The 121,896-nt window shown below is 58.6% G+C and overlaps 17 protein-coding genes and 1 long non-coding RNA gene across 33 annotated transcripts in view; 9 read left to right on the top strand and 9 right to left on the bottom strand.

The window, feature by feature from the left end:
• Nucleotides 1-24,047: 24,047 nt before the first annotated feature.
• LOC135183734 (uncharacterized) lies at nucleotides 24,048-31,680 on the bottom strand. Of its 2 annotated transcripts, none has more exons than XR_010305683.1 (3): nucleotides 31,149-31,680; nucleotides 30,436-30,568; nucleotides 24,048-24,328 (listed from the first exon to the last, which is right to left on the bottom strand). It is a non-coding gene; the product is annotated as an uncharacterized LOC135183734 (long non-coding RNA). The 2 variants fall into 2 exon arrangements; XR_010305684.1 differs by having other exon boundaries at nucleotides 30,436-30,548.
• A 278-nt stretch (nucleotides 31,681-31,958) lies between these two features.
• LOC135184105 (kinesin-like protein KIF18B) lies at nucleotides 31,959-41,460 on the top strand. 10 transcript variants are annotated; one of them, XM_064159650.1, is made up of 16 exons: nucleotides 31,959-32,047; nucleotides 32,527-32,979; nucleotides 33,818-33,972; nucleotides 34,240-34,344; nucleotides 34,627-34,737; nucleotides 35,016-35,213; nucleotides 35,339-35,515; nucleotides 35,672-35,746; nucleotides 35,865-35,977; nucleotides 36,535-36,699; nucleotides 37,027-37,247; nucleotides 37,780-38,206; nucleotides 38,314-38,478; nucleotides 39,189-39,284; nucleotides 39,448-39,538; nucleotides 40,199-40,326. In XM_064159650.1, exons 2-16 carry the CDS (start codon nucleotides 32,667-32,669, stop codon nucleotides 40,223-40,225), a joined length of 2,439 nt encoding a protein of 812 aa, XP_064015720.1. In that variant the 5' UTR covers nucleotides 31,959-32,047; nucleotides 32,527-32,666; the 3' UTR covers nucleotides 40,226-40,326. The 10 variants fall into 10 exon arrangements, with proteins under 10 accessions (XP_064015720.1, XP_064015719.1, XP_064015721.1 ...); XM_064159649.1 differs by lacking the exon at nucleotides 39,189-39,284 and having other exon boundaries at nucleotides 37,780-37,899; nucleotides 40,199-40,660; XM_064159651.1 differs by lacking the exon at nucleotides 39,189-39,284.
• A 3,302-nt stretch (nucleotides 41,461-44,762) lies between these two features.
• Nucleotides 44,763-45,353, bottom strand: LOC135183732 (scale keratin). Of its 4 annotated transcripts, XM_064158913.1 has the most exons (3): nucleotides 45,113-45,353; nucleotides 44,960-45,037; nucleotides 44,763-44,920 (listed from the first exon to the last, which is right to left on the bottom strand). In XM_064158913.1, the coding sequence occupies exons 1-3, from the start codon at nucleotides 45,351-45,353 to the stop codon at nucleotides 44,763-44,765; spliced, it is 477 nt and encodes a 158-aa protein (XP_064014983.1). The 4 variants fall into 4 exon arrangements, with proteins under 4 accessions (XP_064014983.1, XP_064014985.1, XP_064014982.1 ...); XM_064158915.1 differs by lacking the exon at nucleotides 44,960-45,037 and having other exon boundaries at nucleotides 44,763-44,908; nucleotides 45,122-45,353; XM_064158912.1 differs by having other exon boundaries at nucleotides 44,763-45,037; nucleotides 45,131-45,353.
• A 3,918-nt stretch (nucleotides 45,354-49,271) lies between these two features.
• On the top strand, nucleotides 49,272-51,359 carry LOC135183749 (scale keratin-like). The gene is made up of 4 exons (XM_064158933.1): nucleotides 49,272-49,342; nucleotides 49,664-49,876; nucleotides 50,405-50,649; nucleotides 51,166-51,359. The coding sequence occupies exons 1-4, from the start codon at nucleotides 49,272-49,274 to the stop codon at nucleotides 51,357-51,359; spliced, it is 723 nt and encodes a 240-aa protein (XP_064015003.1).
• Nucleotides 51,360-53,911: 2,552 nt separating this feature from the next.
• On the bottom strand, nucleotides 53,912-54,451 carry LOC135183733 (scale keratin-like). Its single transcript, XM_064158916.1, has 2 exons — nucleotides 54,433-54,451; nucleotides 53,912-54,316 (listed from the first exon to the last, which is right to left on the bottom strand). Exon 2 carries the CDS (start codon nucleotides 54,290-54,292, stop codon nucleotides 53,912-53,914), a length of 381 nt encoding a protein of 126 aa, XP_064014986.1. The 5' UTR covers nucleotides 54,293-54,316; nucleotides 54,433-54,451.
• Nucleotides 54,452-56,101: 1,650 nt separating this feature from the next.
• LOC135183731 (scale keratin-like) lies at nucleotides 56,102-56,885 on the top strand. The gene has a single exon (XM_064158910.1). The coding sequence runs from the start codon at nucleotides 56,120-56,122 to the stop codon at nucleotides 56,498-56,500; it is 381 nt and encodes a 126-aa protein (XP_064014980.1). The 5' UTR covers nucleotides 56,102-56,119; the 3' UTR covers nucleotides 56,501-56,885.
• A 1,862-nt stretch (nucleotides 56,886-58,747) lies between these two features.
• Nucleotides 58,748-59,416, bottom strand: LOC135183730 (scale keratin-like). The gene is made up of 2 exons (XM_064158909.1): nucleotides 59,398-59,416; nucleotides 58,748-59,281 (listed from the first exon to the last, which is right to left on the bottom strand). The coding sequence occupies exon 2, from the start codon at nucleotides 59,255-59,257 to the stop codon at nucleotides 58,877-58,879; it is 381 nt and encodes a 126-aa protein (XP_064014979.1). The 5' UTR covers nucleotides 59,258-59,281; nucleotides 59,398-59,416; the 3' UTR covers nucleotides 58,748-58,876.
• A 1,650-nt stretch (nucleotides 59,417-61,066) lies between these two features.
• On the top strand, nucleotides 61,067-61,850 carry LOC135183729 (scale keratin-like). The gene has a single exon (XM_064158908.1). The coding sequence runs from the start codon at nucleotides 61,085-61,087 to the stop codon at nucleotides 61,463-61,465; it is 381 nt and encodes a 126-aa protein (XP_064014978.1). The 5' UTR covers nucleotides 61,067-61,084; the 3' UTR covers nucleotides 61,466-61,850.
• A 1,850-nt stretch (nucleotides 61,851-63,700) lies between these two features.
• On the bottom strand, nucleotides 63,701-64,369 carry LOC135183728 (scale keratin-like). The gene is made up of 2 exons (XM_064158907.1): nucleotides 64,351-64,369; nucleotides 63,701-64,234 (listed from the first exon to the last, which is right to left on the bottom strand). Exon 2 carries the CDS (start codon nucleotides 64,208-64,210, stop codon nucleotides 63,830-63,832), a length of 381 nt encoding a protein of 126 aa, XP_064014977.1. The 5' UTR covers nucleotides 64,211-64,234; nucleotides 64,351-64,369; the 3' UTR covers nucleotides 63,701-63,829.
• A 1,650-nt stretch (nucleotides 64,370-66,019) lies between these two features.
• LOC135183727 (scale keratin-like) lies at nucleotides 66,020-66,562 on the top strand. The gene has a single exon (XM_064158905.1). The coding sequence runs from the start codon at nucleotides 66,038-66,040 to the stop codon at nucleotides 66,416-66,418; it is 381 nt and encodes a 126-aa protein (XP_064014975.1). The 5' UTR covers nucleotides 66,020-66,037; the 3' UTR covers nucleotides 66,419-66,562.
• A 1,442-nt stretch (nucleotides 66,563-68,004) lies between these two features.
• LOC135183726 (scale keratin-like) lies at nucleotides 68,005-69,323 on the bottom strand. Its single transcript, XM_064158904.1, has 2 exons — nucleotides 69,305-69,323; nucleotides 68,005-69,185 (listed from the first exon to the last, which is right to left on the bottom strand). Exon 2 carries the CDS (start codon nucleotides 69,159-69,161, stop codon nucleotides 68,781-68,783), a length of 381 nt encoding a protein of 126 aa, XP_064014974.1. The 5' UTR covers nucleotides 69,162-69,185; nucleotides 69,305-69,323; the 3' UTR covers nucleotides 68,005-68,780.
• A 1,646-nt stretch (nucleotides 69,324-70,969) lies between these two features.
• LOC135183725 (scale keratin-like) lies at nucleotides 70,970-71,753 on the top strand. Its single transcript, XM_064158903.1, has one exon. It carries the CDS (start codon nucleotides 70,988-70,990, stop codon nucleotides 71,366-71,368), a length of 381 nt encoding a protein of 126 aa, XP_064014973.1. The 5' UTR covers nucleotides 70,970-70,987; the 3' UTR covers nucleotides 71,369-71,753.
• Nucleotides 71,754-73,776: 2,023 nt separating this feature from the next.
• LOC135183724 (scale keratin-like) lies at nucleotides 73,777-74,175 on the bottom strand. Its single transcript, XM_064158902.1, has one exon. It carries the CDS (start codon nucleotides 74,155-74,157, stop codon nucleotides 73,777-73,779), a length of 381 nt encoding a protein of 126 aa, XP_064014972.1. The 5' UTR covers nucleotides 74,158-74,175.
• A 1,650-nt stretch (nucleotides 74,176-75,825) lies between these two features.
• On the top strand, nucleotides 75,826-76,365 carry LOC135183723 (scale keratin-like). Its single transcript, XM_064158901.1, has 2 exons — nucleotides 75,826-75,844; nucleotides 75,961-76,365. Exon 2 carries the CDS (start codon nucleotides 75,985-75,987, stop codon nucleotides 76,363-76,365), a length of 381 nt encoding a protein of 126 aa, XP_064014971.1. The 5' UTR covers nucleotides 75,826-75,844; nucleotides 75,961-75,984.
• A 2,534-nt stretch (nucleotides 76,366-78,899) lies between these two features.
• LOC135183748 (scale keratin-like) lies at nucleotides 78,900-80,962 on the bottom strand. Its single transcript, XM_064158932.1, has 4 exons — nucleotides 80,892-80,962; nucleotides 80,320-80,572; nucleotides 79,610-79,841; nucleotides 78,900-79,093 (listed from the first exon to the last, which is right to left on the bottom strand). Exons 1-4 carry the CDS (start codon nucleotides 80,960-80,962, stop codon nucleotides 78,900-78,902), a joined length of 750 nt encoding a protein of 249 aa, XP_064015002.1.
• A 3,918-nt stretch (nucleotides 80,963-84,880) lies between these two features.
• Nucleotides 84,881-85,510, top strand: LOC135183722 (scale keratin-like). 3 transcript variants are annotated; one of them, XM_064158900.1, is made up of 2 exons: nucleotides 84,881-85,112; nucleotides 85,365-85,510. In XM_064158900.1, exons 1-2 carry the CDS (start codon nucleotides 84,881-84,883, stop codon nucleotides 85,508-85,510), a joined length of 378 nt encoding a protein of 125 aa, XP_064014970.1. The 3 variants fall into 3 exon arrangements, with proteins under 3 accessions (XP_064014970.1, XP_064014969.1, XP_064014968.1); XM_064158899.1 differs by having other exon boundaries at nucleotides 84,881-85,121; nucleotides 85,275-85,510; XM_064158898.1 differs by having other exon boundaries at nucleotides 84,881-85,256.
• An 8,399-nt stretch (nucleotides 85,511-93,909) lies between these two features.
• Nucleotides 93,910-95,426, top strand: LOC135183747 (uncharacterized). The gene is made up of 2 exons (XM_064158931.1): nucleotides 93,910-94,308; nucleotides 94,710-95,426. Exons 1-2 carry the CDS (start codon nucleotides 93,910-93,912, stop codon nucleotides 95,202-95,204), a joined length of 894 nt encoding a protein of 297 aa, XP_064015001.1. The 3' UTR covers nucleotides 95,205-95,426.
• Nucleotides 95,427-116,018: 20,592 nt separating this feature from the next.
• Nucleotides 116,019-121,896, bottom strand: part of IL13RA1 (interleukin 13 receptor subunit alpha 1) — a 42,465-nt gene continuing 36,587 nt past the window's right edge. The window contains exons 9-10 of the mRNA XM_064158896.1: nucleotides 118,258-118,342; nucleotides 116,019-116,492 (exon numbers count right to left, since the gene is read on the bottom strand). Of these exons, the coding sequence (XP_064014966.1) occupies nucleotides 116,376-116,492; nucleotides 118,258-118,342 (202 nt within the window). The 3' untranslated portion in view covers nucleotides 116,019-116,375. The remainder of the gene's footprint in view (nucleotides 116,493-118,257; nucleotides 118,343-121,896) is intronic.

Here is a 121,896-nt window from a genome sequence, read left to right as displayed (position 1 = left end):
TCCTGTCCCAGGGAGCAGTGAGCAGAGCCTGTCCCCCGCTCCTGGCAGCCCTCAGAGAGTTACAGACATTGATTCAGTCCCCTCTCAGTCTTCTCTTCTCCAGACTCTCAGCCCCAGGGCCCTCAGCCTCTCCTCACCAGGCAGTGCCCTCCAGTCCCCTCCTCATCCTCCTGGCCCTCTGCTGGACCCTCTCCAGCAGATCCCTGTCCCTCTGCAACTGGGGAGCCCAAAGCTGAACACAGTATTCAGGATGAGGTCTCAGCAGAGCAGAGCAGAGGGGCAGGAGAAGCTCCCTTGCTCTGCTGGACACATCCTCCTAACGCAGCCCAGGATCCCATTGGCCTTCTTGGCCAGCAGGGCACATTGCTGTGCCATGGGGAACTTGGTAGCCACCAGCACCACCAGGGCCCTCTCCACAGGTGTTGCAGCCAAGCCTGGCTGGGGCACTGAGTGCCATGGTCTGGTTGGTTGGGCAGGGCTGGGTGCTAGGTTGGGCTGGCTGAGTTTGGAGCTCTCTTCCAACCTGCTTGATTCTATTCTATTGTCTCCCCTGGCACAACTTGAGGCTGTGTCCCCTTGTTCTGTTGCTGGTTGCCTGGCAGAAGAGCCCAACCCCACCTGGCTACAGCCTCCCTGCAGGTAGCTGTAGACTACCTGTGCTAGTTTGAGCCTAGCTAGAATGCTTTGGTGAGCAGAACTAGGTTACAGGCTGGGAAAGGAAAACAAGGCTGATGTCTGCCTCACTCATAGGCTTGCTGAGATGGATAAAATCAGGAATCAAAAGGCAGATAAAGCACTGCTGCTGCTGCTGCTGGGGAGCTCTGAGCTGCATCTCTCTCACCTCACCCTCCGTTTCTCTGACTAATCCACTTTGCTTCCTGATCCCCTGGCTGAACCTCCATTCTTCCTTGGGACTGGGGTAAGGTTGAGAGGGGCAGGGGGAAGGTGAAGGGGCAGTTGGGAGCCCCTCCTGGGACTCAGGTTTCTGGGAGGGGAGCTGTGTTTCTGTGTTCCCTTTCCCCTTGTCTATCTCTGTCTGTAACTGTAATGCTGCACCTCTCTGCTTGTACACTGAGCTGAGCTGTCAGTGTGAGCTTCCTTCCGTTTCCAGAGCCCCTGAGTCCAGGCTGGGTGATTTCCAAAGTGGGGGGGGGGGGGCAGGGAACACCCAAACCATCACACACCTGAAGTCCTGGCCTCCCACGCACAGCCTCAGCCCCTTGTGCCCACCTCCCCTGTGTCCCCATTCCGTTCCCCGGAGCCCCACAGGTGTGGGTAGCTGAGTGGGTGTTTGCCAGGGCTCGTTGGCTCTGGCGCCGTCTGGGGGCTGCTGCTGGCAGCCAGCCCTGTGGGCAGGGCCGACGTGGCGGGGCAGGTTCAGCTCCCACTTTGGGGCGGCTGCATGGAGGGTTTCCCAGCCATGCCACCTCTCCACCAGCCCTGCCCCAGCTGCTGCAGGACTCTCCCAATGCACACTTCTGTCCCTCACTGACACCTTCTTCCCTAGTGGGCTGGGGTGTGGTGGGCTGGGCTGCCAGCGGGAGGGTAGAAAAGTCATGAGCGCCATGGCATGGTTTGGGTTGGAAGAGACCTTTAAAGGTCATCTGGTTCAACCCCCCTGCAGTAAGCAGGGACATCTTCAACCAGATCAGTTTGCTCAGAGCCCTGTCCAACCTGACCTGGAATGCTTCCAATGATATAGAACCATAGAATCAGTCAGGGCTGGAAGGGTCCAGTTCTGGGCCCCTCAATTCAAGAGAGATGTTGAGGTGCTGGAACATGTCCAGAGAAGGGCAACAAAGCTGGTGAGGGTCCTGGAACACAAACCCTATGGGGAGAGGCTGAGGGAGCTGGGGGTGTTTGGCCTGGAGAAGAGGAGGCTCAGAGGTGATCTTATTACTGTCTACAACTACCTGAAGGGACATTGTAGCCAGGTGGGGGTGGCCTCTTCTCCCAGGCAACCAGCAATAGAACAAGGGGACACAGTCTCAAGTTGTGCCAGGGTAGGTATAGGCTGGATATTAGGAAGAAGTTCTTCACAGAGAGAGTGATTGGCATTGGAATGGGCTGCCCAGGGAGGTGGTGGAGGCACCGTCCCTGGGGGTCTTCAAGAAGAGACTGGATGAGGCACTTAGTGCCATGGTCTGGTTGATTGGATAGGGCAGGGTGCTAGGTTGGACTGGATGAGCCTGGAGGTCTCTTCCAACCTGGTTGATTCTATGATTTTATTTCCTTTACCAGACAAGGAGCAGCCAGTTCCAACCCCCTGCCATGCCCAGGGACACCCTACCCTAGAGCAGGCTGCACACAGCCTCAGCCAGCCTGGCCTCAAACACCTCCACCATGGGGCCTCAACCACCTCCCTGGGCAACCCATTCCAGCCTCTCACCACTCTCTTGGTGAAGAACTTCCTCCTCACGTTCAGCCTGAACCTATCCATCTCCAGCTTCACTCCATAACTACCAGGACAAAAGCACCAGGACCTGGGGAGAAGAAAATAACAGTGTTTTGAGGTGGCATCTTTCCCATCCATGCATGAGTCACCTCTTTGTGTGCATGATTCATGTTCCTCTGCAGGAAGGTCTTGCCAGTTAGTCAAGCAAAGCTCACACCAACAGCTTGTAGGGCACTGGTTTTCCCCTCAGCCCCTCTGAGATAGAATCTCAAACCACAAGGGCCCAGCACATATCCTTGCAAGGACTCCCTGGAATCACTGAATCACCTGGGTTGGAAAAGACCTTTCAGATAGAATCACAGAATGGCCTGGCTGGGAAAGACCTTAACATCCTTGAGTCCAACCAGAGCCCAGCACTGCCCTGCACACAGCTGTTAGACCATGGCCCTAAGCTCCTTCCCCATCCAAACAGCTTTTAAACACCTCCAGAGAGGCTGACTCCACCACCTCCCTGGGAAGCCTGCTTGATGTACCCTATCAGTGAAGAAATTTTTCCTCACATCCAACCTAAACCTCTCCTGGTGCAGTTTGAAGCCATTTTCTCTCATCCTATCACTTGTCACCTAGAAGAGGCCAGTCCCCACCTGGTCCAACCTCCTTTCAGGAAGCTGTAGAGAACAATGAGGTCTCCTCTCAGCCTCCTCTTCCCCAGACTGAGCAACCCCAGCTCTCTCAGCTGCTCCTCACAGGATGTGTTTTCAAGAGGGGTCTTGAGATTGTGGAGTCCAACCATTACCTAACTCAAATTCTCAGGTTTGTATGTCTGAAAGCCAAGAGAACATGAAGTAAGCTGGAGATCACAGCTCACAGAGGTCAGGGGTTGGAAGGGAGCCAAAGAGATCATTGAGTCCAAACCCCTGCCAGAGCAGGACCACACAATCTAGCACAGATCACACAGGAACACATGCAGACAGGCCTGGAAGGGCTCCACAGAAGGACACTCCACAGCCTCTCTGGGCAGCCTGTGCCAGGGCTCTGGGACCCTTCCAGGCAAGAAGTTCCCCCTTGTGCTGAGCTGGAACCTCCTGTGCTGCAGCTTCCATCCATTGCTGCTTGTCCTGTCCCAGGGAGCAGTGAGCAGAGCCTGTCCCCACCCCTCCTCATCCCCAGCCCTGAGATAGCCATAGACATTGATTAGATCCCCTTTCAATCTTCTCCAGACTAAGCAGCCCCAGGTTACTCAGCCTCTCCTCACCAGGCAGTGCTCCAGTCCCCTCAGCATCCTTGTAGCCCTCCCTTGGACTATCTCCAGCAGATCCCTGTCCCTCTGCAACTGGGAGCCCCAAACTGAAGGCAGTGCTCAAGATGAGGTCTCAGCAGGGCAGAGCAGAGGGGCAGGAGAACCTCCCTTGATCTGCTGGACACACTCTGCTCAATGCCCCCCAGGACCCCACTGGCCCTCCTGGCCACTAGGGCACATTGCTGTGCCATGGATGTTCTCCCCCAGCATCCCCAGGTCCCTCTCCACAGGGCTGCTCTCCAGCAGTCACCTCCCAGCCTGTCCTGCTGCAGTTTATTCTTCCTCCCCAGGTGCAGGACTCTGCCCTTGTCCTTGTTGGACCTCCCTGGGTTCCTCTGTGCCCAGCTCTGTCTGCTCAGGTCTCTCTGGATGGCCTCACAGCCTGCAGCTGTCTCAGCCAAGCCTCCCAGTTTGGTGTCAGCAGCAAAGCTGCTGAGCAGACTCTGTCTGTCTGTGCCCTCAGCAATGGCACTGATGAAGATGTTGAACAGGTCTGGACCCAGCACTGTCCCTGGGGGACTCCACTGGGTACAGCTCTGCAGCTGGACCTGGCACCATTGAGCACCACTCTTGAAAACAGTTCCTAATCCCCCTCACTGGTTGTTGTCTTGCTGGCCATAGCGAGCTGCCCAGTTCAGAAAGGCTGTGACAGAAGTCACTGGGTGACTGCTGCCCAGTTCAGAAGGGCTGTGACAGAAGTCACTGGGTGACTGCTGCCCAGTTCAGAAGGGCTGTGACAGAAGTCACTGGGTGACTGCTGCCCAGTTCAGAAGGGCTGTGACAGAAGTCACTGGGTGACTGCTGCCCAGTTCAGAAGGGCTGTGACAGAAGGCAGCCTCCCTCCCTTACCACTCGGAGAAGCATTGCCCTGTGGCAACGAGCACAAAACACCTCTGTTGAAGGTAAGGCTGTGTTAGAAGGGGCTCAAGCCAAGAATTTCACAGCCAGGCAGTCTTTCCATCCTTAGCTCACTGTGGTTTCGACCGAAAAACAACCTCACAGTGGTGTTAGTTAAGGACAGGCTTGTGGCTCATGCTGCAATATCATTTTTTCCCCAACCTGCCAGTTTGTGAAGCCTTTACTGCTATTAAAATATTTGCTTCCTGCTGCACCTTTTCTAACACAACAGCATAGCTTCTGTGTGCTAGGTCTGTGTCAGAGCTACCCAGGAGCACAGGAGTTCATTTGAAGGGGTGGAATATTTAAGGGGAGTGTTTTTTCTGAAAGTTTATGCCATATCCTGCCATTTTCAAAAGGGGTTTTTATTAGTAAGCCTCTGGGAAGAAAGAGGAATTTCTGCTCACCAAAAAAAAGCCTTCTCAGTTCTGTACAGTGGTGCAGTCAATAAATGAATGAGCATCCACTCGTGGAACATCTGCACCCTGCCCACTTCATCCTGATCTAACACAGAATCATAGAATCAGGCAGGCTGGAAGAGACCTCCAAGCTCAGCCAGCCCAACCTAGCACCCAGCCCTATGCAGTCAACCAGACCATGGCACTCAGTGCCCCAGCCAGGCTTGGCTGCAACACCTCCAGCCACGGCCACTCCACCACCTCCCTGGGCAGCCCATTCCAATGCCAATCACTCTCTCTGACAACAACTTCCTCCTAACAGCCAGCCTAGACCTGCCCTGGCACAGCTTCAGGCTGTGTCCCCTTCTTCTGTCCCTGGCTGCCTGGCAGCAGAGCCCAACCCCACCTGGCTACAGCCTCCCTGCAGGCAGCTGCAGGCAGCAATCAGCTCTGCCCTGAGCCTCCTCTGCTGCAGGCTGCACCCCCCCAGCTTCCTCAGCCTCTCCTCACAGGGCTGTGCTCCAGGCCCCTCCCCAGCCTTGTTGCCCTTCTCCAAACACCTTCCAGCACCTCAGCATCTCTCTTGAATTGAGGGGCCCAGAACTGGACACAGCACTCAAGGTGTGGCCTGAGCAGTGCTGAGCACAGGGGAATTACAGGATGGTCTCCAAAGCTCATCCAGTCCAACCCCCCTGTGGTCAGCAGGGACATCCTCCACTAGAGCAGGCTGCTCAGAGCCCCACCAAGCCTGACCTTCAATATCCTCAGGGATGGGGCTTCATTAGCATAGAATCACAGACTGTCAGGGGCTGGAGGGGACCTCCAAAGCTCATCCAGTCCAACCCCCTTGCTGGAGCAGGATCACCCAGAGCAGGTCACACAGGAGCACATCCAGGTGGGTTTTGAGTATCTCCAGAGAGAGAGACTCCATAACCCCCCTGGGCAGCCTGCTGCAGTGTCCTGTCACCCTCACAGGGAAAAAAAACTCCTCCTTGTGTTTACATGAAACTCCCTATGCCTCAGCTATCTCCAGGGCTGGGGCCTCAGCCAGCTCCCTGGGCAGCCTGTTGCAGTGCATGGTGCAGAATGTATTCCTCACATCCAACCTAAATCTGCTCTGCTCTCATTTCCAACCATTGTCCCTCATCCTTCCCTGCAGGACTGTACTGGAAGGCTGCTCTAAGGTCTCCCTGGAGCCTCCTCCAGGCTGCACACCCCCGGCTCCCTCAGCCTGTCCCAGAAGCAGAGCTGCTCCAACCCCCTGATCCTTTACCTGGCCCTCCTCTGGACCTGCTCCATCAGGTCCACATCCTTCCTGCATTGAGGGCTCCGGAGCTAACATGCTGAAATCACTTCTCAGTGTACCTTGTGATGACCTCTAGAATAGGACCCCTGAAAACACCCTGACCAATGAAACGGGAGGCTTGCTTCACGCTGCTAATGCATCACCGTCCCTCTGCTCCTGCCCTGCCCCTGAGGCTCTGCTTTTCACACAGTCACCCAATTTCTTAGATTGCAAAAGACCTGCAAGATCACCGACTCCAGCCATTAGCTCCACATTGGCAAGCCCTTGACTTGTCCTTTTCTGCCCATTTGTTACCTTGGTTTCTCTCCCCAGCTCCTGCTGCTTCTCTCAGCCTCGTCTGCCCTTTACACTCTCCCTCGGGGATTTCCTCTCCGAGACACCTGATGACTTTGCACCAGAGGGAGCGCTGACTGCAAATCCACTTTTCCTGCTTCTGGCCTGTTTTGCATCTCTGACTTGCAGGCAGCTTAATATCACATGGAAGGGACTGTCACAAACGTGGGTAGCAGAGGAAGGGCAGGACAGCTGCACACGCGTGGCAAGGTATTCTCTGCCAAGTGTTGTAGAATGGCTTGGGGTGGAAGGGACCTGAAAGCTCAGCCAGTTCCAAACCCCTGCCATGGGCAGGGACACCTCTCACCAGCACAGCTTGCTCAAGGCTTCATCCAGCCTGGCCTTCAACACCTCCAGGGAGGTCGTGGAGCACAGAAGCACAGAATGGGATCAAAGATCCCATTCTGTGCTTCTGTGCTCCACGACTTCCCTGGGCAACCTGTGCCAGTCTCTCCCCACCCTCCCACTCTCAACAATTCCTTCCTCACCTCCACTCTCACTCTCCCCTCTCCCAGCTCAAAGCCATTGTCCTTCCTCACGGCACTCCCAGCCCTTGTCACAAGTCCCTCCCCAGCTCTCCTGCAGCCCCTTCAGGCACTGCAAGGCTGCTCTGAGCTCTCCCTGCAGCCTTCTCTTCTCCAGGCTCCACAGCCCAAACTCTCCCAGCCTGTCCCCACAGCAGAGCTTCTGCAGCCTCTGATCACCTTGGTGGCCTCCTCTGGCCCCTCTGCAGCAGCTCCAGGTGGTTCTTGTGCTGTGTTCCCCAGCACTGGAGGCAGTGCTGCAGGTGAGGGCTGAGCAGAGCAGAGTGGAGGGGCAGAATCCCCTCCCTGTGCTGCTGCTCTCCCTGCTCTGGCTGCAGCCAGCACACAGCTGGCTCTGGGCTGCAGCCACCAGTGCTGCCTGCTGGGCACTTTGGCACCAACTGGCACTCCTAAGCCCCTCTCCTCCAGGCTGCTCTCTGCCTCACCTTGCCCAGTCTATGTGTGTGTGTCTGCAGTGAACTCCCACTCGTGGCATACCGGTTGAGAGAACTGCAGGGAGAAAAGCAAATGGCAAAGCATCCTGCACAGAGGCAGTGCTTGTTGGTGCTACAGTGGCTCAGAAACCCTGGGATGAGCAAAGCCAGGGAGGAAAATCTGCCAGGGTATCTTAGGCAATCACCTGGTCATGTAGTGCCTGAATCATGGAGCCAGGCTGTGGAGGGAGGTAGGCTGGCACCACAACAGCTGAGGAAAGGGCTGTAATACTGCAAGCCACTCTGTCATTAGCAAGGTCTAATTTGTGTGTTAGGAAACTCAGATGGTCGCTTGCTGATATTGCTATGTGAAAGACCTTCCCTGCTCCCTCGCAGCCTGCCCTGGGTAAATATCTGTTGCTGCTCTTTTCCAAGGCTTAAAACAGGTCTGTAGTGCACTCAGGACAGCTCAAAAGGCCTCACAGGACCAATGTGACCCAACTCAGGCCTCCTACTTGTTTGTGCATTTAACTACTGCTGATTTTGTGCTGCTGGTGTGAAAACAGAATGGTTTTCCCATCTGAATCACAGAATCATAGACTCAAGCAGGCTGGCAGAGAGCTCCAGGCTCAGCCAGCCCAACCTAGCACCCAGCCCTGCCCAACCAACCAGACCATGGCACTCAGTGCCCCAGCCAGGCTTGGCTGCAACACCTCCAGCCACAGCCACTCCACCACCTCCCTGGGCAGCCCATTCCAGTGCCAATCACTCTCTCTGCCAGGAACTTCCTCACAACATCCAGCCTGAACCTGCCCTGGCACAGCTTCAGGCTGTGTCCCCTTCTTCTGCTGCTGGCTGCCTGGCAGCAGAGCCCAACCCCACCTAGCTACAGCCTCCCTGCAGGCAGCTGCAGGCAGCAATGAGCTCTGCCCTGAGCCTCCTCTGCTGCAGGCTGCACCCCCCCAGCTCCCTCAGCCTCTCCTCACAGGGCTCTGCTCCAGGCCCCTCCCCAGCCTTGCTGCCCTTCTCCAAACACCTTCCAGCACCTCAGCAGCTCTCTGCAATGGAGGAGCCCAGAACTGGACACAGCACTGCAGGGGTGGCCTGAGCAGTGCTGAGCACAGGGGCACAAGAACCTCCCTTGTCCTGCTGCCCACACTGCTCCTCAGCCAGCCCAGGATGCCATTGGCTCTGCTGCCCACCTGGGCACTGCTGCCTCCTCTGCAGCTCCTCTCTCCCACCACCCCCAGCTCCCTCTCTGCCTGCCTGCTCTCAGCCACTCTGGCCCCAGCCTGTAGTGCTGCTACAGAAGATTACAAGCAGCTAATAAAATACTGAGCTCTTTGAGAGTGCCTGTACCATGTTGGCTGTTTAGATCTAACACAAGAGGTGGTAGGTCTCTCAAACTTCCAGGCATAAAGGAGTTAAGTAAATCACTGACACTGCTAAGCAGAAAAATGCTGCACCTGGCAGCTGTGTGCCCCAGGGACTCCTCACACTGATTTGCTGGGCACGGGGAGGGAGCCTGTGTCTGCTCTGGCTCCAGCAGAGGTGGTGCAAACTCACACTGGGAAAGATCCCATCAGACTCACCCTTCTGTCTAGGAAATGTGATGCTCAGCTTCTACACACCCAGGTGGATCTGGGGGCTTGAAACCCTTTAGTGCTTGTTTTGCACAGCTCAGCTGGTGTTGCAGCTCTGACCCAGGCCCGTGGTGACAGTCATAGAAGCAGAGAATCAATCAGGTTGGAAGAGACCTCCAAGCTCCTGCAGTCCAACCTATCCCCCAGCCCTATCCAGTCATCCAGACCATGGCACTGAGTGCCTCATCCAGGCTTTTCTTGAAGCAGAGAACCAGGAAACAGTTTGGATTGGAAGAGACCTTAAAGCTCATCAAGCTCCAACCCCCTGCCATGGGCAGGGACACCTCCCACCAGCACAGCTTGCTCAGGGCCTCATCCAGCCTGGCCTTAAGCACCTCCAGGCAGGGGCAGCCACAGCCTATCAGGGCAACCTGTGCCAGTCTCTCCCCACCCTCACTCTCAACAATTTCTTCCTCCTCTCCACTCTCACTCTCCTCTCTCCCAGCTCAAAGCCATTGTCCCTCAGCCTGGCACTGCCAGCCCTTGTCCAAAGCCATCCCCAGCTCTCCTGCAGCCCCTTCAGGCACTGCAAAGCTGCTCTGAGGTCTCCTGCAGCCTTCTCTTCTCCAGCCTGGGCAGCCCAAACTCTCCCAGCCTGTCACCACAGCAGAGCTTCTCCAGCCCCTTGAACATGTGGTGGCCTCCTCTGGACCCTCTGCATCAGCTCCATGCCCTGCTTGTGCTGTGTTCCCCAGCACTGGAGGCAGTGCTGCAGGTGAGGTCTCACAGGGCAGAATCCCCTCCCTGTGCTGCTCTCCCTGCTCTGGCTGCAGTCCCACGCAGTCATTTAGAGGCAGCTCCATGGTTCTTGCCCCATTCTCTCAACACAAGCTAGCAGGTCACAGGTTCACAGATGTCAGGGGTTGGAAGGCAGCCAAAGAGTTCATCCAGTCCAACCCCCTGCCAGAGCAGGAGCACACAATCCAGCTCAGGACACACAGGAACACATTCAGACAGGCCTGGAAGGGCTCCACACAAGGAGACTCCACAGCCTCTCTGGGCAGCCTGTGCCAGGGCTCTGGGACCCTTCCAGGCAAGAAGTTCTCCCTTGTGCTGAGCTGGAGCCTCCTGTGCTGCAGCTTCCATCCACTGCTGCTTGTCCTGTCCCAGGGAGCAGTGAGCAGAGCCTGTCCCCCCCTTCTGACCCCCAGCCCTCAGACAGTTACAGACACTGATCCAAGCCCCTCTCAGTCTTCTCTTCTCCAGACTCTCAGCCCCAGGGCCCTCAGCCTCTCCTCACCAGGCAGTGCTCCAGTCCCCTCCTCATCCTCCTAGCCCTCCAGGGGACCTTCTTGAGCAGATCCTTGTCCCTCTTGAACTGAGGAGTCCAAACCTCACCCCACAGAGGTGGAAGGCTGTGCTCCAGGCCCCTCCCCAGCCTTGCTGCCCTTCTCCAAACACCTTCCAGCACCTCAACATCTCTCTGCAATGGAGGAGCCCAGAGCTGGACACAGCCTGAGCAGTGCTGAGCACAGGGGCACAAGAACCTCCCTTGTCCTGCTGCCCACACTGCTCCTCAGCCAGCCCAGGCTGCCATTGGCTCTGCTGCCCACTTGGGCACTGCTGCCTCCTCTGCAGCTCCTCTCTGCCAGCACCCCCAGCTCCCTCTTTGCCTGCCTGATCTCAGCCACTCTGGTCCCAGCCTGTAGTGCTGCTTGGGCTTGTTGTGGCCAAAGTGCAGAACCTGCCCTTGGCCTTGTTCAGTCTCATCCCCTTGGCCTCTGCCCACCCATCCAGCCTGGCCAGGTCCCTCTGCAGGGCTCTGCTACCCTCCAACAGCTCCACAGCTGCTCCTAGCTTGGTGTCATCTGCAACCTTACTGATGCTGGGCTCAGTGTCCTGGTCCAGATCATCAATGAAGACACTGAGCAGGACTGGTTCCAGCACTGATCCCTGGGCACATACCAGTGCCAGCTGCCAGCTGGATGTGGCACCATGTTTGCATTTGCCACTTTAAGAAACAAGTGCTCCAGTTTTGCCTGCTGCCTGTGTGTCTGCATTTCCAAGCCCTGCATTTTGAACCCTGTGACTAAGTTTTCTGGGCAGATTTAATGTCAGTGAGCAGTGTTCACAGCTGTTAACACTCTGTGCCCGGATGTCATCATGAACACAGGTTATTACTTCTGCATAACCTGTCACAAGGGAGATCCTGCAGCACAAAAGGATTCTTCAGACAACTCAGCTGCCAGAGTCTGCCAGGGCCAAGCAGCTGCCCACAAATGGAGATTTCCATGGCAGATGGACCACGTGTGCATCTCCTCCTGGAGTTATCCCAGGCACATCCATGACACAAGGATGATGACTTCAGCCACATTCCACATCCTCCATCAAGAGCAAGGGGGCAAAATGCTACCTCTTAGCAGGGCAAAGTGATGCATCTTCCTGAGATCTGCTTAGAGCTGGCTGGGCTTTAATTGGCACTTCCTCTGCTTTTGAGGGACATAATCAGGCCGAGGGAAATGCCTGGGATGGAAGAGGTGCGTGAGGGATGCTGCTTCACCATCTCATTGCATGTGAGCCCTAAGGGTCATTAAAGCAAACAAGCAGGTGCCAAGGGCAGACCAAACAGAAGTAGGCAATTCCCAGCACAGGGGGTAGTTAACTGGTGAGCTCCTTCCTACAGGCCAAAAGGGCCTGGATGATTGAATGGAAGGGAATAAACCCCCAGCATTGGGCAATACTCTTTCTTAACAATAAGCAGCACCTCTGGTTGAGGAAGTATGTGAGCTTCAGTCCTGCAGGCCACTGCTAGCACTGGCCCTGCTCACTCCCCTCTCAGATGCTCCCCAGAGCTCTTCCTCTGGCTTCAGCCAGAGAGATCTTAGCATCATAGCATCACAGAACCATGGAATTGTCTTGGTTGGAAGAGGCCTCTGAGATCACAGAATCAGAGGATCACAGAATCAGAGAATCACAGAATCAAGCAGGCTGGCAGAGAGCTCCAGGCTCAGCCAGCCCAACCTAGCACCCAGCCTTGCCCAACCAACCAGACCATGGCACTCAGTGCCCCAGCCAGGCTTGGCTGCAACACCTCCAGCCACGGCCACTCCACCACCTCCCTGGGCAGCCCATTCCAATGCCAATCACTCTCTCTGACAACAACTTCCTAACAACATCCAGCCTAGACCTGCCCTGGCACAGCCTGAGGCTGTGTCCCCTTCTTCTGTCCCTGGCTGCCTGGCAGCAGAGCCCAACCCCACCTGGCTACAGCCTCCCTGCAGGCAGCTGCAGACAGCAATGAGCTCTGCCCTCAGCCTCCTCTTCTGCAGCTCATCCAGTCCAACCATTAACCTAACACTGCTGTGGCCACTAAACTATGTCCTGAATTACCATGGCCACAGGTTTCTTGGCCACCTCCAGGGGTGTTTCAAATGTTAGCAAAAAGAGAAAGAAAACAGGAGAAGCTCAAGGCAAAGCTGAACTCTGAACAGCTATCAAGCAGTTTAAGCCACAAACAGGCAGGTTTTGCTTTTAGCATATCCCCAGAATAATTCTTCTGTCAGAGAATCACAGAAGAGTTTGGGTTGGAAAAGCCCTTTTGGATCATCCACTCCAACCCTTCTCTGCCAAGGCTGGGGCTAAGCCACAGCACCACAGCTCTGCCTCTTTGAAACACCTCCAGGGAGGGGATTCCAACACTTCCCTGGGCAGCCTGTGCCAGGCTATGAAAACCCTTTCAGTGAAGAAGTTTCTTCTAATCTTCAACCTAAACCTCCCCTTGGTGCAACTTGAAGCCATTTGCTCCCACACTGTCACCTGCCATGACCCCCGCCCCACTCCAGACACCTTGTAGGGAACTGCAGAGAGCAATGAGGTCTCCCCTCAGCCTCCTCCTCTCCAGGATATGCCACAGGTGACTTCAGCAGATTGTCTCCCCAAAAGAAAGCAGCTTCACAAGTGGACAACTGCGCAGAGGAGAGCAGCTGCACAGCTCCATCTCTTACCTTGCCGAACCAAAGGCATTTTAGCCAAGCAGTGGCCAGCTGAGAGCAGAGGCTGCATGTGGGAGACCTCAATCTGCAACGAGGTTCTCTCCCTCCCTAGAGCTTTCTTTTAAATGAGCAATGCCTCAGCTTTTCTGGCTTAGCAGCATCAGCTGGGGTAAGGAATATAAGGTGACAGGCTGGATGGGTGGGTAGAGGCCAAGGGGATGAGACTGAACAAGGCCAAGGGCAGGTTCTACACTTTGGCCACAACAAGCCCAAGCAGCACTGCAGGCTGGGCCCAGAGTGGCTGAGAGCAGGCAGGCAGAGAGGGAGCTGGGGGTGCTGGCAGAGAGGAGCTGCAGAGGAGGCAGCAGTGCCCAGGTGGGCAGCAGAGCCAATGGCATCCTGGGCTGGCTGAGGAGCAGTGTGGGCAGCAGGACAAGGGAGGTTCTTGTGCCCCTGTGCTCAGCACTGCTCAGGCCACCCCTGCAGTGCTGTGTCCAGTTCTGGGCTCCTCCATTGCAGAGATGCTGAGGTGCTGGAAGGTGCCCAGAGAAGGGCAGCAAGGCTGGGGAGGGGCCTGGAGCAGAGCCCTGTGAGGAGAGGCTGAGGGAGCTGGGGGGGTGCAGCCTGCAGCAGAGAAACAGGTTAGATGAGGCCTTGAGTGACCTGTTCTAGTGGGAGGTGTCCCAGACACCTCCATCACAAGTGTGCTCCCATTTATGCTTCCACCTGCAAAATAAACCAGACACAAAGAGGTATTTACAGCTCATGGTGTCCCAATTCGGCAGGCTAACATCACACAACATGAGTGGCCTCAGCTCTTCCCCTTCCTGCTTGCTAACATACTTCATTCTTCCAAACAACTCTTCCTTGCTCTCATTTTTCCCCAAGCAGGAAAGCAACGTTTCAGCAGGCTCCTGCTCTTCCAATGCCAAAGATAGTTTGGCCACCTCCGGGGAAGGGGTGAAGGAAGTGAGAGGCTCTGCTAGTGGGCAACCCAAATGCCAGCCCCATCAGCACCCTGTCTTTGCTAAGCTGCTCAGACTGTTCTTTAATTGGGGGTGTTGGGGTTTGGTTGGTTGGTTCTGACGATCCACACAGCTGTGTACAAAGGATCGGCCACAAGAAGCTGGAATTCCTGGAGTAACAAAGCAGCTGCTGCAAAGAGGCACAGGCTGATAGCCGCGGGCAGGGCTTTGGGCAGGGCACTTGTAGGGGCAGGCTGCTTCTAACACCTACTTCTACCGGCACCAAGAAAAGGGTGGAGAGAGAGAAGGTAAGTTAAAGGAGGGGGAGGACACAAGAGACAAGAAAGGGATCCTTTTAGGACTATTTCAACAGAAAAACTAGGGGGGGAATGAAAGGAAAGGGGAAAAGAAAAGGGGGGAAATAGCTCCAGGAAGAAGTAGTTCTCAGCAGTGGTAGCTCCCTCTGTACTGGTGTCTCTTCTCAGTAGTGATATCACAGCTCACAGGTGTCAGAGGTTGGAAGGGACCCAGGGACCCAAAGAGATCCTCCAGACCATCTCCCCTGCCGGAGCAGGACCACACAATCCAGCACAGATCACAGAGGAGCACATCCAGACAGGCCTGGAAAGGCTCCAGAGTAGGAGGCTCCACAGCCTCTGCTCACCAGGACCTACTGTCCTAAAGAAAGAGACCTCCTTTTCTACCACACCTTCAACACTTTTTGGTGTCTGGCTTCCCTCCTCTCAGGAAGAGAATGGTCTCACCAGCTCAGACCCAGTCATGCCGGTCCAGGTCTGCAGCAAGGCAGTGATTGTCTGATGAAGGTGACCAGGAGCTAAAACTGGTGCTGGGAGCCCGAACTGCAAGCAGGAGACTGCTTTGCCCCAGCCTCGACAGGCTTTCAGCAGCAGCGGGGGCCACAGGTGCGCAGGGTCAGGCACAGGCTCCGCAGAGCCGCAGGCATCCCTGCTGTGAGGGCAGCACCAGCAGCTCGCTGGGCTCGCCCAGCCTCGCTCCGCGCCGCGCCTGCCTGCAAGGCGCTCGGCTCCGGGGAGGAGCATTCACACCCCACGGCAGCGAGGGAGAGCAGCTGAAGGGCAGCCAAAGCCATCTCTGCTCGAGTGAACATCTGCTCTGCCGCCAGCATCGTGGCAGCAGGGCGCAGGGAGTGCGCGGGCAGCCCTCCAAGGGCTCCTGGCACATGGTGGCTATCGCTACCTGCTGAGAGCAGGCAGGCAGGGCAGGCAGGGCAGGCAGAGCAGACAGGGCAGGCAGGGCAGGCGGGGCAGGCAGGGCAGGCAGGGCTGGCAGGGCAGGCAGAGCAGCCAGGGCAGGCAGGGCAGGCAGAGCAGGCAGGGCGCTGCGGGGAGCACGGTCGGGGGACACTCAGAACAGAAAACTCAGGTCAAAGCTAGAAACGACTTCCCGGCTGCCTTGGAGCTTGGGCAGGCCTGCAGCGCTGCCGCCGGGGAGGCAGAGCCACTGCCAGGGGCACAGCTGGCAGCCAGCGCAGCGCTGCGCTCCTGCCAGCACAGACAGCTTCCTGCCGCTTGCCCCCGTGCAGGCAGAGGGAGCGAGCAGGGCAGCAGCTGTGGAGGTGCACTGCAGAGAATCAGAGAATCACAGAACCAGCCAGATTGGAAGGGAGCTCCAGGCTCAGCCAGCCCAACCTAGCACCCAGCCCTGCCCAACCAACCAGACCATGGCACTCAGTGCCCCAGCCAGACTTGGCTGCAGCACCTCCAGCCACGGCCACTCCACCACCTCCCTGGGCAGCTTATTCCAATGCCAATCACTCTCTCTGCCAGGAACTTCCTCCTCACAGCCAGCCTAGACCTGCCCTGGCACAGCTTCAGGCTGTGTCCCCTTCTTCTGCTGCTGGCTGCCTGGCAGCAGAGCCCAACCCCACCTGGCTACAGCCTCCCTGCAGGCAGCTGCAGACAGCAATGAACTCTGCCCTGAGCCTTCTCTGCTGCAGGCTGCCCAGAACTGGACACAGCACTGCAGGGGTGGCCTGAGCAGTGCTGAGCACAGGGGCACAAGAACCTCCCTTGTCCTGCTGCCCACACTGCTCCTCAGCCAGCCCAGGATGCCATTGGCTCTGCTGCCCACCTGGGCACACTGCTGCCTCCTCTGCAGCTCCTCTCTGCCAGCACCCCCAGCTCCCTCTCTGCCTGCCTGCTCTCAGCCACTCTGGGCCCAGCCTGCAGTGCTGCTTGGGCTTGTTGTGGCCAAAGTGTAGAACCCTGCCCTTGGCCTTGTTCAGTCTCATCCCCTTGGCCTCTGCCCACCCATGCAGCCTGGCCAGGTCCTTCTGAAGGGCTCTGCTACCCTCCAACAGCTCCACAGCTGCTCCTAGCTTGGTGTCATCTGCAACCTTACTGACTCATGCAGGCAGAGAGATGTGTGTGCTGGCTCTCAGCTAACATGCAGCTCCCCGAGGAGCACTCAGGGGAGGCAGAAATACCTTTGCCTCTGCCTACAGCTTCTGCAAGGCCAAACTGGGATGCCAGATGCAGACCTCTCTTGCTTTGTGTCCCTGTATCCCCGCAGGGCAGCACCGCGGCACAGCACCGAGCCCAAACAGAGCTGCGAGCCCTGAGCGTGGCTGGGATGGTGCCACTGGTGCCACAGCCAGCACAGCCATACTCTGCACTGCTGTGTGCAGCCTCTGCTAGCAGTGATGATGCCTTAGCAGGGGGAAGCCCATGGCCTGGCTCCTGGAGACTCACACGGGCCTCCAGCCTCAGCTTTGTAATGACAGCAAAGAGTACTTTTAATCATAGGACCACAGAATGTGAGGGGCTGGAAGGGACCTCCAAAGCTCATCCAGTCCAACCCCTTTGCCAGAGCAGGGGCACCCAGAGCAGATCACACAGGAACACATGCAGGCAGGGTTTGAGTGTCTCCAGAGAGGGAGACTCCACAGCCCCCCTGGGCAGCCTGTGTCAGGGCTTTGTCACCCTCACAGGTTAAAAATTCCTTCTCATGTTCCCATGGCACTTCCTATGCCTCAGCTTCCACCCATTGCCCCATGTCCTGTCATTGAGCATCACACAGCAGAGCCTGGCTGCAGCCTCCTGGCACTCACCCTGCATGCATTTCTGATGAGTGAAGGGGAAGTGGCTGAGGCAGGAATCGATGAGAAGGGGCAGCTTGATAACACTGCTGCTGAGCTCCTGCTCCCAGCAGGAATGCAGCTGAAATGCAGGAATCTGATACCTTCCTGGGAGAGGGGACAGAAAGGGTTTTGTCTGCAGTGCAATTGACTCGAACTCCTCCCAGAGCACTAAGTGACAACCACAGCCTGCCCTGGGAGCTTCCAAAGGAAGTGGCTGTTTGCATAAAAGGCAGACCAAGTCGAGCTGGTTGTTAAAAAGGGACCTTGAGCAAGAGGAGAGAATGGAACAAACTTCTTGGGAAAATGTCCAAGGCTGTGGGAACTGAGTCTCAACATCTGTGTCCCAGGTGGCCAGTCACTGCACGGGGACAGCAGGCACTCAGCTACCTACAGGTCACAAATGGTGGCTCCAGCACCGAGGAAAGCAGACTTCAGCCAGGGCAGAAAGAGGGAGAGGGAGGACAATGTGAAGCTGAGGTGAGGACAGCTCAGAGTTCTTTGCAAGCCTTTGCCAGGTTCTCATCTCCTTTTGAGTATGCAGGGTACTTTGTCCACAGCAACCCCAAGCAGCACTACAGGCTGGGGCCAGAGTGGCTGAGAGCAGGCAGGCAGAGAGGGAGCTGGGGGTGCTGGCAGAGAGGAGCTGCAGAGGAGGCAGCAGTGCCCAGGTGGGCAGCAGAGCCAATGGCATCCTGGGCTGGCTGAGGAGCAGTGTGGGCAGCAGGACAAGGGAGGTTCTTGTGCCCCTGTGCTCAGCACTGCTCAGGCCACCCCTGGAGTGCTGTGTCCAGTTCTGGGCTCCTCCATTGCAGAGATGCTGAGGTGCTGGAAGGTGTTTGGAGCAGGGCAGCAAGGCTGGGGAGGGGCCTGGAGCACAGCCCTGTGAGGAGAGGCTGAGGGAGCTGGGGGGGGTGCAGCCTGCAGCAGAGGAGGCTCAGGGCAGAGCTCATTGCTGCCTGCAGCTGCCTGCAGGGAGGCTGTAGCCAGGTGGGGTTGGGCTCTGCTGCCAGGCAGAAGGGGACACAGCCTGAAGCTGTGCCAGGGCAGGCTCAGGCTGGCTGTGAGGAGGAAGTTGTCAGAGAGAGTGATTGGCACTGGAATGGGCTGCCCAGGGAGGTGGTGGAGTGGCCGTGGCTGGAGGTGTTGCAGCCAAGCCTGGCTGGGGCACTGAGTGCCATGGTCTGGTTGGTTGGGCAGGGCTGGGTGCTAGGCTGGGCTGGCTGAGCCTGGAGCTCTCTGCCAACCTGCTTGGTTCTGTGATTCTGTGTAAGGAGCTGAGCTGGGAAGTTTCCTGCCTGTCATGATTCCCACTTGGAAGAAACAAATCCTCAAGCAAGGCTGCAAATCACCCCAGCTGCTGGCACCACTGCGACTGGCTGGGGAGAGGGGGCAGGGAATGGAGTGACAGCAGAAGTGACAATCCTCAGCCCAAGCTCAGCAGTCAGACAGGCACAGGCAAAGCCTGGCAGGAAAAATGTAAGGGCTAGGGCCTGGGCAACTGAAGGGGGGAGTCCAAGGCACCAGCAGGGTGGACTCTGCCCATCTGCGTGGCTTCGATGACAGAGGCTGCAGCAAGGCAGGGAGATTTCCACCCTGAGTGCACAGAGTCACTTTTCTATCAGCTAGGAGCAAGCCAGAGAGCAGATGACTCACAAGCACACATCACTCCTGGCTGCTCTGGGAGCTCTCCTCTATCTAGTCCAAGTGCTATGTACACTTAGTCTCTGTGCTGACGAGCGAGGCACAGGGTAATATGTGGATCCAGGCCAGCAGGGCCACTGGTGAGTGAGACTAAATCACAGCACCACAGAGTGCCAGGGGCTGGATGCACCTCCAGAGCTCATCCATCCCAACCCCTGCCAGAGCAGGGGCACCTATACCAGGTCACACAGGAGCTCCTCCAGGCAGGGTTTGAGTATCTCCAGAGAGGGAGATACTCAAACCCCTGCCCTCCCCCCTGGGCAGCCTGTGCCAGGCTTCTGTCACCCTCACAGGGAAAAATTCCTCCTCATGTTTCCATGGCACTTCCTATGCCTCAGCTTCCAGCAGTGCCCCTTGTGCTGTCATCAGACAGTGACAGGCTGACCTGTGTGCTAGAAGGCACCAGCTGGCGTGTCCTTTGTGTGTGCTGCTGCTTGACCACCTTTGCCTCCAGGAATGTGGGTGTGGGTTTTTTTTTCAGTAAAATAGGACCACAGAACCATAGAATCAAAGAATGGTTTGGGTTGAAAGGGACATTGAGGTTACCCAGTTCCAACTCCCCTGCCATGGGCAGGGACACCTCCCACCAGCGTAGGTTGCTCAAGGCCTCATCCAGCTTGGCCCTGAACACCTCCAGGGAGGTTGTGGAGCACAGAAGCTCCCATCAAGGATCCCATTCTGTGCTTCTGTGCTCCACAACCTCCCTGGGCAAACCTGTGCCAGTGTCTCCCTACCCTCACTCTCAGAAATTCCTTCCTCTCTTCCACTCTCCATCTCTCCTCTCCCAGCTCAAAGCCATTGTCCCTCCTCCCTGGTCAGACCTAGCTAAGTACCACTTTCCAGCAGCAGATACTGCCCAGCACTCTCTGCTCAGCAACCTGCCACTAGAAAGGTTACAACTGTGGGGAGGATGAGTGAGAAAGAGGAGGGAAGAGGAAGCCTCCCGGACCCTGTTTCCATTCACTGCTAAGGAGCTGCTGAGCACATGGGAGAATGGTTCCCCCTTTCTCACTGTGTGACTGGGGAAGGGCAGCCAGACAGTGTTAAAGGCACCCCCTGGAGATGTGTCAAGAGTGCACTCCAGAGCCTGATCTTCCCACTAGATTTGGAGAGGCTGCCAGAGGGTGAAGTGTGTACTAACCTGACTCAGGTACCAGTGGGAATCGGGGGATACATGGGAGAAGAGGGATACAAAGAAGTCAGAGCAGCAGAAGAGGGCAGAACTCTCCTAAGGGGGAAGTGAGGAAAGCTGTTTATGAGCTGCCCTGCCAGGAAGTCCTGTGACTAACCTTATTTCACACACCGATTCCAGGGACTAAAGCTGTGCTTTCTGGCACGCAGGGCAAAAGGAGAGGTGGGCTCAGCACTGCTCTGGAAGGTGGCAGCACACTGCCCTCCTGCCCTCCTGCCGCCAGAGCATCCCAGCGGAGCACAGCGCCGCCTCTGCAGCTGAGAGGGGCACGCAGGAGCCTGGGAGCAGATTTTGTAACCCTGAGCAGAAGCCAACTCGGCAGAGCTGTGCATTCTTGCCAAAAAGAGCTCTTCTTGCAGCTTAGAGAGAGGGGCTTTGGGGGTGCTGTAGTTCTGCGCTGTGCCTGTCTGACTGCTCCCATGCACTGCCACGGGACAGCTCTTTCCAACCGAACATGAGCCAGCAGTGGGCTCAGGTGGCCAAGAAGGCCAATGGCATCCTGGCCTGGATCAGCAGCACTGTGGCCAGCAGCTCTAGGGGTGTGATTGTTCCCCTCTGATCAGCACTGGTGAGGCCACACCTTGAGTCCTGGGTTCAGTTTTGGAGCTCCTCACTGCAAGAAGGACATTGAGGGACTGGACTGGGTCCAGAGAAGGGCAACCAAGTCAGTGAAGGGTCTGGAGATCAGGGCTGGGAAGGAGCAGCTGAGGGAGCTGGGGGAGTTTAGTGTGGAGGAGGCTGAGGGCAGAACTCATTGCTCTCTGCAGCTCCCTGAGAGGAGGTTGGAGCCAGGTGGGGGTTGGGCTCGCCTCACATGCAGCAAGTGACAGGACAAGAGGAAATGGCCTCGAGTTGTGCCAGGGCTGGCTCAGGCTGGATATTGGGAAAAATATCTTCCCAGCACTGTCCCAGGCTGCCCAGACAGGTGCTGGAGCCACCGCCCCTGGAGGTGTTTAAAAGCAGTGTGGATGTGGTGCTGAGGGAGGTGGTTGAGCGGCAGTGCTCAGCAGCAGTGGGGGCGCTGTGAGCTCTGGGGCAGTGGTTGGACTTGATGATCTCAGCAGTTCTGTGAGTGTGATTCCACTCCAGCTGTCCTGCACCTGCCCTCTGTTTTGCACTGCCAGGGAAGCAAGGACTCCTCAGCCTTCCACGGCTTCCCTGGCCACTTAGGCATCACACGGGAAACGCAGGGGACTGCACAGGAGCCTGCTCTAGCAGAACTTTCCATTTCCAGCCACACCACAGCGTGGGCATGAGGCAGTGTCACCTTGACAAGCCTGTGCTCACGGCAGAGCAAGCCAAGGAAGATGCAGGGGACGAGAAGAGGCTCAAGGGCAACAGGGCCAGAGCAGAGAGTGTAACAAAAGCCTGCTTGGTTTAGTTCACCAACTGATGGAGAAGAGGACAAAGGCAGCCTGCTGGCAGGGCTTGTGCAGGCCAGAAGGATGAACTGCTTGGCATAGACCACGTAGGCTTGTAACAACTAAAGAGCCTTTGCAGAAGCAGGCTGAATACTAGGCAGAGGGCCAAGGGCTGGAGCAGCTCTGCTACAAGGGCAGGCTGAGGGAGCTGGGGGTGTGCAGCCTGCAGGAGAATCCAGAGGGACCTCAGGGCTGCCTTCCAGTGCCTGAAGGGATCCTCCAGGAACGCTGCAGAGGGACTTCTCATGAGGGTATCTAGAGACAGGCCAAGGGAGAGTGGTTTTAGGCTGAGGGAGGGCAGGGTTAGACTGGAGCTGAGGAAGTTCTTCAGTAGGAAGGTGGTGAGAGTGTGGCACAGGCTGCCCAGGGAGGCTGTGGCTGCCTCCTGCCTGCAGGTGTTTAAGGTCAGATTGGATGAGGCCTTGGGCAGCCAAGTCTAGCTGAGAGGCATCTCTGCCCATGGAGGTTGGAGTAGACGATCTCTGAGCTCCCTTCCAACCTGAGCCATTCTGTGGATCTGTCCATGATGAAAAATCTCGTGGTGACAGCAGGCACCAGCCTGGGTGGTGGGGCCCAGTGAGGGGAATGAGGTGCACTTGATGTCTCAGCTCTGTCACGCTGCCTGTACGCATGCCACTGCCATGGGGACAAGGGACTGGCACGAGTGTTGCTGGGCAGGGTGAGCAGACACCCTCAAACATCCTCCCTGCCCCACATCTTGCTGCCATGAAGGGTAAACCCTGCAAAGTGCTCCTCCTGCCCTGCTAGCTCTCAGGGAAGGATGGGTCACCAGCCTGCAAGTGTGAGGACAGGTCCTGTACCCACACTGGCCCAACATGGTGCCAGCTGCAGAGGTTCACCCTTCAGCTGCTTCCCACAGTCTTTCCTCAGTCTGTGAGCTGCTCAGGGCAGTACCAGCCCTGAAAAATAAGCCCAACCAAGAGATAGTTGGTCTGATGCCCCCATGGATTGGGTAGGTCCCACCTGGCCACTTTATTGTTCTGGATATCTTCTCTGGCACATCTTCCTGTGCTGTGCTGTGGCGGTTTGTAGCTGCTGTGAGGAATACATTGGTGGTCTGCCCCGGTGAACATGCCAACATAATGAGCAGGGTTTGACCTGCCTGCTGTTGCCAAGGTCCCACTATGCCACAGGGAGGGAAGACCACTGCCCTGTGCTTTGATCTGTAGAGCTTTTCTGTCACCTCTCCCTGCTGTGAGGGACAAAGAGGGTGGGAATCTCCTTTCCTCCAGTGAAGGGCTGTAGAGGGGCCGGGGGCATGGCCCTGGCAGAGACCACGGCACTGTCCCTCAGGAGCTGTAGGTTTGCACTAACCAGGACACTGCCAGCCCCGGTGCTCCCCCTGCCCATATCCCTCCTGCCCCTCCTGCTGCTGTCACAGGCAGTGTCATGTCCAGGATAGGCAGGCACAGTGCTCCTGCAGCCTGGAGTTGATGGTTGTGTTTGCCTCCCAGCTAATCATAGCTGGTGTAGACTGAAGGTCCTCCTGGTGCCTCTCCATCTGGCATGGCACAGTTTGGTGGGCAGGTAAGGATGTGGCCTCATATCCTGCTTCTCACCCACCTCCTTGTCCCCCCCCCCAGCCCTGGCCAAGGGGCTGTGCAGTGGCCCTTGCACAGGATGAGCAGTGATGGACACAAACTGCAGCACAGGAGACTGTACAGAAGCGGGAGGAGGGTGGCAGAGCCCTGAGCAGGCTGCCCAGAGAGCTTCACACGCAGCCTCCTGTGTTCCAGTTCGTGTCCACTGCCCCTCATCCTGGCACTGGTCACCACGGAGTTTGCCCCACTGGTTGCTCAGTGTGTCCCACCTCCCTCCAAACCTCTGCTGCATCTCCGACCTGGGAAGGGAGAACACAGCCTGGGCCAGCGCTCTGCAGGCTGCAGGCTCAGCGTCGGACCTTATTCAGAGACCGGTAAAAAGGAGATGGGAGCATTCCTGGGTGGGGTAGTCCCCAGGCAGGGCACAGCTCCCACAGACACACACCTGCCCTTCGCAGAAAGCCTCCGAGGAGGAGCAATGCATGTCCCTGCACAGCTCCCGCCCCGAGCAAACCACCGCACACCTCCCCCTCCACCTACTTCCCTCTGCCTGGGGGGAATAAGGGGCAAGGGACTCGGGGCAGCAACTTGCCCAGCTGCGGTTAGCTGGGAGAGGCAGCTGGAGTGCAGCCAGATGTCTGGGAGAGGCGGAGAGCACCTGGCGAAGCCAGGCAAGACCTCTCCCTCCGGGAGATGCCTATCGGCACCGACACCTGCTGCGGAGCCGCTTTGAAGCCGCTCTGTTTAGGACACAAAAAGAGAGAGAAACTCAGCAAGTCACCCGAGGTGTCTGAGCACCAAAAGGAAGCTGAGGGTCAATTAGCTTCCCCCTGATGTCTGAAGTGGATGAGGATTCGGGGGCGGAGGGGAGATAAGGCGGCAGATCAGCCGGCAGCCCGCGGCTGCAGTCGGGCCGGTTGGGCAGCATTGCTGGCGGCTGAGATCAGAGCTCCCCAGCAGACAGCAGCGCAGCGCCGGCCCGGGCAGCTCGCAGGAAATGCCCAAGACACAGTCATTAGTGGCTCATTCCTAAAGCGGCACCCTTCCCTGGCATGCCAGGCTTGCTGCCCTCTGGCCCTCGGGCACCTCCCGAGTGTCCCTGGCCTCTACCGCCTCAGGCTGTCCCGGTGGAGCGGCCCCGGGCTCTTGCCTATCTATTCGTCCCATCGCTCCGGCGTCCCCTGGCCCCGCAGCAGCACGAATCCTAGAATCAGAGAACCCTAGAATCAGGCAGGGCTGGAAGGGAGCACAAGAAGCAGCCAGTCCCAACCCCCCTGCCATGGCCAGGGACACCCTACCCTAGAGCAGGCTGCACACAGCCTCAGCCAGCCTGGCCTCAAACACCTCCAGCCATGGGGCCTCAACCACCTCCCTGGGCAACCCATTCCAGCCTCTCACCACTCTCCTGCTCAACAACTTCCTCCTCACCTCCAGCCTCACTCTCCCCACCTCCACCTTTGCTCCATTCCCCCCACTCCTGGCACTCCCTGACAGCCTCAAAAGTCCCTCCCCAGCTCTTTTGGAGCCCCCTTCAGGTCCTGGAAGGCCACAAGAAGGTCACCTGGGAGCCTCCTCTGCTCCAGCCTGCACAGCCCCAACTCTTTCAGTCTGTGCTCACAGCAGAGCTGCTGCAGCCTCTGAGCATCCTCCTGGCCCTGCTCTGGACACTCTCCAGCATCTCCACAGCCCTCTTGTCCCAGGGGCTCCAGAGCTGGATGCAGGAATCCAGGTGGGGTCTCAGCAGAGCAGAGGGGCAGAATCCCCTCCCTGGCCCTGCTGGCCACACTGCTGCTGCTGCAGCCCAGGCTCTGCTTGGCTCTCTGGGCTGCAGTGCACACTGCTGGCTCCTGTGGAGCTTCTCCTCCAGCAGCACCCCCAAGTCCCTCTCCTCAGGGCTGCTCTCCAGCTGCTCACTGTCCAGCCTGGATTTGTGCTTGGCATTGCACCTCCTCTTCATGTTCCTCCACATGTGCCAGCACTGCATGTCCACAATCCCACAGTGCAGAGGTAACCTACTGGCCATGGAGAGATGTGTGGCAGCAGAGATGGCTTCATCACCATCACACACTGCTCGACCACAGCACCCCTTTTCTGCTCCTTCCAGCCCTGAAGCAGGCTCAAGCATCCAAGAGTGGCTGGGCACAGGTCACAGCCTGCTCAGTCCTGCTTGTCAGAAAAGGGTGGTGAGACACTGGCACTGGTTGCCCAGGGAGGTTGTGGAGCAGAATCACATTGAGTGATTCTGTGCTCCACAACCTCCCTGGAGGTGTTCAAGGCCAGGTTGGATGAGGTCTTGAGTGACCTGCTCTAGTGGGAGATGTCCCTGCCTATGGCAGGGGGTTGGAACTGGCTGAGCTTTGAGATCCCTTCCAACCTAAACCACTCTATGAAACCACAGATTCAGTCCAGCAAAGAAAACAGATGTGATAAAGTTCAGGGCTTGGCTGTTACCAGTCAGAAGGGGTTGAAAAGTGACTTGCAAGAGCCCTCCCTGCAGAACAGGAGACCTGCTGCTGGCAGCAGGAAACTCTTGGCTTAATGCAGCCCATGGGCAGCTTTCACCCACTGCACTCCCTTCAAAGTGAAAGGAGATGGATCTGCAGGTGGCTTCTGGCAGGTGCACACCACGAGGGTCCCAGCCACCCTCTCAGCCTTGGGCAGCATTTTGCACCTTGACTAGAGTCTTTTCTGGTCTCTCCAGGTGCTGCTCAGTGTCTGGGCCCAGAGCTCTGGGTGAGAGGAGAAGTGGGAAGGAGCAGAAGGCTGGCAGGAGGCCCTCAGGGAAGAGCAGGAGGTTGGCAGAAGGCCGCAGACTGGGGTCATTCCCAGGGGGAAGGTCCTCGTGCTCTGAGAAGTTCTTGGAGCTGCTAACCCCTCGGAGCCAGACGACCTCCAGTTTTACTGGAACAGCTGGAGGGATGCACTGCCTCTGCTCACCTGCCCCGCCCCGGCCATGCCCCGGAGTCGGTCGATGCTCTGGGAGCACACCTGCACCCCCCCGAGCGATGCTGCCCGCCCATGGGCACACCTGCGCGCCCTGCCCCCTAGGGCTGCCGGCTGCCTGGGCACGCACGGGGCGGGGGCTGCCAGGGCATGGGCGGGGGTGACCAGATGTGCCAGACATGAAGGGTCCTGGGCATGCCCAGGGCGTGCAGGGAGAGCACAGTGCAGCCGGTGGCGGCGGTGACAGGCTGGGAAGGGACAGGGGAGCCCAGGCAGGACCGTTCGCGGGAGCCTCCTGCCCCCCAGCGTCGGCTCCAGACAGCGCCGCTTCCACTGCGCTCCTGCGCCCCCTGCGCGCCCGCGCTTCCTGAGCCCCTGCGCTCCCTACGCCCCCGCACTCCCTGCGCCCCTGCGCTTCCAACGCCTCTGTGCCCCCTGCGCCCCGGCGCCCCTGCGCTCCTTACGCCCCTGCGCCCCCTGCGCTCCCTACGCCTCTGTGCCCCCTGCGCTTCCTACGCCCCTGCGCCCCCTGCGCTCCCTACACCCCTGCGCCCCCTACGCCTCTGTGCCCCCTGCGCCCCGGCGCCCCTGCGCCCCCTGCGCTTCCTGCGCTCCCTGCGCGCCCGTGTCCCCTGCCCTCTCTGCGCCCCTGCGCTCCCACGCTTCCTGCGCCCCCCGCGCCCCTGTTCTCCCTGCACCCCTGCGCCCCCTGAGGGCTGCACTGTGCTTGCAGGCTCGGCTGGAGCGGACCTCTAATGCGATGGAGTCAACCCTTCTCCAACTCTGCCAAGGCTGGGGCTAAGCCCTGGCCCTCAGCACCACAGCTCTGCCTCTTTGAAACATCTCTGGGGTGGGCATTCAGCCACCTCCCTGGGCAGCCTGTGCCAGCCTTTGAGAACCCTTTCAGGGAAGAAGTTTCTTCTCCTGTCCAACCTAACCCTTCCCTGGGGCAACTTGAGGCCCTCGTCCTACCACTTTTTGGCAGGGAGAAGAGACCAAGCTCCCACCTCACTACAACGTCTTTTAAAAGAGCAGTTGGCAAAACAAAGCCCCAGCAGCCAGTGCCACCCCCAAAGCACCACAAGGCAAAGGCACATCCAAACAGCATCCTCCTTCCCCAGAAAGAATCCCACTTCAAACCAAACCTTACAGCCATAGAAGCAACCTGAATCCTGCACAGGACACAGGCCCAAGGGCCACACCAGCCCTTGTCTCCCAGTGCGGGCTCTGCCTTCTGCTCTCACGGATGGGGACAGCAGCAGGCCCAGGCCTGTCCTGCCCCTGTCTGCTCATCAGTCCCCTTGGCACCCAAATCTACATTTCCACTCCTGGAAAGCTCTTTTGGTTTCCCTTTTGAGGCACAAGGTAGGGACTGGCTGCTTCCCCTTCTCTGCAAGCAACTGGGGCTCTCTGCCCACTTTCAGCTCTCTTTGTTCAAAGGCTGGAAGGGGCTGAGGGCCCTGAGGCTGCTTGTTGGAGAACACGTTGGGTGGAGCGCTATGGAAGAGGACTCTTTGCTCACCACTGTGGTTAGAAGGTCAAATCCCCTTCATTGCCGTGATACAGTCACTTAGATGTGTTCTAGCAAGAGGCTGCTCAGCTTAAGATTGGTTACAGTCAGAGGGTCCAGAGTTACATGTAAGGTGTGCATAGGTTAACTTATCACAACATTCTAAGGGTCAGCCTCCCAGACCACCCACTGCAGCCCCTTGGTTATCAGTCTCTGCCCACTGCAGCTGTGTGTGGGGTGCTCAGCTGTTTACATCTCGATTTCCTGGCCTTGCTGGGAACCAAGGACCTTCTCAGTGCCAGTTACCCATGTTTGTGACTTTATGTCCTCGACTGGCGAGAAATTCTTCCACAGCTGCTTAGTCTGGAGAAGACTGAGAGGGGATTTGAGAAATGTTTAAGTATCTGAAGGCTGTCAGGAGGGGGCACAGGCTCTGCTCACTGCTCCCTGGGACAGGACAAGCAGCAGTGGGTGTAAGTTGCAGCACAGGAGGTTCCAGCTCAACACAAGGGGGAACTTCTTGCCTGGAAGGGTCCCAGAGCCCTGGCACAGGCTGCCCAGAGAGGCTGTGGAGTCTCCTTCTCTGGAACCTTTCAAGGCCTGTCTGGATGTGTTCTGTGTGATCTGTGTTAGATAGGATTGTCCTGCTCTGGCAAGGGAGTTGGACTCAAGGATCTCCTTGGGTCCCATCCTGTGAGCTGTGATCTTGCAGAAAGGCCAGCACAGGAGGGACATTTCTCCCTTCCACACTAGCCACTACAGAGCAACAGAAAAGCTGAAGGGCTGGGAGCAGTCATGCCCAGGGTAGAGCAGCCTGGGAGATGCCTAGGGAGGGGCTGCAGGGTTGCAGCAGAGATCCACTGCCCCCAGCTCCCTGGCCTGGCCATCCCATGCCGCAGGCTGAGCAGGGCAGGATGCCTGCTGACCACAGAATCATAGAATCAAGCAGGCTGGCAGAGAGCTCCAGGCTCAGCCAGCCCAACCTAGCACCCAGCCCTGCCCAACCAACCAGACCATGGCACTCAGTGCCCCAGCCAGGCTTGGCTTCAACACCTCCAGCCACGGTGACTGCACCACCTCCCTGGGCAGCCCATTCCAATGCCAATCACTCCCTCTGCCAACAACTTCCTCCTCACATCCAGCTTGACCCTACCCTGGCACAGCTTGGGACTGTGTCCCCTTGTTTTGTCCCTGGGTGCCTGGCACCAGAGCCCAACCCCCCCTGGCTACAGCCTCCCTTCAGGGAGCTGCAGACAACAGCTCCTCAGCTGAAGGGGCTGGGAGTGCTGCAGATCCCTCAGCTCTGGACCATCCAGCACTGCATTCCTGTCTGGCCTTTGGGAGGGAAAAGAGTTTAGTGAAGCTCTGCTTTGCACTAGCAACAAAGCTCTCAGCTGCTGCTTCTTCCCAGCTGCTTCAAAACTGTGTCAATGGAAATAAAGAGACTTTAGAAACTGGAGCAACAGGAACAAAAAGCAACTCCTCACATGTCCCAGTGACAGGCAGAGTGCCACATCTCCTGAAGGTGCAGCAGTGCTCAGCAACAGCTGGGTCAGCTCTGGGGTGTGCAAACAACACCTCCTTCACCCAGCACACACATCCACTGCAAGCCAGCACTGCTTACACCCACAAACCCACACGGGCAGCCCCAGGCTTCAGGCAAGCTCACAGCTCTGGCAGTCTTGCCATGAAGAGAGTGGACACTGCAGAGCCCTGAGGGAGTTGCTATGCAGCTTTCCCACAGGGTCACAGAGTGCTAGAGAGTGGAAGGGACCTCTGAAGATCATCCAGTCCAACCCCCTCTGCCAGAGCAGGACCCCCTAAAGCAGGTCACACAGGATCAAAAGGCTCAGATGGGTTTTGAAAGTCTCCAGAGAAGTCCCCACCATTTCTCTGGGTAGCCTGCTCCAGGGCCCTGCCACCCTCACAGTCAAGAAGTTCCTCCTCATGCTCACATGGAGCTTTCTATACTCAGGTCTGTTCCTATTGTGTCTTGTCCTGTCAGTGGGCACCACTGAGAAGAGCCTGGCCCCATCCTCCTGACACCCACCCCTTAGACATCCCCATGCACAGGCTGTGGAAAGGCTGCAGGTGCAAGCAAGGCCATTTAGAGACCTGGAGTAGCCTTACCCATCTGGAAAGCTCTTACTGCCTCTTGTGCACCTTGGATGAGCATAGCAGAGCCCCAGAGCCTTTGGCTGCTCTTTCAGAGCCATCCTGCTGCAAGAGCGCAGCCACAGAGCACAAAATAGGCATCCCCTGCACTTTCAGCTGGGAGGGGCTTTAAAACGTTCTCTAAGGGATTGGTGATGAGGGCGCAGGGGAGGAAAGGAGGAGGGCGCAGGGGAGGAAAGAAAAGAAGCCAGCAAAGTATCTTTGAGAGCTGTCTGAGCAGGGAGAAGCTGCACATCAGGATGGGCTGAGGTGCAGGTTGGCAAGGCTCTGCCTCCACACATTCCCATCAGGTACTTGCTCCATATTTGCTGGAGTGATAAGGAGGAAGGAGCAGAAGGGGAAGCCTGGCTGGGCAGGCAGCTGCTAACAAACCTGGCTTGTGGGGGCTGTGATTTGGGGTCCCCATTTCGCTGAGCACTGCTGCCCTTCCTCTGCCCACCCAGGATGGGCCTCTGAGGGCATGACACCAACAGGCTGAAATGAGTCCTGATTAGCAGACGAAGCAGACAAGAAAATACCCTTTGGGTACCCTGCAATCCAAAGCAAGGTGAAATGCAGGCTCATGACCCACTGGGAAAGACCAGATGGGCCTGGCGTGGTGGGGGCAGGCTTGGTGCAGTCTTTGCATCAAGGATTGCCTACAAGCAGAGCAAATCACCTTTCACAAACAAACAAACACCCACCCAGGGGAACAGGCTGCAGAAGATCCAGCTGAAGTGGATGTCTTCAGGTGGGCAGGGCCCCAGGAGTCCCTCAGCTTGCAGCAGTCAAACCCTGATGCAGTTTTCTTTGGAAGCTGCAGCAAACAGGAGAGGCCTTTCAAGAAAGGAAGGACAAACAAAGGAAGGAAAGCTGCCTCTGCAGCCAGCTGGGAGAAAGCCTCCTAAAGAGGCCTTGGCTGCCCGGCAAGACAGCAAATGCTGCTCTGCAGGACCCATGCTGCTGAGCAGCTTCGTTCAACAGCCTGCTCCTGGGACAGAGTCAGAGAAGTAGAGAATGGGTTGGGTCGGAAGGGACCTTCAGGACCATCCAGTTCCAACCTCTGGCCATGGGCAGTGACACCTCCCACCGGCACAGCTTGCTCAGACCTTGAGCACCTCCCGGTAGGAGGCAGCCACAACCTCCCCTGGCAACCTGTGCCAGCCTCTGCCCACCCTCACTCCCAAGGATTCCTTCCTCACCTCCACTCTCACTCTCCCCTCTCCCAGCTCAAAGCCATTGTCCCTCATCCCGGCGCTCCCAGCCCTTGTCACAAGTCCCTCCCCAGCTCTCCTGGAGCACTTCAGGTACTGCAAGGCTGCTCTGAGGTCTCCCTGGAGCCTTCCCTTCTCCAGGCTGCACAGCCCCAGCTCTCCCAGCCTGGCCCCACAGAGAGGTTCTGCAGCCCTCCCCTCACCTTGGTGGCCTCCCTGGGCCGGGCACAGCAGAACTGGAGGCAGTGCTGCAGGTGCAGCCAGGTAGGACACTCACAAAGCAGGCTGCGGGGGGGCAGGGAGAGGAGCCAAAAAAGGGCCCGGGCTCAGCACTGCTCTCATCTGCTGCTGCCAGGAGAGTGCCAGCCCTGAGCATCGCTCGCTGTGACTCCACTGCAGCCTCTGCCTCTGCTCCCCTCCCTGTCTCAGCTGCTGCTGAGGAGACTGAAGGCAGCAGAGGGAGCTGGGGGAGCTCAGCCCTTGCACTACCCCATCTCACCACCCCCGCTAATTACGGGCGGGCTACACTAATTAGGGAAGATGAGGCCGTGGGGGTCTCGTTCGGGACACAGCTGTCAGCGGCCGGCTGGGGGTCGCAGCTGCCATTCAGGCTTGCTGTGCCTGCAGCCACGGCCGCGGCTGGCACCGTGCGGGGCCCCGAGCCGCTCAGCACGCCCCGGGCCCTCGGCTGGGCTCTCTCGGCCGCACGGCGCTGGGGCCGCAGGCTCTGCCCGCCTCAGGCGCAGCGGGGCCGGGCCGGGGCTGGCTGCAGCCCGAGGCGGTGCCAGGCACCGGCAGCACTGCAGCCCCCAGGGGGCGCTGCGCGGAGCGGGCGGAGCGCGGGAGGGAGGGGCGGGGAGGGGCTGGCCGCGGGGGCGGGAGCGGGCCGCAGCCAATGGGAGGCTGCGCTCGGCCCTTGACCAATCAGCGCGGGGGGCGTGGTCGGCGGGACTGTTTGAGAGTGCTGCGGAGGAGGCAGCCGGTGCAAGGCGCTGCGGCCCGGCAGCGGGAACGGGACGGGAGCGGCTGCCGCTGCCGGGGGCGGCGTGTGCCGGGGTCAGGGGCCGTGTGGGGAAAGGAGTGTGCCGGCGCCCTGGGACGGGTATGTCAGGCCGGGTGGGAGTGTGCCGGGGCCGGGGTTCGTGTGCCTGGCTCGTAGGGAGGAGGGTGGCAGGGCTTGGGGCGCAGTGCGCCGGGAGTGTGCTAGGGCTGAGGGCTGTCAGCTCCCGGAGCGAAGCTGGGTAGGGTCCCGGGGAGGGCTCCGCGGTCGGGGTATGGCTGTGGGGCGTGCAACAAGGGGCGAGGATGCAGAGGGGCTCTGAGGACCCCAGGTGGGAGTAGCAGCAGTAGGGAGGCGGCGGGGACCCGAGGATGGTGTAGGGTCCTTCCAGGCGGTGCAAACGGGTAGGCCTGGGGGGTTCCTAACGGCAGCTCTTGGGGCACCGGCGGCGGTTAGGACGGGGAGGCCACGGGAGCAGGCAACGGAGTGTGTGCGTGCGTGTGCGGGGGTCAAGGCTTTATCCGTCCTCGGGCTGCCCCTGCAGTGCTCCCCGTCCCTGGCTGAGCCTTCTCTCCTCTCAGAGTGCATTCTCAGGACTTTCGAGCCCGGAGTTGTGTTCCTCGGTGTACTTCAGCCGGTGATTTCCAGAGCTTTGCTTGAGTCGCTGCTGTGCGGAGCCCAAGGGCCCTGCCCGGAGCCCGCTGCGGTCGCCGCCGCCGCCATGGCGCTGGTGCCTCCCCCCCAGGAGGGCACCGTGGCCGTCATGGTGCGAGTGCGACCCCCTGCAGCCGGCGAGAGAGCCGCGCAGCAGCCGCTGCTGAGAGTCGTCGACCACAAGACCCTTGTGTTCGACCCCGAAGGGCTCGGTGGTGCCTCCGGCCCTGCGCTGCCTGCCCGCGGCACCAAGCACCCGGGGAAGCAGCAGAAGTTCGTCTTCGACCGGGTGTTTGGGGAGCAGGCCACGCAGGAGGAGGTGTTCCAGCACACCACCCGCGACATGGTCGACACCGTCCTCGATGGCTACAACTGCTCCGGTAAGAGGCGGCATAGTGCTTGGGTGCTGCCAGCCGCTGCTGTCCCGCCTGGCCCTGCTCGGGCTGGGCTCAGCAGAGCGCTGCGCTGATTTCAGAAACCTCCTCCAGACCTTCCCTAGGCTGCACAACGCCAAGCGCCAGCCTGGCCCCACAGCAGAGGGCTTCCGCAGGGTGACAGCCGAAGGGGCCCTCACAGGTGCCAGGCGGCCGTGAGCAGGCAGCAGCTGCTGTCCCGCCCCGCCCTGCTGCGGGCCGGGCGCTGGCACCGCGGGAGGCTCCTGCTGGCTCTGCGGCGCTCGCTGAGCCGCTGCAGGCTGCCGCTGTGCCATGCCCAGCTGCCTTCCTGGGCACGGAGCAGCTCCAGGAGGCGCCAGTGAGGCTCGGGAAGCCCCGAGTGATGCTGCTGCTGCTGCTGGGGAGAGGGGCTGAGGCTTTCCAGGTGAGGGTGTCCTGGCCTGCCGGGCACACTTGCAGGAGGCTGCTGAAAGGTGGGGGTGGTAAAAGGAGAGGAAAGCTGAGAGGAATTGCCAGGTCTGCAGAGCAAAGATCTGCTGGTGAGAGGTGGGGAAGGAGCTGCTGGGCTTGGTCAGGGCTAAAGGGAGGCTGCGGGGCCTGGCTGTGTCTCTGCTACCTTAGAGAGGCTGGCAGGAGGAGGAGGACACAAGTGGGGCTGAAGGATGTTGTGGGGAGCAGGGAGGGCAACGAGCTTTGCCTTGCTGCACAGCCTGGCAGCAAGCCTGGCATGGGGCTGGCTGCAGGAAGCTCTGCTGTGCCAGGGGCTGTTCCCCGCTGCCCTTCATTAACGGTGCTCTCAAGCGTGCCCCCTTTCTGCTGCTAGTGTTTGCCTACGGTGCCACGGGAGCAGGGAAAAGCTTCACCATGATGGGCTCTGAGCAGAGCCCTGGCATCATCTACCTGGCCATGGTGGAGCTATACAAGCAGCTGGAGGCTAGGAAGGAGAAGAGCTACGAGGTCCTGGTCTCCTACCAGGAGGTAAGCTGTGCCCAGCTGTTTGCCCTCCTGCTGCCAGGCAGGCATCTGGAAGGTATGGGGTTAGTTTGGGCCCTGTAGTGCCTGGGTGAGAAAGGGCTCCTGAGCGCTGCCCTTAGGCCACCTTCTTGAGCTGCTCTTGCTGGCCCCAGGTGCCAGAGGTGCTGTGGGGTGGGCAGCAGGTGGAGCGCGGCCCTGGGCTGCAGAGCTGATGTGCTGCTGCCCCTTGGGCAGCCAAAGCTCAGCCTGAGCTGGGGCTCCCTGCTGCAGGTCTACAACGAGCAGCTCCACGACCTGCTGGAGCCCAAGGGCCCTCTGAGCATCTGGGAGGACCCTGAGAAGGGAGCCGTGGTTCAGGGCCTCTCCTTGCACCAGGTGGGTCTGGAAGCAGGCTCAAGGGCTGGGCAAGGCTGTGTCTGCCCCAGCTCTGCCAGCGAGCAGCGGGGGACAGAGAGGAGAGGGGAAGGGGGTGGGGAGCTGTGGGCACACGGGGGTGGCACGCGTGTGGCTGCTGGCTGGCAGCAAAGGTGAGCCCGGGCCGAGGCCTGCGGAGCTGCGGGAGGCCTCCTGCCGTGCCCCTGTGGCTGCTGGGTGCCCGCTGTCTCGGTGCCCGTGTGGGGGCTGCGCTGATGCCTGCCCTCTGCCTGCCCTCTCCAGCCCAGCTCTGCGGAGCAGCTGCTGCAGATGGTGGTGAGCGGCAACAGGAACCGGACGCAGCATCCCACTGATGCCAATGCCTGCTCCTCCCGCTCCCACGCTGTCTTCCAGGTGAGGGCTGCTGCTGGGGGCATGCTGCGGGCTCTGTGCCTGGAAGGGGGCTAGGGAGCCAAGCCCTGCCAGCACTGGCATCCCAGGGCCCCTGCTGCTCCTGCCGCTGCCACAGGTCAGATGGCAGTGGCTGTGGCCCCAGGCAGCCGCAGGCTTGGAGCAGCGTCTCCAAGGGCTGAGGCTTGGCTTCGTGCCGAGGGCAGGGTGGGTGGCTGTGCCCCTTGCTGCTGCCTGCCTGCCTGGTGCCGCTGCAGCCTCTTTGCTGCCTGCCCTCGCAGGTCTATGTGAAGCAGCAGGCGTGTGCCGGTGGCCCGGCTGGGCACGTGCAGGTGGCCAAGATGAGCTTGGTGGACCTGGCAGGCTCGGAGCGAGCTTCGGTGGCCAAGACAAGGGGCAAGCGGCTGCGGGAGGGGGCCAGCATCAACCGCTCGCTGCTGGCCCTCATCGGCGTCATCACGGCGCTGGCGGGCGCCAAGGTAAGGCTGCCGCCGAGGGGCGGCCTGGAGCCAGCCCTGGCCCTGCCGGCTGCGCTGGGCTGCGAGTGGGCAGGGCCGGGAGCCGAGCCCCGGGAGCCGAGGCGAGCCTGGCTGTGCCAGCACAGGGCCCGAGGAGCCACGTCCCGTACCGGGACAGCAAGCTGACGCGCCTGCTGAAGGACTGCCTCGGCGGCAACTGCCGCACCCTCATGCTGGCTGTGCTCAGCCCCTCGCCGCTGGCCTACGAGGACACCTACAACACGCTCAAGTATGCCAGCCGTGCCAAGGAGATCGAGGTCTCGGTGAGCACCTGCCCCGGCGCTGCCGTGCCACGGCTCCCTGGGCGCGACGGCGGCGGGAGGAGGCTGAGGAGCTGCCCTGCTGCAGCCTCAGCAGAGGGCACGGAGCTGCTGCCTGGGGGCCGCTCTGAGCTCTGCTCTCTGTGCCTGTCTCTGCAGCTGCAGAGCAACCTGCGCGGCGTGGACTGCCACGTGTGCAAATACAGGGAGCTGTGCGAGCAGCTGAGAGCAGAGGTGAGGAGCTGCTGGGCAGGGCTGCGCTCGGGCCGGGCTGTGCCGGGCTCGGCACGCAGGCTGCTGAGCTGCGCCGGGGCAGGCAATGCTCTGAACTGCGGCCGACCCTTGCGGACAGGTGGCAGAGCTTCGGGCGAAACTCCGTGCCAACGAGGATGCTGCCAGCGGCTCGCAGTGCCAGGGGCCGGCGCTGCTGCCTGCCCTCGCCTCCAGCCCCTTGCAGCTGCCCAGGTGAGTGAGGCTGGTGGGGAGGAGGGATGGAGCTTGGGGTGCCCTGCGTGAAGGAGCTGGTGGCAGAGCCTGGGTGCTGGCTGGAGCCCGAGTGGCTGTCGGGAAGCAGTTCAGCAGATCCTGCGCCCCGTGCTCTGCCCTGCTCAGGTGCAGTCAGGAGCCTGGCAGCACCCAGCTGGCTGCCAAAGGCCAGCTCTGCTTTGGGCTGCCTCTTGCCTGCTGCTGGGGGACAGGTTTTCGGCCTTGCTGTTGCACAGAGCTCCCCCAGGGAGGATGAGTGTGAGAGTGGGAGCAGGGCTTTGCTTTACAGCTGCCTGCCTGCCCTCCCCAATGGGATTGGGCTGCTGGGCATCCAGTCCCATGGGATAAGCTCTGTTGGAAATGCCCAATGCCAGCCAGGAAGGCTCCAGGCAGAGCAAGTGTGGGAGCCTCGAGTGCCTGGTGTTAGTGTGCCCAAGCTGAGGAGGGCTCTCAGAGGTGGTGCTGAGCCTGGCTCTGGTGCCAGGGGCTGAAGCTGGCCACTCACTGCTTCTTGACTCTGTCCCTCTCTGTGCCAGGGATGGAGCTCCTGCCAGCAGCCGTGCCCTCAATGTCACCCACGAGGTCTGCACTGTGCCAGCCTCAGCCAGTGGGCCCGGGCCCTTGGGCTGCAGCGTGCCAGAGGCCTTGGAGCAGAGGCAGAGCCTGCAGGACCAGCAGGATGATGCCCCCTCAGGGGCCAAGTGAGTGCTGCCCTGGGGCCTTGCCTGTGCATTTGGGGATGGCAGCTGCAGGGCTGGGCAACTCCTTTATGGGTGGCTGCAGCTGCGTGCAGAGGGCAGGGTGGGCAGGAGACTCCGGGGACACAATCCCATGGGATAAGCTCTCCTGGCAATGCCAACAAGGAAGGCTTCCAGGCAGCAAGCTTCGAAGCTTCCCTGCCCTGGAGCTCCCTCACAGCTTGTGCTGCGGCTGAGGAGGGCTTTCAGAGGTGATGCTGAGCCTGGCTCTGGTGCCAGGGGCTGAAGCTCACCACCTCCTTGGTTCTTGGCTCTGTCTCTCTCTGCCAGGGCTGCAGCTCCTGCCATGAGCTTCTCCCCAAGGCAGCAGCCCCTCCCCAGGGATGGCAGCTTCCTTGCTCAGGATGCAGCCCCGGAGGCACTGGAGGCTGTGGGCCAGCAGGAGGCTGCTGCAGGCCAGAAGCAGGTGGCAGCTGCAAGCACAGCTGCAGAGCTCAGCCGGGCCAGCCCAGCCCAGAGGAGCCAGCAGGGCTGGGATGGGCAGGTGCCAGGTTTGTGCCCTCTCCTCTGGCTGGGGCTCTGCTGCAGGAATGGGGGGTGGGGGCAGCTGGCAGCTGTGGGCACAGGGCAGGGAGAGGAGTTTCTGCTGCCCTGGCACCCAGTGGCTTTGGGGGTCCCTTTTTCTCCTCTTGCTTACTCCTCTGGCATGCATCTGCCCCAGACGGCCCAGCCGTAGGCTCAGCCATGGCAGCCTTGGTGTGAGCAGGGCTGATCTCTTCCTCCTCACCCTCAGTGCCAAGGCATGACCCTGAGAGCCAAGCTGTGGCTCTGCAGAGGCTGTGCCCGGGGCAGGGCAGGCCCTGCCATGGGGCACTTGCTGTGGGGTCAGGACGGTATCTTTAGGCTGGCACAGGGCAGGGTTGTTTGTGCTGCCTCTCGTCCTTGGCTTCGATGTGCTTTGATGGGAGCAGGCGGAGCAGAGAGCTGAGGCTGGTGGGGGGCAGAGGGGGATGCCCTGGGGCTTGGGGGTGCCTGGCAGCTGCAGGCAGGGAGGTGACTTGGGTCTCTTTTGTGCTTCTGTAGCCAAGGCCTCTGTGGCTGTGCCTGCTGCCCCTCTGATCAGCTCTCCCCTGCCAGACTGGCAGCACCTGGCACCGCTCACCAGTGCTACACTGCTGGCTCTCAGCCCCATTAGGAAGAGGGGTAGGTCCCCAGAGGTGCCAGCTTCGTCCCAGCTGGCATCTGCCTGCAGCCTGTCCCCAGGGCTGAAACACCAGCGCAGGAGTGGGCAGTGCACAGAGGCTGCCAGGGCAGGGCAGAGCCTGGACAGCCCCTGCCTACCAGCTGCTGCCCAGGCAGCCCCTGGCTCCCTGGCACCTCCAGCCTGCACCTCCAGCCTGTGCCTGGGGCCGCTCGGTGAGAGCTGTGTGCCCCTGTCGGGTGCTGAGGGTGGCTGTGCCCTGCCTGTGCCCTCTGGCCACGACCTGAATGCCACCTTTGAGGTCTGCAAGTGAGTGCTGCCCTGGGGCCTTCCCTTTGCATTCGAGCCTGGCTCTGGTGCCAGGGGCTGAAGTTCACCACCTCACTGCCTCTTGGCTCTGTCCCTCTCTGTGCCAGGGCTGGAGCTCCTGCCAGCAGCCGTGCCCTCAACGTCACCCACGAGGTCTGCACCGTGCCAGCCTCAGCCAGTGGGCCCGGGCCCTTGGGCTGCAGCGTGCCAGAGGCCTTGGAGCAGAGGCAGAGCCTGCAGGACCAGCAGGATGATGCCCCCTCAGGGGCCAAGTGAGTGCTGCCCTGGGGCCTTGCCTGTGCATTTGGGGATGGCAGCTGCAGGGCTGGGCAACTCCTTTATGGGTGGCTGCAGCTGCGGGCAGGAGGCCCAGTGCCAGCAGCAGGGCAGTCTGCAGGCTGAGCCCACCTGGGCAGGGCTGGCAGAGAGCTAAAAGCATTCCCAGGAAAGCTCTTTCTGCTTCTTCTTTTCACTTTGGCCATGGAGCATCCTGCAGATGGCTTCTGGAGCCAGCAGTGATGGCTGGGGAGCAGGTTGGCATCTCCTCTGCTGCAGAGAGCTGGCAGTGAGGGTCAGGACTGTGCCCCTGTGGGCTCTGGGGGTTTGGGGTGGTTTGTTGCTGCAGCACCAAAGAGGCTCTGGCTTGGCTGGAGCTGTGGCAGTGCCCAGCAGCCGCGATGCACATGGCCTGGGCAGTGCAGGGCAGCCTTAGGGAGCCCTCATTGCTTCTGCAGCTCTGTGGAGAGCTGAGTGAGGAGAGTTGGAGAATGGGCACAGGGCATGGTCCAGGCAGCACAGGCTGGCACCTGCCAACTGCTGAGGGTTTCCCTCTCTGACCCGTTCTGTCCTTCAGAGCCGGGCAGGCGTCTGCTGACCTGTGTGCCCTGCAGGTGGCAGCTCCTGGCCCAGGTGCCTGCCAGCCTGGGGACAGTGTGCGGCCAGGAGGCGGCCCTGGCACTAACCATCTCTTGCTGGTCTGCAGGACCTGCAAGCTGGCACAGAGCACAGAGGCAGCCTCCATGCCTGAGCCCTGGGTGTTCTCCAGAGCACCTGCCCTGAAGCAGAAGGCTGAGCAGAGGTGGGAGAGATGCCAGCAGCTGCTTGCCAGCCCCACGGTGTGCCCAGCCCCATGGCTGCAGTTCTCCCTGGCCCGTGGCCTCTGGGGAGGCAGTGTGGGCTGTGCCCTGAGCCTGGCTGCTCTCCACTGCTCTTTGATCTCCAATGCCCTTTGCCATCCCCAGAGCCCCTTGCCCTGCCCTGGGTGGGCGTCGGAGCCGCATCCCCCAGCCGCGGAGCAGCAGGAAGCAAGCTGCCAAGTCCTCTGCGTGCCAGGTGAGCCTGCCCAGGGAGCCGCTGTGCCAGCAGCCAGCCCTGCCCCGGGGCAGCTGCGCACTGCTGCTGTGGCAGCCCCGTTCCAGCCCGGAGGGACAATGCCTGGCCCGGGGCTGTTTGGTGCTGCTCGGGAGGCTGCAGCCACAGCTTGTGGCTGGGCAAGAGAGAAGGGAGCTGAGAGTGCCCTGGGGGTGCTGCTGCTGCCCGGGAGCTGCCTGATGCCCTTCTCTGCTCCTCCTGCAGCCATGGCAGCCCCTTGGTGCCCGCTGAGCAGGCCTGGCAGCACAGGTGCCGTGGGGATGCGTGGGCAGCCCGGGGACAGGCGCTGGGGGCAGTGCCCCCTGCCGCCGGGCCCGCCATGGGCTCCCGGTGCCGGTCTCTGGGCGAGTGCTCCTGAGGGGCGGCAGGCGGTGGCCTGGCAGCGGCGCAGGGCAGGGCTGCGGACGGGAGCGAGGCGGACAGCCAGACCTGCTGCTGCTGCTGCCATGGGGCCGGGGCTGGCCTGGGGCTGTTTGGTGGTGGTTGGGGGGGCTGCAGCCACAGCTTGTGGCAGGCTGAGAAAGAAGGGAGCTGGCAGTGCCATGCTGTGCCTGGGGAGGGGCCCTGTGGGTGCTGCTGATGCCCAGGAGCTGTCTGATGGCCTTGTCTCCTCTTTTGCAGCCACGGCAGACCTTTCGTGCCCTGTGAGCAGGCCTGGCAGCAAGAGAGGAGCAGCACAACGTTGGCAGCCCGCGGCAGCAGCCCCCTGCTGCCAGCCCTGCCCCTGCCGGCTGCATCCAGCCAAGCGCTCCCTGGGAAGGCTTCCCCAGCCAGGCCCCCCTGCCCTGCTGCCCAGCTCCTGCCTTGGCAGCTCTGCCCCATCCTTCCTGCAGCCCCTCCAGCTCTCCTGCGTGCCCTGCTCTGTGCCCAGCCCTCCCCCCCCACCTGCGGTGCTGTCCCCCCCTCCCTTTTGCGGCTCGGTTCCCCTCTCTTCCCCTCTCCCATCCCGGTCGCGGTGCGGTTCCATTACCCCCTCTCCTTCGCAGCTCTGTCTCCTGCCCCCTCCCCCTTTGCGCTCTCCTCCTCCTTTCCCCCCTCCGCGGCTCGGTCCCTTCACTAAACCTTTGTTCCTTTGGCTCTGCAGAGCTGCTCTGGGTGCTTCTTGCCTCCCCCTGGCGCTCCCTCTGCCTGCGCCCGGACCAGGCCCTTCCTCCCGGGCTTGGGCTCCAGTGTGGCTTCCCCCAGCTCTGCCCTCCTGCCCCCTTGGCAGTGCCCGCAGGGGCTCTGGCTTGCCTGCTGTGCCAGAGTGCTGCTGAGGGGGGCTGGAGGCTGCCTGCCCCCAGCTCCTGCTGCTCTGCCCAGCCGTGGGGGAAGGGTCTGTGCTCCTTGCCCCTGGCTCTAAGCCCATCCCTTGGGCACAGTGCCAGAGGGGGTCGTAGGCGCAGAAACAGGAGGGAGGAAGGTTGCAGCCCTGGGGCTGTGTTTTGAGGCTGCAGAGTGTAGGCCAGCAGGGGAGGAGAAGATGCCTGAGGTGCTACAGTGCCCCCACTCAGGAGTAGTCCCCCAGGGGCAGCTCCTTCCTGCCTGGAGGGCTCCCAGCTGCCCTCTGCTCCTCACTGAGCCCCTGGCACTGTGGGTTCTGCTGGGGGTCTCCCGAGCCAGCCTGGGGTACAGCACCCCTGCAGCAGGCACAAGAGTGCCAGGGCACTGTGTGCCACCTCTGCTGCCCCCTCTGGTTGTCCTGCCCCAGCTCTGAAGCACAGAGCCCTCCACCAGTTCCCTCCTTCATCCTGGGGCTGGGGGGGTGGAGGCTGGTGGGATGTGTGCCCCTACCACGGGGGGAGTCTCCAGGGCTGCCTGCACCCCCAGAAAGGGCATAGGAAATCAAGAAAGGCATCTCAGGGCTGGCTTCAGAGTCGGTGGGGGTTGGCAAGGAGAGGTGGGAGCCTCACCAGAGGGCTGGGAGGGCTGCAGGCTAAGGACTTGCAAAAGGGGCTTGGGAGGGGGCAGGGAGAGGTGGGGGAGCCTCGAAGTGTGTTATAGGGGGGCAGGGTAAGGTGGACCCCTCAAAGGTGGCTGGTTGGAGGGTGGCAGGGCCAGGTAGGGCACTCATGAAGTAGGTGGTGGGGTGGCAGGGAGAGGTGCCAGAGAGGGCTCAGCATTGCTTACACCTGGTGCAGCCCCCTGGCCCTCCCCCTGCCCCTCTTCATGGAGGTGAGTGGGGGCAGCCCTCAGGCTCCCCTTGCCCAAGCTGCAGCTGCCTCAGCAGGAGCAGTGTGCCCAGCTGCTGGGCAGCACCAACAGCTTGCTTTGGGCCATGGGGGCACTTGTCCTGTGCCTTGCTTGCTCTCCATCAGTTCAGCTGCTTCCTGCCACAGCCCTGCCTACACCACACAGCTCCCACCCCAAAGGCTTTCCCCTGCCACTTTAACTCTCCCCGAGGCACGCCCCAGGGCTCCTCAGGCCTCTGTGGTGCCCACCAAGTCCCCAGCAGGCTTCAGGAGGTTCCCCTCTGCCCAGCTCTGCAGCCTGCCCAGGTCTCACTGGATGGCAGCACAGCCCCCGGGGCTGTCACCACTGCTCCCACTAAACACCCTCAGTTCCTCACAAGCCTTCCTCTCCACACTCTTCACCAGTGTGCTGCAGCCCTCCTCTCCCTGCCCTCACAGCTGTTCCCTCTGTGCTTCCTCTGCTCCCCAAGGGCTTTCCCATGGCTGCTGCTCGGCCAGCCTGGCAGGTGCCTGCTCTGACCTCTGCCTGGAGCCTGCTCTCCTGCAGGCTGAGCAAGCCCAGCACTCCCAGCCTGTCTCTGCAAGAGAGCTGCTCCAGCTGCCCGAGCATCTCTGGGACCTCCTCGGGACCTTGCTGCAGCAGGTCCAGCACCTTCCTGGGTTGGGGTCTCAGGAAACTGAAGTGAAAAGCCTGCATGGATTTGTCTCTCTCAGCTCTGCAGCTTTTGTGGCAACCCTGGGTTGGAATCACTGCCTAGCAGTGACCTTTGCCTCTTCTGAGAACGGAGGTGAAACCATTCAAGTCTGCTGCTGGAGAAGTGAAGCTTTTGGGGCCCCTTTTAATTGAGCTCAGGGAAGGGAGGTCAGAGCTGGGCAGGGTCCCAGGAGCTGGGCAGAGCAGCCCACTGCAAGCCATGGTGCTGCACTGCTCCCTGGCTGGGAGCTGCTCCCAGGTTGGCTATCTCCCTTCTCTGGCAGGGGTTCAAGAGGCTTCCTCTGAACTGAGCTTCAGCCACTCAGAATTTCCCCTGGCAGGGAAATGGTGCTTGAGTTTGTCACTCATGAGCACAACAAGAAGAGACCTTAAGGTCTGGAGGGATTTCCCCTCAGCCAGGCAAGGGTAGGAGGGAGGGGAGGGGAAGCACAGCTGCGGTCAGGGCCCCTCTCTCCTTTCTTCTCACCCCATGGCTGGGCAGGGCCTGGGAATCCTTCGAGGGATGGGCATGTGGGGCAGGGAGGGGCAGGGAGATCTGCCAGGCTTATGAAAGGCTCAGCAAGAGGATGGAGCTTAGAAAGGAATTCTTCACTGTGCTTGGACCCTGCTCTGCTGAGGCCACGGCTCCAGGGTTGTGTTCAGTTTTGGGCACTCAGTGCAAGAGAGATGTGGAGGTGCTGGAGCCAGAGCAGAGGAGGGCAAGGAAGGGCCTGGAGAGTAAATCTGGTGAGGAGAGGCTGAGGGAGCTGGGGCTGGTGAGTGTGAAAGAGAGGAGGCTGAGGGCAGAGCTCATGGCTGGCTGCAGCCACCTGAGAGGAGGCTGTGGAGAGGCTGCTGCTAGGGTCTGCTCACAGGGAACTGGAGACAGAGCAAGAGGGAATGGTCTCAAGCTGCCCCTGGGCAGGTTTAGACTGGACAGCAGGAGCAGTTTTTCCCCAGCCAGAGTGGTCAGGCACTGGGATGAGTTAATAGAAGCAAGAGCAATGTATAGGATGCCTTTCCCTTTTTTCAGAGGAAAGGAATTGGATGTAGAGAGGAGAAGGTAAATCACACCCAAATAAACAGCCTCACTTCCATTTGCAATTAAAAGAGAGAACTTTAAGCATAAATAAAAGGTATTTGAGGTAGGGGAGACACAAATAGGCACAAGGAGGGGAAAAGAAGATACAAAATGCATCTGTACAACCAGATTGATGGCAGCAGGATTGTGCACCTGGTGAGCTGATGGCCCCGTGGAAAAGCAAAGAGCAGCAGGAATAGGGGGGTGGTGCTGGCAGGCAAGTAGGCAGGGCAAGAGAGACCAAACCCGGGGTGCCTCTGTTGTTATAGGGGGCTAGACAGGAGGTGGGAATGGGCTAAGCACTACAGCTGGAGTAAGGCTGGCAGCCAGCCCCGGCCGTGGGAGGAGGCAGGAGGACCTGGGGTCAGGGTCAAGAGCACTCCCCCAGGAGGGTTAACCCTTTACCCATCTCTGCAGAGTGGCCTGTCTCACCCAAAGAGGCTTGCTGAGGGCTGGGGAAAGAGCATTTGCTTGTGCACTGACCTGAGCCATTCAGTGTGGTCAAACCAGCCCCGAGGCCTGGGGAAAGCAAGAGAGCTCCTAGCAGGGTGCCAGGGTAATGCAGCTGGCAGCCCACGCGTGGGGGCATTGGCCTGCCCCAGCACCTGGCGACTGCCTCTTGCCCCCCCTGTCTCTGGCAACCTCTCCTGCCCCTCGGGCCACAATAAATGTTTTCTGCATCCAACTTTTCTCTCTCTTGCTCCTTATTCCAAGTCAGGGAATCGATGCAGGTATAGGAGCCTGGCAGCTGTGGCTGGTCCCTAGCAGGGATGTGCCCCTTGGTGGCTTTGGGCAGCACATCAATAGCTCAAAGCGCTGCTGAGAGCTGCACAGGTTTGGCTCCTCCAAGGCAAACAGCAAGGGTGAAACCATGAGAAAGGAAGAGCAGAGCCTGGCAGCTTTGATGCAAGAAGCTTTTAATGACAGTGAGGAGAGGGAAACTCACTCAGAGACTCCAAGGAGCACAGCAGTGCTCTCCAGTCACATGAATTGGTGGTTTGCTTCCTCCTGGGTCTCCGAGGTTGATCTGCACAAACTCTGAGCAGTTTTGACTGCAGTTTGCCCCAAGCAGTGTGGAAATGTGAGAGGAGAGGAAGTCAGAGGAGGAGTAAAGAGGAGATGTTCCAGAAGGGTTGACTGGGACTCAGCTAAACGATCTTAGAAGTGGAGGTGGAAGGGAAGAGCTCCTTAGCTTGGACCTATCAGGGCTAAAGCTGCTTTGGGCTGCTGCTGCAGGACCTAGCAGGGCCCACAGCTGCCACGGCGGTACCTGCTGAACCGGTAGGAGGAAGGGCTGCAGGAGCCAGAGCCAAAGGATCTGCCGTAGCCATACAGGCCCCTGTAGCCCAGGGAGGAGCCTCCATAGCCATACAGACCCCCATAGCCTAGGGAGGAGCCTCCACAGCTCCCCAGACCCCCATAGCCTAGGGAGGAGCCTCCATAGCCATACAGACCTCCATAGCCCAGGGAGGAGCCTCCATAGCCATACAGACCCCCATAGCCCAGGGAGGAGCCTCCATAGCCATACAGACCCCCATAGCCTCCCAGACCCCCATAGCCCAGGGAGGAGCCCCCATAGCCTCCCAGACCCCCATAGCCCAGGGAGCCTCCAGAAGCCCCAAGGACAGGAGCTCCAGAGGATCCCACCACGGAGCTCTGGGGGAAGGAGCTGAGGATGGGCCCAGGGAAGGTGACCACCACCGGGGGGGGCTGGATCAGGGCGCTGGAGTCAGGGCACTGCCGCACGCAGGGCTCGTTGGCGCTGTCGGCCAGGGGCTGGGGCCGGCTGATGCCGCAGGCAGAGGTGGGGCACAGGTCGTAGCAGGACATCTCGCAGGGTGCAGGGTGGGCTGCAAGACATTGCTGTTAGCAGTCAAGAACACTCAACTGTTAGGTGGGGAAGGAGCAGCCCGGCAGGGGCTCAGGGAGGACCTGGGGAAGCAAAGGAAGCTCCTGCTGCTGTTTTCCCTGAGTCCACTGCCAGACCTTGGCCCTCAGCACCCAACCCTCAAGGAATGAAGCAGTAATGGCACAAGTTGGTGACCCAAACGGCTTTGATTTATCCCCTCCCCTGCAACTGTCTTTAGAGCATCTGGCAGTGGACAAGCGACCAAATATTGGCAGCAGGAAATGATCTCCAGGTCCCTGGCAGCCTGCTGGAGGCTGAGGAGAGCTTGGTCCTGACCTCTGGGCAGCAAGCGCAGAGGAGTTTGACTTACCCAACTCAGCAGGGAGATGGAGAGGAGAGGAGTGGATGGAAAGGCTCAGAGCAAGGAGCTCTTATATAGCCCTGCTGATTGCCTGGGGGGTGTTGGGCATCCTCTGCGTGAGCTCCTAATTAGGGACCAACCCCAAATTGCAGGACATGAAGCTCCTCAAAGTGCTGAAAGTGGCTTTGCCTTGTTGCTGCTGCAACCCACACAGAGCCTGAGCTCCTGCCCCACCTCACAGCTCTTCATCACCTCCAGCCTCATCTGGGGAATTCAGCTTTACCACTGCATGCTGCCCTTGGTGTCGGAGGAGGGAGTGCAGGGAGTTGATTCACTGGGGAGTCCTGCAGAAGCAGGGTGCCATCAGGACAGACCTTCCTTTGGGTGCCACCAGCAGGATACCTGCAGACAAACTGGCACTTCTCTGAGGACCCCTGAGAAGATGGCACTGCCCTGAGGTCCCAAGCAGACAGAGGATAGGACAGGCTGAGGGAGCTGGGCTTGGGCAGCCTGGAGAAGACTCCAGGGAGAGCCTCGAGCTGCCTGCCAGTGCCTGAAGGGATCCTGCAGGAAGGCTGCAGAGAGACTTTGCATGAGGGGGTCTGAGCCAGGCCAAGGGGGAATGGTTTGGAGCTGAGGCAGAGCAGGGTTAGGCTGGAGCTGAGGAAGGAGTTGTGCAGTAGCAGGGTGGGGAGAGCCTGGCACAGGCTGCCCAGGGAGGCTGTGGCTGGCTCCTGCCTGGGGGTGTTCAAGGCCAGGCTGGATGAGGCCCTGAGCAGCTGAGCGTAGCTGAGAGGTGTCCCTGGGCATGGTGAGGTGGTTGGAGGAGATGAGCTCTGAGCCTTTCCATGATTCTCTGTTTTGTGGCTACTGAAAGCCCTGGCACGACCACAGACCTGCCCTGTACCCTGGCACAGCTTCTCCTGGCCCACAGCTGAGGTGCCAAAGGCAGGTTTAGGAGCCCTGTGCTCTGGAAACACAAAACCCTCCCTTTTTGCTGGTCAAGGCAAAGAAGGCCGCAGAAGGGGCCAGCCCCAGGTGGCCTTGCCATGCCCACCTGATGTGATCAGCTCCCCTAATCATGGGGACAGCCAGGAGTGGTTTTGACAGAGCTGTGACACAGAAGCTGCTGATGGATGCTACTGAGGCACTTGAAAATCCCTTGGAATGTCCTTGTAAAACTCTGAGAGGCTTCTGGAGAGCTCTGGATGTGCCTGCAGCTTTGGGCGAGCTCATAATTGGGCAGTAATGTGCGGTCTGGAGACAATCACAGTGGTAATTGTGGTAAACACCATGCTGAGGGAGTGTGGCAGCAGCAGCACAAGCAGAGAGAAGCCTCAGCAGAAGGCAGCCTTGGCCTGTCCCAGTGGATTCCCAAGGCTTAATTGGTCTCTGCTGAAAGCTAATCCGGGGTGGGGGAGCTGCAAGAGACTGGTTGCAAGGTCCTGTTGGGATGGGATGGGAGGGATTGGACTGAAGCTTGAGGGGGGCAAATTGAGACTGGAGGTGAGGAAGAAATTCCTGGCAGTGAGGGTGGAGAGTCTCTGCACAGGTTGCCCAGGGAGGCTGTGGCTGCCCCCTCCCTGGAAGTGTTCAAGGCCAGCTTGGATGGGGCCCTGAGCAGCCTGGGCTGGTGGAAGGTGCCCGTGGCAGGGGGTTGGACCTGGACGAGCTTTAGGGTCCCTTCCAACCCGACCCATGCCACGATTCTGTGGTCTGAGGAGCAAGTTAGAAATCCAAGAGAGCTTCAGAAAGAGGCATCCTGTGACAGCTGTGGAGCCAACTGAGGGCTTTGAGCATTCCCACTGCATTCCCATGGGGACACTGCAGGAGTGTGTTATGGGAGCACTCCTGTGTGCAGGGAAGGGCCATGAGGAGGAGCAGAGGGCTGGAGCTGCTCTGCTCTGAGCAGAGGCTGAGGCAGTTGGGGCTGTGCAGGCTGGAGAGGAGAAGGCTCCCAGGAGACCTCATTGTGACCTTGCAGTGTCTGCAGGGGGCTACAAGAGAGCTGGGGAGGGACTTTTTAGGCTGTCAGGTAGTGATAGGACTGGGGGGGATGGAACCAAGCTGGAAATGAGGAGAGTCAGAGTGGAGGTGAGGAAGAAGTTGTTGAGCAGGAGGATGGTGAGAGCCTGGCAGGGGTTGCCCAGGGAGGTGGTGGAAGCCTCATCCCTGGAGGGGTTTGAGGCCAGGCTGGATGAGGCTGTGGGCAGCCTGCTCTGGTGTGAGGTGTCCCTGCCATGGCAGGGGGTTGGAACTGAACCCCCCTTCCAACCCTGGCTGATGCTATGGCTCTATGATTCTGTGGTTAGGATTTCAGCTGCTCCTGACAACCTGAGCACCTTTTTGAGTGCCAGAAAGTGCCCATAAGGGCTGGAAGACATCTCACAGCAGTTCTCACAGCAATGTCACACAAAGCAGTGAGATAAGGATGGTGAAACTGCAGAGATGACAGAAACTGATGCTCATGGCCTGAGTCATGGCTTTTGGCTGCCAGGGGCATCCGCTTTGCCCAGCACTGCCTCAGGTGACAGAGGCTGGGCTGCTGTCCTGCCCACATGCAGCCCTGGTTGGAGTCAAGCAGCAAACACAAACAGAAAGCTCAAACCCAATTTCATCACGTAGCAGAGTTGTCAATACCCAAAAATGTGCTGCCTCAACTAAGGAGCTCTGCTTCCTGGGCTGAGCCTCAGCCCTCAGGCAGCCCCAGCTGTATAAAAGGTCTCCTCCACTCAGGGCTCTTCCAACCTGCTCTCTCCACTCCTCCTCAGCGCATTGAGTGAGTCTCAATCTGCTTCTTGCAGCTGCTGGCAGAGCTTTGTGCTCTGCAGCTTGACCTGGTGTGGGGGCTGCCACCAAGGACCAATGAGCAGAGCTTTGGTAGGATTTGTCTTCTCACCTAGAGGGGTTGGAGCTGTTGTGAGCAGCTGCTCCTGGCATTCAGGGCTGCTGTTCAATTTCAAAGTCTCTTGATACAGCAGAAAATGAAGTTTAGGCTTTAGGTTGGAAGGGACCTTTTGAGGTCACCCAGCCCAACCCCCCCACAGCCAGCTGGGACATCCCCAACTGGAGCAGGCTGCTCAGAGCCCCAAACAACCTGGCTGGGATGGAGCAGCCATGGAGCATGTCCCACCTCTATGGGCAGCCTGTTCCAGTTTGCCATCAGGTGATGGTCTGGGATGCCTGGGCCCAGCTGGGTTCCTCTGCTCTGTCTCTGTGGGACACTGGAAATGAGTTGGGCAAGTTTGAACCTTCATGGCCGAGGGAAATGCTGAGCTGAGGAGCAGAGCTCCTGTTGGAGGTCCCTGGTTTGGCACCAGTCTTGGTGAAGTTAGGGCACAGCTGGAGTCGATCTCAAAGGTCTCTTCCAACCAAAACCACTCTGTGATTGCCTCCAGTTCACTGCAGACCCCTCCAGGTGCTCTTGCAGACACCAGGCTCTGGCTCAGGGTGAGCAAGACACAGAGGAACTGAGAGGTGTTGGAAATGCTCTGTAAGGAATGCACTGAAGAGGGAGGCTGTGATGGGTTAGGGATTCATGAAAGGGATTCCAGAAGCTTCCAGGTCGAGCCCTGGGTTCTCCGTGTTAATGTGGCCAAGTAGTCTGAGGTGAGGCTTCTTCAGAAGATCTCAGAGGCCAGACTGGTGTTGAGCTGCTCCGAGTATCTCAGAGCCCTGATTCAGTGCTTGAAGCTGGGGATGCTAATCTCTGCAGCTCCCTGTAATGGGCTCAGCAAAGCATTTGCAGAGCACATCTGAGCAGACAAAGGCTTTTAATCCCTACTCTGACAAAGCTCAGCACGAAGGGGATCAGTGGAAGGCAGAGTGATGAAACTCTGCCTAGCAGCACTCTGGGAGCCCCACTCAGCCCCTGCCGAGCCTCTGACTCACCGAAGCTCCTCAGTGATCTGCTTTGCTGTTCTGCTTCAGCGGTGACAGGCAGGGCTGGGCTGGTGCCCTCCAAAGCTCTCCTGCCTGCAGCTTGCTCCTTAGCTTTGGCCTGTGTGTAAACAGTGCCAAACCAACTCTTGCAGCCCACCCTGCACCCTGCGAGGCGTCCTGCTGCGACCTGTGCCCCACCTCTGCCTGCGGCATCAGCCGGCCCCAGCCCCTGGCCGACAGCGCCAACGAGCCCTGCGTGCGGCAGCGCCCTGACTCCAGCGCCCTGATGCAGCACCCTGATGCAGCGCCCTGATACAGTGCCCTGACTCCAGTGCCCTGACTCCAGTGCCCTGATGCAGCGCCCTGACTCCAACGCCCTGACTCCAGCGCCCTGATGCAGCACCCTGATGCAGCGCCCTGACTCCAACGCCCTGACTCCAGTGCCCTGATGCAGCGCCCTGACTCCAGCGCCCTGACTGCAGCGCCCTGATGCAGCACCCTGATGCAGCGCCCTGACTCCAGTGCCCTGACTCCAGCGCCCTGACTCCAGCGCCCTGATGCAGCACCCTGATACAGCGCCCTGACTCCAGTGCCCTGATGCAGCGCCCTGATACGGTGCCCTGACTCCAGTGCCCTGACTCCAGTGCCCTGATGCAGCGCCCTGATGCAGCGCCCTGACTCCAGCGCCCTGATGCAGCGCCCTGATGCAGCGCCCTGATGCAGTGCCCTGATGCAGTGCCCTGATGCAGCGCCCTGACTGCAGCACCCTGATGCAGCACCCTGATGCAGCGCCCTGATGCAGTGCCCTGACTCCAGCATCCTGATCCAGCCCTCCACGCCTGCGTTCACCTTCCCCAAGCCCATCAGGAGCGCCTTCCCGCAGTACAGCCCTGCTGGCTCTGCAGGAGCCCCTGGGATCAGGGGAGGCTATGGTGGCACTTTTGGGGCCTATGGAGGCTATGGAGGCCTTGGTGGCAATGGAGGCTTTGGGGGCTGTGGGGGCTATGGAGGCTGTGGAGGCTTTGGGGGCTACGGCCACAGGGCTGGCGCCAAGGCCACCACTACCTGAACGGCGACTGTGGGCCCTGCTGAGCCCCACACTGCTGCCAGCCACAGATGAAGACCTCCAGAGATGCCCCTGGCATGTCCCGGCTCGACCCCCCAAGGAAGGACCCCCTGCAGCACTGCCCTGCACAAGGGGTCTGCTGCTCGCCTTGGGCCCAGCTCTGCCCTTCCCATCTGCATCTCAGCTTCCCTGCAAGACTTTGCCTCCCGATGCTGGAGGCCTGTCCTGGTGCCTGCTGCCTTGGCACAGCTCCTGCTTGCTGTCCCTCTGCCTGCTGCCAGGACTTGTGACTTGCCCTTGGCCACAGCCCTGCTCTTCTCCCTGCCCCCCGCCCCCTGGAGCTGCAATAAAATCTCTCTTGCATCTTAGTGTTGCCCTCTGGTTTTGCCTGATCCTTCTCCCCTCGCCCTTCTCCCAGACCTCTCCTTCCCCCAGAGCTCCATGGTGGGATCCTCTGGAGCTCCTGTCCTTGGGGCCTCTGGAGGCTCCCTGGGCTATGGGGGTCTGGGAGGCTATGTGGGCTCCTCCCTGGGCTATGAGGGTCTGGGAGGCTTTGGGTGCTCCTCCCTGGGCTACAGGGGCCTGTATGGCTATGGCAGATCCTTTGGCTCTGGCTCCTGCAGCCCTTCCTCCTACCGGTTCAGCAGGTACCGCTGTGGCAGCTGTGGGCCCTGCTAGGTCCTGCAGCAGCAGCCCTTGGCTAAAGCACCTCTGGAAAGCCTCTGACCCACTCCTGATCCTCCACTGAGCTTCTGAGGAAGGGGAAGAGCATCCAAGACTTCCACTCCACACAGTGGAGTTAGAAACAGCTCCATCAGTTGCACTTCTCTTCCCTTCCTCATTTCTTCCATCCCCTCCTCGCCTCTGCCAGCACCCAAATGGTGGACATTGGTCTCTGGGCACTGCCTCCTCCCTGAGACTGTCCCCAGATGGAGCATCCTGCAGGAAGAGCTCTCTGTGAGCCTGCAGGCAGGGACCAGCTGCCTGCCTCTGCCCCACAGCTCTGCCTCTTCCCCACAGCTCTGCCTCCACTGCCCCTCCTCCTGCCCTTGCAATAAAGCAATCCTGAAGCCAACCTCTGCTTCTCTCTGTGTCCTTGCCAGGCCCAGCATGGCCTCAGGGCTCCTTCACCCTGCACTTGGTGCCCACCAGCCATGCCAAGGGCACTGTCTGAGCCCCAGCAGAGCCTGGTTGAGCTGCCTCTGGGGCACCCCACAGCCTTGGCCGTGCACAGTCCTGCTGCTAAGGAAGTTAACTACCCAGACTGTTAAAGCATCCCAGTGAGGAGGGGTGGGAAGGGACCTCTGGAGAGCATCTCCTGCACCCTCAGCTCCAGCAGGACACCCACAGCAGCTTGCCCAGGAACACAGTGCCCAGCTGGGGTTGGAAGCTCTCCAGACAAAGAGACTCCACAACACCTCTGGGCAGCCTACTTCAGGCCTCCAGCACCCTCACCAAACAGCTTTCTCCTGCTCAGCTGCAACCTCTTGGGCTCCACTTTGTGCCCTGTGCCCTTCAACCTGGCCCCTGGGCACCACTGAGCAGAGTCTGGCCCCAGGCTCTTGCCCCCCACCCTTTAGCTATCTGAAGGGTCCTGAGCTGACCTTGTCCACTGCCCCACACCGTTCTGGTGTCAGACTTGCAGCAGTTGGCCCAGGGAGTTCTCACCACCAACTCAGTGCTGAAATTCCTCCTTGTGCCAGCGCTGGAGGTCCCTGAGATGTGCTCAGAGAGAAAGAGCAAAAGGCGTGGCCTGGAGATCCATCAAAGCACAGCCTGGAAAGGAGCAGCAGCAGGGAGGTGAGCAATGGGGCAGGAGGTGAGCAATAATGGGGCAGGAGGCGAGCAATGGGGCAGGAGGCGAGGCTGAGCCACGCACTGGCACTTCCTCCTCTTTCCTTTGGTTGATCTCTGCCTCCTTGCCTCGGGGAGGTTGTGGCTGCGTCTCTAAGCTGGGTCGGGCAGGCGGGGAAGAGCTGACGAAGTGCCCAGGATCTGCCTGTCCCAGCAGGGAACCTTCCCAGGGACAGCTCTGCAGGTCAATCCGCCGCTGGCTGGGCACGGCCAGGTCTGACCCCTGCAGGGCACTTCGGTGTCACCCCCTAGGCAAACAGGACACAGGTCACAAAGTCCTGGAGAGACCTCCAAGGTCACTGAGCCCAGCCGTGCCCTAACTCTGCCAAGCCTGGTGCCCAACCACGGTTCTCGGCACCTCAGCTCCAGGGCTTGCAAACGCCTCCAGGCATGGGGGCTCCACCACCGCCCTGGGCAGCCTGGCTCAGGCCTGGACAACTCTCAAGAGGCAGAAATTGTTCCTAATGGCCAACCTGAACCTCCCCTGGGGCAACCTGAGGCCATTCCCTCTTGTCTGAGCTCCAACTGCCAGCTTCTGCACTGATCACCTCTTAGGAAGTTCCTCAGTACCAGGGTGGGGAGAGTCTGGAGGAGGCTGCCCAGGGAGGCTGTGGCTGCCCCATGCCTGGGGGTGTTCAAGGCCAGGCTGGAGGTGTTCCTGCCCATGGCAGGGGGTTGGAGCAGATGAGCTCTGAGCTCCCTTCCCACCTGAGCCATTCTCTGATCCTCTCCACGAGGCGGCAGCAGGCAGGTGCCAGGGAGCACCCAAGGTGCTGTGTCAGACAAGTGCCCAGCCCAAGATAAGGAGACTGCTGACAGCTCTCAGCACCCAGCTAAGGCCATCGTGGAGCAGTGTCTGGGCTGGGTGCCCACTCAGGCTGAGTTCACAGCTCACGTCAGGAGTGCCTGGAGCCACCTCTGCTGCCAGTGCCTGGCATTCCACGGGAGCTGCAGGAGCAAAGGGATTGGGCACTCAGGTTCCTCAGGCCGAGGTTCTCTAAACGCCTGAGTCCCCCTGGACTCTTCTCCTCTTCAGGCTGAACAACCTCAGCTCCTCAGCCTGGCAGCACAGCAGAGTGCTCAGTGGGAGCCTCGGCAGCTGGAGCCAGCACAAGAAGAAAGGACCTCAGCTTACCCCAGAAGAGGTTCAGAGACAGCCCTGCCAAAAGGACCCAGGTTCAAATCAGGAGAAAATGAGGCAAAAAGTGGATGCAGAAACAATTTAATATGCCCAGAGGGACAGAGAAAACTCAGAGAGACAGTGCACACCAGAGAGGCACCCTGGATGGCAGGGGTTGGGGCAGGCGGAGAGACCTTCTCCAGAGCATCTCCTCTGGCTGCAGTGCCCTCTGGAGATGCTTGGGGCCGGTGTGAGCCTAGCAGGGCCCGCAGGTGTCCCAGAGCTTCCTGGTGTAGCGAGGCAGCAGGCAGGGGCTGCAGGCAGGAGCAGCTCTGGGGAAGGTGCAGAGCCCCCCCGAGCCCTGGGTGGCGCCGGCGCCGTAGAGGCCTCCCAGCCCCAGGGAGCCGCCAAAGGCAGGAGCTCCGGAGGAGCCAACCACGGCCTGCTGGGGGAAGGAGCTGAGGATGGGGCCGGGGAAGGTGACGACGACGGGGGGCGGCTGGATGAAGGCCGTGGAGTCGGGGCACTGGCGGGCACACAGCTCGTTGCAGCTCTCGGCGATGGGCTGGGGCACGGCCACGCTGGCTCGGGGCGGGCACAGCTCGGCCTTGGGCGGGCACAGGTCGTAGCAGGACATCTTTGGTCGGGATGCAAGGGAGCTCTGCAAGAGGGCACAGGTGGCAGGTCAGCAGCAGAGCGCAGTGCCCCGGGCAGAGGGGCAGGGGCTGCCGCAGGGCGCAGCAGCAGCAGCAGCAGCAGCAGCACTGCCACACTTACCCTGTTCCCCGAGGAGAAGGTGGCCAGAGCAGGGGATGGCACAGGCTGGCACTGGCACAGCTTTTATAGGGGCTGTGCTGCTGCTCAGCACCAGCTGTGCCAATGGGAGGAGAGGCCACTCCCTGCCGCCAAGGAGGACAGGGCTGTGTGGATCCTGCCCCTCTGCCTGAGTCAGCCTCCCCTCCCCACACCAGCACATTCCTCTGCCTCCATTTCCTCCCCTTCCTGGTTCTTGGGGATGCTTCAGCAGAGCAATGACAGAGCCTGCACCGATAGGGCTGGAAGGGACCTCTGGGCATCAGCAGAGCAGAGTCAGCCAGAGGAGTCAGCGTGGGTCAGCCAGGTGGAGCTGGATGCAGACAAGCAGGTGTGGAGGCTGTCCCCACAGCCAGCTCCTGGCCAAGGCCTTGCTCTCAGCCTGCCCTGCGCTCTGTTCGGAGAGCCACAGTGAGCAGGGGGGGCTGGAATGGCTCCAGAGATGGAGGCTCTGTCACCCCTCTGGGCAGGCCCTTCCAGTGCCGTCACCCTGAGAGCCAGTGAGTTCCTCCTCATGGTTCGATGAAATATCTCATGTTGCCGCTTGTGCTTTTGCCTCTTGTCCTGTCTGTGGGCATCACTGCCACAGCCTGCCCCCCCCTCCTGAGCCCTTCCTCTGAAGCGTTTCCAGGCACTAAGCAGGTCCCCACTCAGTCTTCTCCTGCCGGCCAGTTCAGCCCCAGGCCCCTCACTCTTCCTCCCTAGCACAGATGCTGCACTCCCCCCATGGCCTCTGCAGGCCTTAGCTCTGTCCTCCCATGGCAGGGGCTGTGTGAAGCGTGGGCAAGTGTGCTCCCATCTGCCTGCAGCTCAGGGCAGAGCAGGAGAGGTTTTTCTCCCCCAGCCTTGCAAAGGTCAATGTCCAAAGACTGCAGGCAGAGGGGGGATGGTTCCCTGGGCTGGGAGATGCTCCCCAAGGCCCCGGCCAAGAGCTGTGGCACACAGCAGCTGCTGCAGGCACCTTGGTGCCGCTGCTGCCCGCTGGCAGACACCGAGCAGGAAAAGCCAGCAGGGCCCCTGTGAGGCATGAGGTGGCAGCTGGCAGGAGCCCCAGCGGGGTGACTGCAGGGGCTGATGGAGCAGCTTGGGGCTGGGCAGGCAGCACTGTCAGCAGCACAGCCCCGTGCCAGGCAGGGAGGGGGCATGGGCACGGCCAGCAAGAGCCACCTGCCCCCAGCCTGCCAGCCCCACCCCGTGCTGGCCACCACAGCATAAAAGCTCTGCCCTGGCAGGGCACTGCCATCCACTGCTCCTGCCTCGCTCCGCTCGCCTCAAGCCCAGGTGGGTGCCTGTGGGGCTCCCTGTGCTGTGGCAGGGGCCAGCGTGAGGCCTCCGTGGCCAGGAGGGCTCTGGCAGCAGCTGGCACGCTGGCAGCAGGCTTGGGCAGCCAGGGCTGGGGGAGCCTGGGCAGGAGCAGGCAGGAGCCCAGGGCTGGGCCGCTGCAAGCCAGGCCCTGCACAGGCTCTGGGGAGGGCTCTGTGTGCCCTGGCTGTGCGGAGAGAGGGCACGGGGAGGGTGCTGGGAGCAGGGCACTCAGGGGGCTGTGTGGACGAGGGGCAGCGTTGGGCACTGCGGGCAGGGGGTGGCCCTGGGCTCTGCTGACTGCTCTCCTTGTTTCTGCGTGCCTCAGGCTCGGCTCTCGGCCACAAAGATGTCCTGCTACGACCTGTGCCCGCCCAAGGCCGAGCTGTGCCCGCCCCGAGCCAGCGTGGCCGTGCCCCAGCCCATCGCCGAGAGCTGCAACGAGCTGTGTGCCCGCCAGTGCCCCGACTCCACGGCCTTCATCCAGCCGCCCCCCGTCGTCGTCACCTTCCCCGGCCCCATCCTCAGCTCCTTCCCCCAGCAGGCCGTGGTTGGCTCCTCCGGAGCTCCTGCCTTTGGCGGCTCCCTGGGGCTGGGAGGCCTCTACGGCGCCGGCGCCACCCAGGGCTCGGGGGGGCTCTGCACCTTCCCCAGAGCTGCTCCTGCCTGCAGCCCCTGCCTGCTGCCTCGCTACACCAGGAAGCTCTGGGACACCTGCGGGCCCTGCTAGGCTCAGCCCCAGCAGCCTCAGCTCCACGGGCACCTCTCACATGAGCCCTTCAGCTCCTTCCTCCTCTCCTGCTCCTGCCTCCTGACCGCAGGCTCCACTCGCCTATGGCTCCTCTGGCCACTCGCTTGTCTCTGCAGCAGCCACAGCCGACACAAGCCTGCAGGAGGAAGAGCTCTCTGCGAGCCTGCAGGCAGGGGCCAGCTGCCTGCCTCTGTCCCACAGCTCTGCCTCCACTGCCCCTCCTCCTGCCCCTGCAATAAAGCAATCCTGCAGCCGACCTCTGCCTCTCTCCTTGTCCTTGCCAGGCCCAGCATGGCCTCAGGGCTCCTTCACCCTGCACTTGGTGCCCACCAGCTGTGCCAAAGCACTGTCTGAGCCTCAGCAGAGCCTGGTTGAGCTGCCTCTGGGGCACCTCACAGCCCTGACACCTGTGCCCACACACTCTTGTGCCCCTCAGCCCCAAGAGCCCTGCCCACATCTGCTCAGCTGCTCAGCCAGGGCCAGCAGCTGCCACGGCTCGCGGCCCTCTGTGCTTCCTCTGTGCTGCTGAACACCCCCCAGTGATCCTGAATGGGAGGCGTCATCTTCACCTGCTCTACCTCTTTTCCATTCCCTTTTGCCTTCCTCTTCTTGTCCTGCTCCATTATCTTTCATCTCTTTTCTCATCCTTCTTCCTCTTCTGCTTCCCTTTATTTTCTCCCCTTTTTATCTGCATTTTTTCCTCCTTCTACCCTTTTCCATTTCCTCTCATTTTCATCTCCACCTTAATCCTCTCTTTGCCTTTCATCTTCAATCTCCTCTTCTACCTCATTGCATCCTTCCCTTCCTCTTCTCCATTATTTCCGATTTCATTTTCCCTTCCTCTTTCTCTTTCTCTTTCTCTTTCTCTTTCTCTTTCTCTTTCTCTTTCTCTTTCTCTTTCTCTTTCTCTTTCTCTTTCTCTTTCTCTTTCTCTTTCTCTTTCTTTCTCTTTCTCTTTCTCTTTCCCTTTCCCTTTCCCTTTCCCTTTCCCTTTCCCTTTCTCTTTCTCTCCTTCCTCCTTTTCCACCTCCATTTTATTTTCTTTGCCCCTTCTCATTTGATTTCCCCTTCCTACTGTTATTTGCCTTTCCCTCTATCCACTCCCTTCACAGGATCACAGATGTTGGAAGTTGGAAAGAACCCAAAGACATCGTTGAGTCCAACCCCAAAGAGATCATTGAGTCCAATCCAGGCTAGCTCAGGGCACACAGGAACACATCCAGACAAGCCTGGGAAGGCTCCAGAGAAGGAGACTCCACAACCCCTCTGGGCAGCCTGTGCCAGGCTCTGGGACCCCTAAAGGAAAGAAATTCCCTCTTCTGTTGAGTTGGAACCTCCTGAGCTGCAGCATCCATCAGCTGCTCCTTGTGCTGAGCTGCAGCTTCCATCCACTGCTCCTTGTTCTATCCCAAGGAGCAGTGACCAGAGCCTGTCCCCTGCTCCTGACCCCAGAGCCTGTCCCCCTCCTGACCCCCAGCCCTCAGATAGTTATAAATATTTATTCGATCCTCTCTCAGTTCTCCTCTTCAGACTCTCAGCCCCAGGTCCCTCAGCCTCTCCTCACCAGGCAGTTCCAGTCCCCTCATCATCCTCACAGCCCTCCCTTGGACTCTCTCCAGCAGTTGCTGTCCCTTTTCAACTGGGGAGCCCCAAACTGAAGGCAGAAGTAAATATTGTTCACTTGTCACAGAACCACAGAATGAACCAGGTTGGAAAAGGCCTTTGAGTCCAACCTATCCCCTAAGCCCTTCTAATGAAACCGCCTGAAGCTCCTCATGGCCAGCAGGAACAGTAGCAGGTCCCCAAGGCTCTCCCCGAGGATTGACCTCCCTCTCCCCTCAGCACCTGCGTGACCTTGGCTGCAATCTCTGCAGCACCTGCAGAGCTGCGCTGGGCAGAGCATGGCAGCTGGCAGCTGGCAGAGCCGGGGCTGCTCCCCCTGTGCTAGGCACAGCAGGCCAAGGAGTTCAGCCAGAGCCTGGACAGCTCTCGGGCCTTGGCACAGCTCCTGCAAGCTCTCTCTCCTCTGCCTGCTGCCTGCTGCCTGCTGCCTGCACCCTCCCCTCCCAACACCACCCACCCTCACCTGGGCAGCCCTGCCAGGCTCCTATGCCTGCATCGATTCCCTGACTTGGAATAAGGAGCAAGAGAGAGAAAAGTTGGATGCAGGAAACATTTATTGTGGCCCGAGGGGCAGGAGAGGTTGGCAGAGATGGGGGGGGGCAAGAAGCAGTCACCAGGTGCTGGGGCAGGCAGGGAGCTGTTGCCCAGCTCATGGCCTGTAGCTGCAGAGGTTTCCTTGGTGCAGCAGTGCCGATGGTGAGGCTGGGGGCAGGGCCCGGGGCCGGTGTGAGCCTAGCAGGGCCCGCAGGTGTCCCAGAGCTTCCTGGTGTAGCGAGGCAGCAGGCAGGGGCTGCAGGCAGGAGCAGCTCTGGGGAAGGTGCAGAGCCCCCCCGAGCCCTGGGTGGCGCCGGCGCCGTAGAGGCCTCCCAGCCCCAGGGAGCCGCCAAAGGCAGGAGCTCCGGAGGAGCCAACCACGGCCTGCTGGGGGAAGGAGCTGAGGATGGGGCCGGGGAAGGTGACGACGACGGGGGGCGGCTGGATGAAGGCCGTGGAGTCGGGGCACTGGCGGGCACACAGCTCGTTGCAGCTCTCGGCGATGGGCTGGGGCACGGCCACGCTGGCTCGGGGCGGGCACAGCTCGGCCTTGGGCGGGCACAGGTCGTAGCAGGACATCTTTGGTCGGGATGCAAGGGAGCTCTGCAAGAGGGCACAGGTGGCAGGTCAGCAGCAGAGCGCAGTGCCCCGGGCAGAGGGGCAGGGGCTGCCGCAGGGCGCAGCAGCAGCAGCAGCAGCAGCAGCACTGCCACACTTACCCTGTTCCCCGAGGAGAAGGTGGCCAGAGCAGGGGATGGCACAGGCTGGCACTGGCACAGCTTTTATAGGGGCTGTGCTGCTGCTCAGCACCAGCTGTGCCAATGGGAGGAGAGGCCACTCCCTGCCGCCAAGGAGGACAGGGCTGTGTGGATCCTGCCCCTCTGCCTGAGTCAGCCTCCCCTCCCCACACCAGCACATTCCTCTGCCTCCATTTCCTCCCCTTCCTGGTTCTTGGGGATGCTTCAGCAGAGCAATGACAGAGCCTGCACCGATAGGGCTGGAAGGGACCTCTGGGCATCAGCAGAGCAGAGTCAGCCAGAGGAGTCAGCGTGGGTCAGCCAGGTGGAGCTGGATGCAGACAAGCAGGTGTGGAGGCTGTCCCCACAGCCAGCTCCTGGCCAAGGCCTTGCTCTCAGCCTGCCCTGCGCTCTGTTCGGAGAGCCACAGTGAGCAGGGGGGGCTGGAATGGCTCCAGAGATGGAGGCTCTGTCACCCCTCTGGGCAGGCCCTTCCAGTGCCGTCACCCTGAGAGCCAGTGAGTTCCTCCTCATGGTTCGATGAAATATCTCATGTTGCCGCTTGTGCTTTTGCCTCTTGTCCTGTCTGTGGGCATCACTGCCACAGCCTGCCCCCCCCTCCTGAGCCCTTCCTCTGAAGCGTTTCCAGGCACTAAGCAGGTCCCCACTCAGTCTTCTCCTGCCGGCCAGTTCAGCCCCAGGCCCCTCACTCTTCCTCCCTAGCACAGATGCTGCACTCCCCCCATGGCCTCTGCAGGCCTTAGCTCTGTCCTCCCATGGCAGGGGCTGTGTGAAGCGTGGGCAAGTGTGCTCCCATCTGCCTGCAGCTCAGGGCAGAGCAGGAGAGGTTTTTCTCCCCCAGCCTTGCAAAGGTCAATGTCCAAAGACTGCAGGCAGAGGGGGGATGGTTCCCTGGGCTGGGAGATGCTCCCCAAGGCCCCGGCCAAGAGCTGTGGCACACAGCAGCTGCTGCAGGCACCTTGGTGCCGCTGCTGCCCGCTGGCAGACACCGAGCAGGAAAAGCCAGCAGGGCCCCTGTGAGGCATGAGGTGGCAGCTGGCAGGAGCCCCAGCGGGGTGACTGCAGGGGCTGATGGAGCAGCTTGGGGCTGGGCAGGCAGCACTGTCAGCAGCACAGCCCCGTGCCAGGCAGGGAGGGGGCATGGGCACGGCCAGCAAGAGCCACCTGCCCCCAGCCTGCCAGCCCCACCCCGTGCTGGCCACCACAGCATAAAAGCTCTGCCCTGGCAGGGCACTGCCATCCACTGCTCCTGCCTCGCTCCGCTCGCCTCAAGCCCAGGTGGGTGCCTGTGGGGCTCCCTGTGCTGTGGCAGGGGCCAGCGTGAGGCCTCCGTGGCCAGGAGGGCTCTGGCAGCAGCTGGCACGCTGGCAGCAGGCTTGGGCAGCCAGGGCTGGGGGAGCCTGGGCAGGAGCAGGCAGGAGCCCAGGGCTGGGCCGCTGCAAGCCAGGCCCTGCACAGGCTCTGGGGAGGGCTCTGTGTGCCCTGGCTGTGCGGAGAGAGGGCACGGGGAGGGTGCTGGGAGCAGGGCACTCAGGGGGCTGTGTGGACGAGGGGCAGCGTTGGGCACTGCGGGCAGGGGGTGGCCCTGGGCTCTGCTGACTGCTCTCCTTGTTTCTGCGTGCCTCAGGCTCGGCTCTCGGCCACAAAGATGTCCTGCTACGACCTGTGCCCGCCCAAGGCCGAGCTGTGCCCGCCCCGAGCCAGCGTGGCCGTGCCCCAGCCCATCGCCGAGAGCTGCAACGAGCTGTGTGCCCGCCAGTGCCCCGACTCCACGGCCTTCATCCAGCCGCCCCCCGTCGTCGTCACCTTCCCCGGCCCCATCCTCAGCTCCTTCCCCCAGCAGGCCGTGGTTGGCTCCTCCGGAGCTCCTGCCTTTGGCGGCTCCCTGGGGCTGGGAGGCCTCTACGGCGCCGGCGCCACCCAGGGCTCGGGGGGGCTCTGCACCTTCCCCAGAGCTGCTCCTGCCTGCAGCCCCTGCCTGCTGCCTCGCTACACCAGGAAGCTCTGGGACACCTGCGGGCCCTGCTAGGCTCAGCCCCAGCAGCCTCAGCTCCACGGGCACCTCTCACATGAGCCCTTCAGCTCCTTCCTCCTCTCCTGCTCCTGCCTCCTGACCGCAGGCTCCACTCGCCTATGGCTCCTCTGGCCACTCGCTTGTCTCTGCAGCAGCCACAGCCGACACAAGCCTGCAGGAGGAAGAGCTCTCTGCGAGCCTGCAGGCAGGGGCCAGCTGCCTGCCTCTGTCCCACAGCTCTGCCTCCACTGCCCCTCCTCCTGCCCCTGCAATAAAGCAATCCTGCAGCCGACCTCTGCCTCTCTCCTTGTCCTTGCCAGGCCCAGCATGGCCTCAGGGCTCCTTCACCCTGCACTTGGTGCCCACCAGCTGTGCCAAAGCACTGTCTGAGCCTCAGCAGAGCCTGGTTGAGCTGCCTCTGGGGCACCTCACAGCCCTGACACCTGTGCCCACACACTCTTGTGCCCCTCAGCCCCAAGAGCCCTGCCCACATCTGCTCAGCTGCTCAGCCAGGGCCAGCAGCTGCCACGGCTCGCGGCCCTCTGTGCTTCCTCTGTGCTGCTGAACACCCCCCAGTGATCCTGAATGGGAGGCGTCATCTTCACCTGCTCTACCTCTTTTCCATTCCCTTTTGCCTTCCTCTTCTTGTCCTGCTCCATTATCTTTCATCTCTTTTCTCATCCTTCTTCCTCTTCTGCTTCCCTTTATTTTCTCCCCTTTTTATCTGCATTTTTTCCTCCTTCTACCCTTTTCCATTTCCTCTCATTTTCATCTCCACCTTAATCCTCTCTTTGCCTTTCATCTTCAATCTCCTCTTCTACCTCATTGCATCCTTCCCTTCCTCTTCTCCATTATTTCCGATTTCATTTTCATTTTCCCTTCGTCTTTCTCTTTCTCTTTGTGTTTGTCTTTCTCTTTCTCTTTCTCTTTCTCTTTCTCTTTCTCGTTCTCTTTCTCTCTCTTTCTCTTTCTCTTTCTCTTTCCCTTTCCCTTTCCCTTTCCCTTTCCCTTTCCCTTTCCCTTTCTCTTTCTCTCCTTCCTCCTTTTCCACCTCCATTTTATTTTCTTTGCCCCTTCTCATTTGATTTCCCCTTCCTACTGTTATTTGCCTTTCCCTCTATCCACTCCCTTCACAGGATCACAGATGTTGGAAGTTGGAAAGAACCCAAAGACATCGTTGAGTCCAACCCCAAAGAGATCATTGAGTCCAATCCAGGCTAGCTCAGGGCACACAGGAACACATCCAGACAAGCCTGGGAAGGCTCCAGAGAAGGAGACTCCACAACCCCTCTGGGCAGCCTGTGCCAGGCTCTGGGACCCCTAAAGGAAAGAAATTCCCTCTTCTGTTGAGTTGGAACCTCCTGAGCTGCAGCATCCATCAGCTGCTCCTTGTGCTGAGCTGCAGCTTCCATCCACTGCTCCTTGTTCTATCCCAAGGAGCAGTGACCAGAGCCTGTCCCCTGCTCCTGACCCCAGAGCCTGTCCCCCTCCTGACCCCCAGCCCTCAGATAGTTATAAATATTTATTCGATCCTCTCTCAGTTCTCCTCTTCAGACTCTCAGCCCCAGGTCCCTCAGCCTCTCCTCACCAGGCAGTTCCAGTCCCCTCATCATCCTCACAGCCCTCCCTTGGACTCTCTCCAGCAGTTGCTGTCCCTTTTCAACTGGGGAGCCCCAAACTGAAGGCAGAAGTAAATATTGTTCACTTGTCACAGAACCACAGAATGAACCAGGTTGGAAAAGGCCTTTGAGTCCAACCTATCCCCTAAGCCCTTCTAATGAAACCGCCTGAAGCTCCTCATGGCCAGCAGGAACAGTAGCAGGTCCCCAAGGCTCTCCCCGAGGATTGACCTCCCTCTCCCCTCAGCACCTGCGTGACCTTGGCTGCAATCTCTGCAGCACCTGCAGAGCTGCGCTGGGCAGAGCATGGCAGCTGGCAGCTGGCAGAGCCGGGGCTGCTCCCCCTGTGCTAGGCACAGCAGGCCAAGGAGTTCAGCCAGAGCCTGGACAGCTCTCGGGCCTTGGCACAGCTCCTGCAAGCTCTCTCTCCTCTGCCTGCTGCCTGCTGCCTGCTGCCTGCACCCTCCCCTCCCAACACCACCCACCCTCACCTGGGCAGCCCTGCCAGGCTCCTATGCCTGCATCGATTCCCTGACTTGGAATAAGGAGCAAGAGAGAGAAAAGTTGGATGCAGGAAACATTTATTGTGGCCCGAGGGGCAGGAGAGGTTGGCAGAGATGGGGGGGGGCAAGAAGCAGTCACCAGGTGCTGGGGCAGGCAGGGAGCTGTTGCCCAGCTCATGGCCTGTAGCTGCAGAGGTTTCCTTGGTGCAGCAGTGCCGATGGTGAGGCTGGGGGCAGGGCCCGGGGCCGGTGTGAGCCTAGCAGGGCCCGCAGGTGTCCCAGAGCTTCCTGGTGTAGCGAGGCAGCAGGCAGGGGCTGCAGGCAGGAGCAGCTCTGGGGAAGGTGCAGAGCCCCCCCGAGCCCTGGGTGGCGCCGGCGCCGTAGAGGCCTCCCAGCCCCAGGGAGCCGCCAAAGGCAGGAGCTCCGGAGGAGCCAACCACGGCCTGCTGGGGGAAGGAGCTGAGGATGGGGCCGGGGAAGGTGACGACGACGGGGGGCGGCTGGATGAAGGCCGTGGAGTCGGGGCACTGGCGGGCACACAGCTCGTTGCAGCTCTCGGCGATGGGCTGGGGCACGGCCACGCTGGCTCGGGGCGGGCACAGCTCGGCCTTGGGCGGGCACAGGTCGTAGCAGGACATCTTTGGTCGGGATGCAAGGGAGCTCTGCAAGAGGGCACAGGTGGCAGGTCAGCAGCAGAGCGCAGTGCCCCGGGCAGAGGGGCAGGGGCTGCCGCAGGGCGCAGCAGCAGCAGCAGCAGCAGCAGCACTGCCACACTTACCCTGTTCCCCGAGGAGAAGGTGGCCAGAGCAGGGGATGGCACAGGCTGGCACTGGCACAGCTTTTATAGGGGCTGTGCTGCTGCTCAGCACCAGCTGTGCCAATGGGAGGAGAGGCCACTCCCTGCCGCCAAGGAGGACAGGGCTGTGTGGATCCTGCCCCTCTGCCTGAGTCAGCCTCCCCTCCCCACACCAGCACATTCCTCTGCCTCCATTTCCTCCCCTTCCTGGTTCTTGGGGATGCTTCAGCAGAGCAATGACAGAGCCTGCACCGATAGGGCTGGAAGGGACCTCTGGGCATCAGCAGAGCAGAGTCAGCCAGAGGAGTCAGCGTGGGTCAGCCAGGTGGAGCTGGATGCAGACAAGCAGGTGTGGAGGCTGTCCCCACAGCCAGCTCCTGGCCAAGGCCTTGCTCTCAGCCTGCCCTGCGCTCTGTTCGGAGAGCCACAGTGAGCAGGGGGGGCTGGAATGGCTCCAGAGATGGAGGCTCTGTCACCCCTCTGGGCAGGCCCTTCCAGTGCCGTCACCCTGAGAGCCAGTGAGTTCCTCCTCATGGTTCGATGAAATATCTCATGTTGCCGCTTGTGCTTTTGCCTCTTGTCCTGTCTGTGGGCATCACTGCCACAGCCTGCCCCCCCCTCCTGAGCCCTTCCTCTGAAGCGTTTCCAGGCACTAAGCAGGTCCCCACTCAGTCTTCTCCTGCCGGCCAGTTCAGCCCCAGGCCCCTCACTCTTCCTCCCTAGCACAGATGCTGCACTCCCCCCATGGCCTCTGCAGGCCTTAGCTCTGTCCTCCCATGGCAGGGGCTGTGTGAAGCGTGGGCAAGTGTGCTCCCATCTGCCTGCAGCTCAGGGCAGAGCAGGAGAGGTTTTTCTCCCCCAGCCTTGCAAAGGTCAATGTCCAAAGACTGCAGGCAGAGGGGGGATGGTTCCCTGGGCTGGGAGATGCTCCCCAAGGCCCCGGCCAAGAGCTGTGGCACACAGCAGCTGCTGCAGGCACCTTGGTGCCGCTGCTGCCCGCTGGCAGACACCGAGCAGGAAAAGCCAGCAGGGCCCCTGTGAGGCATGAGGTGGCAGCTGGCAGGAGCCCCAGCGGGGTGACTGCAGGGGCTGATGGAGCAGCTTGGGGCTGGGCAGGCAGCACTGTCAGCAGCACAGCCCCGTGCCAGGCAGGGAGGGGGCATGGGCACGGCCAGCAAGAGCCACCTGCCCCCAGCCTGCCAGCCCCACCCCGTGCTGGCCACCACAGCATAAAAGCTCTGCCCTGGCAGGGCACTGCCATCCACTGCTCCTGCCTCGCTCCGCTCGCCTCAAGCCCAGGTGGGTGCCTGTGGGGCTCCCTGTGCTGTGGCAGGGGCCAGCGTGAGGCCTCCGTGGCCAGGAGGGCTCTGGCAGCAGCTGGCACGCTGGCAGCAGGCTTGGGCAGCCAGGGCTGGGGGAGCCTGGGCAGGAGCAGGCAGGAGCCCAGGGCTGGGCCGCTGCAAGCCAGGCCCTGCACAGGCTCTGGGGAGGGCTCTGTGTGCCCTGGCTGTGCGGAGAGAGGGCACGGGGAGGGTGCTGGGAGCAGGGCACTCAGGGGGCTGTGTGGACGAGGGGCAGCGTTGGGCACTGCGGGCAGGGGGTGGCCCTGGGCTCTGCTGACTGCTCTCCTTGTTTCTGCGTGCCTCAGGCTCGGCTCTCGGCCACAAAGATGTCCTGCTACGACCTGTGCCCGCCCAAGGCCGAGCTGTGCCCGCCCCGAGCCAGCGTGGCCGTGCCCCAGCCCATCGCCGAGAGCTGCAACGAGCTGTGTGCCCGCCAGTGCCCCGACTCCACGGCCTTCATCCAGCCGCCCCCCGTCGTCGTCACCTTCCCCGGCCCCATCCTCAGCTCCTTCCCCCAGCAGGCCGTGGTTGGCTCCTCCGGAGCTCCTGCCTTTGGCGGCTCCCTGGGGCTGGGAGGCCTCTACGGCGCCGGCGCCACCCAGGGCTCGGGGGGGCTCTGCACCTTCCCCAGAGCTGCTCCTGCCTGCAGCCCCTGCCTGCTGCCTCGCTACACCAGGAAGCTCTGGGACACCTGCGGGCCCTGCTAGGCTCACACCGGCCCCAGACCCTGCCCCCAGCCTCACCATCGGCACTGCTGCACCAAGGAAACCTCTGCAGCTACAGGCCATGAGCTGGGCAACAGCTCCCTGCCTGCCCCAGCACCTGGTGACTGCTTCTTGCCCCCCCCATCTCTGCCAACCTCTCCTGCCCCTCGGGCCACAATAAATGTTTCCTGCATCCAACTTTTCTCTCTCTTGCTCCTTATTCCAAGTCAGGGAATCGATGCAGGCATAGGAGCCTGGCAGCTGTGGCTGGTCCCTAGCAGGGGCAGGGCTGCCCAGGTGAGGGTGGGTGGTGTTGGGAGGGGAGGGTGCAGGCAGCAGGCAGCAGGCAGCAGGCAGAGGAGAGAGAGCTTGCAGGAGCTGTGCCAAGGCCCGAGAGCTGTCCAGGCTCTGGCTGAACTCCTCCTTGGCCTGCTGTGCCTAGCACAGGGGGAGCAGCCCCGGCTCTGCCAGCTGCCAGCTGCCATGCTCTGCCCAGCGCAGCTCTGCAGGTGCTGCAGAGATTGCAGCCAAGGTCACGCAGGTGCTGAGGGGAGAGGGAGGTCAATCCTCGGGGAGAGCCTTGGGGACCTGCTACTGTTCCTGCTGGCCATGAGGAGCTTCAGGCGGTTTCATTAGAAGGGCTTAGGGGATAGGTTGGACTCAAAGGCCTTTTCCAACCTGGTTCATTCTGTGGTTCTGTGACAAGTGAACAATATTTACTTCTGCCTTCAGTTTGGGGCTCCCCAGTTGAAAAGGGACAGCAACTGCTGGAGAGAGTCCAAGGGAGGGCTGTGAGGATGATGAGGGGACTGGAACTGCCTGGTGAGGAGAGGCTGAGGGACCTGGGGCTGAGAGTCTGAAGAGGAGAACTGAGAGAGGATCGAATAAATATTTATAACTATCTGAGGGCTGGGGGTCAGGAGGGGGACAGGCTCTGGGGTCAGGAGCAGGGGACAGGCTCTGGTCACTGCTCCTTGGGATAGAACAAGGAGCAGTGGATGGAAGCTGCAGCTCAGCACAAGGAGCAGCTGATGGATGCTGCAGCTCAGGAGGTTCCAACTCAACAGAAGAGGGAATTTCTTTCCTTTAGGGGTCCCAGAGCCTGGCACAGGCTGCCCAGAGGGGTTGTGGAGTCTCCTTCTCTGGAGCCTTCCCAGGCTTGTCTGGATGTGTTCCTGTGTGCCCTGAGCTAGCCTGGATTGGACTCAATGATCTCTTTGGGGTTGGACTCAACGATGTCTTTGGGTTCTTTCCAACTTCCAACATCTGTGATCCTGTGAAGGGAGTGGATAGAGGGAAAGGCAAATAACAGTAGGAAGGGGAAATCAAATGAGAAGGGGCAAAGAAAATAAAATGGAGGTGGAAAAGGAGGAAGGAGAGAAAGAGAAAGGGAAAGGGAAAGAGAAAGAGAAAGAGAAAGAGAAAGAGAAAGAAAGAGAAAGAGAAAGAGAAAGAGAAAGAGAAAGAGAAAGAGAAAGAGAAAGAGAAAGAGAAAGAGAAAGAGGAAGGGAAAATGAAATCGGAAATAATGGAGAAGAGGAAGGGAAGGATGCAATGAGGTAGAAGAGGAGATTGAAGATGAAAGGCAAAGAGAGGATTAAGGTGGAGATGAAAATGAGAGGAAATGGAAAAGGGTAGAAGGAGGAAAAAATGCAGATAAAAAGGGGAGAAAATAAAGGGAAGCAGAAGAGGAAGAAGGATGAGAAAAGAGATGAAAGATAATGGAGCAGGACAAGAAGAGGAAGGCAAAAGGGAATGGAAAAGAGGTAGAGCAGGTGAAGATGACGCCTCCCATTCAGGATCACTGGGGGGTGTTCAGCAGCACAGAGGAAGCACAGAGGGCCGCGAGCCGTGGCAGCTGCTGGCCCTGGCTGAGCAGCTGAGCAGATGTGGGCAGGGCCCTTGGGGCTGAGGGGCACAAGAGTGTGTGGGCACAGGTGTCAGGGCTGTGAGGTGCCCCAGAGGCAGCTCAACCAGGCTCTGCTGAGGCTCAGACAGTGCTTTGGCACAGCTGGTGGGCACCAAGTGCAGGGTGAAGGAGCCCTGAGGCCATGCTGGGCCTGGCAAGGACAAGGAGAGAGGCAGAGGTCGGCTGCAGGATTGCTTTATTGCAGGGGCAGGAGGAGGGGCAGTGGAGGCAGAGCTGTGGGACAGAGGCAGGCAGCTGGCCCCTGCCTGCAGGCTCGCAGAGAGCTCTTCCTCCTGCAGGCTTGTGTCGGCTGTGGCTGCTGCAGAGACAAGCGAGTGGCCAGAGGAGCCATAGGCGAGTGGAGCCTGCGGTCAGGAGGCAGGAGCAGGAGAGGAGGAAGGAGCTGAAGGGCTCATGTGAGAGGTGCCCGTGGAGCTGAGGCTGCTGGGGCTGAGCCTAGCAGGGCCCGCAGGTGTCCCAGAGCTTCCTGGTGTAGCGAGGCAGCAGGCAGGGGCTGCAGGCAGGAGCAGCTCTGGGGAAGGTGCAGAGCCCCCCCGAGCCCTGGGTGGCGCCGGCGCCGTAGAGGCCTCCCAGCCCCAGGGAGCCGCCAAAGGCAGGAGCTCCGGAGGAGCCAACCACGGCCTGCTGGGGGAAGGAGCTGAGGATGGGGCCGGGGAAGGTGACGACGACGGGGGGCGGCTGGATGAAGGCCGTGGAGTCGGGGCACTGGCGGGCACACAGCTCGTTGCAGCTCTCGGCGATGGGCTGGGGCACGGCCACGCTGGCTCGGGGCGGGCACAGCTCGGCCTTGGGCGGGCACAGGTCGTAGCAGGACATCTTTGGTCGGGATGCAAGGGAGCTCTGCAAGAGGGCACAGGTGGCAGGTCAGCAGCAGAGCGCAGTGCCCCGGGCAGAGGGGCAGGGGCTGCCGCAGGGCGCAGCAGCAGCAGCAGCAGCAGCAGCAGCACTGCCACACTTACCCTGTTCCCCGAGGAGAAGGTGGCCAGAGCAGGGGATGGCACAGGCTGGCACTGGCACAGCTTTTATAGGGGCTGTGCTGCTGCTCAGCACCAGCTGTGCCAATGGGAGGAGAGGCCACTCCCTGCCGCCAAGGAGGACAGGGCTGTGTGGATCCTGCCCCTCTGCCTGAGTCAGCCTCCCCTCCCCACACCAGCACATTCCTCTGCCTCCATTTCCTCCCCTTCCTGGTTCTTGGGGATGCTTCAGCAGAGCAATGACAGAGCCTGCACCGATAGGGCTGGAAGGGACCTCTGGGCATCAGCAGAGCAGAGTCAGCCAGAGGAGTCAGCGTGGGTCAGCCAGGTGGAGCTGGATGCAGACAAGCAGGTGTGGAGGCTGTCCCCACAGCCAGCTCCTGGCCAAGGCCTTGCTCTCAGCCTGCCCTGCGCTCTGTTCGGAGAGCCACAGTGAGCAGGGGGGGCTGGAATGGCTCCACAGGTGGAGGCTCTGTCACCCCTCTGGGCAGGCCCTTCCAGTGCCGTCACCCTGAGAGCCAGTGAGTTCCTCCTCATGGTTCGATGAAATATCTCATGTTGCCGCTTGTGCTTTTGCCTCTTGTCCTGTCTGTGGGCATCACTGCCACAGCCTGCCCCCCCCTCCTGAGCCCTTCCTCTGAAGCGTTTCCAGGCACTAAGCAGGTCCCCACTCAGTCTTCTCCTGCCGGCCAGTTCAGCCCCAGGCCCCTCACTCTTCCTCCCTAGCACAGATGCTGCACTCCCCCCATGGCCTCTGCAGGCCTTAGCTTAGCCCATGGCAGGGGCTGTGTGAAGCGTGGGCAAGTGTGCTCCCATCTGCCTGCAGCTCAGGGCAGAGCAGGAGAGGTTTTTCTCCCCCAGCCTTGCAAAGGTCAATGTCCAAAGACTGCAGGCAGAGGGGGGATGGTTCCCTGGGCTGGGAGATGCTCCCCAAGGCCCCGGCCAAGAGCTGTGGCACACAGCAGCTGCTGCAGGCACCTTGGTGCCGCTGCTGCCCGCTGGCAGACACCGAGCAGGAAAAGCCAGCAGGGCCCCTGTGAGGCATGAGGTGGCAGCTGGCAGGAGCCCCAGCGGGGTGACTGCAGGGGCTGATGGAGCAGCTTGGGGCTGGGCAGGCAGCACTGTCAGCAGCACAGCCCCGTGCCAGGCAGGGAGGGGGCATGGGCACGGCCAGCAAGAGCCACCTGCCCCCAGCCTGCCAGCCCCACCCCGTGCTGGCCACCACAGCATAAAAGCTCTGCCCTGGCAGGGCACTGCCATCCACTGCTCCTGCCTCGCTCCGCTCGCCTCAAGCCCAGGTGGGTGCCTGTGGGGCTCCCTGTGCTGTGGCAGGGGCCAGCGTGAGGCCTCCGTGGCCAGGAGGGCTCTGGCAGCAGCTGGCACGCTGGCAGCAGGCTTGGGCAGCCAGGGCTGGGGGAGCCTGGGCAGGAGCAGGCAGGAGCCCAGGGCTGGGCCGCTGCAAGCCAGGCCCTGCACAGGCTCTGGGGAGGGCTCTGTGTGCCCTGGCTGTGCGGAGAGAGGGCACGGGGAGGGTGCTGGGAGCAGGGCACTCAGGGGGCTGTGTGGACGAGGGGCAGCGTTGGGCACTGCGGGCAGGGGGTGGCCCTGGGCTCTGCTGACTGCTCTCCTTGTTTCTGCGTGCCTCAGGCTCGGCTCTCGGCCACAAAGATGTCCTGCTACGACCTGTGCCCGCCCAAGGCCGAGCTGTGCCCGCCCCGAGCCAGCGTGGCCGTGCCCCAGCCCATCGCCGAGAGCTGCAACGAGCTGTGTGCCCGCCAGTGCCCCGACTCCACGGCCTTCATCCAGCCGCCCCCCGTCGTCGTCACCTTCCCCGGCCCCATCCTCAGCTCCTTCCCCCAGCAGGCCGTGGTTGGCTCCTCCGGAGCTCCTGCCTTTGGCGGCTCCCTGGGGCTGGGAGGCCTCTACGGCGCCGGCGCCACCCAGGGCTCGGGGGGGCTCTGCACCTTCCCCAGAGCTGCTCCTGCCTGCAGCCCCTGCCTGCTGCCTCGCTACACCAGGAAGCTCTGGGACACCTGCGGGCCCTGCTAGGCTCAGCCCCAGCAGCCTCAGCTCCACGGGCACCTCTCACATGAGCCCTTCAGCTCCTTCCTCCTCTCCTGCTCCTGCCTCCTGACCGCAGGCTCCACTCGCCTATGGCTCCTCTGGCCACTCGCTTGTCTCTGCAGCAGCCACAGCCGACACAAGCCTGCAGGAGGAAGAGCTCTCTGCGAGCCTGCAGGCAGGGGCCAGCTGCCTGCCTCTGTCCCACAGCTCTGCCTCCACTGCCCCTCCTCCTGCCCCTGCAATAAAGCAATCCTGCAGCCGACCTCTGCCTCTCTCCTTGTCCTTGCCAGGCCCAGCATGGCCTCAGGGCTCCTTCACCCTGCACTTGGTGCCCACCAGCTGTGCCAAAGCACTGTCTGAGCCTCAGCAGAGCCTGGTTGAGCTGCCTCTGGGGCACCTCACAGCCCTGACACCTGTGCCCACACACTCTTGTGCCCCTCAGCCCCAAGAGCCCTGCCCACATCTGCTCAGCTGCTCAGCCAGGGCCAGCAGCTGCCACGGCTCGCGGCCCTCTGTGCTTCCTCTGTGCTGCTGAACACCCCCCAGTGATCCTGAATGGGAGGCGTCATCTTCACCTGCTCTACCTCTTTTCCATTCCCTTTTGCCTTCCTCTTCTTGTCCTGCTCCATTATCTTTCATCTCTTTTCTCATCCTTCTTCCTCTTCTGCTTCCCTTTATTTTCTCCCCTTTTTATCTGCATTTTTTCCTCCTTCTACCCTTTTCCATTTCCTCTCATTTTCATCTCCACCTTAATCCTCTCTTTGCCTTTCATCTTCAATCTCCTCTTCTACCTCATTGCATCCTTCCCTTCCTCTTCTCCATTATTTCCGATTTCATTTTCCCTTCCTCTTTCTCTTTCTCTTTCTCTTTCTCTTTCTCTTTCTCTTTCTCTTTCTCTTTCTCTTTCTCTTTCTCTTTCTCTTTCTTTCTCTTTCTCTTTCTCTTTCCCTTTCCCTTTCCCTTTCCCTTTCCCTTTCCCTTTCTCTTTCTCTCCTTCCTCCTTTTCCACCTCCATTTTATTTTCTTTGCCCCTTCTCATTTGATTTCCCCTTCCTACTGTTATTTGCCTTTCCCTCTATCCACTCCCTTCACAGGATCACAGATGTTGGAAGTTGGAAAGAACCCAAAGACATCGTTGAGTCCAACCCCAAAGAGATCATTGAGTCCAATCCAGGCTAGCTCAGGGCACACAGGAACACATCCAGACAAGCCTGGGAAGGCTCCAGAGAAGGAGACTCCACAACCCCTCTGGGCAGCCTGTGCCAGGCTCTGGGACCCCTAAAGGAAAGAAATTCCCTCTTCTGTTGAGTTGGAACCTCCTGAGCTGCAGCATCCATCAGCTGCTCCTTGTGCTGAGCTGCAGCTTCCATCCACTGCTCCTTGTTCTATCCCAAGGAGCAGTGACCAGAGCCTGTCCCCTGCTCCTGACCCCAGAGCCTGTCCCCCTCCTGACCCCCAGCCCTCAGATAGTTATAAATATTTATTCGATCCTCTCTCAGTTCTCCTCTTCAGACTCTCAGCCCCAGGTCCCTCAGCCTCTCCTCACCAGGCAGTTCCAGTCCCCTCATCATCCTCACAGCCCTCCCTTGGACTCTCTCCAGCAGTTGCTGTCCCTTTTCAACTGGGGAGCCCCAAACTGAAGGCAGAAGTAAATATTGTTCACTTGTCACAGAACCACAGAATGAACCAGGTTGGAAAAGGCCTTTGAGTCCAACCTATCCCCTAAGCCCTTCTAATGAAACCGCCTGAAGCTCCTCATGGCCAGCAGGAACAGTAGCAGGTCCCCAAGGCTCTCCCCGAGGATTGACCTCCCTCTCCCCTCAGCACCTGCGTGACCTTGGCTGCAATCTCTGCAGCACCTGCAGAGCTGCGCTGGGCAGAGCATGGCAGCTGGCAGCTGGCAGAGCCGGGGCTGCTCCCCCTGTGCTAGGCACAGCAGGCCAAGGAGGAGTTCAGCCAGAGCCTGGACAGCTCTCGGGCCTTGGCACAGCTCCTGCAAGCTCTCTCTCCTCTGCCTGCTGCCTGCTGCCTGCTGCCTGCTGCCTGCTGCCTGCTGCCTGCTGCCTGCACCCTCCCCTCCCAACACCACCCACCCTCACCTGGGCAGCCCTGCCCCTGCTAGGGACCAGCCACAGCTGCCAGGCTCCTATGCCTGCATCGATTCCCTGACTTGGAATAAGGAGCAAGAGAGAGAAAAGTTGGATGCAGGAAACATTTATTGTGGCCCGAGGGGCAGGAGAGGTTGGCAGAGATGGGGGGGGCAAGAAGCAGTCACCAGGTGCTGGGGCAGGCAGGGAGCTGTTGCCCAGCTCATGGCCTGTAGCTGCAGAGGTTTCCCTGGTGCAGCAGTGCCGATGGTGAGGCTGGGGGCAGGGTCTGGGGCCGGTGTGAGCCTAGCAGGGCCCGCAGGTGTCCCAGAGCTTCCTGGTGTAGCGAGGCAGCAGGCAGGGGCTGCAGGCAGGAGCAGCTCTGGGGAAGGTGCAGAGCCCCCCCGAGCCCTGGGTGGCGCCGGCGCCGTAGAGGCCTCCCAGCCCCAGGGAGCCGCCAAAGGCAGGAGCTCCGGAGGAGCCAACCACGGCCTGCTGGGGGAAGGAGCTGAGGATGGGGCCGGGGAAGGTGACGACGACGGGGGGCGGCTGGATGAAGGCCGTGGAGTCGGGGCACTGGCGGGCACACAGCTCGTTGCAGCTCTCGGCGATGGGCTGGGGCACGGCCACGCTGGCTCGGGGCGGGCACAGCTCGGCCTTGGGCGGGCACAGGTCGTAGCAGGACATCTTTGTGGCCGAGAGCCGAGCCTGAGGCACGCAGAAACAAGGAGAGCAGTCAGCAGAGCCCAGGGCCACCCCCTGCCCGCAGTGCCCAACGCTGCCCCTCGTCCACACAGCCCCCTGAGTGCCCTGCTCCCAGCACCCTCCCCGTGCCCTCTCTCCGCACAGCCAGGGCACACAGAGCCCTCCCCAGAGCCTGTGCAGGGCCTGGCTTGCAGCGGCCCAGCCCTGGGCTCCTGCCTGCTCCTGCCCAGGCTCCCCCAGCCCTGGCTGCCCAAGCCTGCTGCCAGCGTGCCAGCTGCTGCCAGAGCCCTCCTGGCCACGGAGGCCTCACGCTGGCCCCTGCCACAGCACAGGGAGCCCCACAGGCACCCACCTGGGCTTGAGGCGAGCGGAGCGAGGCAGGAGCAGTGGATGGCAGTGCCCTGCCAGGGCAGAGCTTTTATGCTGTGGTGGCCAGCACGGGGTGGGGCTGGCAGGCTGGGGGCAGGTGGCTCTTGCTGGCCGTGCCCATGCCCCCTCCCTGCCTGGCACGGGGCTGTGCTGCTGACAGTGCTGCCTGCCCAGCCCCAAGCTGCTCCATCAGCCCCTGCAGTCACCCCGCTGGGGCTCCTGCCAGCTGCCACCTCATGCCTCACAGGGGCCCTGCTGGCTTTTCCTGCTCGGTGTCTGCCAGCGGGCAGCAGCGGCACCAAGGTGCCTGCAGCAGCTGCTGTGTGCCACAGCTCTTGGCCGGGGCCTTGGGGAGCATCTCCCAGCCCAGGGAACCATCCCCCCTCTGCCTGCAGTCTTTGGACATTGACCTTTGCAAGGCTGGGGGAGAAAAACCTCTCCTGCTCTGCCCTGAGCTGCAGGCAGATGGGAGCACACTTGCCCACGCTTCACACAGCCCCTGCCATGGGAGGACAGAGCTAAGGCCTGCAGAGGCCATGGGGGGAGTGCAGCATCTGTGCTAGGGAGGAAGAGTGAGGGGCCTGGGGCTGAACTGGCCGGCAGGAGAAGACTGAGTGGGGACCTGCTTAGTGCCTGGAAACGCTTCAGAGGAAGGGCTCAGGAGGGGGGGGCAGGCTGTGGCAGTGATGCCCACAGACAGGACAAGAGGCAAAAGCACAAGCGGCAACATGAGATATTTCATCGAACCATGAGGAGGAACTCACTGGCTCTCAGGGTGACGGCACTGGAAGGGCCTGCCCAGAGGGGTGACAGAGCCTCCATCTCTGGAGCCATTCCAGCCCCCCCTGCTCACTGTGGCTCTCCGAACAGAGCGCAGGGCAGGCTGAGAGCAAGGCCTTGGCCAGGAGCTGGCTGTGGGGACAGCCTCCACACCTGCTTGTCTGCATCCAGCTCCACCTGGCTGACCCACGCTGACTCCTCTGGCTGACTCTGCTCTGCTGATGCCCAGAGGTCCCTTCCAGCCCTATCGGTGCAGGCTCTGTCATTGCTCTGCTGAAGCATCCCCAAGAACCAGGAAGGGGAGGAAATGGAGGCAGAGGAATGTGCTGGTGTGGGGAGGGGAGGCTGACTCAGGCAGAGGGGCAGGATCCACACAGCCCTGTCCTCCTTGGCGGCAGGGAGTGGCCTCTCCTCCCATTGGCACAGCTGGTGCTGAGCAGCAGCACAGCCCCTATAAAAGCTGTGCCAGTGCCAGCCTGTGCCATCCCCTGCTCTGGCCACCTTCTCCTCGGGGAACAGGGTAAGTGTGGCAGTGCTGCTGCTGCTGCTGCTGCTGCTGCGCCCTGCGGCAGCCCCTGCCCCTCTGCCCGGGGCACTGCGCTCTGCTGCTGACCTGCCACCTGTGCCCTCTTGCAGAGCTCCCTTGCATCCCGACCAAAGATGTCCTGCTACGACCTGTGCCCGCCCAAGGCCGAGCTGTGCCCGCCCCGAGCCAGCGTGGCCGTGCCCCAGCCCATCGCCGAGAGCTGCAACGAGCTGTGTGCCCGCCAGTGCCCCGACTCCACGGCCTTCATCCAGCCGCCCCCCGTCGTCGTCACCTTCCCCGGCCCCATCCTCAGCTCCTTCCCCCAGCAGGCCGTGGTTGGCTCCTCCGGAGCTCCTGCCTTTGGCGGCTCCCTGGGGCTGGGAGGCCTCTACGGCGCCGGCGCCACCCAGGGCTCGGGGGGGCTCTGCACCTTCCCCAGAGCTGCTCCTGCCTGCAGCCCCTGCCTGCTGCCTCGCTACACCAGGAAGCTCTGGGACACCTGCGGGCCCTGCTAGGCTCACACCGGCCCCAAGCATCTCCAGAGGGCACTTTTAGCCAGAGGAGATGCTCTGGATAAAGTCTCTCCGCCTGGCCCAGCCCCTGCCATCCAGGGTGCCTCTCTGGTGTGCACTGTCTCTCTGAGTCTTCTCTGTCCCTCTGGGCATATTAAATTGTTTCTGCATCCACTTTTTGCCTCATTTTCTCCTGATTTGAACCTGGGTCCTTTTGGCAGGGCTGTCTCTGAACCTCTTCTGGGGTAAGCTGAGGTCCTTTCTTCTTGTGCTGGCTCCAGCTGCCGAGGCTCCCACTGAGCACTCTGCTGTGCTGCCAGGCTGAGGAGCTGAGGTTGTTCCGCCTGAAGAGGAGAAGAGTCCAGGGGGACTCAGGCGTTTAGAGAACCTCAGCCTGAGGAACCTGAGTGCCCAATCCCTTTGCTCCTGCAGCTCCCGTGGAATGCCAGGCACTGGCAGCAGAGGTGGCTCCAGGCACTCCTGACGTGAGCTGTGAACTCAGCCTGAGTGGGCACCCAGCCCAGACACTGCTCCACGATGGCCTTAGCTGGGTGCTGAGAGCTGTCAGCAGTCTCCTTATCTTGGGCTGGGCACTTGTCTGACACAGCACCTTGGGTGCTCCCTGGCACCTGCCTGCTGCCGCCTCGTGGAGAGGATCAGAGAATGGCTCAGGTGGGAAGGGAGCTCAGAGCTCATCTGCTCCAACCCCCTGCCATGGGCAGGAACACCTCCAGCCTGGCCTTGAACACCCCCAGGCATGGGGCAGCCACAGCCTCCCTGGGCAGCCACTTCCAGACTCTCCCCACCCTGGTACTGAGGAACTTCCTAAGAGGTGATCAGTGCAGAAGCTGGCAGTTGGAGCTCAGACAAGAGGGAATGGCCTCAGGTTGCCCCAGGGGAGGTTCAGGTTGGCCATTAGGAACAATTTCTGCCCCTTGAGAGTTGTCCAGGCCTGAGCCAGGCTGCCCAGGGCGGTGGTGGAGCCCCCATGCCTGGAGGCGTTTGCAAGCCCTGGAGCTGAGGTGCCGAGAACCATGGTTGGGCACCAGGCTTGGCAGAGTTAGGGCACGGCTGGGCTCAGTGACCTTGGAGGTCTCTCCAGGACTCTGTGACCTGTGTCCTGTTTGCCTAGGGGGTGACACCGAAGTGTCCTGCAGGGGTCAGACCTGGCCGTGCCCAGCCAGCGGCGGATTGACCTGCAGAGCTGTCCCTGGGAAGGTTCCCTGCTGGGACAGGCAGATCCTGGGCACTTCGTCAGCTCTTCCCCGCCTGCCCGACCCAGCTTAGAGACGCAGCCACAACCTCCCCGAGGCAAGGAGGCAGAGATCAACCAAAGGAAAGAGGAGGAAGTGCCAGTGCGTGGCTCAGCCTCGCCTCCTGCCCCATTGCTCGCCTCCTGCCCCATTATTGCTCACCTCCTGCCCCATTGCTCACCTCCCTGCTGCTGCTCCTTTCCAGGCTGTGCTTTGATGGATCTCCAGGCCACGCTTTTTGCTCTTTCTCTCTGAGCACATCTCAGGGACCTCCAGCGCTGGCACAAGGAGGAATTTCAGCACTGAGTTGGTGGTGAGAACTCCCTGGGCCAACTGCTGCAAGTCTGACACCAGAACGGTGTGGGGCAGTGGACAAGGTCAGCTCAGGACCCTTCAGATAGCTAAAGGGTGGGGGGCAAGAGCCTGGGGCCAGACTCTGCTCAGTGGTGCCCAGGGGCCAGGTCGAAGGGCACAGGGCACAAAGTGGAGCCCAAGAGGTTGCAGCTGAGCAGGAGAAAGCTGTTTGGTGAGGGTGCTGGAGGCCTGAAGTAGGCTGCCCAGAGGTGTTGTGGAGTCTCTTTGTCTGGAGAGCTTCCAACCCCAGCTGGGCACTGTGTTCCTGGGCAAGCTGCTGTGGGTGTCCTGCTGGAGCTGAGGGTGCAGGAGATGCTCTCCAGAGGTCCCTTCCCACCCCTCCTCACTGGGACGCTTTAACAGTCTGGGTAGTTAACTTCCTTAGCAGCAGGACTGTGCACGGCCAAGGCTGTGGGGTGCCCCAGAGGCAGCTCAACCAGGCTCTGCTGGGGCTCAGACAGTGCCCTTGGCATGGCTGGTGGGCACCAAGTGCAGGGTGAAGGAGCCCTGAGGCCATGCTGGGCCTGGCAAGGACACAGAGAGAAGCAGAGGTTGGCTTCAGGATTGCCTTATTGCAAGGGCAGGAGGAGGGGCAGTGGAGGCAGAGCTGTGGGGCAGAGGCAGGCAGCTGGTCCCTGCCTGCAGGCTCACAGAGAGCTCTTCCTGCAGGATGCTCCATCTGGGGACAGTCTCAGGGAGGAGGCAGTGCCCAGAGACCAATGTCCACCATTTGGGTGCTGGCAGAGGTGAGGAGGGGATGGAAGAAATGAGGAAGGGAAGAGAAGTGCAACTGATGGAGCTGTTTCTAACTCCACTGTGTGGAGTGGAAGTCTTGGATGCTCTTCCCCTTCCTCAGAAGCTCAGTGGAGGATCAGGAGTGGGTCAGAGGCTTTCCAGAGGTGCTTTAGCCAAGGGCTGCTGCTGCAGGACCTAGCAGGGCCCACAGCTGCCACAGCGGTACCTGCTGAACCGGTAGGAGGAAGGGCTGCAGGAGCCAGAGCCAAAGGATCTGCCATAGCCATACAGGCCCCTGTAGCCCAGGGAGGAGCACCCAAAGCCTCCCAGACCCTCATAGCCCAGGGAGGAGCCCACATAGCCTCCCAGACCCCCATAGCCCAGGGAGCCTCCAGAGGCCCCAAGGACAGGAGCTCCAGAGGATCCCACCATGGAGCTCTGGGGGAAGGAGAGGTCTGGGAGAAGGGCGAGGGGAGAAGGATCAGGCAAAACCAGAGGGCAACACTAAGATGCAAGAGAGATTTTATTGCAGCTCCAGGGGGCGGGGGGCAGGGAGAAGAGCAGGGCTGTGGCCAAGGGCAAGTCACAAGTCCTGGCAGCAGGCAGAGGGACAGCAAGCAGGAGCTGTGCCAAGGCAGCAGGCACCAGGACAGGCCTCCAGCATCGGGAGGCAAAGTCTTGCAGGGAAGCTGAGATGCAGATGGGAACGGCAGAGCTGGGCCCAAGGCGAGCAGCAGACCCCTTGTGCAGGGCAGTGCTGCAGGGGGTCCTTCCTTGGGGGGTCGAGCTGGGACATGCCAGGGGCATCTCTGGAGGTCTTCATCTGTGGCTGGCAGCAGTGTGGGGCTCAGCAGGGCCCACAGTCGCCGTTCAGGTAGTGGTGGCCTTGGCGCCAGCCCTGTAGCCGTAGCCCCCAAAGCCTCCACAGCCTCCATAGCCCCCACAGCCCCCAAAGCCTCCATTGCCACCAAGGCCTCCATAGCCTCCATAGGCCCCAAAAGTGCCACCATAGCCTCCCCTGATCCCAGGGGCTCCTGCAGAGCCAGCGGGGCTGTACTGCGGGAAGGCGCTCCTGATGGGCTTGGGGAAGGTGAACGCAGGCGTGGGGGGCTGGATCAGGATGCTGGAGTCAGGGCGCTGCAGTCAGGGCGCTGGAGTCAGGGCGCTGCATCAGGGTGCTGCATCAGGGTGCTGCAGTCAGGGCACTGCATCAGGGCGCTGCATCAGGGCTCTGCATCAGGGCACTGGAGTCAGGGCACTGGAGTCAGGGCGCTGTATCAGGGTGCTGCATCAGGGCACTGGAGTCAGGGCGCTGGAGTCAGGGCACTGGAGTCAGGGCGCTGTATCAGGGTGCTGCATCAGGGCGCTGCAGTCAGGGCGCTGGAGTCAGGGCACTGGAGTCAGAGCGCTGCATCAGGGTGCTGCATCAGGGCGCTGCAGTCAGGGCGCTGGAGTCAGGGCGTTGGAGTCAGAGCGCTGCATCAGGGCGCTGCATCAGGGCGCTGGAGTCAGGGCGCTGGAGTCAGGGCGCTGCATCAGGGCGCTGGAGTCAGGGCGTTGGAGTCAGAGCGCTGCATCAGGGCGCTGCATCAGGGTGCTGCAGTCAGGGCGCTGCATCAGGGTGCTGCATCAGGGCGCTGGAGTCAGGGCGCTGCCGCACGCAGGGCTCGTTGGCGCTGTCGGCCAGGGGCTGGGGCCGGCTGATGCCGCAGGCAGAGGTGGGGCACAGGTCGCAGCAGGACGCCTCGCAGGGTGCAGGGTGGGCTGCAAGAGTTGGTTTGGCACTGTTTACACACAGGCCAAAGCTAAGGAGCAAGCTGCAGGCAGGAGAGCTTTGGAGGGCACCAGCCCAGCCCTGCCTGTCACCGCTGAAGCAGAACAGCAAAGCAGATCACTGAGGAGCTTCGGTGAGTCAGAGGCTCGGCAGGGGCTGAGTGGGGCTCCCAGAGTGCTGCTAGGCAGTTTCATCACTCTGCCTTCCACTGATCCCCTTCGTGCTGAGCTTTGTCAGAGTAGGGATTAAAAGCCTTTGTCTGCTCAGACGTGCTCTGCAAATGCTTTGCTGAGCCCATTACAGGGAGCTGCAGAGATTAGCATCCCCAGCTTCAAGCACTGAATCAGGGCTCTGAGATACTCGGAGCAGCTCAACACCAGTCTGGCCTCTGAGATCTTCTGAAGAAGCCTCACCTCAGACTACTTGGCCACATTAACACGGAGAACCCAGGGCTCGACCTGGAAGCTTCTGGAATCCCTTTCATGAATCCCTAACCCATCACAGCCTCCCTCTTCAGTGCATTCCTTACAGAGCATTTCCAACACCTCTCAGTTCCTCTGTGTCTTGCTCACCCTGAGCCAGAGCCTGGTGTCTGCAAGAGCACCTGGAGGGGTCTGCAGTGAACTGGAGGCAATCACAGAGTGGTTTTGGTTGGAAGAGACCTTTGAGATCGACTCCAGCTGTGCCCTAACTTCACCAAGACTGGTGCCAAACCAGGGACCTCCAACAGGAGCTCTGCTCCTCAGCTCAGCATTTCCCTCGGCCATGAAGGTTCAAACTTGCCCAACTCATTTCCAGTGTCCCACAGAGACAGAGCAGAGGAACCCAGCTGGGCCCAGGCATCCCAGACCATCACCTGATGGCAAACTGGAACAGGCTGCCCAGAGAGGTGGGACATGCTCCATGGCTGCTCCATCCCAGCCAGGTTGTTTGGGGCTCTGAGCAGCCTGCTCCAGTTGGGGATGTCCCAGCTGGCTGTGGGGGGGTTGGGCTGGGTGACCTCAAAAGGTCCCTTCCAACCTAAAGCCTAAACTTCATTTTCTGCTGTATCAAGAGACTTTGAAATTGAACAGCAGCCCTGAATGCCAGGAGCAGCTGCTCACAACAGCTCCAACCCCTCTAGGTGAGAAGACAAATCCTACCAAAGCTCTGCTCATTGGTCCTTGGTGGCAGCCTCCACACCAGGTCAAGCTGCAGAGCACAAAGCTCTGCCAGCAGCTGCAAGAAGCAGATTGAGACTCACTCAATGCGCTGAGGAGGAGTGGAGAGAGCAGGTTGGAAGAGCCCTGAGTGGAGGAGACCTTTTATACAGCTGGGGCTGCCTGAGGGCTGAGGCTCAGCCCAGGAAGCAGAGCTCCTTAGTTGAGGCAGCACATTTTTGGGTATTGACAACTCTGCTACGTGATGAAATTGGGTTTGAGCTTTCTGTTTGTGTTTGTTGCTTGACTCCAACCAGGGCTGCATGTGGGCAGGACAGCAGCCCAGCCTCTGTCACCTGAGGCAGTGCTGGGCAAAGCGGATGCCCCTGACAGCCAAAAGCCATGACTCAGGCCATGAGCATCAGTTTCTGTCATCTCTGCAGTTTCACCATCCTTATCTCACTGCTTTGTGTGACATTGCTGTGAGAACTGCTGTGAGATGTCTTCCAGCCCTTATGGGCACTTTCTGGCACTCAAAAAGGTGCTCAGGTTCTCAGGAGCAGCTGAAATCCTAACCACAGAATCATAGAGCCATAGCATCAGCCAGGGTTGGAAGGGGGGTTCAGTTCCAACCCCCTGCTATGGCAGGGACACCTCACACCAGAGCAGGCTGCCCACAGCCTCATCCAGCCTGGCCTCAAACCCCTCCAGGGATGAGGCTTCCACCACCTCCCTGGGCAACCCCTGCCAGGCTCTCACCATCCTCCTGCTCAACAACTTCTTCCTCACCTCCACTCTGACTCTCCTCATTTCCAGCTTGGTTCCATCCCCCCCAGTCCTGTCACTACCTGACAGCCTAAAAAGTCCCTCCCCAGCTCTCTTGTAGCCCCCTGCAGACACTGCAAGGTCACAATGAGGTCTCCTGGGAGCCTTCTCCTCTCCAGCCTGCACAGCCCCAACTGCCTCAGCCTCTGCTCAGAGCAGAGCAGCTCCAGCCCTCTGCTCCTCCTCATGGCCCTTCCCTGCACACAGGAGTGCTCCCATAACACACTCCTGCAGTGTCCCCATGGGAATGCAGTGGGAATGCTCAAAGCCCTCAGTTGGCTCCACAGCTGTCACAGGATGCCTCTTTCTGAAGCTCTCTTGGATTTCTAACTTGCTCCTCAGACCACAGAATCGTGGCATGGGTCGGGTTGGAAGGGACCCTAAAGCTCGTCCAGGTCCAACCCCCTGCCACGGGCACCTTCCACCAGCCCAGGCTGCTCAGGGCCCCATCCAAGCTGGCCTTGAACACTTCCAGGGAGGGGGCAGCCACAGCCTCCCTGGGCAACCTGTGCAGAGACTCTCCACCCTCACTGCCAGGAATTTCTTCCTCACCTCCAGTCTCAATTTGCCCCCCTCAAGCTTCAGTCCAATCCCTCCCATCCCATCCCAACAGGACCTTGCAACCAGTCTCTTGCAGCTCCCCCACCCCGGATTAGCTTTCAGCAGAGACCAATTAAGCCTTGGGAATCCACTGGGACAGGCCAAGGCTGCCTTCTGCTGAGGCTTCTCTCTGCTTGTGCTGCTGCTGCCACACTCCCTCAGCATGGTGTTTACCACAATTACCACTGTGATTGTCTCCAGACCGCACATTACTGCCCAATTATGAGCTCGCCCAAAGCTGCAGGCACATCCAGAGCTCTCCAGAAGCCTCTCAGAGTTTTACAAGGACATTCCAAGGGATTTTCAAGTGCCTCAGTAGCATCCATCAGCAGCTTCTGTGTCACAGCTCTGTCAAAACCACTCCTGGCTGTCCCCATGATTAGGGGAGCTGATCACATCAGGTGGGCATGGCAAGGCCACCTGGGGCTGGCCCCTTCTGCGGCCTTCTTTGCCTTGACCAGCAAAAAGGGAGGGTTTTGTGTTTCCAGAGCACAGGGCTCCTAAACCTGCCTTTGGCACCTCAGCTGTGGGCCAGGAGAAGCTGTGCCAGGGTACAGGGCAGGTCTGTGGTCGTGCCAGGGCTTTCAGTAGCCACAAAACAGAGAATCATGGAAAGGCTCAGAGCTCATCTCCTCCAACCACCTCACCATGCCCAGGGACACCTCTCAGCTACGCTCAGCTGCTCAGGGCCTCATCCAGCCTGGCCTTGAACACTCCCAGGCAGGAGCCAGCCACAGCCTCCCTGGGCAGCCTGTGCCAGGCTCTCCCCACCCTGCTACTGCACAACTCCTTCCTCAGCTCCAGCCTAACCCTGCTCTGCCTCAGCTCCAAACCATTCCCCCTTGGCCTGGCTCAGACCCCCTCATGCAAAGTCTCTCTGCAGCCTTCCTGCAGGATCCCTTCAGGCACTGGCAGGCAGCTCGAGGCTCTCCCTGGAGTCTTCTCCAGGCTGCCCAAGCCCAGCTCCCTCAGCCTGTCCTATCCTCTGTCTGCTTGGGACCTCAGGGCAGTGCCATCTTCTCAGGGGTCCTCAGAGAAGTGCCAGTTTGTCTGCAGGTATCCTGCTGGTGGCACCCAAAGGAAGGTCTGTCCTGCTGGCACCCTGCTTCTGCAGGACTCCCCAGTGAATCAACTCCCTGCACTCCCTCCTCCGACATCAAGGGCAGCATGCAGTGGTAAAGCTGAATTCCCCAGATGAGGCTGGAGGTGATGAAGAGCTGTGAGGTGGGGCAGGAGCTCAGGCTCTGTGTGGGTTGCAGCAGCAACAAGGCAAAGCCACTTTCAGCACTTTGAGGAGCTTCATGTCCTGCAATTTGGGGTTGGTCCCTAATTAGGAGCTCACGCAGAGGATGCCCAACACCCCCCAGGCAATCAGCAGGGCTATATAAGAGCTCCTTGCTCTGAGCCTTTCCATCCACTCCTCTCCTCTCCATCTCCCTGCTGAGTTGGGTAAGTCAAACTCCTCTGCACTTGCTGCCCAGAGGTCAGGACCAAGCTCTCCTCAGCCTCCAGCAGGCTGCCAGGGACCTGGAGATCATTTCCTGCTGCCAATATTTGGTCGCTTGTCCACTGCCAGATGCTCTAAAGACAGTTGCAGGGGAGGGGATAAATCAAAGCCGTTTGGGTCACCAACTTGTGCCATTACTGCTTCATTCCTTGAGGGTTGGGTGCTGAGGGCCAAGGTCTGGCAGTGGACTCAGGGAAAACAGCAGCAGGAGCTTCCTTTGCTTCCCCAGGTCCTCCCTGAGCCCCTGCCGGGCTGCTCCTTCCCCACCTAACAGTTGAGTGTTCTTGACTGCTAACAGCAATGTCTTGCAGCCCACCCTGCACCCTGCGAGATGTCCTGCTACGACCTGTGCCCCACCTCTGCCTGCGGCATCAGCCGGCCCCAGCCCCTGGCCGACAGCGCCAACGAGCCCTGCGTGCGGCAGTGCCCTGACTCCAGCGCCCTGATCCAGCCCCCCCCGGTGGTGGTCACCTTCCCTGGGCCCATCCTCAGCTCCTTCCCCCAGAGCTCCGTGGTGGGATCCTCTGGAGCTCCTGTCCTTGGGGCTTCTGGAGGCTCCCTGGGCTATGGGGGTCTGGGAGGCTATGGGGGCTCCTCCCTGGGCTATGGGGGTCTGGGAGGCTATGGGGGTCTGTATGGCTATGGAGGCTCCTCCCTGGGCTATGGGGGTCTGTATGGCTATGGAGGCTCCTCCCTAGGCTATGGGGGTCTGGGGAGCTGTGGAGGCTCCTCCCTAGGCTATGGGGGTCTGTATGGCTATGGAGGCTCCTCCCTAGGCTATGGGGGTCTGGGGAGCTGTGGAGGCTCCTCCCTAGGCTATGGGGGTCTGTATGGCTATGGAGGCTCCTCCCTGGGCTACAGGGGCCTGTATGGCTACGGCAGATCCTTTGGCTCTGGCTCCTGCAGCCCTTCCTCCTACCAGTTCAGCAGGTACCGCCGTGGCAGCTGTGGGCCCTGCTAGGTCCTGCAGCAGCAGCCCAAAGCAGCTTTAGCCCTGATAGGTCCAAGCTAAGGAGCTCTTCCCTTCCACCTCCACTTCTGAGGTCGTTTAGCTGAGTCCCAGTCAACCCTTCTGGAACGTCTCCTCTTTACTCCTCCTCTGACTTCCTCTCCTCTCACATTTCCACACTGCTTGGGGCAAACTGCAGTCAAAACTGCTCAGAGTTTGTGCAGATCAACCTCAGAGACCCAGGAGGAAGCAAACCACCAATTCATGTGACTGGAGAGCACTGCTGTGCTCCTTGGAGTCTCTGAGTGAGTTTCCCTCTCCTCACTGTCATTAAAAGCTTCTTGCATCAAAGCTGCCAGGCTCTGCTCTTCCTTTCTCATGGTTTCACCCTTGCTGTTTGCCTTGGAGGAGCCAAACCTCTGCAGCTCTCAGCAGCACTTTGAGCTATTGATGTGCTGCCCAAAGCCACCAAGGGGCACATCCCTGCTAGGGACCAGCCACAGCTGCCAGGCTCCTATACCTGCATCGATTCCCTGACTTGGAATAAGGAGCAAGAGAGAAAAAAGTTGGATGCAGAAAACATTTATTGTGGCCCGAGGGGCAGGAGAGGTTGCCAGAGACAGGGGGGGCAAGAGGCAGTCGCCAGGTGCTGGGGCAGGCCAATGCCCCCACGCGTGGGCTGCCAGCTGCATTACCCTGGCACCCTGCTAGGAGCTCTCTTGCTTTCCCCAGGCCTCGGGGCTGGTTTGACCACACTGAATGGCTCAGGTCAGTGCACAAGCAAATGCTCTTTCCCCAGCCCTCAGCAAGCCTCTTTGGGTGAGACAGGCCACTCTGCAGAGATGGGTAAAGGGTTAACCCTCCTGGGGGAGTGCTCTTGACCCTGACCCCAGGTCCTCCTGCCTCCTCCCACGGCCGGGGCTGGCTGCCAGCCTTACTCCAGCTGTAGTGCTTAGCCCATTCCCACCTCCTGTCTAGCCCCCTATAACAACAGAGGCACCCCGGGTTTGGTCTCTCTTGCCCTGCCTACTTGCCTGCCAGCACCACCCCCCTATTCCTGCTGCTCTTTGCTTTTCCACGGGGCCATCAGCTCACCAGGTGCACAATCCTGCTGCCATCAATCTGGTTGTACAGATGCATTTTGTATCTTCTTTTCCCCTCCTTGTGCCGATTTGTGTCTCCCCTACCTCAAATACCTTTTATTTATGCTTAAAGTTCTCTCTTTTAATTGCAAATGGAAGTGAGGCTGTTTATTTGGGTGTGATTTACCTTCTCCTCTCTACATCCAATTCCTTTCCTCTGAAAAAAGGGAAAGGCATCCTATACATTGCTCTTGCTTCTATTAACTCATCCCAGTGCCTGACCACTCTGGCTGGGGAAAAATTGCTCCTGCTGTCCAGTCTAAACCTGCCCAGTGGCAGCTTGAGGCCATTCCCTCTTGCTCTGTCCCCAGTCACCTGTGAGCAGAGCCCAGCAGCAGCCTCTGCACAGCCTCCTCTCAGGTGGCTGCAGCCAGCCATGAGCTCTGCCCTCAGCCTCCTCTCTTTCACACTCACCAGCCCCAGCTCCCTCAGCCTCTCCTCACCAGATTTACTCTCCAGGCCCTTCCTTGCCCTTCTCTGCTCTGGCTCCAGCACCTCCACATCTCTCTTGCACTGAGTGCCCAAAACTGAACACAACCCTGCAGCTGTGGCCTCAGCAGAGCAGGGTCCAAGCAGAGTGAAGCTGGCCTTGAACACTTCCAGGGGGGGGGCAGCCACAGCCTCCCTGGGCAACCTGTGCAGAGACTCTCCACCCTCACTGCCAGGAATTTCTTCCTCACCTCCAGTCTCAATCTGTCCCCCTCAAACTTCAGTCCAATCCCTCCCATCCCATCCCAACAGGACCTTGCAACCAGTCCCTTGCAGCTCCCCCACCCACCACCAGCCAGGTCCTTTTAGAGACCTGTGGGCACAGCCAGACCACCACCAGCCAGGCCCCGTCAGGGGTCTCTGGGCACACACAGCCACAGCCAGGCCCTGGCACAGCTCTCTGGGCACACACAGCCACAGCCAGGCCCTGTCTCCACAGCAGCTCAGGTCACACATCTGCAGGTGTATAGGGTTAACACTCCAGGGGGAGTAACCCTGAACCTGAACCTGACCCTAGGGGCCTTGACCCCTCCCCAGGGGTGAGTCACACCACCAGGTGATGGTTAGCCCACTCCCCCCACTGCCTGTCCTATAAAGGAGAGAGGCTTCCTGTTCCTCTGGCTCTTCTCTCTCCCCACACACCACACTGCACACATCTCTGCCTGCACACCAGCACAGCACAGGTGGCAGACACGAGGCAGCCAAAGGCACCATCACACCACTCGGGTTGCATTTATCCCTTTTGTGTTTTGCTATTTCCCCTTCCCTATCCTTTGGAAACTTCCCTACCTCCAATACCTTTCTAATTATTGTTAAACTCTTCCTTTTAACTTCCAAATCGAGTGAGATTGATTTATTCAGGTGTGCTTATCTCTCTCTCTCCCTATATCTAATCCCTTCCTTTGGGAAAGACGGGGAAGAGGGGAGGGCACTCTACAAATTGTTATTGGGTCTGTCAAATTTATTAGAGTCTCTGGGAACTTGCATTAGAACCCAAGACAGCAGAGCACTATGCAGGGCCTGGGCAGGGTGCTCTGCCCTTGCCTCAGTGCCTCTGCAGGGCAGCATAAGGAGCGGTGGGCAGCAGTGCCAGGCAGGAGCTGCAGCTGCACAGCAGCACAAAGGTCTCTGCTGTGGGGGTGCTGGAGCCCTTCTGGCCCAGGGCAGCACAGCAGCGCCAAGCTGTGTGGCCTGGCTGGCACCCCGCAGGGCAGTGCTGCCTGCCCCAGGGGCTTGGCCAGGCTCCATGGGGGCACAGCCAAGCTGCTGAAGGTGCCCCAGGCCCCTGATGGCTCTGGCAGTGCTGAGCAGCCCCAGGCTGCCTGCTCCTGCCCCTGCCTGCTGCCAGCCCAGGCCATGGTGGCAGAGGGCCTGCAGGAGGTGGTGCTCACAGCAGCAGCTCCAGCAGCAGCAGCTGGGGCTGTGCCCTGCAGGAGCCTTCCACAGCTCTGCCCAGGGCTGCTGCCAGCTGGGGCCAGCTCTGGGGGGTTCTTGCCTCCACCTCCTCTACCTCCACTGCCTCCTTCTCATCTTCTAGCTGCCTCCTGAGGCCCTGCGCAGTGCCCAGGCTGTAGAATGTGGGCACCATCGGCTGCCAGCCCTGATTGCCAGAGGGACACTCCGGTGCCTGCCAGGCTCCTGGCATCTGCCCACAGTGGCCAGGGAAGGGCCTGGGTGCTGCCAGGCATCGCCATGGCGACTGCCTGTCCCGGGACAGCCCTGTGCAGCACTGCCTGCCCCACGGCATCGCCATGGCAGCTGCCCCACCCGGTGCCATCACAGTGGGGTCCTCGGCTCAGCTAGATCAGGGGGTGCAGGCTCAGGGAGCAGGCAGTCGGCACAGGCGGTGCAGGCTGTGCGGCTGCAGCCTTTGCCCCTGCCAGGTGCCAGCAGTGCTGGGACCCTGCTCCTGGGCGTCGCAGAGCGGAGCTGCACTGGGTGCTGAGGGAGCGCTGCGAGCACCCCTGAGTGCCACTCAAGCTGCTGCACCATGTGTGCCCTGCGGTGCCTGCTGGTGCTGCGGAGGTGCCTGCTGCTGCTGAGCCTTGCCCCGCTGCGCTGGGCACTGCGCCTGGCCCAGTGGCTCTGTGTAAGTGAGCGCTGCAGGCAGCAGGGTGCCCTGCTGTATAGGGTTAACACTCTGGGGGAGTAACCCTGAACCTGACCCTAGGGGTCTTGGCCTCTCCCCAGGGGTGGGCCACACTCCAGGTGATGGTTAGCCCACTCCCCCCACTGCCTGTGGTACAAAAGAGAGAGGAGCTTCCTGCTCCTCGCTCGCTCCCGCTCAACACACACACACACACTGCATACCAGCACACCACATGGCAGCCAGGAGGCAGAGACACCATCACATTGCTCGGATTGTATCCATTCTGTGATAAATTTCAAAGACAAAAATCTTAAGGTCCAATCAGAATTTTATTAATTACAGAGCAAGCAGGATAAGAGGCAAGAATCAGCGCTGGACGACAAGGGGGAGTCCCCACAATGCCCACTGTCACCGCCGAGCCCCTTCCGGTCCTCCCCTTTTATAGTCAAGGCAAGGTTGGACGTGGCACTTGGTGCCATGGTCTAGCCTTGAGCTCTGTGGTAAAGGGTTGGACTTGATGATCTGTGAGGTCTCTTCCAACCCTGATGATACTGTGATACTGTGATCCTGACCCTCCAAAGGCGGGGCATTAGGGACAGATGGAGTTGGTGGGTCCTGAGGGGGTACATATGGTGGGGGAATTAATGGGAGCTCCTCTTCCCTTCTACCTTTTTCCCTAGGTTTCTCCGGTTCCTCATCCTTCCGTTTTAATGGGAACAGGGAAACATTATTTGCTGGTACTGTTACCCAGATTGCAGCATAATTGCTTTCCTCCTGACTAAAAGGAACCTTTTCATTAACCCATATGCTCAGCTTCTGCCTCACCCAGTCCTCTATAGCCCCGAACACCGGCCAAAATACATTCCTAGATATCTCCTTCCCTCCCCATACAACCACACAATATTGGATCATTTTTGCCTTATCCTTACCCTGAATGTTTGGGTAATATTCCCAGTTTTCTAACATAAATCCTAATGGACTATCTTTAGGTATTGATGGAAGTTTTATGGGAGTTAGGGGCTTGCTCTTCCCGTGTCCCATCTTCTGGAGCGCCCTCAATCAACCGTGTGTGCGTTCACTCGCTTCCCCTCATTCGTGGCCCACGCCCTCGCGGACAGATGGGAACCGCACTACTTGAAGGTCCGCACTCACTTGGGTTAGTGCCGAGCTGCCGGCCCCCCTCTCATACACACACACACACTCGCTGCACCTCCAGGATCCCCGACCCAGACCGAACAGACTCCCTTATATATACTCACGCGTCCTGCGTCTTCGTCCGGACCTTTGTGCACAAAGTTTACAGGGTCTGCCGGCCTCCTTTGCTCTTATTCTGAATTTGGGTTCATCGGTGCAGCGGTGATAGAAGCTGGACTATCCAGGCCGACGATAAACAGGTGGCGGGGCGCCCCCCAGGTAGAGCCAAAGTCCTGTCCTGCAGGCTGCATCCGAGTCACGGCACCAAATTGTGATAAATTTTGAAGACAAAAATCTTAAAGTCCAATCAGAATTTTATTAATTACAATGAGCAAGCAGGATAAGAGGCAAGAATCAGCGCTGGACGACAAGGGGGAGTCCCCGCTCCGCCCACTGCCGTGCCGAGCCGGTTCCGGTTCTCCCCTTTTATAGTCTGCTCGCTGCCGACGACAGGTGCCTCTTTAGGTAAACAAGTACTCTGTGCATGTGCGTTGCTGTTGCTGAGGGGTCTTCTCCTACCCCCTGGTGATCGCTTGTGAAAAAGGCGGGAAATCCTCTCAGGTACTGTGGACCTCTGGCCTGGGCTTCTGGAACTCAAAACTTATTAAAAACCTTCTATTATCCTATTTTTAGTGAACAAAACACATTATCCTCTATCACACATTCCTTTTTTTGTACTTTGCTGTTTTCCCTTCCTTATCCTTTGTAAACTCCCCTACCTCCAATACCTTTTCTAAGTTATTGTTAAACTTTTCCTTTTTAACTTCCAAATCGAGTGAGATTGATTTATTGGGGTGTGCTTGCCTCTCTCTCTCCCTGTATCTAATCTCTATTTTTGGGAAAGGAGGGGAAAGAGGGGAGGGCACTCTATAAATTCTATAAATTGTCATTGGGTCTATTAAATTTGTTAGAGTCTCTGGGAACCTGCATTTGAACCCAAGACACCTGCGCAGCAGCCTGGGCTGGTGGGTGATGGGGCTGGGACGGCCTGGGGGTGGAGGAGAAGCTGGGAGGGGGCACGGGCAGGAGCGTCTCAGGGCAAGGGGGCAGCCAGGCTGCCTTTCCAGTCCCTGCCTCTCTGCCATCTCCCTGCAGAAGCTGCCGCAGAAGCTGTGCCCAAAGAGGGGCTGCGAGCCCCAGGAGGACAGCAGGCAGCAGCAGGAGCTGCCCGAGCTGAACGGCAGAGATGCTGGCGGTGAGTGAAGGAGTGCAGAGGGCAGAGGGAGGGCAGACCTGCACAGGGCAGGCAGTCAGGGCCCTGGCACCGAAGGAAGGAGATTGAGAAGCTGCTGCCCAAGAGGATGTTCATTATCTCCCCTGCAACAGGTGGAGAGGCCCTGAGTGGCAAGGGCAGGGAGGAAGAAGCCCTTCCAGAGCCAAGTGCTCCTGGGCTGGCAGCACAGGAGGAAAAGCCTTTCCCTGCTCGGCAGCTGTGGAAGAAGGCCAAAATCTCTTCCCTCTTCACGAAGCGAAGGCCTGCCCCACAACCAGCTGCTGCCCCACAACCAGCTGCTGCCCCACAACAAGCTGCTGCCCCACAACCAGCTGCTGCTCCACAACCATCTGCTGCCCCACAAGGAGCAGAGCCAGAAGGACCTGCCCCACAAGGACTTGCTCCACAACTTTCTGCCTCAAAAGGACCTGCCCCACAAGGAGCTGTCCCAAAGCTGCCTGCCCCGAAAGGACCTGCCCCACAAGGAGCTGCCCCAAAAGGACCTGCCCCACAAGGAGCTGTCCCAAAGCTGCCTGCCCCAAAAGGACCTGCCTCACAGGGAGCTGTCCCAAAGCTGCCTGTCCCAAAAGTACCTGCCCCACAAGGAGCTGTCCCAAAGAGCCCTGCCTGACAAGGTCCTCTCCAACAAGGTCCTGTCCCACAAGGAGCTGCCCAACAAGTGCCCAGGTTTGCCATCGTAAAGGATGAGTCCTTCACGAAGGAGGCTGTGCAGGAGCTGCTGCCTGGGGTGGTCTGGGAACACCCCTCAGAGATCTTCTGGAAGACCAAACCCCCTAAGGGCCAGGCCGTGGCACACATCTTCATCTTCCAGCGGCGCCCAACCTTCAGACACAGGGCTGGGACACAGACACCCCTGTTGGACCTCTCTCAGGTGGCCCAGAGGCAGGCTGCAGCAGAGCCCTCTGGGCAGGCAGCAGCCCCCAGCCCCCAGGCTGCAGCAGCCAGCAGGCCACGCTCCTTCCATCGCACAGCCCAGGGCATGCGCAGCCTGGGCAGGCGTTTGCTCAGAGCCTTCTGCATGGCACCGAGCCCCCAGCAGTAGCAGGGGGCTCTGCTGGCAGGGCCAGGCCGGGCCCCTGGCGTGCCACCTGCACCCTGAGCTAGTGCCTGGCCTGAGCCTGCCACGAGAGCGGCCCAGGGCAGGCAGCTGCCCTGAGGAGGGCATCCTGCTGCCTTCTGCTGCTTGAATGGCTGTGGCTGCTTTCTGAGTGCAGAGGAGGCAGGAGACAGGCAGGGGCTGGGTTGCTGCTGCTGGGGCAGGGAAACTGCATCAGGTGACAGCCAACCCTGTGCTGGGCTGCAGCAAGAGCAGCGTGGCCAGCAGAGCAAGGGAAGTGATTCTGCTCCTTTACTCTGCTCTCCCCAGACCCCACCTGCACTCCTGGGGCCAGTTCTGGAGTGCCCAACACAAGCAGGACATGGAAGTGTTGGAGCCAGGCCAGAGGAGGCCACCAAGATGCTGAGAGGGCTGCAGCAGCTCTGCTCTGAGCACAGGCTGAGAGAGTTGGGGCTGTGCAGTCTGGAGAGGAGAAGGCTTCCAGGAGAGCTTGGAGTGGCCTTGCAGGATCTGCAGGGGGCTGCAGGAGCTCTGGAGAGGGACTATTGACAAGGTCTTGTCATGACAGCACGAGGAGGAATGGGTTTGAAGTGGCAGAGGGGAGATTTTAAACTGGATGTGGGGAAGAGCTTGGACATGGACATGGACAGAGGCATTGAGTGCAGCCTCAGCAAGTTTGTGTGACACCAAGCTGTGTGGTGCAGCAGCCAGGCTGGAGGGCAGGGATGCTAGCCAGAGGGACCTGGGCAGGCTGGAGAGCACAAGCCATGGGCACTGCAGGGCACCTCTGGTGCCTGAGGGCCCTTTGCTGCCCCCATGGGCACTGCAGGGCACCCCTGGTGCCTGAGGGCCCTTTGCTGCCCCCACGGGCACTGCAGGGCACCCCTGATGCCTAAGGGCCCTTTACTGCCCCCTTCACGCCTGCAGGGCAGAGGAGTGGAAGAGGTTTTTGCACCTTTCCTCTCCCAATCAAAGCACAGAGGCAGAGGAACTTTGGGACACGCAGGACTCCAGGACAGTTTCTGTGCCAGATTTGGTGGCCAGAACTAACCAAGGGGCAATGAGCCCCTGAAGGACACCCCGAAGGAGGAGGAGGAGCTGGAGCTGGATTTCACTGATGCTGGGCATCACCATGGCCCCCAGGGCGTGCCCAGGGGTGTGGCAGGGCTCTGCGGTGGGGCCACGCCCGCAGGCCATTGTGACGCAATGCCCAGAGGGTATTTAAGGAGCTGTGCCTGCCTGGGCTGCCACTCCCGGAGGAGCAGCTCTCAGGAGCAGCCATCCCCTGGGTGCCCTCGGCAGATCCGCGGGTTCCAGGCCTTGCACCAGGCGGTGCCGCGGGAGCAGAGTGCTGAAGCTCGGCCGTCCGGCATGGGGCTGGCAGCATCCTCCCAGCGGGAGGCCACAGCCTCCCTGCCCGCACCCAGCAGCTGCCAGGCTGCGACCCAGACGTGGTGCTGGCTGCCGCAGCCTGCCAGGCAGGTGCTGGGGCTGTGCCGCGCTGCGGGGCCCGGCTCGGGCGGCAGCGCAGGGGCGCAGCAGGACGGAGCAAGCTGCCAGGCTTTGGAGCAGCTCAAGGGCATGGTGCAGGAGATGAAGGAGATGGTGAGTAGGGGACACAGGCAGAGAGGCTCTCGGGTGCTGGGCACAGCTGCAGCATGGCACTGGGGGCATGCAGGAGTGGCCCTGCTGGCCTTGGCTTGATGCTGGCACTCCCCCATCCCAAAGCTCTTGGCCAGCCCAAGCCGTGCCCTGGCTCCCTGCTATGATGCCCATGGAGAAGCAGGCGAGTGCCCAGCACCAGCCCAGCAAGGGGCTGCTGAGCCAGCGGCACAGGAGGCAGCAGGTCAGGGATGGGGGCAGGAGGGAGGCCATGGGTGGGCACAGAGGCTACTCTGGGAGTGAGAGTGCCAGGGCCTGGGGCTGCCAGGGGAGCCAGGCCACAGGAGCTTCACAAGGGCAAGAGCCACTCTGCTCACCCAGCCTCTCCTCACCTTCTCTTGCAGAGTGACAGCCTGATCCAGTCGGTGACACAGCCCTGCCCTCAGGACAGAGTGCCCAGGGTGCCAGCCTCGCCAACTGTGCCCACAGCCAGGCAGAAGGCAGCGGGAGCAGAGGCCAGCACAGGCCAGGCTGAGCTCATGGCGCAGCAGGAGGAGCTGGACGAGGCCAGCCCAGCTGCTGCTGCGCTCCCTGAGGAGGCCACAGCAGTGCCGCTGCAGGCGAAACCTTCTCTGCACAACCTCCGAGCCTACAGAGGACTCCTGTGGGACTGCAACAACACAGTCGTGGGCTTCGCTGACATCTTTGCTCGGGAGCTGGAGAAGAGCAGAGTTGTGGCACAGAGCCTCGGAGTGTGCACAGCAGGAATGACTCCTGCAGCCCCTGCGGGCAGAAGGCAGAGCCAGGAGCCTGTTCTGCACAACCTGCGAGTGCAGGACGGGCTCCTGCTGGACTCCAGCAGCAGAGTCGTGGGCTCGGCTGAGCTCTCTGCTCAGTAGCTGCAGCAGCAGCCAGACGTGGCCCACAGGGTGCAAAGCTGTGGGCAGCCTTGTGGGGACTCCGAGGAATTCCCTGGGCAGGAGATCGTGGCTGGGCTCTGCTTGCTCTGCAGCAGCAGCAGCAGCAGCAGCAAGAGCTGGCACAAAGCTCTCCTGTGCCAAGGGCAGCAGTGGCTCCAGCAGCCCCTCAGGATGCAAGCGAGGGGACCTTGGAGGGGAAGAGGGAGGGGGGAGGGGTCTGGAAGAGGGGAAGAGGGAGGGGGGAGGGGGCTGGGGTCGGGAGCCCTGCTGGACACTTGGATTGTGCCTGGCAGGGGCACTGTGTTTCTGTGCCACCCTGAGTGTGTGCCGTGGGTTGGTATTTGTAAAGAGAGCAGGCAGAAATTAAACTCAAAATCAAATGGGAGAGAAAATACAGAATTCTGTTTGGAGAGAGAACACAGCCACAGACATTACAGAGCAGTTACCATGGCAAACCCCCTGGAAGTTTCCCCCATCCCCAAAAAAACTAAATCTACACTCCCCAGTGCTCCAGTCCTCCTCCCCAACACCTCTGCCAGCCAAGAGGCCTCCTGCTTACATGTGCCTGATAAATTGGCTCCTGCCACACACTCAGGGCAGGAGGAGGAGGAAAGGAGCACGAACTGACCTTGTTGTCAGTCTATAAAGAGATAGCAGAATTATGGCATTGAATAACAATCTTCTAGTCCCAGGAAAATGGTTTTAACCCTATGGCCTTATCCTGGGACATTCCACCCCTATATTCCATCCCATAATTCCTGCCCATCACACCACTCATCTAACTAGAATTAGATTCTCTATACAGTGAACAGAGCCATCCAAATCCTGCATCGTTCTGCTGCTTCCCTTCAGCTGCATCTGTAGCTCAGATCCTGGGCACAACTCTGCTCATCCAATGGGACCTCTCGGATGACATCCACTGCCGAAGACTCAGTAACAACTTGCACATCCTTTAAACTCAAACTGTTCCAGTCCAAACCAAAACTTGCACTTGATCTTGCCACCCTCCTGTGTTGCCCAACATACATGCCCTGGGCTTCCCCCACCAGGAGATAACCACCCCTTGGGCAGGTTGTACCCCACCCAAAGGCAGCAAACACCCATACAATTCTCCAACAAATCCTTTTCACAAACAAAGGAACTCTGTTTCCATCTGCATTGTGCTCAGCAGCACTCAGCACCAAGTTATGGACAGTCCCAGTCCATTCTCACCCAAATCTTTGCAGTCCATGCATCCCAGCAACTGCCCACTGCAAAGTCTCAGTTACTCATTGCAGATTCTCCTGGAGTTCCCAGCACAGTCTGGCTCAGCCCACAGTTGACTCCAATGGTGTGTCTGCACCCCTGGGGCAGTCAGATGGGGCAACTAAGTCCAGTTCATGTCCATTCTTCAAGCTGTTGCTCCACCTTGCTTCTCAGTTATGCAGGAGTGAAGCTCCCTTCATCACAGATGAGTTCCATCTCTCTGTCACAGATGAGTTCCAGTATCTACAAGGGTCCCATGCTTCCACTTGCCTCTTGCACCAGGCCATCCACCACCCCTGAGGGTGCAGTCCTGCAGTTCCTCCTTAGCTGCACAATCAAAGTGAGCCCCCACACCACCAGTCCCTGCCCTTATCTTCCTTCCCCAGTCTACTTCAAATTGATTTAACCTTTCCCGGCACTTTTCCCTCCACCTTCTGAACAGACAACTGAGAAGGAGGAGGTTCTGGTGGTGGACGAGGAGCAGGTGGCAGCATAGGGAAGAGATCCTCTACAGGATGAATGCCACTCACTGCAACCACTGCCTGACCGGCAGCGTCCATCCTCAGCACTGCCTCTACCCTCAGGGTACCCTTGCGGCTCGCCCTGCCGCTTGAGCTCGGCACCAGAGCTGCCGCTGCCGCTAGTGCTGGCTGCTGGTCTGTGCAGAGCCAGGCAGTGTGCTGGGGCAGCAGGGCGAACCCCCTGCCCCTGCCATGCTCGGCACCGCCGGTTCCGCCGCCGTAAAGCTGAGGCTGAGTCGCGGCGGGGGAAGGAGATCCCCAGCGCCGCTCCCCGCATCCTGCCCAGCAGGATCCGCTCCCGGTGCAGGCTCTGCCCCTACAGCCGCAGCCTGCCCGCACACACTGCCCGCGCCGGGACCCCCAAGCACGGCCGCTCCCTCCGCAGCCGCCAGCTCAGCCCCGCACGGGGAGCGGCTGCGCCCAGCCAGAGGGTGGCCCCCACGGGCTCAGCCCGCCACGGGGGCAGCGCTGCCTCCGCCTGGCGCCGCCTTCCACACGCTGCCTGCAGCCACGGGTGCAGGGGAGGCCACCGGCACGGCCGGAGCCGCCTGCGCTTGCACCGCCCGCACTGCCGCCGCCCGCGGAGCCCCATCCCGAGGGGAGCACTCACACGGCTGTGCCTGCTCCGCTCTCCCCCACGCCTCCAGCTCGCCCCGGGCAGGGCCGCTCGGCACCGAGCTGTGGGGCAGCAGCCGCCGTGGCCGCCTCAGGGGCGGGGGTCCCATAGCATCTTCAGCCGCCTCAGACCTTTCAACTCGCTGCTCGCCGCTTCCTTCTCCCCCCTCCGCCCCCCAGGAGGGTAGCGGCTCAGCTCCCCAAGCCTCCCAGCTCTCCATGCCAGCTTCACTAAGAGGCAGCATTTCCCCTGAGCTCTAATTCTGTGTTTTTCTCCAGCTCAGTCCTTGCACAACCATCTCCTGCCCCGTGCGGGACACCGAGATGCTGCCCTGGGTTGGTATTTGTAAAGAGAGCAGGCAGAAATTAAACTCAAAATCAAATGGGAGAGAAAATACAGAATTCTGTTTGGAGAGAGAACACAGCCACAGACATTACAGAGCAGTTACCATGGCAAACCCCCTGGAAGTTTCCCCCATCCCCAAAAAAACTAAATCTACACTCCCCTGTGCTCCAATCCTCCTCCCCAATGCCTGTGCCAGCCAAGAGACCTCCTGCTTACATGTGCCTGATAAATTGGCTCCTGCCACACACTCAGGGCAGGAGGAGGAGGAAAGGAGCAGGATCTGACCTTGTGGTCAGTCTATAAAGAGATAGCAGAGTTATGGCATTGAATACCAATCTTCTAGTCCCAGGAAAATGTTTTTAACCCTATGGCCTTGTCATAAAGAACAGGCACAAACTGGTGTTCATGCAAGTTAAGGCTTTAATAAAGTTGCAGGACTCAAGCAATGTACAGGCCTGGGTGCAAGGAGAGACTCTGCTCTACCCCAACACACCCCCTTTGCCTTCAGCTCTCTCTTTTTATCCCCTATTCTATTCCATATTTACTAAGTTCTAAGAAAAGGTTGGGTTTTCTTTATCAGTCCTTAGGAATGGGAGATGTCTCTTCCACACAGGCCTCCTTTTATCCGGTGGTCCCTCTGGGAATCTTTGATGAAGTAAGGGGTCTTGCTTAAGTGTCTTCCTCATGAACTTCAAAGTCCTGGTTCTTCTATTTGCTCATACAGGAAAGGTGGCACCAGGAGGAGTGCATTGCCATTTAAATATGCAAAAGACAATCTCTTCCACATGCCTCCCTCCTTCGCCAATCTAATTACTCTTATCTTTAAGCTTATTGAGATGGTGGTGCAAGCAGGAATGCAGTTCCATTCAACCCCCCCTTCCTCCTTGTCTGTGACCTCTTGCCACGAATTGATCAGATCAAACATATGATTCTAGATATTTCTCACAATCCCCCATTTGCTTTTTGATCAGATTGATTCGTGTTTTAGCTTCAAATCGGGCAACTACTTGCTCTAGAGAGTTTAACTCTCTATCTTTCCTCCTTTCTTTTATCGCCTGAACAATCATTATAGTTTGGGGTTTGGTTCTCTCTTCTGGGTTATGGGGTACAAGGGTCACTTGCATTCCTTGCACAACCATCGTGATCAGTCTTACAAACCATGGAATGAGACAAGGTACAATTAATATCACAATCAGCACTCCCCCTCCCACTAAAGCAAATTTACTCTAATTATTCTATTAAGCATATACATTGGGGTTCCATATCCCCAAGATCCATCTTCTGCCCACATTGCAGGGTCATAATAGGCAATGATCTTTTCAGGAGGCCACTCGTTGTCTTTCCAATTTCCTATTTGGAGATCCCTCCTGGCCCTTCTTGGCTCGTCAGTCTCAGTGGACAGCTGTTTGCCTAATCTTACTCCCTTGGAGACAGGCAACAGGAAGAAGCTGGGTCTCATTGTTCCCAATCCAATAATATCCACCCAGGGCTGGCCACCCATTTATGATTTTGCTACCATTTTACCATGTAACCCCCTTCACATTCCAAATTCCCTATAAATTGACCATTACCCAGTCTCTGCCAGCAACTTCTTCCAATTATATTCATTTGTAGGACCCCCTGGTGCTTTCTGTTACCTCTCTCCACTTTCCAGGATGTTTGCTCCCATTGATTTCCAGGGCCATCGATCTCCTTGATTGATACCTCCACAGGCATAACAATTGGTTACATTCAAATGATTTTGCAATATTCTCAGACAAATTTACACAAATATTTTTAGCAACTGTTGGAATTTCATACTTAACTCCTGATTCTATTTCATGATAAAATGAATGAAATACCAAATGTTGTGATTTTCTCTACGATACTGGCAGCACTGGCCAGGATCCTCTGGGCAAATGTATTTTTCTTGCACACTATGATAACATCTCCACCCCATATTCCCACAATTTGAAGCACTGTTGTTGTCAATAGCCTGGCAAGCAGCAAAAGTGACCCAAAGGGGTTGGCTGTGGTCAGTAGCCATTTGGCTTCTTCCTAACAACTTTCCTTTCTCATCATTTGCACTTGCTTCTACCCACCATGGATAGGGGCTCCTTCCTTTGGATCATAACAAGTGATTTTTAACGTCTCATTACCCCTGGTTTTTATAACAGGGATCTAACTTTCATCCTTCGTACTCATAAATTGTATGCTACACCAGTGTTTGAGACACAGTTTTGCCCCTCCGAGTCGCAGCAATGCAGTCACTGCAATTCTGGGCTTGTTCCAGGACAGGAGGCTTGACCCAAATATGCACAGCAGAGGTCCGGTCAGGGCCATGTCACTCGGCGGTCACAGCCCAGAGGGGTTGCAGCCCTCGGCAGACCTTCTTCAGCTGCAGTACTGGGTCCCACTCCGGTCTTGCCCTCTTTTTGTTTCCTTGGGTGCCTCTCACTGCCCTTTTTGCTTTCCTTGAAATATGTGTCACAGGTTAAATTAAAACACACAAACAAAACAAACAAAAACAACTAACAGGCAAAACAACAACAACAACAAAAAACCTTTTCCCCACTACACAATCCCTCCTGTTTGTAACAATTTCAACACCTTCGGTCAGTTTGAGTATTGGTTATGAAGTCTCAATTAGTGCCCCCCCAGCAGTGATAAGTGTTTAGAAGTTGCAGCAGTGCTTAGCCTCAGTGTCACTTGGTTTCTCCTGGGTCCGAAGTCACCTGTCCCTCCCGCACAGGTGCTTTTACTCGTGAGGCTGTGTCCGTCTTTTCTCTGCTGTTCTGAGCGCCCTTCCTGTGGTGAGCAGCACAAGAAAAGAGCCTTCCCACAGAGTTAACCAAGTTTGTTCTTTCCAAGTCTTTATCCGTAAGGTATCAGTGCAGGACACCCCCCATCCAACGAGAGACTCCCTGAGTTTCCCTTAACAGAGTTGACTTAATTACTTTGAATGGGCCTGTAAGTGCCTTTGATCGTTTCAGCTTAAGCCAAGCTAAGCACAAACCCGAATCCACCTCCCAAACCCGGTACAATTTCACTATTGACTGGTGAGCTCACAGATCTCTATGCTTCACCCCCCCCCCCCCCACTCACCACAGAGGGGTGAAGCCTCAGTTCCTATGAGGCACACCTGTCCTCTTATCGAGGGTGGGCTCAGGCCAGTGCTTCACAACCATTTCTAACTGCCATGTGAACAACCCAGCAATCACTTCTTTTGGGATCCCTTTCTTTCGGCCTGCCCACCACCAGTACTGTCTAGTGTTCAGGTGCTCCCTTCCCCCAGTCGAGTGTCGCCTGGGGATTCGAAGCATCTGGCTCCGGGGGTCTGCACTTGGCAGTGGGTGATTAATTTTCACCTGCCTCAAGCCTCTAGGCTCAGGCTTATGAACTTCCTCAGGCACCCCATACTGCCTGGCATAATCTAATAGCTCTCTGGCCACCTCCTCCCACGTCCCTTGTCTGCAATCAGGCTGCCTCCTCCCAGGTGTTAAGTTCTCCCTCAGAGCAGCTTGTATTCGGGAGGTAAGTGGGGTGTCAGCTATCTCCTTTTGAAGCTGGATGCCCTTCATCTTAAGGGAGTCAGGAAGCCCCCGACCAAAGGAGTCATCCGCTTTGGGTCCACCAAGAGAGAAAGGGGTGATTCAAAATGATGTTTCAGTTCTCGATCACAGACCATTTGCAAACAAGCTGATTCTGCACATTTTCCATGATCTGATTCATGCCTCCCCTCAGAACTAGAGGCTCTCCTCTCTTTTGAATCAAAGCCCCCTGCCCAGAAAGCTGCTCGCTCAGTAAGGCTCCAGGGACCACTCCTATTGCCCGTAGTTAGGAACACATTAGCACCCCAATAGCCTGTAGCTTCAGCCTCTGTCAACCTAATTTGATCACCTCCAGTTTCAGAAACAGGCCATACATATTCCACCTCAGACTCCCCAGCAGAACGTGTGAACTCTTTACGCTGTTTGGCCAGCTCAGTGGAAGAAAAGGGTGTCTCTTTGGTTGTGATGGCAGGGGTGCCATCCTCATCCTCATACAGCATCTCGGTTTTAATGAGAGGACGCTTGTGAGCCGCAGCTTCCTCTGCTGCTGCCAGCTCTGCCTGAGGGTATGTGGAGGCAGGCTCTGCCTGCCGTTCTTCCTTCTTCAAAAAACAATTGTGCCACTTCTGCTCTGTTTTTAATCTATCCTTAAGATCTGCCACTTCGTCCTTTAAAGTTACAATATGCCCTTGCAGGGAATCTACCAGCTCCTGCAAGGAGGAAATGATTTTATTCTCTCGTTCGTTTTGGCTTTGCTTTTCATCTCTCGAAGCGGCCAAACACGCACCCAAAACTGCACAGATGAAAGCTTTGCCCTTTCCCGACTTGGCCCGTGCCTCCTCTGCAGGGCCACAATCCGCTCCTCACACTCTGACAGTTACTCAGTTCTCACGGGCCCAGCCCAGCCCTTCCACAGATGGGCGAGCTCCGTGAGCCTCCAACAGACACAAAAACCTCTCCGCCGTGGCCATTGCCTTTAAGGTAAGAGCTCCACGGGGAGGTCACAACAACACAAAAGACCTTATACCTCAGAATCTTCCCTACAAAAACCGCTCAAGGAAAGCTCCCCCACAAACACTGTTCCCTAGGAAACACGCAATAAATTCCTCCAGGGAGATCCCACCAAGATCTGGCTTCTTGAAGAGGACAGTAACACTTTTCCCCATGAGGACACATTTTACAACAAAGAGATTTCTCAGTTTTGTTTTTTCTAATTAATTTTGAGGTAAAATGTGTCCCTTGATCAGAATCAGTATGTTCCACTTCCCCATATCTTGGTATTGTATTTTCCAATGATACCTTTACCACAATATGTGCAGTTGCTCTGCTCACTGGGTAAGCTTCCACCCATTAGGTCAAGTGACCTACTATAACTAATAAGTATTTTACCCTTTTGCAATATCCTTCTACCCATTGTCTACAATATCCAAGGAGTCCCAATAACTGCCTGACTTCCTTCTTATTTTCTGGAGTCTTAAACCCCAAGATCCCAGATGTTCTTTCAGGGTCTTGTTTCTTTCCCCTTTGCTCAACCAATGCACTAAATACTTTACTTCTTATTCCACGAATTGTAACTTCTGTTTTTGACACCTTAAGTCCTTTTGCTCAAAAAAAAAAAAAATTAGAGTCTGTATGGTGGCTTCTCAGACTGCCTCTTCAGTTTTTCCTGCTATTCTGTAACAATTTTAACACCTTCTCCAATGTTTGACCAAATAAATTGGGGATTCTGTAAATCCCTGGGGTAATGCCGTCCACCTTAACTGTTTTCTTCTCCCTATCTATGGATCTTCCCATTCAAATGCAAAGGGATCCTTTGACCCCTTCTTTAGTGAACAAACCCATAAAGTTAATCCCTGTCCCACTGAAATTCTGGAGGGAGATAGTTCCTTTGTAGGTCATGCTCTGCCTCCAGTAATAATAACAAATCATTTAGACAAATTTTATTCTCTGCTTCCATTTCTACTTCCTTTAAAACAGATACTTTAAATGGTTCTCCTTTAGCTCCTGTGTCCCCTGAAAAAAACTCCTCTTCCTCCTTATGTGACCTATTAATAATTTTATCAAGGGCTCAGTAGATGGTGAGGTCCCCAAAAGATACAGCCCCTGACTCCCCTAGTCTTCCTTGAATAATTTCTCATCCTGTGTCCTTTTGCAGCGATATTGCTGGATATGTCCCTTCTTATTGCAACAATGACACACAGGAGGTTCTTTCTCTTGAATTCTGATTTTCCAGAGGCCCCTTGGGCCCCATCCTTTTTAATTCTTTAGTTGTAGTTTGTACTGTCCAACCCTCCCTCACTGCTGTTACAAGGATCTTTAGCTCTTGCTCTCTATTTTTCTGCACCCCTGTGGACAGATACTTTCTGGGCTTCTCTAAGGAGTTCCTCTGATCCCTCTCCGGCCGTTTTGCCACTGGATTGAGATCTATTACTCTTTTTCAGCCTTTCCATCTAGTCTCTCAGCCACCTCTCAGGGATCATCCAATAACGTTCTGCCCCCTGAACCCTTAGTGGGTACAGGCCAGCCCCAACATTCTCCCTTGTAACATTAGACGGCACTGGGACTGGAGCCGCCGGGAAAAAAAGGAACTCGACGAGAGAGAGAGACAAGCGGCAGCGGCGGGGCCGGGGTGGGGCTGGAGCGGCGGCAGCAGCAAGGGAGAGGCTGGAACGGGCAGTGAGTTCCAGCCTAAGGGCTCCCGTTCCTCCCTCGACTTCCGAGCATACAGCTCTGTAACTTTTCTTTCTGCTTATAGTTCCCAGAGCTCAGCATATTCACCCTCCTCCGGGCTAAACGTTTTCCTGTTTCTCACACACTCCACCAGGGCTTGACCAACCCAGTCCTCTAAACACTCAAACATAGGCCACTGAACATGTGGCCGTGCTGGCTCCTTTGGCCATATTCTCATACAATAATGGACTAATTTCAGTTTTGTTTTTGCTTTTCTGGGGCCCCTATCATTCCAATATTTAATCATTAATCTGGTAATTTTGTTTTGCTCCCTCTGTTAGGGTCTTGGGTCCTCAACTTGACCCATCTTTCATGACTGCCTAAAGAGTGTCTTGCAGGGGGCTAAACGACCCTCCTTTAACCCACCCACGAATCCTATAGGAATCGCTTTGAATCCTTTACCGGCCAAATCCCTCGCGGGAGTTTGGAACCGCGGCTTATCGGACCTCCACACTCGCTTCGGAGTCAGACTCCGTCTCAAACACACTCTTTCACAGCAGGCAGTCGAATCCCACCCAACCGAACGGTTTCCGCAATACTCACGACTCTGTCGTCTTCGCTCGGGTCTGTGCGCACAGAATTAAGGGTCTATAAAAGCGGCTGCAGCCTCATCAGGGAGCTCAAAAAATGTATTGGTTGATTCCGGCAGAGTTCAGGATATCACCAGCCCCGTATGAGTCTCCCCAGGGAGCCACCAAAAAAAAGGTGGGGCGCCCCTCCCTAGGTGAACCCCCAGAGTCTGGTGATGTCCCGTACGAGCCCCCAGTTTGTCATGAATAACAGGCACAAACTGGCGTTCATGCAAGTTAAGCCCTTAATAGAGTTGCAGGACTCAAGCAATGTACAGGCCTGGGGGCGAGGAGAGACTCTGCTCTACCCCAACGCACACCCTTTGCCTTCAGCTTTCTCTTTTTATCCCCTATTCTATTCCATATTTACTAAGTTCTAAGAAAAGGTTGGGTTTTCTTTATCAGTTCTTAGGAATGGGAGATGTCTCTTCCACACAGCTCTCCTTTTATCCGGTGCTCCCTATGGTAATGTCTGATGAAGTAAGGGGTCTTGCTTAAGTGTCTTCCTCATGAACTTCAAAGTCCTGGTTCTTCTATTTGCTCATACAGGAAAGGTGGCACCAGGAGGAGTGCATTGCCATTTAAATATGCAAAAGACAATCTCTTCCACATGCCTCCCTCCTTCGCCAATCTAATTACTCTTATCTTTAAGCTCATTGAGATGGTGGTGCAAGCAGGAATGCAGTTTCATTCAACCCCCCCCTTCCTCCTTGTCTGTGACCTCCTGCCACGAATTGATCGGATCAAACATATGATTCTAGATATTTCTCACAGCCTTAACCTGGGACAGGGGAGGGGGCTGGAAGAGGGAAAGGGGGGGGGGGGAGGGGTCTGGAAGAGGGAAGGAGGGAGGGGGGAGGGGGCTGGGGTCGGGAGCCCTGCTGGACACTTGGATTGTGCCTGGCAGGGGCACTGTGTTTCTGTGCCACCCTGAGTGTGTGCCGTGGGTTGGTAATTTTAAAGAGAGCAGGCAGAAATTAAAGTCAAAATCAAATGGGAGAGAAAATACAGAATTCTGTTTGGAGAGAGAACACAGCCCCAGACATTACAGAGCAGTTACCATGGCAAACCCCCTGGAAGTTTCCCCTGTGAGAAATATATATTTGATCCGATCAATTCGTGGCAGGAGGCCCAGGACAGGGAGGAAGGGGGGGTTTGAATGGAGCTGCACTCCTCCTTGCACAGCCATCACAAAAGCATACACTTGGCTTAAGATAACAGCAATAACTAATTAGAAGCTAGAAAGCTTGGTGGAGGAGTGAGGCAGGTGGAAGAGACAGCCTTTGGCATGAGCAAACCGAGGACTAGTTTGGAGTTCATGGAGCGGACACTTGAAGAAGACCCCTTACTTCATCCCTGAAGACCACCAGAGGGACCACCGAGTAAAAAGAGACATGGGTGGAAGAGACACCTCCCATTCTTAGAACTGATAAGCAAAACCCAACCTTTTCTTAGAATTAGTAATGAATCTGTAATGGAATAGGGTATCAAAAGAGAAGACTGCAAACAAAAGGCGTGCGTGAGGGCAGAGCAGAGCCTCCCTGCACACCCAGCCCTGTCCATTGCTTGATTCCTGCCACTCTATTAAAGCCTTACCTTGCATGAATGCAAGTTTGTGCCTGTTATTTATGACACCCCCATCCCCGAAAAAACTAAATCTACACTCCTCAGTGCTCCAATCCTCCTCCCCAACGCCTGTGCCAGCCAAGAGGCCTCCTGCTTACATGTGCCTGATAAATTGGCTCCTGCCACACACTCAGGGCAGGAGGAGGAGGAAAGGAGCACGAACTGATCTCGTTGTCAGTCTGTAAAGAGATAGCAGAGTTATGGCATTGAATAACAATCTTCTAGTCCCAGGAAAATGTTTTTAACCCTATGGCCTTAACCTGGGACAGGGGAGGGGGCTGGAAGAGGGGAGGAGGCACAGCAGTGCCGCTGCAGGCGAAACCTTCTCTGCACAACCTCCGAGCCTACAGAGGACTCCTGTGGGACTGCAACAACACAGTCGTGGGCTTCGCTGACATCTTTGCTCGGGAGCTGGAGAAGAGCAGAGTTGTGGCGCAGAGCCTCGGCGTGTGCACAGCAGGAATGACTCCTGCAGCCCCTGCGGGCAGAAGGCAGAGCCAGGAGCCTGTTCTGCACAACCTGCGAGTGCAGGACGGGCTCCTGCTGGACTCCAGCAGCAGAGTCGTGGGCTCGGCTGAGCTCTCTGCTCAGTAGCTGCAGCAGCAGCCAGACGTGGCCCACAGGGTGCAAAGCTGTGGGCAGCCTTGTGGGGACTCCGAGGAATTCCCTGGGCAGGAGATCGTGGCTGGGCTCTGCTTGCTCTGCAGCAGCAGCAGCAGCAGCAGCAAGAGCTGGCACAAAGCTCTCCTGTGCCAAGGGCAGCAGTGGCTCCAGCAGCCCCTCAGGATGCAAGCGAGGGGACCTTGGAGGGGAAGAGGGAGGGGGGAGGGGTCTGGAAGAGGGGAAGAGGGAGGGGGGAGGGGTCTGGGGTCGGGAGCCCTGCTGGACACTTGGATTGTGCCTGGCAGGGGCACTGTGTTTCTGTGCCACCCTGAGTGTGCAGCCAGCTGCAGGTGTCTGTGTGGAGCTGCCTGGACGCTGTGCCAAGCTGTCAATAGAGCTTCCTTCTCCGTGTCCAGCTGGGCTGAGTCTGGTCTGGGGCATTCCATCCAGCGGGGGCAGGGCACAGCCTGCCCCGACAGAGGCACCGCTGCAATACCTCTGCACTAAGGCAGGGAGCATGGGGAGCAAAGAGGAGGAACTGCAAAGCTGTGCAAGCCTGCAGGGTTAGGCTGTCACTGGCATCACTGAGACATGCTGGGGTGGAGCTCACGACTGGAGCTTGGGCACAGGAGGTTGTAGACTGCAGGAGGGACAGCAGGGGAGAAGGGCAGGGGGCATTGCCCTCTCCAGCAGTGATAAACTGGAGTCCATGGAGCTCCACCCGGGCATGGGCAAGGCAAACCCAGAGAGCCTGTGGGGAAAGGCCAAAGGGAAGGCAGGGGAAGAGCACATCACAGCAGGAGTCTGCTGCAGAGCTCCTGGTCAGGAAGGCAAAGCAGGTGAGGACCTCACAAACAAACAGGAGAAGCTTCAGGCTCACAGGCCCTGCTCCTCATGGGGGACTTCAGCCACCCTGACATCTGCTGGGAGGACAAGAGAGCAGAGCAGCAGCACCCTAAGAGGTTCCTGGAACGCACTGGTGATAACTTCCTCCTCCCAGGGGCAGAGGAAGCCACCAGAACAGCTGCTGTGCTGGACCCAGTGCTCACAACCAGGAGGGGCTGGGGAGTGGAGTGCAGCTGAAGGGTAGCCTTGGCTGCAGTGACCACTCCAGCGTGCTCAGAGCTCACTGCTCAGAGTCTGAGCTCCCTGCCAGGCTCTCTGAGCTTTCTCCTCCCCAAGAGAGCTGCTGAGTGCAGCACTGAGCCCCTCCCTGCCAGCACTCCTCATCTGCAGAGCTGCGGCCACAGAGCTGCTCTCTGTCCAGCTGGGTTCTGTGCTGCCTTAAAGACACAAACTGCCAAGGAGGGCTCCTGCTGTGCCCTGCTTGTGCCACTGCCCTGTGCCAGTGCAGCTTTCCTTGCTCACCTGCTCTATGTGTTGCTGGCAGTGCAGCCTGGCACCTTGTGCCCTGCCCAGCTTTGGTTCTAGGCTGGGAACTGTGCTGGAGTGAGGCCACTTGGAACATGGGCATGAGAGAAGTGACCCCAGGGAGAGAGCTGTGGGCAGAGCCAAACCAGCACCAGCTAGGTCCTGTTAGAGAGCTGTGGGCACAGCCAAACCAGCACCAGCCAGGCCCTGTTAGCTGTGGGCAGAGCCAAACCAGCACCAGCCAGGTCCTGTTAGAGAGCTGTGGGCACAGCCAAACCAGCACCAGCCAGGCTCTGTTAGAGAGCTGTGGGCAGAGCCAAACCAGCACCAGCCAGGTCCTGTTAGAGAGCTGTGGGCAGAGCCAAACCAGCACCAGCCAGGCTCTGTTAGAGAGCTGTGGGCAGAGCCAAACCAGCACCAGCCAGGCCCTGTTAGAGAGCTGTGGGAGCTGGGCAGAGCAGCCCACTGCAAGCCATGGTGCTGCACTGCTCCCTGGCTGAGAGCTGCTCCCAGGCTGGCTATCTCCCTTCTCTGGCAGGGGTTCAAGAGGCTTCCTCTGAACTGAGCTTCAGCCACTCAGAATTTCCCCTGGCAGGGAAACGGTGCTCGAGTTTGTCACTCATGAGCACAAGAAGAGACCTTCAGGTCTGGAGGGATTTCCCCTCAGCCAGGCAAGGGTAGGAGGGAGGGGAGGGGAAGCACAGCTGCGGTCAGGGCCCCTCTCTCCTTTCTTCTCACCCCATGGCTGGGCAGGGCCTGGGAATCCCTCGAGGGATGGGCATGTGGGGCAGGGAGGGGCAGGTAGATCTGCCAGGCTTATGGAAGGCTCAGCAAGAGGATGGAGCTTAGAAAGGAATTCTTCACTGTGCTCGGACCCTGCTCTGCTGAGGCCACAGCTCCAGGGTTGTGTTCAGTTTTGGGCACTCAGTGCAAGAGAGATGTGGAGGTGCTGGAGCCAGAGCAGAGGAGGGCAAGGAAGGGCCTGGAGAGTAAATCTGGTGAGGAGAGGCTGAGGGAGCTGGGGCTGGTGAGTGTGAAAGAGAGGAGGCTGAGGGCAGAGCTCATGGCTGGCTGCAGCCACCTGAGAGGAGGCTGTGCAGAGGCTGCTGCTGGGCTCTGCTCACAGGTGACTGGGGACAGAACAAGGGGGAATGGCCTCAAGCTGCCACTGGGCAGGTTTAGACTGGACATCAGGAGCAATTTTTCCCCAGCCAGAGTGGTCAGGCACTGGGATGAGCTGCCCAGGGAGGTGCTGGAGTCACCCACCCTGGCTGTGTTTCAAGGTGGTTTGGCTGTGGTGCTTGGGGCTATGGTTTAGGGTGAGTCTTGCAGAGCAGGGCTCTGGGTTGGGCTTGGTGATCCTGGGGGGCTTTGCCAACTGGAATGTTCCTGTACTTCTGTGAATGGATTGTCCAGAGAGGTTGTGGATGCCTCCTGCCTGGAGATGCTGAAGGCTGGGTTGGATGGGGTCTCGAGTGGCCCAGTCTCATTGAGAGGCATCTCTGCCCAGGGTTGCATTCAGTGAGCTCTGGGATCCCTTTGAGTCTGAGCCATTCTGTGGTTCCCAAACACTTCACTTTTTGCTTGATCCCTGCTTTTCTAGGAGCAAGCCCCAGGAGCTGCACTGCCAGCTGCAGAATTGTGGCTCCTCAGTAATGCTTCCAGTCCAACCCAAACCCACACCCTCCCTGTTTGGACGAGCTTCCTGCTAGCTGCAGTGAAGCCTACTGAAAGCAGGAGGCTTGAGAACACTTTGATGCAGCTGCAGCCACCCTGTCACCACAGCAAAGCCCTGTGGGTTTGGTTGGGAGGCACAGGGGAGAGGCAAACCTGAACTTGCTTTCAGGTCCGGAAACTCTGCCCTAGACTGGGAGCAGAAAGAAATCTGAAAGTTTGGTGATGACTTTTGGGCTTGGGGTGGTTGTTTTTTCCCTCTCTCTCTTTCCTCCAGCTCTGCTGGTGAGCTTGATGAAGTCTGCTCTCTTTGCCTGTCAGCTCCACCTTGCTGATGAAGAAATATTCCTTCTCCAGCTGTCCTCTGCTGTCTTGCCAAGTGGCCATAGCTGAGTGGGGAGGGCTGCTGGCTGCTGCCACTGCAGAGCTATCAAGCAGCCACTGCATTCTAGGAATGCTCTCTGCTCCTCCCTTTGCTGCTGCCATCGTTTTGATGGCTCTTGGACTAAGCAGCTACGAAGAGATTCTTTCCAGCAGTTCCAGTAAGCACACTCTGACCTTGATGTGCTCCTCAACTCAGTTTGGCTCAGACTCCTAAAGTGGACTTGGCTGAGAGCAGGATGGGGGTGAAAGCTTAGTGAGAAAGAAGTTCTGTTAAGCTCAGGCACTGCCACTTCGTGGAAGATGGACATTTCCTAAGCTGAGATCAAAAGCTAGGAACATCTTGAGCCAGGAGTTAAACCAGTGTCTGGCTTTCAAAGGGCAGCTGGATCAACATCCTCTGTGCTAGGACCAAAACAAAACCCAGCTGTGGTAGGTTGGGAGTTTCCCCACTCCTCCCCCACCACTTCACCAGAGTAACTCAGCTGGCTGGAAGCTAAGGAGTGAAGCTACATTGACAGCACAATGCAAGCTGCAAGCAGATCTACACAACAGATACAGAAGGACATGGAAGTGTTGGAGCCAGTGCAGAGGAGGCCACCAAGATGCTGAGAGGGCTGCAGCAGCTCTGCTCTGAGCACAGGCTGAGAGAGTTGGGGCTCTGCAGCCTGGAGAAAGCTTCCTGGAGAGCTTGGAATGGCCTTGCAGGATCTGTAGGAGGCTGCAGGAGGGCTGGGGAGGGACTATTGACAAGGTCTAGGAATGGCAGGATGAGGAGGAGGAATGGGTTTGAAGTGGCAGAGGAGAGATTGGAACTGGATGTTAGGAAGAAGTTGTTTGCAGTGAGGGTGGTGAGACACTGGCACAGCTTGCCCAGGGAGGTTGTGGAGCACAGAAGCACCCAATGTGATCTTTGATCACATTGGGTGCTTCTGTGCTCCACAACCTCCCTGGAGGTGTTCAGGACCAGGTTGGATGAGGCCTTGAGTGACCTGTTCTAGTGAGAAGTGTCCCTGCCTATGGCAGGGGATTGGGTCTGGCTAAGCTTTGAGATCCCTTCCAAGCTAAACCATTCTGTGGTTCTATGATTCTGTAGCAAGGTGGATGTTGGTTTGCTCTCCCTAGTAACCAGTGATAGAAGGAGAGGGAAGGTTGCACCAGGGGAGGTTTAGGTTGTCCATAGGGAAAACTTCTTCAGCGAGTGGTCAGGGGTTGGCACAGGCTGCCCAGGGAGGTGGTGGAGTCCCCACAGCACTTGGGGCCATGCACTTGGGGCCATGGTTTAGTGGCTGTGGTGGGATTGGGTTGCTGGTTGGACTGGATGACCTTGGAGAGCTCTTCCAGCCTTAATGGCTCTATGATAAGACTTTGTGACTGCCTTTCCTAGGAGGAATGAAAGGTAACAACCCACCAGAGCAGGGCATCTCACTTTCTGCATGTGGCACTTGGAGAGCTATGTGTAAGCTTGCTTTGGAGCAAAGAGCCTGCAGAGGTGGCACCACTGGGCCATTTTTTAGCAGGACTATCAGTTATTGCTTGATGAGATGTAGGTGAAACTGTATTGATCATCCATTGACTACAGCTTAGGTGGGGCTGGAAGGACACCAACTGCCCTCTGCTCTTCTGCTGCCCAGGGCCAGCACAAAGTCATCTCAGTGGAGGTTTGCTCAACCAGATACTCTACCTCACTGCTGCGTTCTCCTTCCTTGGAAAGCTCTCCCAGCAATCTAAACTGATTTTACTGCAACTTGAGTTCCTTCCCTCAGAGGTCTCTTCCACCCTGCTTGATTCCATGGTCAGCTCAGCAGTCTGGCAGCTGCAAGCACTTCAGCAGCTGCCAGAGACATACAACACTGGAGCTGCACTTGGTGAGGCTGCAGCAGCCTTGGCTAAACTCCAGCCTGAGAATCTGCTCACTCTGCAGCAGGCTGAAAAAAGAGGCCAGTGTCAGAAAGTGTCATTAGGGAGAAGTTATTGACAGTGAAGGCGGCGAGACACTGGCACAGGCTGCCCAGGGAGGGTATCTGTCCCCTCCCTGGAGGTGCTGAAGGCCAGATAGGGTGAGGCCTTGAGTGACCTTCTAGTGGGAGGTGTCCCTGCCTATGGCAGGTGTTTGCACTCGAGTCGCAGATAGCATCAGGTTGGAAGGGACCTTGAAACGAATCTTGTCCACCCCCCTGCAGGCAGCAGGGACAGCTCCAGCTGGAGCAGGCTGCACAGGGACACAGCAAGGCTGAGCTGGAATGGCTGCAGGGATGGGGCCTCAAGCACAGCCCTGGGCAGCCTGTGCCAGGCTCTGCCCACCCTCACTCTGCACAGCTCCCTCCTCATGCCCAACCTAACTCTGCCCTGCTCCACTGCCAAACCATTGCCCTCAGCCTGTCCCCACAGCCCCTTCTGAGCAGTCCCTCCCCAGCCTGCCTGCAGGTTCTCTTCAGACATTGATATTCAGCTCTAGGGCTGCACAGCCCCAACTCTCCCAACCTGTCCCCATAGCAGAGTGTGCTCAGCCCTCTGAGCATCTTGGTGGCCTCCTCTGGACCCTCTCCAGCAGGTGCAGGTCTCTCTTGTGCTGGGGTCCCACAGCTGGACCCAACCCTGCAGCTGAGGTCTCCCCAGAGCAGAGCAGAGGGGCAGGATCCCTTCTCTCCAGCTCTGCCCACACTGCTTTGGATGCAGCCCAGGCTGCCCTTGGCCTTCTGTGCTGCCAGTGCCCATTGCTGGCTCCTGCCCAGCTTCTCCCCCCCCAGCACCCCCAAGGCCTTCTCTGCAGGGCTGCTCTCATTCATCACCCCCAGCCTGCACTGATCTCCAGGGCTGCCCTGACCCAGGGTTAGGAACTTGCACTTTGCCTTTTTGGCCCTAGTGAGGTTCTCCTCAGCCACCTCTGCAGCCTGCCCAGGTCACTCTGGATGGCTCCATCCTGTCCTTCAGTCCCATTAACCACACACTCAGCTTGGTGCCATCTGCACACTTGCTGAGGGTGCCTCAGTGCCACTGATCTTCATGAGGTCCCTTCCAACCCAAAGCATTCTGTGACTCTATTACCAAACATCAGCAGGTGTAGTACTCCCCACTGGGCTGAGTTCACTCTGGCAAGGGAAGGGGATAAAGCAGCACTCAAGTTTTTCCTCTCTGGATTCTGCATGCCTCAACTCTGCTTTCTCACTAACCCCCTGCACCATGTCTTCTGTCCCAGTCTCTCCTCACCCCAGGAAGGGAGCACCACACAGTCTGATGAATTTATTCACTCTTTGAACAGCCCTTACAGGTCAAATCACTGCAGTGAAGAACAAATGATGGCAAAACTTCAAGCTAAAAAACCAAACCAAAGCATAGCCATGAAAAAGAAAAGGCACTGCAGAGGGGAAAATAGACTCAGCCACTGACTTCAAGAGCAGGCTTCAGGAGTCCATCCGTGAGGAAGTGTGGCAATTATGCTCGTTCAGGGCACAAAGACCTCCCCCAGACACTTCTGTGTGGTCATTGAAGCCTTCCCTGCTTTTCCCTGCTCCCTTTTGCCCTGGCACCTTCCACCTGCCTTTCTCCGCTCCTCTGCCTTTAGGGATGTGTTGGGCTTGTGTGTGCTTGAGTTTGATCTTTCCCCAAGCAGACAACCTTTGCCTTTAACCACAAGCACCAAAAGGCCAAAGCAAGCAGGGCAAGGTACCGAGGATCCTCTTCCCAAGGTTGCTGTTGTGCAGCCTTGACGCCAACTCTCCTTGCTTCTCTGGTGCTCTGCGGTGAGCAGCGCTGGAGACGAGGGGGAGCTGACAAACGTTTGTGCTGCTATCATGAGCTGAGCCTTGCAGGGGAGAGGGAGCTGAAGCTGGCACAGGAATTCCATTGCCCCTTTGTTTTCCCCTCCCACATCTTCTCCTCGCCTCTGGAATATCTGCTGATGCTGCTGGCTGGCTTGGCAGGACCTGAGTCTTGTTTTCAGCTCCCTGAAATCCCTGAGGCTTTCCTCTCCTTTCTGCCCCAGGAATCAATTTTTACAACAGCCTTTTTTGGGGCAAAAAGGAAGAGGGAAAAGGAAAAAAAAAGGGGAGAAAAGGAGAGAAGGGAGGGGAAGGAGAGGAGGGGAGGGGAGGAGGGGAGGAGGGAAGGGGAAGGAGAAGAGAGGAGGGAGTGGAGGGGAGGGGAAGGAGAGGAGGAGGTGAGGGAGGGGGAGGAGAGGAGAGAAGGGAAGGAGGAGAAAAAGGAGGTCAGGGAATGGGGAAAAGGAAAAGAAGAGGAGGAAGAGAAAGCAAAGGCACTGACCTGTGCAGCAAAGCACAGCAGGATTTGTTTCCCCAGACCAGCAGCTTGTGTTGCATTGCTCAGTTCCTGGGGGCAACCTCCAAGCACAGCCTCACCATCACAGAGCAGCATTTCTCTCTCAGAAGGCAGGCCAAGCCTGGCTCCCTCTCTTCCCCCCCTCCCCAGCAGCTCAGCAGCCAGGAGGGACCTTGGAGCCTTTGCATCATTTCTGTTTCAGGGGTGCAGCTTTTGCTGCTGAGTGTGAGCACAGAGCCTCAGCCTCCTGCCCCCACCCTGGCAGTTCTGCAGGGCTGGCTCAGGGTGACTTAGCTTGCAGAAGTCAGAGGGGTTTAGGCCAATGTGGCCAAAGCAGAAGCAGAGTCTGGTCAGCCTGCAGCTCTCTGCCACTGCACAGGGCAAGTTAAGCAGCCTGGTTACCGTTTGAAGCACTCTGTCACCCCCCAAGCATTCCATGGAGCATCCAAGGACAGGCACTTGGAAGGATAAGTAAAAGGAGCAGTCTGGATCCAGCTGGAAAGCAGAGAGGCTTTTCAGACTCAGTTTCCAAGGAAAAAGCCCAACCCTCTTCTGTGGGGTTTCACCAGGCCACAGCTGATGCCCACCAGCCCAGAACTGTGAGAAGGTTGGGCCATGAATGCCCTCTGGAAAGTGCCCTGCCCTGGAGCACCCTGACCAGGCCAGCCACAGGAGATCCATTCTCTGGCAGCAGAGGAGCCATTGCCATCTGCCACCATGGCAGCACCAGACACTGGCACCATCTCCCAGGGGAAGCAGTGGAGTGCCCTGCACTGGGCAGCTGAAGGCTCAGCTTGCCAGGGTGCTGGGGCAGCTCCCTGCAGCTGCACTGGCACCTGGAAGGCTTGGAGCAGATGAGCCCTGAGGTCCCTTCCAGCCTGGAAGTCTGTACCTCTGCCTCACACCAGCCTCACCTCACCTGCTGCAGGACAGAGCCAAACACTTCTGAGGGCCACAGAGCTGGCTCCAAAACCCACCTGAGTCCCGTGGGAGGCACCAACACAAAGGCGACATGGCAAGGAACAGGGCAGGGCTGGCTGGAGCCAGGAGCAGAGCTGTGCCCTGCAGTGCCACCACATCCCAGTTACCTACGTGCTCTGGGGAGGGCTCTGGCAGCAGCAGAGGAGAGCTCTGGAGGGCCCTGGCAGGAGCAGAGGTCAGCTCCCCTGGAGGGCTCTGGCAGGAGCAGAGGTCAGCTCCTCTGGAGGGCTCTGGCAGGAGCAGAGGTCAGCTCCTCTGGAGGCCTCTGGCAGCAGCAGAGGAGAGCTCTGGAGGGCTCTGGCAGCAGCAGAGGAGAGCTCTGGAGGGCTCTGGCAGCAGCAGAGGAGAGCTCTGGAGGGCCCTGGCAGGAGCAGAGGTCACCTCCCCTGGAGGGCTCTGGCAGGAGCAGAGGAGAGCTCTAGAGGGCTCTGGCAGAAGCAGAGGTCAGCTCCTCTGGAGGGCTCTGGCAGGAGCAGAGGTCAGCTCCTCTGGAGGCCTCTCCATTCCTGGCAGGGATGGAGGAATGGCCACTGTTGGTGATGCATCTTCTGAGCCTCAGAGAGGACTCAGCAAGGTGAAAGTTGGTGAAGCTCTTGCAGGCCTCTTCACGTCCCCATCGTGGCCTGAGCACAAGGCAGGAATGGAAGCTTCCTTGTCTGTCACAGGTGGAGCAGAGCTCCTCAGGTCTCCTTGTCAGGGTTAGCAGCCACTGAGGTTTCTGTCACAATCAAAGAATGAATTTCTTCTTCCTTCCCAAACCTGTGGCAGGTGTCCATGGAGTCCTCCTTTGCAGAGCTCTGGAAAGGAAGAGCATTATTTACTCCACGGCTGCCCTCAGCCCAGGGAGACAGACCCAGCACACTTCAGACAGATCCATGGCACAACACAGTGCCTGTGCTGTGGCCAGCAAGCCAAGGCAGCTGGGCAGCAGACTCTGCTCCATAGCCACATGGCTGTGGTCTGGTGGACAGGATTGTCCTCCTGGAGGGGAGAAAGAACTGAAAGGTGGTCCCCATCTTAGGAGTGCTTCCAGCTCCAGCTGCTGGGTGAGGCTGAGGCAGAAGGGTGAGGATGCAGACACTCAGCAGAGTTTGCAGTGGGACCCAGAGCACGCAGGAGGTCACTGGACTGGCCCCAGGGTCTCTAGAGGGGGCTGCTGCTGCTGCAGAAGTGAGAGCTCCCAGAACACTGTGTCTGCTTTTCACAGAGGCACAGCATGGGAGGGCTTGGAAGTGACATCCAGAGCTCATGGAGTCCAAGCCCCCTGCCAGAGCTGGCTCACCCGGGGCAGGTCACACAGGGACACATCCAGGTGGGTTTGAAAGTCTCCAGAGAAGGAAACTCCACAACCCCCCTGGGCAGCCTACTCCAGGGCTCCAGCACCCTCACAGCAAAGAGGCTTCTCCTCACGGTGAGGTGGAAACTCTTGGGTTCCAGTCTGTACTCACTGTGCCTCGTCCTGTCACTGGGCACCACTGAAAAGAGCCTGGCACCTCCATCCTGACACCCACCCCTCAGGTACTGGCAGACCTTGCTCAGGTCTCTCCTCAGCCTTCCTTCTCCAGACTAAACAGCCCCAAACCAGAAATGTTCAAGGTCCTTCTTCATGCCTGTAGCCTCTGTTGGGCTCCCCCCAGCAGAGAGGCTCTCTCCCTGTCTCTCCCAAATTGTGGAGCCCCAGACTGGGCACAATGTTGTAGCTCTGGTCTCAGCAGGGTACAGCACAGTGGGAGGAGAACCTCCCTGGGATCATTTCCATCCAGTAAGGGCCAATAATGAGCTTTGCATCAGTAAAGCCTGAAGCAGCTCTAGGCAGTTTTGGGGGGGTTTTGCCTGTACCCACAGGGGAGGTTCTGCAGCCCTCTGACCACCTTGATGGCCTTCTCTGCCCCTCTCCAGCAGCTCCAGGTCCTTCTTGTGCTGGGTTCTCCAGCACTGCTAGCATAGAATCATAGAATCAAGCAGGTCAGAAGAGACCTCCAGGCTCATGCAGCCCAACCTCTCACCCAGCCCTGTCAATCACCCAGACCATGGCACTCAGTGCCCCAGCCAGGCTTGGCTTGAGCACTTCCAGGGCAGTGCTGCAGGTGAGGGCTGAGCAGAGCAGACTGGAGGAGCAGAATCCCCTCCCTGTGCTGCTGCTTTCCCTGCTCTGGCTGCAGCCAGCACACAGCTGGCTCTGGGCTGCAGCCACCAGTGCTGCCTGCTGGGCACCTTGACACCAGCTGACACCCCCAAGGCCTTCTCCTCCAGGCTGCTCTTGAGCCACTCCTCACCCAGGCAGGATTAGTGCTTGAGATTGCCCTGACCCAGGGGCTGGACCTTGCACTTGGCCTTGCTGCACATCATGAGGTTGGCCTGGACTCACCTCTGCAGCCTGCCCAAGTCTCTCTGCATGGATCCCTCCCCTCCAGCCTGCCAGCTGCAGCACTTAACCTGCACACAGTGCATTTGCTCACAGCCATTTGGTTCTAACCTAGACACAGGCATTAGGAGAAAGGGAATGAGAAGCCTACAGGTGCAGGTTCAGCAGATTCCCTGTCCCCAGAGCTTCTCACTCACCTGGGAATCCTCATTCTGCTCTCCAAACATATGCTTCAGAATTTCTCTGGGCTCTGGGATTGGTGGCAGAATTAATATCTTCAACCTTTCAGAAAGTGAGGAAGGGAAAACAAAACAAAATTAGGTTTGGATGAAAGAGAAGTAGAAGAAATCCTTGCAAAAAATCCCTGTTTCAAAGTGACCCCCGGGGGGAAGGCAGCAAAATGGGGAGGGGGGAGGAGGGAGCAGCTTCAGCATCGCTAGGGCTGGGCTTTGTTCTCTGTGGGACTGCTCCCACTTCTGATGGCAACTCCCAAAGCCAATAGCAAAGGGAATAGATAGAAATGGAGGTGTCAATGCATATCTGTAGAGGGAAAAGCATCTAGCTAAGCTAGCCCCAGAACTCTGTTTTACACAGCTGTAGTTTGTCATTCTGTATGGCATGGAACCTGCACACAACACAGAGCAGTTCATCTGCAACAGCAGTGGAAACAGTCAGGATGGAGCAGAGGTCTGCATTGCCTATGCTCATGTGTTGGTATTGCATGTGAGCAGGGATTTACAGATAGAAATCATCTCTATGATGATGTAAAACTGACTCTGTTTAATGCCTGTGTGCTGTGTAAGTGTATATTAGACATAATCTATACATGACATAGATAAATTCATCCATAACATCAATAGAAATGGAGAATATGTAGCAGAGGTCTGCATTGCCTGTGCTCATGTGTTGGTACTGCATGTGAGCAGGGATTCATAGGTAAAAGTCATCTCTATGATGATATAAAACTGACTCTGTTTAATGCCTGTGTGGTATGTGAGGATGTATTAGACATAATCTATACATAGCATAAATTCATCAATAGAACCAATATAGGTAGTAAATCAATCTAGCAAATACCTACATTTCCTGTGTTTAGATGTTTACATTTCATGTAAATGACAAATATACACAGTGTAAAAATAACTAATATCTATATGGGGTAGAATTTTATGTTACATACATGTATATTAAATCATAGAATCACAGACTCAGGCAGGCTGGCAGAGAGCTCCAGGCTCAGCCAGCCCAGCCTAGCACCCAGCCCTGCCCAACCAACCAGACCATGGCACTCAGTGCCCCAGCCAGGCTTGGCTGCAACACCTCCAGCCACAGCCACTCCACCACCTCCCTGGGCAGCCCATTCCAGTGCCAATCACTCTCTCTGACAACAACTTCCTCCTCACAGCCAGCCTGAACCTGCCCTGGCACAGCCTGAGGCTGTGTCCCCTTGTTCTGCTGCTGGCTGCCTGGCAGCAGAGCCCAACCCCACCTGGCTACAGCCTCCCTGCAGGCAGCTGCAGGCAGCAATGAGCTCTGCCCTGAGCCTCCTCTGCTGCAGGCTGCACCCCCCCAGCTCCCTCAGCCTCTCCTCACAGGGCTGTGCTCCAGGCCCCTCCCCAGCCTTGCTGCCCTTCTCCAAACACCTTCCAGCACCTCAGCATCTCTCTGCAATGGAGGAGCCCAGAACTGGACACAGTTATCATCTGTACATAACGTATATAAATTCAGCTCTAAAATCAACCTAAATACTAAACAAATGCAGTAAATGTCTACATTTCCCTTGTTTAGATATTTCTATTTCCTGCAAATAGACTTTTTATGTATTAAAATATATATAGTATAAAAATAACTCCTATATCTATGGCATGTAACTATATATTACATTTAATCTACACATAACATATATAAATTCACCTATAAAATCAACCTAAAGAGTAAGTAAATGCAGTGAACATCTACATTTCCCATGTTTAGATATTTCTATTTCATGTAAATAGACTTTTTATGTATCAATATATATACACTATAAAAATAACTCTAATGTATGTGGTATGTAACTAAATGGTGCATATAATCTAGACAAAACCACAGATAAATCCATCTAGAAACTCAATCTAAATAGCAGATACATAGCAAAGATCTGCATTTCCTATGCTTATGCATTTCTGTTTCATGTAAGCATAGATAAGGATAACATCATAATAATAAATGTAGCAAATATCTACATTGCCTATGCTTAGATATTTCTATTTCATGTAAATAGCTTTTAAAGTGGATTAAACCATATATACTATAAAAACAACTCTCATATCTATGGTATCTAACTGTAGAGTGCATATAATCTGTATAGATGCATATAAATGTCATGTTCATGTGCACATAACCTATAGAGATGCATGTAAATGTCATGTTCATGTGCATATAACCTATGTAGATGAATATAAATGTCATGTTCATGTGCATATAATCTATAGAGATGCATATAACTGTCATTAACTGTCATGCTCATGTGCATATAATCTATAGAGATGCATATAATTGTCATGTTCATGTGCATATAACCTATAGAGATGCATATAATTGTCATGTTCATGTGCATATAACCTATAGAGATGCAGATATATATATGCATATAACTGTCATGTTCATGTGCATATAACCTATAGAGATGCATATATATATATATGCATATAACTGTCATGTTCATGTGCATATAATCTATGTAGATGCATATAAATGTCATGTTCATGTGCATATAACCTATAGAGATGCATTATGTGACTGAGTGGAAGGCAGAAGGGCTCTGCAGCGGGACCTTGACCGCCTGGACAGATGGGCAGAGTCCAATGGGATGGGGTTCAATAGCTCCAAGTGCAGGGTGCTGCACTTTGGCCACAGCAACCCCATGCAGAGATACAGGCTGGGGTCGGAGTGGCTGAGAGCAGCCAGACAGAGAGGGATCTGGGGGTGCTGATTGATACCCACCTGAACATGAGCCAGCAGTGTGCCCAGGTGGCCAAGAGAGCCAGTGGCATCCTGGCCTGCATCAGGAATGGTGTGGTCAGCAGGAGCAGGGAGGTCATTCTGCCCCTGTACTCTGCACTGGTCAGACCACACCTCGAGTACTGCGTTCAGTTCTGGGCCCCCCAGTTTAGGAAGGACACTGAGATGCTTGAGCGTGTCCAGAGAAGGGCGACGAGGCTGGGGAGAGGCCTCGAGTTCAAGCCCTACGAGGTGAGGCTGAGGGAGCTGGGATTGGTTAGCCTGGAGAAGAGGAGGCTCAGGGGTGACCTTATTACTGTCTACAACTACCTGAGGGGTGGTTGTGGCCAGGAGGAGGTTGCTCTCTTCTCTCAGGTGGCCAGCACCAGAACAAGAGGACACAGCCTCAGGCTGTGCCAGGGGAGATTTAGGCTGGAGGTGAGGAGAAAGTTCTTCCCTGAGAGAGTCATTGGGCACTGGAATGGGCTGCCCGGGGAGGTGGTGGAGTCGTCGTCCCTGGGGCAGTTCAAGGCAAGGTTGGATGTGGCACTTGGTGCCATGGTCTAGCCTTGGGCACTGTGGTAAAGGGTTGGACTTGATGATCTGTGAGGTCTCTTCCAACCTTGGTGATACTGTGAGACTGTGATACTGTGATATAAATGCCATGTTCATGTGCATATAATCTGTAGAGATGTTCAAGGCAAGGGTGGACGTGGCACTTGGTGCCATGGTCTAGCCTTGAGCTCTGTGGTAAAGGGTTGGACTTGATGATCTGTGAGGTCTCTTCCAACCCTGATGATACTGTGATACTGTGATATAGATGTCATGTTCATGTGCATATAACTTACACAGAT

The sequence above is a fragment of the Pogoniulus pusillus genome, chromosome 19 (assembly GCF_015220805.1).
Source record: "Pogoniulus pusillus isolate bPogPus1 chromosome 19, bPogPus1.pri, whole genome shotgun sequence".
In the NCBI taxonomy this organism is placed as follows: Eukaryota; Metazoa; Chordata; class Aves; order Piciformes; family Lybiidae; genus Pogoniulus; species Pogoniulus pusillus.
This window is presented reverse-complemented; position numbering and strand designations above follow the sequence as displayed.

Bases quoted from the DNA above. Each gene is read 5' to 3' on its own strand.
- LOC135184105 (XM_064159647.1), top strand. From the start codon at position 32,667: ATGGCGCTGGTGCCTCCCCCCCAGGAGGGCACCGTGGCCGTCATGGTG. The intron at 35,978-36,534 runs GTGAGTGAGGCT...TCTCTGTGCCAG, and splicing joins AGCCCCTTGCAGCTGCCCAG to GGATGGAGCTCCTGCCAGCA. The intron at 36,700-37,026 runs GTGAGTGCTGCC...TCTCTCTGCCAG, and splicing joins GATGCCCCCTCAGGGGCCAA to GGCTGCAGCTCCTGCCATGA.
- LOC135183732 (XM_064158911.1), bottom strand. From the start codon at position 45,353: ATGTCCTGCTACGACCTGTGCCCCACCTCTGCCTGCGGCATCAGCCGG.
- LOC135183749 (XM_064158933.1), top strand. From the start codon at position 49,272: ATGAAAGGGATTCCAGAAGCTTCCAGGTCGAGCCCTGGGTTCTCCGTG. The intron at 49,343-49,663 runs GTGAGGCTTCTT...GTTCTGCTTCAG, and splicing joins ATGTGGCCAAGTAGTCTGAG to CGGTGACAGGCAGGGCTGGG. The intron at 50,650-51,165 runs GCCACAGGGCTG...GGGCCTCTGGAG, and splicing joins TGGAGGCTTTGGGGGCTACG to GCTCCCTGGGCTATGGGGGT.
- LOC135183733 (XM_064158916.1), bottom strand. From the start codon at position 54,292: ATGTCCTGCTACGACCTGTGCCCGCCCAAGGCCGAGCTGTGCCCGCCC.
- LOC135183731 (XM_064158910.1), top strand. From the start codon at position 56,120: ATGTCCTGCTACGACCTGTGCCCGCCCAAGGCCGAGCTGTGCCCGCCC.
- LOC135183730 (XM_064158909.1), bottom strand. From the start codon at position 59,257: ATGTCCTGCTACGACCTGTGCCCGCCCAAGGCCGAGCTGTGCCCGCCC.
- LOC135183729 (XM_064158908.1), top strand. From the start codon at position 61,085: ATGTCCTGCTACGACCTGTGCCCGCCCAAGGCCGAGCTGTGCCCGCCC.
- LOC135183728 (XM_064158907.1), bottom strand. From the start codon at position 64,210: ATGTCCTGCTACGACCTGTGCCCGCCCAAGGCCGAGCTGTGCCCGCCC.
- LOC135183727 (XM_064158905.1), top strand. From the start codon at position 66,038: ATGTCCTGCTACGACCTGTGCCCGCCCAAGGCCGAGCTGTGCCCGCCC.
- LOC135183726 (XM_064158904.1), bottom strand. From the start codon at position 69,161: ATGTCCTGCTACGACCTGTGCCCGCCCAAGGCCGAGCTGTGCCCGCCC.
- LOC135183725 (XM_064158903.1), top strand. From the start codon at position 70,988: ATGTCCTGCTACGACCTGTGCCCGCCCAAGGCCGAGCTGTGCCCGCCC.
- LOC135183724 (XM_064158902.1), bottom strand. From the start codon at position 74,157: ATGTCCTGCTACGACCTGTGCCCGCCCAAGGCCGAGCTGTGCCCGCCC.
- LOC135183723 (XM_064158901.1), top strand. From the start codon at position 75,985: ATGTCCTGCTACGACCTGTGCCCGCCCAAGGCCGAGCTGTGCCCGCCC.
- LOC135183748 (XM_064158932.1), bottom strand. From the start codon at position 80,962: ATGAAAGGGATTCCAGAAGCTTCCAGGTCGAGCCCTGGGTTCTCCGTG. The intron at 79,842-80,319 runs GCAGCGCCCTGA...CCCTGACTGCAG, and splicing joins CCCTGATGCAGCACCCTGAT to CGCCCTGACTCCAGCATCCT. The intron at 79,094-79,609 runs GCTACAGGGCTG...GGGCCTCTGGAG, and splicing joins TGGAGGCTTTGGGGGCTACG to GCTCCCTGGGCTATGGGGGT.
- LOC135183722 (XM_064158898.1), top strand. From the start codon at position 84,881: ATGTCCTGCTACGACCTGTGCCCCACCTCTGCCTGCGGCATCAGCCGG. The intron at 85,257-85,364 runs GTCTGGGGAGCT...GCTCCTCCCTAG, and splicing joins CTCCTCCCTAGGCTATGGGG to GCTATGGGGGTCTGTATGGC.
- LOC135183747 (XM_064158931.1), top strand. From the start codon at position 93,910: ATGCCCAGAGGGTATTTAAGGAGCTGTGCCTGCCTGGGCTGCCACTCC. The intron at 94,309-94,709 runs GTGAGTAGGGGA...CTTCTCTTGCAG, and splicing joins TGCAGGAGATGAAGGAGATG to AGTGACAGCCTGATCCAGTC.